Here is a 141,680-nt window from a genome sequence, read left to right as displayed (position 1 = left end):
ATTAAAAAAAAAAAAGAAAGAAATCCTCTGTGTGATGTCACAAGGTGCCGACAGACACCCTAGGAGCCTCCCTCATTTGTTCACTATGTGGTAGATGAAAAGACACCAACAGACCTCATTAGAGTATTCCTCCGTTGTTCCAAATATATTAGTATCAGTTTTTGTGTTCTAGACCCCACAGGTACAGTGGCAAAGAAAACTAAGGCTGCCATCACAGAGACAGACAGTGGGCCAAATGTGCAAGGTCGTGTCAGGCAGCCGTGAGTGCTATGGAGGAAAACAGCAGGGTGAGGCGCTAGAAAGAGGAAGAGCGTGGACTGGGTGGCAGGAGGGATGGCTGCTCAAAGGGGGCAGTGCTAGAAGGCTGCCACGGGAGATGACCTTTGAACCGAGACCTGTCGGAAGCGAAGGACTGGGTCAAGCATATATGTGGGGGAGGCACATTCAGATCAGAGGGGATAGCCAGTGTCAAGGCCCTGAGGTAGAAGTGAGCCTGGTGTGTCTGTGCAGGAGCAGGAAAACGAGCGTGGGCAGAATCAAGCGAGCAGACAAGGCGCACATGTGTTTGGAGACACAGCTGAGGGTAGCAGGGACTCGCAGGATTTTATTCCACGCGTGATGGGAGTCCGCTGAAGAGTTTTGGGGAGGAGGGCGATAAGGCCTGATTTCCCGTGGCGATCTTTGCTGTCTGACCTGTCCACTCAGGCTCTCTGCTGTCTCCGCATTGAGCTGAGGACGGAATGGACTTGCCTAGTGGGTCAAGGACAAAGTAGGGAGACCACCCCCTCCCAGGAAGCTGCCGCAGGGGGACAGGTGAGATGCCACAGAGATGTATACCAGAGTGGTCATGGGGGAGATGACCAGAGGTGATGGTCATCCAGATGCATTTTGGACGTAGGACCTATAGGTATGTTGATGATTTGGATGCAGCATGTTAAGAGCACGATGAGTCTAGGATACTTTAAGGCTTTTGGCCTGAGCCAGAAATGAAAAATGAAATGGAAGTATCATTTGATGAGCTGCAGACATTGAAGAATTAAAACAGGATGGGCAGGGGAAAATCAGATGTTTGGTTTGGGGTATGCTAAGCTTGGGATGCATATTAAACACCCGGGTGGCAATAGTAAGCAGGAGGTTGGATGTAGGAATCCCAGCTATGGGAAGACTGAAGATACAAACGTGGGAGTCACTGAGATATAGACAGTCTTAAAGCCGTGGGAGTGGATGAGGTTATCTCTGCAGTGAGTGCTGACACAGAGAGATGAAGAGGTCACAGGGCTCGGTCCTGAGACCCCCCCCCCCCCCCCATTGCATAGAGCTGGGAAGAGGAGGATGATCCAAGAAATGAGATATAAAGTTTTTCAAGGAGGGTAGAGTGGGGGTTGAATTGTGTTCCCCCCCAAGTGTTCACCTATGAATACGACTGTATTTGGAAAAAGGGTCTTTGCAGATATAATTAGATTAAGTATCTTGAGATGAGATCTGTTTTATATGGTTTAAAGTTTCTTTTGATGGTACAACACGAGGACCTTCAGATGAAAGGCAGAATTTTTTGTGATTTACAGTTCAGACGGCTGCCAGAGGGCTGCACCCCCGGGGGGCAAGGTAACAATAAGCTGGAGCTGTAAGGGGCAGTTTGTATATGGCGAGCAGGGCGGGCTTAGCTAGGTTTCAGGGGCTCACTGTAGATTGGCCAACTTGAATAATTTCCTGGGCTCCTGGGCATACAGGCTGTCCCTTGTTGTCTAGTATCTGTCCCCACTTCCCCCGGGCGTGTAGGTACTGCATTAGGATAAGTACAAAATGCTTTCAAGGGTGAGGCCCTTCTTTTACAGTCCCAGCTTTTTAGTCAAAGTAAGCCTCTCTTCTCTTTCAAACCTGACCACTCTGGCTTCTGCGATCTTATTCCCCAAGGAAATTGGTAAGTCAAGTTTAAAATGACTTCCACTATTTTTCTTTGATTTTTGCGCTGTCCCTGTGCTGAATGCAAGAGAGAAAATAAAACCAAAACAGACCTTTAAGAGACAATTTAGTTCCTCTAGAGATTGAGAAAACCCTCATCCGTCTCCTCATCCCTGTATTTCACTCTTGGGGCTTTTGAAAGTTCCATTTGAACCACTGGTTTTATTATTCAACAGAGAATTCATGACTTCAAGACAACAGGATGACTTATCTGGTATAGCATAAAAGTTTCCATTACTGATTATCTGTTCACTGACACAACTTCCCCACCCCCCTGGGTTCACAGCCCGGAGGCCGGGGCTTAGGTAATGAACAGACCCGAACCAGCGTGAGACCATGTGACTTCAGAACCCTGGGCAGGGCCACGGGAATTGCTTCCTCCCTGCCCCCTCCCGCCCCCCCCGCCCCCCCCGCGCCCGCCAGGCAGAGGCCTCTCACGCTGGAACTGCTGGACGAGGTGTACAGGCTATAGCTGGGGTACAGGGGTGCTGGAGGCCGCGAGGCCTCTGACTCCGCACGGCTCCTGGCCTACGCTGGCCACAGGACGGGGACCCCCAGGGTGGGCAGTGGTCCTCGCTGCTCAGTCTCTTTGTCCCCTCCTGGAGCATCTTTGGGCTTCAAGTTTCTTATTTTTAAAATTCAAAACACGTTTATTTCTGTTGTTAATGGCGAAAAAAGGAGCCAAACACCAATAATAATTATTATTATTTTTAAAATATGTTGGTAGTAACAGGTCTCACAGCAGTTCCCCGCCCGCCTCACCCCCCAGGCGCCTACAAATAGTGTAGAGACAGGGCGGCCTCAGTGGAGCACCAGGCAGGCAGCAAGGCAGCCGGCTCGTTGGGCGCTGGTCCCGCCGATCCCAAGTGGGGCTGCCAGGTGAAACACAGGGTCGTCTGGATCTGAACTTCCAATTTCAATAACAACGAATGATATTCTTAGCGAATTTTACACTAAAGTTAGTGTAATCAACTAACAGTTGATTCGCTGCTGCTCTGAAATTGGAATTTAAGTCGGGGGTCCTGGTGCTGGCTTTGGGCTGCTAAATGGGGCGACGGTAGTCGCGGGGCTTCGCGCCCCTTGCTGTCACCCTAGGAGAGATCCGGGTCCACCACTGGGGGCGGCAGCGGCGGCGGACGAGGGGGCGGGGCGCTCGCTAGGAGTCGCGCGAGAGGCGGAGGAGGCTGGGGGGCGGGCCGGAAGTATGGAGGGGGCGCGGCCCGCGGGCCGGAAGTGTGCTGGGGCGCGCGCGGGGCCGGGCGGCGGAGCGGGGGGGGCGGAGCGGGGGGCGGCGTATAGTAGCTGCTGGAGTGCGCTGCTTGGCCCTCTGGGCCAAGGACCCTCATTGGGGACCGACTCAGACAAGGGAGAAAAGCCAGGACCCTTCCATCTGAACTGTACGCTGATGAGTTGAGGTCCAGAATCTACGTAAAGGAATAAAACACACGTAATATTTCAGATTATTCAAGTCTTAGGGTTTGTGCCCTCTCACCCCACAAAACATACTTCAAGCCTCACGGCGTTGGGAAGAAAAGGCAGCGTTCAGGTCCCCTGCGGGGGGGGCTGGCGGGCCCTCCCCCGCGCCACCTGCGGCCCCACCGGTTACAGATTGAAGGGACTGAAGCTCGGGATTAACACGACCCCTTGATATTCATCCCGCTCTCGCCCGAAGCGGAGCCTCACCTGTTGCAACTTGTCCTGAAGTAGAACGGACATTCTGAAGATATGCATATTCCACAAAATAACACATTTTTTTCACAGTAAATTTTTTAAATGAAAATCAGCAGTATTAGGATTAAGCAAAGAGGATTTAACCATGTTCTTGGCTGAAGAGAGAATAAAACACTGCATAGAGAATGAAAGGTATTTTACGGTGTTTCGTCCCCAGCTAGAGAACTGGGGACTGCCCACGGCTTCACCGCCACACACACACCCCCCCCCCGCCCCCAGTTCACCTGCTGTTGGCTCCTGGAAAGCCAGTCCAGTTTAATCTCTGATATATTTCATTCATCCTATTTTAAATCTTTTTGAGCCCGCAGTCGCTGTTGTTGCCCTAAATACAGCTAGAATATCCCCGTTGTGACCATATTTTAAGAAAATAGGTGTGAGTACCCATCTTTAGGCCATTCATATCTGTCCATTGTGGCTTCTAAGATCTTGACTTTTATTTTTTTCAAAAGTGTTTTATGAAATAGAAGAACGGGTAAGACATATATATGAGCATAATGGGTAATTATAAAGCAAATACTTGTATAAATACCACCAAGTTCAAAAAATAGAATATTACTCGAAATTGAGTTAGGAAGCCATGAAGGGAGCGCTCTCATGCACTACCACTCCTCATAGCTTACCTAGTTCTAGCAAGAGGAAGGAAGGTCCTCTTTCTGCCCAGAAATGGCAAGCATAGTCAATGAGAGGCCACCAGTGAACTTTAAAAAAAAAATGTTTCTTTATTTTTGAGAGAGAGAGAGAGAGAGAGAGAGAGAGAGAGAGAGAAAGAGCACCCAGAGGAAGGGGCAGAGAGAGAGGAGAGGGAATCCCAAGCAGGTTCCAGGCTCAGGACCGAGCTTGACTCGGGGCTCCATCCCATGACCCTGCCATTATGACCTGAGCAGAAATCAAGAGTCACAGGCTCAACCAACTGAGCCACCCAGGGGCCCTGTTTTGCTTCTGTTAATTAAATGAGGAGGCCATTAGACTGAGGTGGCTCAATGCTTTGGTAGCATATATTAGCAAACTGAAACCTAAGTCAGGGTCAATGCACTGGAATCTGAGAAAGTGAAACTTCAGAATTATGTAGCACAGCCAACCAGACTTTCCCAAATAAGGCCACTGCTTAAGCTATAGCCAATCAAATAATTCCTTTGCTTGGCTTCTCAGTCTTCTCTATAAAAACCTCCCCCCTAGCTCCTGTGGGTGGAACATACTTGTAGCCACTTTGCATCTGTGGGTTGCCTGATTGGAATTGGTATAGGCTGAAATAAATTCTTGAAAAATGTTAGTGTACCTCAGTTTATCTTTCAATGCTTTTTTTACAAAATAGTGTACTTGTGGGATTCATCCGTGCTATTCCATTCCATTCTCAATCCTGTATATTCCATTGAATGAAAATGACAATATATTTATCCACACTACTGTTGTTGCCTGTGTGGTTTGTTTCCAGTTTTTGCTTATTATGAATAATGAGACTATCCATATATTTAGACATATCTTTTTTGTGCCTTTTTATGCCTTTTTGGTGGGTATACAACGAAGAGTGGAAATCCTTGGCTATAAAGTATGCATATGTGAACCCTCAGTAGATACGACAGTTTTGGAAAGTTTATGAATATTTCAATTGTGTCAGTACTCACCAACACTTGATATTGTTGTTATTAAGAAAGATTGTTTTTCACATTTATTTTATGAGAGACGGCGCGAGACAGAGAGTGAGTGGGGAAGGGGCAGGAAGAGAAGAGGGACACAGAATCCGAAGCAGGCTCTAGGCTCTGGGCTGTCAGCACAGAGCCCGACGTGGGGCTCGGACTCACAAATGTTGAGATCATGACCTGAGCCGAAGTTGGACGCATAACTGACTGGGCCACCCAGGCGCCGCTGATATTGTTATTATTTTAAAATGTGACATTTCTAGCGGTTATGGAGAAATATCTCACTATGATTTAAATTTATGTTTGCCTGATTATTGTTGAAAATCGAGTATCTTTTCATAATGTTGATGGACAATTTGGATATTCTCATTCTGAACCACTCGGTCAAGTCTTTTCTTCATTTTTATTTTTTTAATTTAAAACTCTTTTTAAATGTTTGCTTACTTTGAGAGAGAGAGAAAGGGAGCAAACAGAGGAGGGGCAGAGAGAGAGGGAGAGAGAGAATCTCAAGCAGAGCGTCTCAAGCAGGTGCTGTACCAACAGCTCTATCTGAGGTGACGGTGCAGAGCCAGACATGGGGCTTGATTTCACCAACCATGAGATCATCACCTGAGCCGATATCAAGAATCAGGTACTTAACCAACTGAGCCACCCAGGTTCCTCTTTTACTTCATTTTGAAAACTGAGTGGTTTAACTTTATTTTGTTGGTTTGTTGGAATTAAAAAAAAAAATATATATATATATATCTTCCATATTCGTTCTTTTTCAGCTACATGTGTGACACATACGTGTTTCAGCTTTCTACTTTGGAGATTTTGATAATATTAAACTTAAATAACATAAATACATATTACCTAAAATAAATAAAATAAAAAGAAACAGAGGAAACAAATAGCTGGCCAAAATTATAAAACATCACAGTTAGCATTGGAATGTTTCTGTAATTATTAAAGAAAGCCACCCAGACTGGGACTAGGTTGTGTGATCTACGTTTGTTTTCTAGGTGAGTTCTATAAAACATTCAAGGAAAAGGTAATTCCAACCTTACACAATTTTTTTGACATGTATAGAAAAAGAAGTCACACTTGATAACTCATTTTATTAGCGCAGTATAATGTTGATTAAAAAACAGTCAAGAAGACAAATTGTAGGCCATGTCACCGAGAACTTAAAATATATATATTTAAAAAAAAACCTATATACAATAACAAAAAAACCCAGCAAAGCCACCCTTGCAATGTATTGTAAAATGCATCTTGACCAACTTGAATTTATGCTAGAAATGCAAGAATGTCTTAATAGAAAATTATTATTGTAATTCACCCGATTGACATATAATCTTCAAAATAGTATAAAATAAAATAATGGTATTTGGTAAAATCCGACATCCATGTAAGACAAAAAGAAAAAAAAAATCTTAGCAAACTAGGAATAGAAGGGAATTGCTTTGTTTGATAGAGTATCTAATAAAACTCAACAGCAAAATCATTCTCCAAGCTGAAACAATACAAGTTTACCCTTAAAAATCAGAAATGAGACAAGGGTACCAGCCATCATTTAACATGTGAAATTCTATTCCACATTGTAATAGAGGCCCTAGGCAGCCCAATAAGTTGTTAACAAAATGGTTATAGGGATTAGGAAGAGAGAAAGAAAACCTGCCATTATTCACAGACAGTATGATTGTTTACATAGGGAAAAAAAAATCCCCAAGGAATTTATAGGTAAATGATAAGAATTATTAAGAGTTCAACAAGGTTTCTACATATAGGGTGCACAGACCCAAATTATGTGCATTTCTATAGAGGCTCTTAAAAAAAAAGATTTTTTTAAAGTGACATTTACAACAGCAGTAACAATAAAAAATTAAGGGACCTAGGAATAAATCTAACAAAGGATGTTGAAAATTTTATGGAAAAATTCTATAATTTTATAAAAGACATTTTAGAAAGACCCAAATATTTCCCAAAGGAGAACTATGACATATGAACAGGTTAGGTAAGTCTGCATAAAAATGTCATGATTTCCCAAATTAATCTAAAAGCTCAATGCAGTTTCAGTAAAAAATCTAACAAGATTTTTCATAGAACTTGACGAGTTTGATTCTAAAATTTGTACAGAAGTAACTAAGACCATTTTAAAGACGATCAAGTTGGGGCAGGAATTCTCCTTATTAGGTATCAACATTTAATTAAAACACACACAACTAGTAAATCAAAGCAGTGTTCACCAACTGTCTAATGAAACAAAATAGACAGCCCAGAATAGACCCACCCATATGTAGAGATGTGATATATGAGAGACACAGCCCTAAAGATTATTAGGAAATGGTGGAGCTACCAATCCATTTATCCAGGACAATGTGCTATCCAATAAATTCAGTTAGATCCCTACCTTAATTTCCTGTAGATTAAGAACCTAAATATGAAAAGGAAAATTTCAAAACTTTTTCAAGTACATGCTTAAACAAGACACAAGAAGAAGAGCTATGCACTTAACTAAGCTTTTTCCCTCATAGGACACTCTTGAACATGGAAAATAGAAGCCACAGAGCCACAAACACATTTGAACTACAAAGGGGTTAATCGATGTATGAAGAACTTTCACAAATCAATGAGAAAAATATAAACAACTCAATAGAAGAATGGGCAAAAGGTATGAACAGGCAATTTACAGAAGAGAAAGCATGAAAGGTCAACGAGCATTTGAAAAGATATTCAACCTCACCTGTAATCCAGAAATGAAAATTAAAGTAAAAATGCCATAGTATCATACACATATTTGAAAAACCTAAAACACTGATAATGTACCAAGTGTTTATAAGCATGTGGCCCAGCACGTATACATATACACTGCTGACTTAATAGAAATTAGTATACCCACCTTGGAAGGCAGTTCAGTATTAAAGATCCACATGCCCTATTCAGCTATTGGCAGTTCTACTTCTATGTATGCTACCCAGAAGAACACTTATACATGTAGTGCACAGTTACAAACTAGACTGTTTGTAGAAATAGCATTTTAATATCAAACAACTGTAACTCCTCCATTCCCTGTGAATAAATGAATGAATTTTTTAGAGTCACCCAATGGAATTTTATACAGCAGTACAAATAAATGAACTAGGGGTCAGCAAATTACTACCTGCAGCCAAATCTGACCCATCACCTGTTTTTGTACAACCCAAGAACCAAGAATGGTTTATAAAGATGAACAATTGCAATAGATAGGGAACATTAACTTTGATGTTAATCTAAAAGAATTTCAATATGGTAACTAACTTGGATTTAAATTAAATTAAAAAAATAAAATAAAGTGGCAAATCCCAATGAGGTATATAATGGATATAAAACCAATATTTCTTTCCAGGGTAAATGCTACCGGTAATTTGGTATTAGTTTTCTACATTTTTCCAATTTGATTTGATAATATATTTTGAGAATTATTGTATTTATGTGAAGGAATATTAGTTTATAGTTTTCTCCTTAGAATTCGTGTATATGTTTTCAGGATCAGGGTAACATAAAGATGTTGATATTACCTTAATACTCTTTTTAATGTTTGTAAGATTTGCAATGATGTTTTTAAGCATATGCGCATTTATTTTGTAATCAAAGATGGAAATATACGATTATGTCAGAGCAAAAAAAAAAAAGGAGAGAGAGAGAGGACACAAATTACTCATATTAGAAATGAAAGGGGGACATCATTGCTACAGATTTATTTTGATGGACATTAAAAGTTTAATAAAAAATACCAGGGTGCCTGGGTGGCTCAAAAAAAAAAAAAAAGAAGAGAATTTCAGTCTCTTGTTATTAGACCTATATTACAATTTTTATTCAATTATTATTACCTTTTGAATTGCATCAAGAAAAGTTTTGTAGAAATCTGGTTTCCCTTTTGTTACATCAACACATACAAAATACCCTCCATTTTGCCTCTTTCATACAGCGAAAAATACCTATTACCTGGCCGTTTACTGCTGACCTCTGAACTAGAGCTACGTATATCAACGTGGACCTATCTCCCAATCTAGTGTGGAGCAAAGAATTCAAGTTGCTGAAAATAGATACAGTATGATACCCCTTAAGGAAGAACAGAACCCCACAGCAGGGTAGTCTATGTCGTGTAGGGAATCACTTGCACTAAAACATAAGGAAATTCATACAACCTAAGGGTGGGTGCCATACTTGGGCAGCTTTATTAAATTAGGATGCTTCCTCTGAGCCCAAGGCCCACCTTCTCTCCCGGGGGGGATGCCCCTAGGGTAGTAGAGGAGTTGATACAGAAACATAAACTATACCACAAGACTAACCATAGGTAGAGGGCCACTCTCTATGGCACTGCGGAGCGGGAGGAGACTTTCAAGCAAGGGCATATTCGGAAGGGGTCAGGTGTCTTTGGAGAAGGTGTGGTTCACTGGGCACCAGCGGGGGCAGGAGGTCTTCTGGGTGCCTGGGCCACGTGGAGGCTTGTACAGGGGGGCTGCAGGTGAGCCTGTGACCCTTGGGGCCACAGGTCACTGCGTGCAGGCCACACGGAACTTCCTGAGGGGGGAGCCTGGGTGCCAGCGCTCGGCAGGCCTGCGGGGCACACAAGTCGAACGGGGCTCCAAGCTCTGAGTTGCGAGGGCTGCTGGGTTAGCACCGGACCCAGGCTGTAAAGTGGCAGCCCCGAGGTCAGTCCTCACATCCGCCCTCACATCCTGCCACTCTGGAGATGGCTGAAGGGTTTCCTCCTGCCGTGTCCCTCCAGCGCCCTCTACCGAGAAAGCTTACTCGAAAGTGATCGTGCTCCCTCCAAAGGACGCTGAAGGGTGTGTTCAGAGGTGGGAGCCTTCCTTTAGGACTGACCCAAACTTTCTACAAATGTGTGACAGAACCTCCCCGAAGCCCCTGGAGGAAAAGGTGCCCATCCAACTGAGTTTGGAAAGTAGGGTTTTGCCCGGGCATGGTCGGGCTCAAGCTGAAAGGGTCTGCAGGTATCGCATCTAATTGCTGAGTGTGGTTCCCCGAGGGGAGCATTCTGAAGTTGCTTCATAGGCGTGCGGGGGGGGGGGGGGGGGGCAACACACAAGTAAGTACACGGACGACAGAGGTGGGGGCCAGGTTGTTCGCACTGTAGGAGAGGGAGGCTGGAAGAAGGCTGGGATGAATCCTGAGGGCTGGATTGGAACTGGAGACGGTCCCAGGGAGCTCAGTGTGTGCACAGATGGGTAGATGCAGAAACAGGGGACGTATGTCTGTGTCCAGACTTGCGTTTGTTACCCATGCACGCATCCACCCAGCCCGGTCTGCGGAAGGTTCTGGAAGCAGCAAGCACACCCAGTGCTCACAACTTGGTTTTTAATACCATTGTCTAGTAAAAGAATGTCGCTCCTTGGTGAGGTGGTAGGAAATGCATAATACAAGATGGGCCCGGAGCATCGTGTAGTGCCCGAAAGTAAGGAAGGGCTTAAAAACCAGAAAGATGATGCACGGTGGGGACCAACCTGACTGAGCTCCCGAAGGGCAAAGCTGGGACGATCTGAGCCACAAAGTAGCATAGTATTGGATGATAACCCAAAGTATAACATAAACATACATGAATTCACACTGATAGAAATAGATGATTGGGGGATTAAAAATACGAGCGAAAGACCAATCTTTACAGAAGAATTCCCAGGAACGTATGTAGAGATTCCCACCCCCCTCCAGGAGGTGAGATTTGGTTTGGTCCCTCCACCCCTCTTCTGGGTTGGCTGGATTTACTTCCAGGGAATAGAGCCTCAGCCCTTCTAGGGACAGAGCCCCAAGTTGTGAGTGAGGACAACGGGGATCCCCCCTGCTGCCACGCCTCGGGCTGTGTGCCCCAGGATGTGCCACACCCCACTGGTGGAGAGAGATGCTGAGTGAGCATGCTACGGCCCCCTGCAGGAAACCCCGTGGCAGCATTGAGACCGTGGGGGCCACCAGCCTGAGGTGGCTCCAGTGCTGGGGCATCCCTTATACCAGCAATCCAAAGTCTGAGCCTGTGAAGTCCTCAAGGTTTTGAAGTCAAAATGATAAGGAACGGGTGCCTGGGGGGCTCAGTCAGTTGAGTGTCTGACTCTTGACTTTGGCTCAGGTCGTGATCCTGGGTCATGGGATCAAGCCCCGCGTCAGGCTCTGCACTGCTGGCCGAGCCTGCTTGGGATTCTCTCTCTCTCTCTCTCTCTCTCTTTCTCTCTCTCTCTCTCTCTCCCTCTGCTCCTCCTCTGCTTGCACGCGCTGTCTCTAAAATAAAACAAACAAACAACGAAATGATAAGGACAACCCATCACAAACAGCCAACGAGACTTTCAACTACAACCACTCAAGAATTTCCTTTGCCCACTGCTCCTGTCACTGGAGCATTCCTAACCCCTTCTGGCTTGGCTCTGCCCACCTGGTGAGGATTTGTGCTCGGATAAACTCTTAAAATTTTTAGTATGCCTCAGTTTATCTTTTTTTTTAATGTTTACTTATTTTTGAGAGAGAGAGAAAGAGAGGGAGGGAGGGAGGGAGGGAGATTACGTGAAATGGGGCAGGGCAGAGACAGAGGGAGACATTGGATCCCAAGCAGGCTCTGCGCTGTGAGTGCAGAGCCCGGGGCGAACTCACCAACTGGGAGATCAGGACCTGAGCTGAAATCAAGAGTCAGATGCTTCACCGACTGAGCCCCCCCAAGGCGCCCCAGCCTTAGTTTATCTTTCAAGAGTTCCGGTCATGTTTCTGCCCTAGGATGTTGATGTCATCTGCCTTTCCCCACTTCACTAGGCCCGGAATGTCCACTAGAGGGAAGGGACTTTGGTTGTGTTCGAACTGGTAGGTCCTCCGCCTAGCCCAGTACTTGCTAAATGCCACTTGAGTGAGTGGATGGCAGGAGTCCCCCCCACTGTGTCCTAGCCCCAGGGAAGGAGAGCAGGTGGCCAGCCGCCCTGCTCCTCCCCTCTACCTTCAGGGAACTAGCTGAGCTGGAGAGGCCTTTCAGATTTCTATTTTTTGCTGTTAAAACCTTCCTGAATCCTGGCTGCCTGAACCTCCAGCCCCTCTGCTGAGGGCATCAGGAATAGGACTTCGGCTTGTCCTCCTAGAGACAAGTTGTGGCCGCCCTTCCTGTGGGGGTCCAGGCTTCTGGTGCCTACAGCTCTCTGCCTTCTGGGAAGGGTGTCTGATCTATTTGAGAGAGAAGGGGAGAGGGGGAGGACAAGGGAGGAGGGGGGGCCGGGGAGGAGGAGAGGGAGAAGGAGAGACGTAGCACAGTTACAGAACACTTCCGCAAAGCCGACCAGACCCCGTCCAGACCTAGTCCCTCAAGCCCTCGTCCCTCTGGGGTACCTGTGGGGCCACAACAGAGGCGAAGAAACATTTATTGAGGCTTTGAGAACTTCAAGCACTTTTGTGCCTATGGGTGATGCAGCCTGGCTCTTGCTGGGAACCTCCCCCACCCCCTGGAAAGTTCAGCAAAGTTTGCAGGCCTTTGACAGGCCCTCCGGCTGAGGTGTGACAGGGGGAGGGCTCAGGGTGGGGAATAGCCCTGGCCCTGGAGCCCTGGCCCAGCCTGGAACTCCCAGGGAGGCTCTGAGGAATTTGGAAGTGGAATCTGTATTGTTGGCATTCCTAGTGTCTACCCTCCTCCCTTTCTTCCTTGTTCCCTTTCCTCCCTGCCTCCTTTCACTCATTCATTCACTCATTCGCTCATCCATCCATCCATTCATTCATTCACTCATTCGTGGATTCATTGATTCATTCATTCATTCATTCATCACTTATTGACTGGTTGATTCATTCATTCACTGACGCATTCATCACTCGTTCATTGATCGACTGACTGATTCATTCATATACCCAGTGGTTGTGAAACCCTAGCAGCATGTAGCTTGGGTGCCCGGCAGACGGGACAAAAAGGAAGACTGGAACCAACATTTCCTCAGTGCACCAGACACCATGTTAAGCTTCTTATAAATTGTCCAATCCTCACCACCACCATGGAGATTACTGTTCCCATTTTAGAGGTGAGAAAACTGGGTCCCAACTGGCAAACTGGAAATGCCACTCCTGTAGGACTGGATGCACCAATGGAAACTGAAGGCAGCTATTCGCCTTGTGGCTGGTTTACATCAATCAGGCTCTGGGTGACTGCCCCGCCTGAGATCATCCCTCCCCACCCTTGGCAACATTTCTGCCTTGGGCCTTCCTCCCGCGTAGCCCACGAGGGCACTGCTGCGGGCCAGGAGGCAGGAATCCCTGGAGCTTCCTTGTTCCTGCCAGGGGACCGGGGTCTGTAGTGTGGCCTGCGGGAGAGAGGGTTTCTGGGCACAGATGTGCTGTTCCTTCTTGAAACCGCAGCCTCCTTTCACTGAAGGAACGAACACACGTGTGCTCTGTCCCGTCACTCCTGTCCTTTCTGTCTTTCCTCTCCCAGGGCTGCAGGTGCCCTCCGAAGCTTCCCGACGGTTCTCTGGGACACCTGCTCTACTGAGCTCCTTCCTGAGCCTTTGCGTAGAGGGTGGCGGTCCCCGTGTGCATCACGCCCAGGGCCTCCCAGCTTCCTCCTCCTCCGAGAAGTGAGCCCGCAGTGTAGACCTGACACGCAGTCCCAAGGGAAGGTCTTCACCCAGTGGCCACAGCACGCACCCTGACCCCGGCCCCGGCAACGGCGGGTCGACAGCCACCTGACCGGGCCTTTGTTTCTACTCCTAGCCAATAGTGGCCGCAGTTAATGCACCATAAATTCCCAGCGTTACTGCAATGAACTCTGACCTTTTGAGGAAGATGTTTAAATAACCGCTTTACGGGTGTGACTGCCAACACCCATGGGCATAAAGGAGGCAGCCAGCAGGAGTGGGTTCTGTAAAATCAGAGGAAGGGAGAGGCCGGAGGGCCTTCTAGGCGGTGGATACCTCCTCCACCCTCTTCTCTAGAAGGCCCCATGACTCTCCCTAGGAGCTGTGTTGGGTCCTCGGAAGCCTCCCCCACCCCCGCCAGCCTTGTCTGTGACCTCAGTGTCTCTGTGATTGACAGGAAGCGGGCAACGGTCCTCCACAGCCACCGGCGGCTGTCACGGGAACTGTGGGTGGACATCTTGCACCGGAGAAGCCCCTCTTTCCCACCAGGCCTCCCTCCTTGCCCCAGCACCCCATTCCTGCTCATGCCTCCTCCCCAGCAGGGAGCCCAGTGGACGGTGGGTCCGTCGGGGGCCCAGAGCACAGCTGGAACCCGGAACCTGGGAGAAAAAAGCCTGCAGTCCAGCCAGCCCGACTTGTCATCACTTTCTGGGCCATCTGCCTCGGGCTCAACCCGCCTGTACCCCTGACCTTCCTCCTTTCCTGCTCCCTGAAACTCCAGCTGGGGCCTGGACTGAGATCCAACCCGACTCAGAATTGAATCAACAAAGAAAGGAAGAAGGCACGCTCCTCCCGGAGTTGGCTGGGCTCGGGAGAGCTGGAGGCTGGCCTGGGAGGAGGCATGGCCCCAGGGGACAGACCCATAGGTCGTGGTGACTCTTTCCAGTCTGGAGCCCACTCAGCAGCCCCCAAGTGTGCGGAAGTCTTGTCCTCTCTGCCCTAAGGCGCAGGCTCTCGCCCTGCCCCAGGAGGTGGGCCGGGGTGGGGGTGTGAGATGGGACAGCGCCTTTGCCTTCGGGGATCAGCCCTGGCTGGGAACAGGTGTCAGCACCTGCTGGGAACATTTGACTCTGATTTTTTGTTTCCTTATTCCTCCTGTGTGCTCCTTTGAAGTCCCTGCTTCATGGACCACAGTTAATCTTGATCAACAATATCCTGGGGGCCCCAGATCATAAGGGCTCAGTGCGAGTGTGGGAGGAGTGTGGACATTGGCAGAACATTCTGGGGCAGAACATTTCGGGCCCTTCTTGGCACTGACTTCCCAGCAGGGATGTGCAGTTTTCTAGGGGAGTAGGGGGAGGGTATGGGACCTGCGGTTGTCTGGGGGGACGTTTCAGCCTTCCCTCATTCCCAAGCCTCAACCTCCTCATCTGTGAGATGGGCAGAATGATGGCAGGATCTACCGCACAGGGGTGGCCGAGGACCCAACGAGTAGTGGAGGCACAGTGTCCAGAACAGTGCCTGGTCCTGTGCTCAGGGGCTCGCCAGAGTCTGCCAAACATCTTTGTTCTTCTCCCTCCTCCTCCCTTCCTTCCTTCCTTCCTTCCTTCCTTCCTTCCTTCCTTCCTTCCTTCCCTCCCTCTTTCCCTCCCTCCCTTCCTGCCTCCTTCCCTCCCTCCCTCCCTCCCCACCTTCCTTCCTCCTTCCCTCCCTCCCTCTCTTCCTTCCTTCCTTCTTCCTTCCCTCCCTTCCTTCTTTCCTTCCTTCCCCAGAGCCCATGCCCCAGCTCAAGCACCCATCCCACTGTGACTTGGGCAACCATAACTTGTGTCCATCTACAAATATTCATCCCCACTCTCTCCCACCCATCCCTTCTCTCTTCAGGCACTGGCAAGGGTTGACATTTGAGGGAGGAGGTGGTTTTTCAGGAAAAACTTTGCTTGCAGTTTCCAGAGGGCTCCTGGAGGAGCATTTCTGACACATCCTGAACATGGGCAGCACCTGTGGGGGACCAAGGAGGCCGCGGCCAGGCTTGCAGCCATGCGTATGCCTTCACGCTGGAGGCTTTTAAAAATAAGCTTTTATTGATGTATAACAAATGTCTAGAAAAGCGCATCGTTAATATTTGTACAGCTGGATGAGTTATCACGACATGAATCCCTTCATGTGATCACCACCCAAGTACCTGATGTTACCAGTACCCCAGAGCCCCACTCCTGCCCCCGTCAATCACTTTCCTGCTCTCCTACTCCCCAAAGTTACCACTCTTCTTCTTTTTTTTAATGTTGGTTTATTTTTGAGAGAGAGAAACAGAGTGCAAGCAGGGGAGGGGCAGAGAGAGGGGGGGAGATACAGAATCCGAAGCAGGCTCCAGGCTGTGAACTGTCAGCACAGAGCCTGACGTGGGGCTCGAACCCATGAACCACGAGATCATGTCCTGAGCTGAAGTGGGACGCTTACCCAACTGAGCCACCCAGGCTCCCCAAAACCTTCTTCTAAAACAAAGCTAAATGAGGGGCGCCTGGGTGGCTCAGCTGGTTAAGCGTCTGACTGCAGCTCAGGTCATGATCTCACGGTTCGTGAGTTCGAGCCCCACGTCAGGCTCTGTGCTGACAGCTCAGAGCTTGGAGCCTGCTTCGGATTCTGTGTCTCCCCCTCTCTCTGCCCCTTCCTCACTCACACTCTTTCTGTCTCTCAAAAATAAACATTAAAAAAATTAAAAAATAAAATAAAATAAAGCTGAATGAAAAGATGATCCAGAGAGATTTCAAATGTTTGATATATTATAATCAAGGGCTATGAAAATCAGCACCCACACTTGAAATATTCCCGGAAAGCTATCTGACATGTGAAGGTCAATTTGTTTAGAGAAATCCAACTTGTTTAGTTTTTCTAGTAACTGCTACCAAATGTGTGTAATGTGCTGACCCATACCCCCCATATCCAGCACATATGTCTTCTGAATAACAGAATATCTTAGTCTCATGTCTCCGACGGAGTCTAAAGATCATCTTCGGTTGTTTGATGGTCGATACAACAGACAGGTCTTATTCTAATTTTTTTTTTTTACATTTATTTTATTTTTGAGAGACAGAGAGAGACAGAGCACAAGCGGAGGAGGGGCAGAGAGAGAGGGAGACACAGAATCCGAAGCAGGCTCCAGGCTCCGAGCCGTCGGCACAGAGCCCGACGCGGGGCTCGACCCACAAACCGCGAGATCATGACCTGAGCCGAAGCCGGACGCTTAACCGATGGAGCCCCCCAGGCTCCCCTCCCACTCTTGTGTCTTGTGACATCACAGGCTGATTTGACCTGCCTTTGAGCTTTGTAGATGCAGGAAGGTGACAGTGCTCCTTTCTGTCCCCTCTATCTTGCTCAGCTCTGTATTTGTGAGATTCAGCCATACAGTAGCAGGTAGCAGCAAGGGCTTCGTGCTCCTGGCTTAGTTTATAGTATTATTATTTACTTTGCTGATTTCTTTATCATTTATGTCTTTTCAAGTCTATCACTCGCAGACGTTTCGGATGGTTGGGGGAAAGCCCTGATGCACTCTCCTGTTGCGTTTTGGGTGCTCTCGCGTGCTCACGTCTGTCGGGCGGAGTTCTGCGACAGGAGCTGTGCTGTGTTGGGCCCGGCCCCTCCTGGCTCGTGAGAACCTGCTGTTAGACTGTCAAGAATTTGCAAGATTTTGCCCCCTTCTCACCTTCCTTCCCTTGCACTCCTGGGGCTCCTGAGGTTGCTTACGCCTATTGTATCTGTGCCATATAAGGTGATATTACTTCTCTCTTTCCAGCCCCCTCTTTGGAGACAACCATCCACGTCGGTGGCGTGAAACCAGCCACGGGGGAGGTTTTACACCGTGGCACTCGGCAAATGTTACCGGTCAAGGCTTAATAGATGCCTCGTTTGGTTGATGGTCTAGGGTCAGACTAAGGGAAGGGTGATAGAGCAAATGTGGATAATGCCGATTAAGCTCCGGAGGGGGCTACCTCCACAGTGGTGACATTGTGACTGGCGCAGCAAGGCAGGCTATGGCTCTCCAGTTTCGGGAAACCGTGACCTGAGTCTGGAGAGAAGTCAGTTGCTCACATCGGTGACGAATGAGTGACGTTCCAGGCTGTCTCTCTTTCGCGTTACATTGTAACGCAAACAAAACTATGAGCCCCCCAGTGGTTTTGTTGGAGCCGCACTCCCAGAAACAGCCGTGATCAAGCGCCCATCTGCCTGGCGCTGAGCAGAGGGCGCGTTCCGCCGGGCCTGCCAAACCCTTCTCCGAAACACGGTTCTGCCCGTGTCTGTGTCTGCTGGTGGGTTTTTAACTACAAAACTCAGCTGCACTTTGTCCCCCCATCTCAGGACCAGCAGTTCCCTAGAAACTAAGGCGACGGCTGAGCAAACAAGCCGACGTGGGCTGGTTGGTGATTATTGGCAACAGATTCCGTGAGCAAATACCGCTTCCGTCGGGGCCACTGTTGGAAGTGGGGGTGCAGGCGTGGCCACTCAGCTTCCTGGAGGGGGCCGCCCTCTGATGGCCCCGAGGGTTCGAATGGGCAGGGGAGGGGGGCTGTCCCTGGGGCAGAAGCCTGGTTTGAGGAAGCTGTTTCCTTCTCAAGCCTTCTCTTGCACGTTCACTCCTCATGTCTTGCGCATCACCGCTCAGTTCCAACCTCAATACGTTCTTTTGTGCACTGACATCCTCGGGCGACAGCGAGTGGCCCGTACCTAATGAGTAAACTTTGTCCCCAAATGCACACAAGCCCCTGAGGCTTGTGAATGTGCCCGTTGTTCTTGCGGCCGGGGTGGACATTTCCTGCTCTTTCTCTCATGCGGAGGCCACGGTGGGGTCAATAATCAATCACGAACGAGTTTTAGACGTGAAACCGGAAGAGACAGGCTCTGCGTTCCACATGGGCCTGACGGAGAAAACTTCATCCTCCTCCGGAGCTCCTGTGCAAGGAAAGAACCAACGTCCGTGACCAGTGAGATGAGCCAGAGGCCGGAATGGGAGCTTGTCTGCGCCCCACGGCCACGGGCACTGGAGGGGCGGGGGGCACGGAGGTCAGAGTGGGGCTTGAAGGAGTGGTCAGGAGAGCTGCGGAGCCCCAGACTCCCAGCCCGTGACAACGACCCACGGACAGGATGCGGAGTGTTTCGTGAGCCCTGGAGCCAGAAATGGTATTTTGCGTCGCTAGACAGCAGCATTATCCTGGGGGAGAAAATGGACCCATGCTCCAAAATAAATTTTAAGTCAAGTGCCAGACTTCTATCTTTGACTCCTGTGGTGCCAGAGCCACTCTGGGTGGGAGCGGGTCAGGGGGCTTCTCCCATCACCCACCCCCCCCCCCCCCCCCCCCCCCCCCCCCGTCCAGAGGTCTGAAGGTCCGTCCTACTGACAGCGTGCAAAACGGAACTTCTGGTCTACCACTCCCCATCTGCAGTCTTCCCATTCTCAGCAATGCGAATCTGTTCTTGTAGCTCCTCCGGCCGCCCCCACAATAGTCTCTCTGCTCCCCTCCTGCCCCTCCCTCTTAGTCTCTTCCCAGCCCCCCAAAGGCCCCTCTCTCCCCCAGAGTGAATGCAAAAGTTCTTCCGGTTGCTCTCAAGGACCCCCAATTCCTGGTCCCTGTAACCTCTCCCTCACTCACTTGCTTCTAACCAGGCCCACCTTCTGGAGGTTGCTGGAAGATGCCAGGGTGGGGGAGTGTGAGGGCTTTCCAGCCCCTTCCGGAGCTGCCCCAGTACCACTCTTGTCTGTCATCCTTGGGGGCAGGGATCAAGTCTGATGCGTGTTGATGACCTACAGCACTTGACAAGGGCCTGGCCCAGAGCAAATGCTCTGTGAGGACGTCTTCGGCTGAAGGGAACCCTGCCGCTCACCACTCTCCTCTCTCCACCTCGTGCAAGAGGTCAGGAGGCCAGAGTCCACCTCGCCCTACCCGGGCAGGTCTGGGGAGGCCACATGCCCCTTCTGTGCACAGAGGCTCCATTTTTAAAATGGTGTCAGGGGAGCCATGCAGCTCTGAAAGGGTCTGATTTTTTTGGTCAGCTTATTTCATGGGCACAACGTCAAGCCAAAATATTTCCAAATATCCTGGAAATTGCTCACTTCCCTGGCTCTTTCCTCCATTTCCAAAGAGCCATCAGGTTCTGCTTCGTCTACCAGGTCCCCATCTACTTTGCCAACCACTTCCTCGTTCTATAAGTCATCTGCCTTTATGTCCTCACAGTGGCCCTCTGGCATCTGTGTTGTATGCTGCCGCTGCTTTCCCATCAAGGTGTCACTTCCCTGGTGACCAGGGAACGGTGGTTGAGAACCAGCTGGGCCTGGACTCACGTGGACTCACTTGGACCCAGTCCCTGGGGCTATCCATGGCCCCTGCCATCGCCTGCTGATGGGCAAAGCACGTCACCTGTCCTTAGTCACCAATACAGTGACCTTCAGCTATTGGGGAAGAGACCAAGTGGCCTCAAGGGCTCCAGGAAAGCTTCCCCCGTAGCCCGGGGAAGCTTGCAAGTGGGAAGGAGAAGGCATCATAGAGCAGAGGCAGGACCTGAGAGCCGAGAGGCAGCAGGCTGGGAGATAGACCAGACAGTGCCGAGGAGAGTGACTGGGGCTGTGGGGCTGAAGGAAGGGGGCAGGGGTGATGTGAGACAGACAGATGTAGTGAGAGGACAAGGCAGAGAGAAATCTGAAGATGGAGAAAGAGCTAAAAGTGATACCAGAGAGAGAATGCAGGAACAACAGAGAGTTACAGAAAGATAACAGGATGGGACCAGGGATCAGAAAGACAGATGTCCTGGGTCAAGCATAGGGGACACGCTGCTTGGTTCAGCTTCAAGAGGGAGATGGTGGGAAAGCAGCTCCCACTCTGTCCTTGGTCCTACCTGCACCCCCTCCCCCTCCCTGGCCCCTCCCTCCCCCCCTTGAGTGCTTAGTCTCTAAGGGTTTGGAGATTTTCTTCTTTTTGTTACTGATTTCTAGCTCGATTTGATTTTGATCAGAGAACATATTTTGGATTATTTCAATTTCTTTATATTTGTTGAAGTTTGTTTTACGTGTCCCGGGACACGTGTAGTCTTGGTGAACGTGCCGTGGAGAAGAATTGTGTTCTGCTGCTGTTGGGCCGAGTGCTTCATAAATGTTGCCTACGTCCTGTTGGTTGATGGTGACGTCGGGTTCTTCTGCACCCTTGCTGATCTGCTGTCCCTTTGTTCTCTCAGTTGTTGGGAGACGGGTTCGATGTCTCCCATTATAATTGTGGATTTGTCTATTTCTTCTTTCGGTTCTATTGGTTTTTACTCCGTGTATTTTGGAGCCCTGTTTTTTGGTGCATGCACGTTTAAGATTGCTATGATCTCTTGGTATATTGACACTTTTATCATCATGCAATGTCCCTCCGTCCCCCAACAGTCTTCTTTGCTCTGAATTTAACTTTATCTGGTATCAATACAGCCACTACTACTTTCTTTTTATTAATATTTACATGATATATATTTTTTCTATCCTTTTACTTTCAACCTAGCTAGGTTGTTATATTTTCTAGTGAGTTTCTTACAGACAGCTGACAGCTGGGTTATGTCTTTTTTAAAACTACTCTGCCAATCGTAGTCTTTTAATTGGAGTGTTTATTTACATCTGATATAACTATTGATATACTAGGGTTACCTCTGCGATTTTATTTTTTTTGTTTCCTTTGTTTTTATGTTTTCATTGTTTTCTTTTCCTACCGTCCTGTGGGTGACTTAAACATTTTTCACAATTCCATTTTGATTTATCTGTAGTTTTTGAGTGTATCTCCTTGTATAGTTTACTTAGTGGTCGCTCTAGGAATTACTTTGCATACACGATTTATCATAATCCACTGGCTTGTTGGGCTGAGTAATGGTCCCCAAAGATGTCCATGTCCTAATTCCCAGAACCTACAAATATGTTACCTTATGTGGCAAAAGGGACTTTGCAGGTATGATTAAATTAAAGATCTTGAGCTGGAGAGAGTATTCTGGATTATCCAAATGGACCCAATGGGATCACAGTGCTTGTATAAGGAGGCAGGGCAGTCAGAGACAGAGGTGTCACGATGGGAACAGAATTAGGAGTAATGTGAGGCCAAGACCCAAGGAACTCAGTCAACCTCTAGAGGCTGGAAATGGCAAGGGAATAGATTCCCCCGAGAATCTCCAGAAGGAACACAGCTATGCGTTCTTTAGCACACTGAGGGTGATCTGAACTTCTACCTTTAGAACTTTACGATGATACATTTGTGTTGTTTTGAGCCACAATAGCTATCCTCCCCAGGGGTTTTTGGCTGTACTTGGGGCGGGGAGGGGGGGTAGGGAGAGATGTGTCTGCTTCATCTTGATCCAGAACTGGAAGGCGGACATGCTGGTTTGAGGTGCTGCTGGGACCCCCAAGCTGAGCTGCCCAGCTCATGGTTGAGCATACCTCCATCAGGGGAGACGAGAGCTCTGGGTGGGCAATGCAGTCCTGGGAGCGTTCAACACAGAGAGGGTAGTTCAATCCAAAGGAGAAGGGGGGATGAGCTTCCTCTGGGACAGAGCCTAGGGAGAAGAGAGGCCCAAGGAAAGAAGCCGTGGAACCGCTGTCAGGTCTGTGGTTTCCAGAGAGTTCCTTGGGGTCGAGAGAGGCGGGAGGGTGTCAAGAGCTGAGGCAGGAGCCCAGGACCATCTCCTGACCACAGAATGGAAAGGGACGCATGGGCACGAGAGGCAGGATGCAGGAAGGCTGGGTGCATTTGGGCGGCAGATGGCATCGAGCGAGTGAAGGAGAGGGGGAATCCGAAAACACACACAAGTATTGATCTAGAGAGATTGGGAGCCAGGCCCAGGCCTGCCAGACTGGAGGGAAGAGAAAGCTATAAGGGGGCGGGAGTGCACGGAGAAGGGGCAGGAAGGACCAGCAGAGAGAAGCTCTTTGATTGCTGAGTTTCCTTTACGAATGAGGCAACATTGGGCAACAATGTTATTGGTCAGAGCCTTGCTCCCCGTACCCGGCCCCCCCCGCCCCCCCCAGCTTCCCCCAATCCTCCCTCAAACACCACACACGCCAGGATGGGGGGTTGGTTTCAGCTCTGTCTTCAAGAGGGCCAAGCAGGCGGCTGAGTTTTGTCTTTTCCCAGATAAATTTCTCTGGAAGTTGTTAATACTTTATGGAGGAAGATTTTGCTTGGGATCAAGACCCATTTGGTGGATCCGGAAAAGGGGGCATCTTGTTCACGGCCTCTGCCCCTCCTTTCACTCCACGTGAGCACACAGGAGGTTAAGGAGGAGCAGACAGGGTGACCCAGAGAGAACCCGGCTAGTGCTCTCTGCACCCTTGGCAGAGTGCAAGTTCAGTGATAACATCCATTTGTAGGATTGAATATCGCACCTCACGTGCAGGCACGCCCTATAGGGACCTGGGTTAGTGCAAGCTTTACCTCTGGTTTCAGCTGAACCAAAGTAGGTGGGGGGTGGTGGGATGGGGAGGAAGGGGACTGACTCTGGAGCTGGGAGGGAGAGGTGGGGGGACGGGAAGGGTGGGTGTCCCTGGAGAGAAGAGAGCACCGAGAAGGAGCTAGAAGGAGAGGTCATGCCAATAGGCCTCTGGCTGCAAACTAATTCCCTAAAATAAGAGTATCTCTGGTCTGGAAAAGGGGGTGCATTAGAGCTGGGGGGGTCTGCCCCCCCTGCCTCCGCAGTCCTTTCAGCTCATGTCTGCTATTTCCCCGGTGCTCTCCTGGTGCTCCCCCTGCCTCGTCTTTGGAAGCTGATTCAGGCTGTGGGGGAGGGAAGAGGGCTTTCAGTAGAAGGGGGTCTTAGCCTCCCTGTAGGAGAGGGGGCCGGGTGCTGGGCATGATGGAGGAATCTCTCCCCCAGCTTTTTCCATCACCCCCCTCCCCCTCACTCCCCCCCCTCCCCCCAGCTGCTGTCCTCATACTGAGGCTGCTCAGATGCTGTACGGGGCAGGCCAGGGGCAGGACTAGAATGCCCTACCTGCTGGGAGGTTTCTGCAGGGCACAGACTGGGGAGAAGGAAAGATGGGGTGGCCGCCCCCACACCTGCCGCGCTGGAGCTCAGCGCCCCGGTCACCCTCACAGGCCAGCCTTCCTACCTCGTGAGGATGAGAAGGGTGCTGTCAGACTTGTAATCGAAGGATTTGGGGGTGGGGATTTTGGCCTCTCCACCTGCCTCTCTTCACACTCACCCACTGAACGATCCCCCCCCTCCCCCCCCGCGAGGCTCTCCTCTGAGCCAGGCCATGAGTGGACCTTTGTCCTTGAGGATCCAGAGATGGGTCCGCTGCAGCCCTTTCCTCCGAGAGCTCGGCATCCGGGGGCAGGTACAGGCAGGTGGGTCAGTGCTACAGGCACCGCGACAGAAGGGGGCTCAGCAGGGAGGAGGTCGGCAGGGAGGAGAGGGGAAGAGGCCGGGATCAGACAAGGGCGCGGAGAAGAAGCTGGAGAGGAGGGCGGGGTAAGACCCACACTCGAGAAAATGCGGGCAGCTGAGGGCAGCCACGTGCTCTGTTAGAAGGAGGGGCATGTGGGAAAAATAACTCTGCCCGGGTCTCCACTCCGGGGGCCACCTCCCCCTGCCCACCTGCTCCCCCCGGATGCCCGTGCCCAGCCAAAGCCCACTCATCGGGGGCTCGTGAGTGTCTGCTGAGCATTTCGGAAGCATCTCAAGCACCAGATTTTAACTCTGCCCACTTCATGAGGCGGGTATCATGTTTATGCCTCTTTGACCCGTGGGGAAACTGAGGCTTAGACAGGTTACGAGACTAGCACGGGTCCAGGTGGCTATTTAGAGTGGAGCCGGTTCTCCCACGCTTCTAACCGTGTGTCCCTGTGCCCGCTGGCCCGAGAGGCCGTCCGGTGAAGCAGTGAATGGGGGGGTGCGGAAGAGACGTCTACTTGGAGCAGGTGGGGCTGGCCACTCCCGGCCTCGGGGAGCTGGGGAGGAGCAGCGCCGGCCTTGCCCAGCGGGATGGAGACCGACAGTGGCTCCTGGCTCCTCCGGGAGCCCGCTCAAGCTCCTTCTCCTTCCCGCCAGAATGCGGCCCCCTGGGACAGGCGGCTGCGGTGGCCTCAGGCTCAGGTGCCTCCTTCCCCGGGGCTTTCTCTGGCAGGGACCTATTCCTGCTGGGAAGAAATTTGCATGGTTGACGCCGGGCCAGCCCCTGCCACCTTCCAGGCTGCCCTTGGCTGGCACCTTCCAGGAAGACTTTCCCTGGGCCTGGCCTGCTGCGCATTCTCGTCTCCGTGGATACGGTGATTAGGCGTTCGTGGAGTTGGGATTTCTGCCAGGGACATGGGGTTCTATTCTGGCCGGGAGAATGGAAATGTGCAAGTGGAAAAGCCAATTTCCACTGCCCCTTGGACCATCGGGCAGAACGGTGCAGTGGCACCCAGGAGGTCTGTGGGGTGCTGGCCCGGTGAAGGGAGGGTCCAGAGGGGCAGGGAGGGTCCCAGGAAGGGAGGGTCCTGATTACGAGGGGAGGTAGGTGAGGAGGAGAAGGAGGAAGAGTGCTGTCCAAGGAGACAGAAGCTCTTTGTCTCTGTGGGTTCTTTGTAAATTAGGCAAGGTTTGGCAACAAGGCATATTAGTTAACAAAGCCACCATTTTCCTGCCCGCCACCCTTCAGCTCAGCCTCTCTCCCCATAGCAGCCCCCACCGCCCACCGACACACCTGAAGACTCTCCAGGGCCTTCGGCTACATGCAGGGGGCCGCCTTGGGGCCGAACGTTAGGGCCTTGTTCTGGAAATCATGACCATCACGCTGGCCAACGAGCAGGGGGTTCCCTGTCCACCTCATCCTCAGTTTTTCTCGCTTTCTGCTCTCCCTTCAGGGTGGTCAGCAAAGGAAGGGTCGATGGCAATAGAGGATCACTGGATGAGGGTCAGGGGTCCGTGGCGGATTTCTAGATCTGACCAAGTGGGTGACCGTGAGCAAGTTGCCTTGCCTGATTCCGCCCCGTTTGGAAAGCAGGCCTAATGAGGCAGGTCACGGTGCTTCGATGAGGACCGAAAGCCCCGGCGGATGTGCAGAAGCATCTGGATAGCGCCTCTGCTCCACAGAAGGGGCTCAGGACCTGTGGGTTTTCCTTCCTGACGAGATCAAAAGCCGGATCTCGGCTTCTGCATCCTGAGCTCTCAGGGAGTTCTGGGCCCTTGAGGGTGACGGATTGGTTGTGGGCCTCAGGGGAGACTCAGGGTTTTGGGTTATCATCTTGTCTCTCTCCTGGGATGGCATCCCAGCCCCAGATACCCACGCTAACGTGGGCACTGCATGCCTCCAAACAGGGACAGACCCAGGCAGCGATGTGCTGTGAACTGGCTCTCCAGGAGGGAAAAAGGCCCTGATGCATAGCGTTTGCTAGTTTCCGTGGTGTAAATCCTCCCACCCTGAATGATTTCAAGCTGCCGATGGTCCAACAACCCGCCACGAAATTCCTAAATATTTAACAGGTGGCTCTCTGCCCAGCCGGTAACCTCACACATCGGCAGGGGCAGGATCCCTGGTCTGGGGTCTCTCCTGTTGGCCAGGCTGGAGCCCCCGGGTGAGTAGCTATCTCAAGAACTCCTTTTCTCTCGTCTATTCTATCTAGAGTGGGTTCTGCCCAGATCGGGGGTTCTTCCCAGAGCTCCTCTTGGGTTTGAAGCGAGAGGACTCCATAGAGGGCAAGGTGTGGGGCTTACGGCCTGCCTGTGGGGAAGGGCTAACCTTGTGCCAGTCCTTGTCCCGGCCAAGGGTCCCCGTGTGAATTTCAGGGGTGGAGAGGAAGCGAGGATGCGGGAGAAGTTAGCTGACTTCCCTCGCCTGCCTGTCAAACACCAGCTCCCGCCACCGCCCAGCGGTTTGTACCATAGCCACCGGGCTTCGCACTCCTTATATTCACGCCATGCCACCGTCTCAGCATTGGGAAACCCGTCCCCTGCTTCCCTGCAGGCTGTGCACGATCTGCCCCCGCTGTTCAACGCCGGGCAAACAGGCAAATTAATGACTCCATGCACACTGGCTCTGGGGAGGCCCTGGCATAGCCAGCTCTGGGCCTCGCTGTCTTTCAGACTCGACACATTGCCACCAGGATCCTTCCCCCGCTTCCTGGCCTACCTCCCCATTCATTCACGCATTCATTCAACCAGTATTGATCATCAGCTGCCCATCACACATACAGGGCTAGCTCGTCAGACGATTTGAGGACCACTCTGAGGCTCTCTGTTTGGAGGGCTTGGTGGAGGGTGGTAGGAAATCCGAGAGAAGACACCGGGCTGGAGGGGGTGGATGAGTTTCGTTTCAGACGCACCGAATTTCGGTACCTACAGGCCCTGTGAGAGGAGTGGTTCAGAGGCAGATAGACACGTGGTGTGGCGCTCAGGATAGAGGAGGTGACTTTGTTAATCCTTCTTGCAAGAAGAGTTCCCGGCCAGAGGGCCCCGAGTATTTTTCCGTTGTTCCTCACGCTCAGCTAATTGGTCACGGCGTGCCCACGCTCCCGAGCCTTTACTCGGCTGTTTCCTCCACCTGAATATTCTCCTTACAGAAATGCTGTCTTTTCTCCAGGTACCCGGGTCAAATGTTCTTCCTTGAACTCTTCTGGAACCCTCGTGACGGGTACTGGTCGGTCATTTCTCCTGCCATCCTCACTTTTTTTTTTTTTTAAGATTAAAAAAAAAATGCTTATTTATTTTAGAGAGACAGAGTGCGAGCGAGGGAGAGGCAGAGGGAGATGGAGACACAGAATCCGAAGCAGGTTCCGGGCTCCGAGTTGTCAGCACAGAGCCTGATGGGGGGCTTGAACTCATGAGCCACGAGATCATGACCTGAGCCGGGGTCGGACGCTCAACCCGCTGAGCCACCCGGGTGCTCCCCACCCTCACTTTGTTTATGCTGCCTGGCCTTTTCCCAGGTGCCTGTGCCTGGCCCCCGCTCCTTGACTGTGCTGTGGGCTCCTGAGGGCAAGGACAGCCCCCTCTTCTCCGTGTCCCTCCTGGAACTCACCAGTTCTGACATGCATGAATGAATGCTGATAATACATCAGTTGAACCTCGTCGTCTTTTGGGTAGATCCCTCCCTTGTATCAGCTTCCTCTGTGGAGGGAGCCCTGCTCTGCGTGTGTGCAGCTGAGCACATGCCTGGCCTGGGGCTGGGCCATTCCCTGCAGGCACAGCATAAAACAGTCTGCCCTGTGGCCTAATGGGTCCCAGTCCTGCCTCGAGGGCATCCCTGAAACTCAGCCTGCTGGTCGTGGCCGCAGGTTCTCTGTGTCCCTGCCAATGCTGTAGCAGACATAAGAGGGTCTAGGGGCCCCTCATCTCACAATCCACCTTTTTTTAGAATTTGCACTCAGGTGACAGACACGTGGGATGTGACATTTCTTCATTCTTCTATAATCACGGAAAGGCAGAGCCGAGTTGTTGGCTGAGGCACAAAGATGCTTCGGCACTCTCGAGAATTAGTCAATTGCGTGTTTCTTCACCAATGTTGAAATGGCTTATTGCAATTATTGATGAAAGCAACTTTCAAGGTTGTGACACTATGTTTCCAAACCATAGGAGACCCTGGATCTGTCACCCCCAAACCCAGGTGTTGCTTCTAGGGCTGAACCCCAGTCCCCACTCTCGTGTCCGGGCAGCAGGGTGCCCGATCAGACCTTACTCTGTGCCTGGCCAGGCTCCACACCTGGGGCAGAGGGGGCCCGCGGATTCCTTGAGGGTCTCACGGATTCGGGCCAGGTCTGCTTCTTCGTGGCCGAGAGCCTGCTGTACCCCCACCCTACACAGGGCTGCCTCCCTAGCTACTGCCCGGCGGCTCCAGGAACTCCTTGGTGCACCACGTAAGCAAACAGCCCAAAGCAACTTCCCCGGATGAGCAGATTCCAGACTAATGTATTGGCAAGACGGACTTGGCAAGAGCCAATGTCCAGGTGCCTCTGATCTCCCTCCCTCCTGCTGCCTTACTTCTTCACTTCATATCTCTGGGCGCCGAGTTCACATGGATACGTACAGGATGGCCCGAACTTTCTGAGGCTGCAGGCGTGTCCCACGGCATGCGTGGCGCCACACTCGGTGACCCCCCCCCCCCCAGGCACGGACGTTTAATTTGCTTCCATTTGGTTAATGACACACAGTGCTGCCCCGGAGACCCTTATATGTGAGCCGCTGTGCATCATGGGGGTGTATTTTTACAAGATACATTCTCAGCAGAATCCTAGCTTTAGACTTTAAAAACATCTTCCTGAAATACGGTCCGCTGATGTATGAGGACAAAAAGGGGGATTTATCAAAATGAGGTTCCCACAATAGCCAACTGTGGAAAGGGCCCAAATGTCCCTCGACGGATGAATGGATAAAGATGCGGTATCCATATATGATGGAATACTACTCAGCGATCCAAAAGAATGAAATCCTGCCATTTGCAACAACGTGGATGGAACTAGAGTGTATTATGCTAAGGGAAATAAGTCAGTCAGAGAAAGACAAATACATGATTTCACTCATCCGTCGAATTTAAGAAACAAAGCAGGTGAACATAGGAGAAGGGAAGGAAAAATAAGATGAAAACAGAGAGGGAGGCAAACCATAAGAGACTCTTAAATGCAGAGAACAAACTCAGGGTTGCTGGAGAAGGGGTGGGTGGGGAATAAATGGGCGATGGGTATTAAGAAGGGTACTTGTGATGGGCACTGGGTGTTGTATGTAAGTGATGAATCACTAAATTCTACTCCTGAAACCATTACTGCCCTATATGTTAACTAACTTGGATTTAAGCGAAAAAAAAAATAAAAATAAAAATAAAATAAAAAATGAGGTGCCCATCTCGCACCTCATGCTGCCACAAAACAAAACAAAAATAAAACAAGAGATAGGACAGCCTTCTCACTGGCAAATGAGGGGCCAAGGGGACAGCCGGTGGGCAGTGGGTGGCGGTCACTTCCTCTGAGACCGCTGGCTCTGGTTTCTGGGAGCTGTACTGTGTTCTCCGTGGGGCCAGGAGAGACCTGGTGGGCAGCTGGGGTCAGACTCTGGGCAGCGTCTGTCACCTCCGCTAGCTGTCCCAGGCCGCTGACCCCAGGCAGCTGGGTCCTCTGCAGAGTTGTGGGCTGGCTGCTGGCCGGGGTGCCGGGGAGGGGCGGTCCCCCTGCCTTGACCGGCTCCCCCGCGCTTTAGACCCATCCGCTAAAGGCTAGGCAAGTCCCACAGTTCTGTTCACAGATGACCACAGATATTCCCCTTAGGATCCCGGCTCTGTGTCCAACCGTCTAGGAGGCGCTGAGACCAGACTCGGGCCGCGACTCCCCAGGGGCTTGCAGACTGACAGACTGAAAGACCACCCCAGTAAGCGGACGGGACCAGCGGCGCAGGGGCTGTAGGCTGGGTTTTCTGAGCGGCTTGGCACTCACTGATCCTTCTCCCCACCCGCCACTGTTCCCCCTCACCGCCCCCCCCCACTTGGCCTTGAGGAACTAGTTGGGGGTTGAGCGGGGGAGGGCAGGGGGTGCCGATTGGGCCACAGGGCGGGCCACACCCCGTGAGGTCACCCAGCCCTGGATAAAGGGGTGCAGAGACTGCTCAGGTGGCAGAGCCTTCGTTCGCTGGTCGCCTCCCGAACCCAGAATGAAGCTAGTCTTTCCTGCGCTGCTGTTCCTTGGGGCCCTTGGTGAGTGCAGGGACTTGGGGGTGCGCCCGCCGGGTGGGCGCCGCGGTCGCCATAACCCGCGAGATGGGCGCGCGTGTCCCCGCGCCCTGCGGGGTGGGCGCCCGTGTGTCCGCGTCGCACGAGATGGGCTCCCGTGTCCCTGCGCCCCGCGGGGTTGGGCGCCCGAGTCCCTGCGTCGCACGAGATGGGCTCCTGTGTCCCTGCGCCCCGCGGGATCGGTGCCCCTCTGTCCCTGCGCCCCGCCGGGTGGGCGCCCAGAGCCTGCAGCGTGGGAGGCTGCGGGGGTGCGGGGGTGCTGGGGGGTCTTGGGGCCGGGCCCCGCCCACCTGCCTGGGGAGGAGCCAGAGCCGAGCTCCTCCAGGGGGATCCGGGAGTTCCCAGAGCTGCGCAAAGCGTCCCAAAGAGCCTTCTGGGACCCTGTCCCATTGCGTCCCAGCAGGACCTCTGGTAGCCATAGGACTGTTGCAGGCTTTTTGCATGGGAGGAAAATGAGACCCAGAGAGCATGAGCGACTTGCCCAAGACACACAGGAGACGGGAGTCAGAAGCCAGCGCCGGCAGGCCTGTGCGACATGGGCAAGACAGAGCCCCAGTTTCTTCAGTTAAAAAACGAGTCCGGCCACCTGCCCACACAGTTGCGAGGTGGAGGCCGGCTGCCCGCTGCTCAACGGTGGGCCAAGGTGCACAGGCTTCCCACCCCGGAAGGGCAGCGCTGGTGGCACAGACAGCCCCCCCCCCCGCCCCCCCGTCACCGGACCCCACTGTCAGAGGGTCTAAGGGAAAGATGATTGATTTCTGTTCTCTTTTTAAAGCTTATTTATTTATTTTCGAAGAGAAAGAGTGCGCGCACGAGTGGGGGAGGGGCAGAGAAGAGAGAGAGGCAGAGAGAGAGAGAGAGAGGGAGAGGGAATCCCAAGGAGGCTCCGCACTGCCAGCAGGAGTCCCGATGGAGGGCTCGAACTCACAAAACGTGAGATCACCACCTGAGCCGAGATCAGGAATCTGATGCTGAACTGACTGAGCCACCCAGGGGCACCCCCCCTCGCCCTGATTTCTGGTTTTCAATGTGCCCAGACTAGAATTATTCGAAACAATTTCCGGGGGTGTACAGAGGGCACTCACCAGTCGTAGACATTAGTGATGTAGATGTGTGAGGGCGGGGCTTCCGGCAGTGGAGGGGCGGGGCTGTGAGGGGCATGAGTGCCTGGGGCAGTAAGTGGGGGGTCAGGGGCGAAGGACAGGTGTCTCCCAATTCCCAGGCCCCTGCCAGCCCAGGTCAGCCTCCTCTGAGCTGGGCGCTCCCTGGGTGGAAAAGACTAATAGAGCGCACAGTGACCTTATGCCCCCAAACCTAGGGACTGTGAAGCCATCCCTGTCCCCACCTCTGGTCCCCTTCTCCAAGTTCCTTCCTATGGTATTGTCATCCCTGTCTTCTCTGAGGCAGGATCGGGTCTGCCAAGGCCAACTTCCCTTCTGCCCCCTGACCTGGGGCTTGCTGGGGAGCACAGCACAGGGTTGGGGCTGCTTGGGAGAGACCGAGAAGCAGGAAACCTTGCTTTCCTGGATGTGGTCACAGGTCGCAGCCACGGATCCTGGCTCAGAGTTGCACCCTTGGGTTCCACTTTCACTTGAATCTTTGGTTGCCTCGCCCCCTCCCTTCACCCCCTCCCCCCTGCTGAATCCGCAGTTTAAGTCCTACAGTCAATAGAATGGTGGCTAGCATCCTAAAGCGTCACTGAAACCCTGTCGTCCCCTGCGGAAGGAGTGGCACCTGCCCTGGGGGATTCCTGCCCTGCCCCCATGGCTGTGCTGGCTGGCAGAGGCTGGCTGGGCCGAGAAGGGTAACTCCATCCCAGCCCCTGCCCTTTGAGGTCAGAACACCGCATGTCTGCATGGAAGCAATCACAGGATGCCTACTTTCAAGAAGTTTCCATCCAGGCTCATGGGGGCAGCGTCTGAGGGGCAGATAGTTCAGATGCTAGGTTGGGGATACAGGAGGGGCCAGCCCTACACCTGCTTTGGGGAACATATCATCTTGGGGGGGGATGTGTGGCTTCAGAGCCGGCTGGTGAGAGCTCTTGGGGGGGGCGGGGGATGAGCTTGTGGTGCACTTGGTGCCCCTGGTGTTTGGGGGGCTGGGACTGTGGATCTTGGAAAACCCCTCGGTAGTCCTTTAGTCTCCTAGTTCAGCCAAGGGAGAAATGAGCTCTACCCGTGGGTTCCACATTCCTGCTGCTGTTCGTGCCCTCCCCCCACCTTGAAGCATGCCCTTCTGTTTGGCTCTCTCTCTTCACCCCCAGATCCCATCCGTCACCGAGCTAATTTCTGACGCCCGCTCCCTATTCCTGCCCCTTCTCCATTCCCAGTGCTTTTCTGCTTGGTTCCCGGCTTTCAGTCCACTCCCTCCCCCATTCTAGGCAGAGCCCTTATCTCTACTCTCTTCATGAGCGAGCTCTACTCCCTCTGGAACCAGACCTCCTCTGACCAGCTTGGAGGGCTTTCCACGCTCTGGCCCCAAGTCCTTTACTAGCCCCATCTCCACGGCAGCCCGATTCTAACCTAGCCAGCCTAAATAGACTGGCTAGCCTTGTGGTAAGAACGGGGGGGGGGGGGGGTTTGTCTGACTGCGTAGATTCAAATCCTAGACCCGATGCTTATTAGCTGTGGGACCTCGGGCAAGCCACGTAACTAGCTAAAGACGCGATTTTCTCACCTGGAAATGATATTAGCAGAACTCAGAGAGTTGGGAGATTCGATGTCCAGAGAAGATGTGAAATGCTTGCAGCATTAGCTGTGTGCACATGGGTCCATGGTTCTCGCCTCCAGGAACGCCACCACCGTCATTCCTGGTCCCCAGGAGCTCACTTCTGGTCTGGCATTTGTCTCTTCTAGAGCGTTCATCATCCTTAGCTTCCTCTTTTTTGACTTTTTTTCCTCTCCAGATGGGAGGGGAGATCTTGTCCCGTCTGCTTACATGAGACACGGTGCTGTGTATACAGACTTCCAGTAAATGCTACTGGGTCACGAGTGGCTGGATAGGACCAGGTTAATATTTTTATGGCAGGACAGTTCCCCGAGGGCCTCGGGATCGATTACATCCTTTGGGATTTCCTGGGACGACGGTCAGTGGGGAAGGAGTGTGGCAGCATATGCCCCTGAGCCTCCGCTGACTCAGCCTGGGAGCCGCTGCCCTCCTCCCCTCACCCTCCCAGGGAGCCTCAAATACCTTGGCGGGTCTGACTGCACAGGGGATGGTTCATGAACAGGAGGTAGCAGAGGGCTGAATGTTCCACTCTAAAGCCTATCCAAGTGGGAAAGGGGCTTTTGCAATCACGTGTGTGCATGTGTGTGTGTGTGTGTGTGTGAGAGAGAGAGAGAGAGAGATAGCTTTATCGAGCTATATTTTACATATCATAAGATTCACCTACTTCGAGTGTACAATTCAATGATTTTTAGGAATTTTACCAAGAGGCACAACCATCACTGTGAAATCTTTTTAGTACATTTCCGCCCCGCTGATAAGATTCTTCATGTCCATTTAGAGTTACTCTCCGTTCCCGCCCCAGCATCCGGCCAATCGCTAGTTACGTTCTGTTTCATCAGTCTGCCTTTTAGGACCTTTCACATACAAGCGGAGTCGTACAGCAGGTGGTGTCGTGTGTCTGGTTTCTTCCATTTAGCGTGAATGAGGCTCATTCATGTTGTAGTGCATACTGCTGGTTCTTTCCTTTTTACTGCCAAATCACACTCTGTTGTGTGCATGCACCACATTTTGTCTAGCCATTCACCCATGGCTGGACTTTCAGGCTGTTTCCCCTTTTTGGCTTTTCTGAATAATGCTGTTGTGAATATTCATACACGAGTCTTTATGCAGACATATGCTTTTATTTCTTTTGGGTACATATCTAGAAGTGGAATTCCTGGGTCAAAATGTTTAACATTTTGAGAAGCTGCCAATTTGTTTCCCAAAGTGGCTTCAACTGACTGAGCCCCGCCCCAGGCACCTCTGTGTTTGTATTTTCTTTTTTTTTTTTTTTTTTTTAATTTTTTTTTTCAACGTTTATTTATTTTTGGGACAGAGAGAGACAGAGCATGAACGGGGGAGGGGCAGAGAGAGAGGGAGACACAGAATCGGAAACAGGCTCCAGGCTCCGAGCCATCAGCCCAGAGCCCGACGCGGGGCTCGAACTTACGGACCGCGAGATCGTGACCTGGCTGAAGTCGGACGCTTAACCGACTGCGCCACCCAGGCGCCCCTGTGTTTGTATTTTCTTAACTGACTTTTGAAACACAGAAGTTTTGGATTTTGAGAGGTCACTTTATCAAGTTTTTTCATTTATGGACCGTGCTGTTGGTGTCATGGCTGATTAAACTTTGCCCATCCCAAGCTTGCAAAGTTTTTCCCTGTGTTTCCTTCTAAAAGTTTAATTGTTTTATCTCTTATACTAAATTCTATGATCCACTTTGAGTTAATTTCTGTGTATGGTGTGAGGTAGGGCTCTAAGTTAATCGTTTTTGTATGTGGATACATGTTCTGCTAGGACCCTTTGTTAACAGACTGCCCTTCTGCCAATGAATTGCCTTAGTGCCTTTGTCTAAAATCAACTGCATGTACATATAAGCATTCTATTTCATTGATCTATATGTCTGTCTTTATGCTAATATCACGCCCTTTTGATAACTTTGGCTTTATAGTATGTTTTGAAATTAGGAAGTAAAATTTCTCGAGGTTTGTTCTTTTTCAAAATTGTTTGGCTATTATATATAAATTATACAAACACAAATTGTAAATGTAAATTATACAGAATTATTTTGGCTATTTTGCATCAATTTATTTATCTTATATAAATTATAGAATCTGCTTGTCAACTTCTGCAAACCTCCCCGTCCTCCCAGCCTGCTGGAATTGTGATAGGGTTTGTGTTGATTCTCTATCTCAGTTTCAGGAGAATTACCATCCTAACAATATTGAATTCATAAAGTGTGCACACAAATGTTTCTCCATTTATTTAGATCTTTAATTTCCCTCAGCAAAGTTTTAATTTTCAGCGTAAGTTTTGTATTTTTTGGTTAAATATTTCCCTAAGTATTTAACTCTTTTTGATGTTTTTGTGAATAGAATTATTTTCTTAATTTTATTTTTGGAGCATCCAAGGCTTATCTGCAAAAACATAATTGCTCTTTGTATATTGACCTTGAATCCTGTGACCTTGTTATATTTGTGTATTCGTTCTAATAGCATTCTGTGCACTCCTTAGGATTTTCTAGAGGATCGCGTCATCTGCAAATAAAGACAGTTTTACTCCTTCCTTTCTGGTCTGGATGACTTCTATTGCATTTTCTTATTATCGTGGCTAGGATCTCCAGTATTTTGTTGCACAGGAAACCTGAGAGTGGAGACTCGATCTTCCGGGGGCAAGCCTTCAGTCTTTCACCATTTTAATTTAATGGTGAAAAACTGTAAGTTTTTCATAGATGCCATTTATCAGGCAACCACGTGTTGGTTAAGAGCTGTGAGCAAATCTGGTCCAGGCTCCTTCCTAATTGCATCGATCCTATCAGCAAGGTAGGAGAGCCAGTGTTTCTGATACAGAGGCGAATGGTGGTAACTCGGGCACATTGACCCATTTGGTACACCACTCGGTATAGCTACTGACAAGGAGTCCGGTGCGGTTAAGTTGCCTCGGCATCAGCGGGGGGCGGTTCTTGCAGTTACAACCGTCTAGAGACACCTGGATTCTTGGCTAGATTTTGCCACTGTTGAGCCGTCAGTCCCTCAGCCTCCTCAAAAGCCAGATTCCACATTAACAAAACAGGAGCAAGAATCCCTTTCCTGCCTACCTCCCAGCTTCAAGCGGGACAAAGCTCCACCAACTGAGGCAAAGAAGCGTCACCAGTTCTTAGAGGTAGGAAATGTGTCAGTTACAGGAAGGAAGATAACCCAGAGTCTCTGACTGTCTCCTTGAATTTGTGGAGAATCAGAGCCCTCTGGCCGGCAGAGAACGCTTGTTAGACAGTCAAGACACTTCCACTTGAGGAGACCGGCCTGACTTAGTGGCCGAATGGGGCAGAAGGAGGAGGAGCAGAGAGATGAAGGAGTCTGGATAAGTCTGGCAGGTGGCCTCTCCCATGGGCAGTGGTTGAGCCCTTACTCCTGGGTTTCTTTCTCCCAGGACTGTGTCTGGGCACCCCTGGGAGAAGTGTTCGGTGGTGCACCATATCACAAGCAGAGAAAGCAAAATGCACCAAATTCCAACAGAATATGAGAAAAGTGGGTGGCCCCAATGTCTCCTGCACAAGGAAAAACTCTCGCCAAGAATGTATCCAGGCCATCAAGGTAAGTCAGTACCATGTGTTGGTTGGAACCAAACTGAATGGAAGGGAAGGGAAGGGAATAAAGTAAAAAATGTATTTCCCCCTTCTTCTGCTTTTTTTCCCGGGCACCGATGGGTTGGGAGTGCTCCTTCCTCATAGGACACAAGACTATTTGGAAAGCAGATACTAACATTCTAAAGCGGAGACACCACGTGTGGGGAAACTGTGGTTGCAACACAATTTTTTTCCTTTTTTTTATTGTTTATTTATTTATTTTGAGAGACAGAGGCAGGGAGGAGCACGAGCAGGGAAGGGGCGGGGGCGGGGGGAGAGAGAGAGAGAGAGAGAGAGAGAGAGAGAGAGAGAGAATCCCAAGCAGGCTCCACGCTGCCAGCTCCAGAGCCCAACATGGGACTCAAACACCTGACCTGTGAAATCATGACCTGAGCGGAAACTGAGTTGAATGCTTAACGGACTCAGCCACCCAGGCGCCCCGGAACTTGCATTTTCTTAAGTAATGGCAATAAAACGAATCCTCCCTTGCTGGTGATTTTATAAATAAAACGAAAGCCTACCTTGCTGGTGATTTTATAGTGAAACTGATCTTCTTGGTTGGTGGCCTTCCAAATTGGCATTACAAATCTTCTGGAAAGTAGAATAACAAGAACAGCCAGGGCCACGAAGATAAACAAGGTCACTGTCTGAGCGAGTCCACGCTTAGTTGCCTATCCCAAGGTGACAGGCCATCGGAAGGAAAAAATTCTACGAGGACAAAGCTACCCATGAGAGCATAGATTTCATAGCAAAAAGGAAGTGCTGAACATCTGAGGGGTTATTTGACAAACTATGGAACAACCACATTATGATAAAACATTATGAAATCAATAAAGGCCCTGCAGAAGTATGAAAATGCATGCCATTTTAGAAGAAGAAAGCAGTCCACAACATTATCTGTACCAGATTGCAAATATAAGACATATGGAAACATATGAGAAGTAATACGCTAAAAAGGATGAACATGATTTATTATGATAATTTTAAGGTAGCGGAATAGTTTTATTTTCTATTCAATAAAAAAGAACTTAAATCAATATAAGGCTTTCTAGAGAAAGCATCTAGAATAAACAACTTCATTTATTATTACTTGTATTTATTTATGTGAGAGAGAGAGAGAGAGAGAGAGAGAGAGAGAGCATGAGCAAGGGAGAGGGGCGGAGAGGAGAGAGACAGAGAGAGAGAGAATCCCAAGCAGTCTCCACGTTCAGCTTGGAGCCTGATATGGGGCTCGATCCCATGACTCTGATCATGACCTGAGCCAAAATCAAGAGTTGGACACTCAACCGGCTGGGCCACCCCGGTGCCCCTAGAATAAACAACTGTAAGTATAAATGACTGTGAAGGGCAGGAACCATGAGACGATACAGGCGGGGATGCTTATAAGAAAGAGACAATATGCCAACATCCGTAGTTAAAGCTATTGCCCTCAAAAGAGGGAACTTTGACTCGTGCCACCAAGCGAATGTGAGTGAGTATGCCCCAAAAGAGACCCTTTTGAAGATCCTTCTAGATCTTTCTGACCTCCTGAAATCCAGTTGCCTGGGTTGAGGTGGGCTCTCTCCTGAAGCTGGCCTGGCCTCTTTGCTTTCAGGCGAATAAGGCAGATGCTGTGACCCTTGATGGTGGTCTGGTGTACGAGGCAGGCCTGGACCCCAATAAACTGCGACCTGTAGCGGCTGAGGTCTATGGGACCCAAGAGGGTGAGTTCTCCCTGGAGACCCGGAAGCTGGGGTGGCCCTGGCCTTGGCCCCGGGCTCTGTGCAGAGTGGATGAGACCTAGAGGTGGGCTCACGGACGGCATCCCACTTGCAGGGAACTGAGTCCCTGGGCTCTTTGGACCCGATGCTGACCCGCTGGGGGAGGACACGTGTGTGCTCCCTGGGGAAACAGAGCAGGAAAAGCTAGCATATGGCTTCCTTTTCCACCAGGGCAAGGTCACGTTGGGCTGTTTTTCTCCCTCCGGTCTGGGCTAAGAGCTTTCAATTCTCTCTGTCCCTTTGCAGAGCCACAAATCCACTATTATGCTGTGGCCATAGCAAAGAAGGGAACCAACTTCCAGCTGAACCAGCTACAAGGCAGGAAGTCCTGCCACACAGGCCTTGGCAGGTCCGCCGGATGGAACATCCCTATGGGGTTGCTTCGTCCATTCTTAAACTGGGCAGGGCCGCCCGAGCCCCTTGAGAAGGGTAAGATGACTGGAGGACTGTGGGCAGTCTCTGGGCGGGGGGAGGGGGGTCTCCACGCTGGTTGCACACGCAGGCCACTTTGTAAACGTGGGATGAACCCCAGTGGGCCCACCGCACCAGCGGCCCTTTGGGAGGCGGCAGCTGAGTCTGCTGTCGGCCAAGGTGCGGCTCTGAGCGCCCAGCCTCACGTAAGAGGCTGTCCCGCAGGGGTGGAGGAAGGGGCTCTGTCTCCACCCCCCCCCACCCCCCCCAGCCCTTCCCCAGTTCGTGCCCGTCCCTGGGAGGTGTGATGAGCTTCGGCCGGACTGGCTCACACCCTGTGGCCTGTTTCTCTGTGTTCAACAGCTGCGGCCAACTTCTTCTCTGCCAGCTGTGTGCCCTGCGCGGATGGGAAAGAGTACCCCAACCTGTGTAGCCTGTGTGCGGGGACAGGGGAGAACAAATGTGCCTGCTCCTCCAAGGAACCATACTTTGGCTACGCCGGTGCCTTCAAGTGAGTGAGAAGGCCCTCTTCTCCCCAGTGGCCTGAGCACCCTGTGTCCTCAGGCCGGGAGGCCTTTTCTCTGGCCCCAGTCACAGCTCAGCCTGCCGGCAGGGACCGCAGAGCAGGTGTCGTTCTCCTGAGTCCAAAGAGGGCACTGGCTTTGCCCAGTGCACGTGCCCCTCCAGCCCCCTCCCCCCCGGATCCCCCTCTACGGGCCCCTTACCTCTACCCCAGCCTCGTGAGCCGTCACCCCGACAGGGGTCATTCCTTGTCCCCATAGACGAGGCTGTGGCTTTGTTTGCACTGGGATGTCCTGTGTTTCCCTGCTGACTTCCGCCCTCTCCCTAGCCACAGAGGGACTAAAGGGGTCTTGTCGTGAGACAACCGGTCCCTCGCTCCCGGAAGGACAGCTGGAGCGTCCAGGCTGATGTGGTCTGCCCCGCGCGGGCTTCTCCTCCAGCCGGGAGAGAGCGAGCTCTGCCCGACTGCCCCCTGCACCCCCTGCCCCCCCATGCCCCGTGCTGAGGCAGATGCTGCTTCTCTCCCCACATCTGCCTCCTGAGCTCAGGCATTTTTGCACACGGAGGCCTCCCCGCTTGGCCGCAGCACATTTGCCCACTCGGTCCTGGGAGAAAGGACCACATACTCAGGCATATAGAGGCTTCAGATCCTTTTATATAGAAAGACCCGTTTTGCCCTTTCAGGCCCTAACGCAGGAGGTGGGGGGCTCTGGCCAGCCCCTAAGCCGTCCTTCCTCACAATCTATCTGGAGGTGGCCGCCTTCCCAGACAGGTGCGCTCCAAAGCCTCAGAGGAGGGGAGCCCGGGGCCCTGCTCCCCTGGGAGGCCTGAGGAAGAAGCTGGGGACAGCTGGCTCTGTGCTGACCCTTCTGCGACTTTCGCATTTCACAGGTGTCTGCATGAAGGAGGTGGAGATGTGGCTTTTGTCAGGCACACTACAGTGTTTGGTAAGAAGTGGGAGGAGACCTAGGGTACAGCCTCCTTTGGTTTTATTTTCCCATAATTCTGAGCCTTGAGCAAATTGGACTCTTCAGTTCTTGGCACGCTATTATCAAGGTTCTCTACGGGGCAGGCCTCTTGTTTGATATTATTTCCTTTTGATATGTTTTACTTTTATTTATTTATTTATTTTTATTTATTTATTTATTGATATGTTTTACTTTTATTATTTCCTTTTGATATGTTTTGCTTTTATTTAAAAAAATGTTTTACTGTCTATTTGTTTTTGAGAGAGAGAGAGACAGAGCACGAGCGGGGGAGGGGCAGAGAGAGAGAGAGGGAGACACAGAATCCCAAGCAGGTTCCAGGGTCTGAGCGGTCAGCACAGAGCCTGACGAAGGGCTCGAACCCACAAACCATGAGATCATGACCTGAGCTTAAGTTGGACGCTAAACCAACTGAGCCACCCACGCACCCTATTTTATCATTTTTTTAAAAAGTTTATTTATTTATTTTGAGAGATGGAGACAGCATGGGGGTGGCAGAGAGACGGAGAGAGAGAGAATCCCAAGCAGTCTCCATGATGCCAGAGCAGAGCCCGAAGTGGGGCTCGAACCTACAAAACCTAGATCATGACCTGAACCGAAATCAAGAGTCCGATGCTTAACCGACTGAGCCCCCAGGCGCCCCTTATTTCCCATTTTAAGCCATCAGCTTTCTCTAAATCCCCCAATACCCACTACCTTTCTTTTCCTCAGAGACACCCCCGCCTCTGTCCCCGACACAGGTTTTTGGGTTCTGAGACCACAAAAGTTTCGGCATTAGAAACCATGCTGCTGCCAGGATTTTCCATTCAGCGTCTTGTTTTGGAGATTTATCTGTGTTGTATGTCTAGTTCAGTGTTTCTGACAGCTGAGGAATGCTCATCGGGTTCTACTTATCTGTCACCCTAGGTCACCTTGCCTTTCCCTCTACCACAAACAGCTCCATGACTCACGTTCTCCTGTGTGTCCCCTTACTGTTGTGCAGAAGATTCCTGAAATACCACATGCTGATGCACCCTGCTGGGTGTGCACGGGCTGAACACATGCTTACCAGGACCACCAGAGACAGACCCACCCCACTGACCCGAGACCTCCGGAGATAGGCTTACATTGATCATCTCAATATATTTGCTAGTCATTTTCTAATCTTGACTATTTTCCTATTGAGTTTAATGCCTGTTTCTTCATGATGTTGATTCAAGGAGAGGCCTTCTTTCTTTAGTTTATTTATTTTGAAAGAGACAGAGAGAGAGCGAGCAGGGGAGGGGCAGAGAGAGAGGGAGAGAATCCCAAGCAGGCTCTGCGATGGGAGTGCAGAGCCCAACGTGGGTTGGTGGAGAGAGATCTCACCCTACACTTGGCTGTTGGTTTTCAAATCTCGTTCAACGAAAAGTGTAGAATTCTTTTGCTGGCTTTCTAAAAACGTCATCCTTTAATTTTAATTAGAATTGTTTTGAGTTTAAATTGGTCCGTGGGGAACTATATTTAAGGTCAAGTTGTCCAATCCCTGATCACGATGAATCTTCCTCCTTTGATCACACCTCTTCTATGTCCTTTAACGGAACTTACAAAGTTTCTCTTTGTCGGTCTTACTGTGCGAGGTTAGTTACTAGCTCTTTCATGGTTCGGGTTGCCATTACAGTCTGATATTCTATATTAGCTTCTGCTTGGTTTTTGCTAATGAGGATAATACTTGGTTTTGGAAGTTCTACCCTGCTGGATACCGTTATTGGTTTTATTCCTTCTCCCTTGGTTTTGTTAGCTTTTCTATGTAGATGACCACATCATCTTTATTTTTTTATTTTTAGTTTTTGAGGCGGGGGGGGGGGTGGGGGGGAAGGCACAGGGGGAGCGAGAGAGAGAATCCCAAGCAGCCTCCACACCCAGCGGGGAGCTCAGTCTCACAACCATTGAGATCATGACCTGAGCGGAAGTCAAGAGTCAGACGCTCGACAGACGGAGCCACCCAGGCACCCCCGTGGATCGCATCATCTTTAAATAGAGTTTGCCTTCTTCCTTCCGGTGGTTCCATCTCGTTTCTTTTGTCAGTTGCGTCCGGCACTGTGTTGGCAATATGACAGCTGACATTTTTGCTTTGTTCCTGATTTTGAAGCGAATGCTTGCATTTTCTCCTGCTAGTATGATTTTGCTGCAGCCATTTTGATGAAAGGCATTTCTCAAGTTCAAGAACTTTACCAAATTCTCCATATTACTAGTTTCCTGAAACAAACAAAAAACCCAACCACAACCAGATGTTGAACACACACCTGCTTTTTCTGCATCTGTTAAGATTATCTCATGGTGCTTATTAATGACGTGGAGTACTCTGGCTTTTTAGATGATTGACCGTTCTTTGTTAATGAAATAAGCTGACAAACCTTAACCCTGATCTATTTTTAAAATACTCCGTTAGGTTGAGTTAGCTAACGTATATTTGAGATTTTTGCACGTATGCTCATAAGGAAAATAGGCCTGTAATTCTTCTCTCCTGTACTGCTCTCTCTGATTTTGAGCTCAAGGTTGCACTAATCTCCCAAAAGGACTTGGGCAGGTTCCTGTCACTTTACATATTGTCACTATACATGCTCATATATGAGATACATTGGCAGTTCCAAATTGGGCTGAACTCACTCATAAAAACAGACTTTCCCCTTCTTTTGATAACACCTCATGTTGGGAAGTGATTCAACTGTACATCCTGCCTTAAAAATGTTTGTAACTTTTTATTCTTTCTAGAGAGGTGGGTAAGGCAGCGCCCCCTGGCTGGTGCGCTGGGATTGCCTCTACCCTGGGACCCTTTTCTAGGAGGGGTTGCCATGGAAACAGATGGGGTCTGGTTCAGCCTCCTTGGCTGGCCAGGCAGAAGGTGCATCAATCCCAGAGCAGCCTGTATGATCCAGAGGAACACTGGGCTGGCCCCCAAGGCTTTCTGGTTACTATCTTTACTTTTTTTGAGTGTTCCGGAGCAATCCACTGCCTTTCTGACCCCCCCCCCCACCTCGCCCAGTTTTGTAGAGTACCTATGATGTCTCCTCTAGCTCACGATGTGGGAGAAGGGGAGCTCCAGCTCACGGTTAATGCCTACAGTGGGCTCATCCGGGCTCCCCTCCACCTCCACCTTTCCTCCAGAGAGCCTGCCAGACAAGGCCGACCAGGACAGGTACGAGCTGCTCTGCTTAAACAACACTCGGAAGCCAGTGGACGCGTTCAAGGAGTGCCACCTGGCCCGGATCCCTTCTCACGCTGTTGTGGCCCGAAGTGTGGACGGCAAGGAGGACTTGATCTGGGAGCTTCTCAACAAGGCGCAGGTGTCCACCTCCTCCACCCCTCGCCCACCCCCCACGCCCCCCTCCGCTCCCGAGGCCCTCCCCACCTGCCTGGATTTGCCGTGGGGAGCTTCCTTCCCGAATGTCCTGCTGCTCTACAAGTCTTTCTGCGGCCTCTCTGCACAAAGGCTAACAGATTCAGTGCGCTCTGGACAGCAGAAACAACAGAGGTCTCTCCAGCATTACTGATGAACGGTGTCTCAGGGGCTGGAACAGCAACAGGGGGACGATGAGGCGGTATTCTCAGGACTCTAAGGTGCCTGGGCCCTAGCGACTTTTGAAGCCACAGCTGAATGAGCCACGGGGCCAGTCCCTCCACACGAGGAAGTGAACCAAGGTCCCCAACGCTCAGAATCATCCCCAAGCTCCGGGCGCTGTGGTTCAACATTGTGCTTTTCTTTCCTGTCTATTTCCCACTGACGCTGTAATTCCATTTTTCCTTAATTAGGAAAAGTTTGGAAAAGACAAGTCGCCTGCGTTCCAGCTCTTTGGCTCCCCTAAGGATGAGAAGGATCTGCTGTTCAAAGACTCTGCCCTTGGGTTTTTGAGGGTCCCCTCGAAGGTCGATTCTGGGCTGTACCTTGGCTTCAACTACCTCACTGCCATCCAGGGCCTGAGGGAAAGTGAGTGAGGCCCGGGCAGGCCCTGCGGGCAGGCTGGTGGGGGTGCTAAGCCAAGGGGCAGGCCTTCCAGAAAGTACTCTCCCTTCTCCGGCAGCAGAGCTCTGCTCTGGAGCGGCCCTTGTCCATTCGAGGCAGATGCCAATGTGCTGTGAAGCAAGCCAGGGCATTTTAACACGCGGGAGGGTCTCCGGACTAACGTGACAGACACCCAGTTAATGTGGTTGTATGTCCCCGGCTCCCCGGCCTGGACAGAACAATCAACTTGCCTCCCTATGAAGTAAGAACCACGCACATGAACCGAGAGAGCCAGGGCCCCTCCTGGGATGAATCTGGAGGCCTGGTGAACGCAGCTCTGGACTGGGGCCCTGGACTTGGCCGGGATACCACAGGGGGCCAGCTCAGCCATGGCTCCTCCTCTCCTGGGGGGCTGAGATGGAGTCAGCCTGAGCGAGGACACTGCGATGCAGTTAATGGTGGTGCCTGACTGAGGGGAGGTCAGTCCCCTAGGCCGTCTCTTGGGGCTGCCGCTGTCTGTGTCCTGGAGCTTTAATCCCGTGGGACCCCGATACTAGGCAAGTCACCGCACTAAGGCTTGAAGGGTGGGTTAGAAGCCAGGGAAGCCTCCAAAGGAACCGAAATAGGAGGCCCGGGGTTACGCGCGCCTGGCGAAGGGGTTGGGTCCCTGAGAGTGGAGGGGGAGAGCGGCAGGGGGCAGCGGGCAGGGGGCAGCGAGCGCAGGGCTTCCGGGCGGTGGGCGGCGCCTGGGTGTCCCCGCCAGGCTCTGGGCCCCACGACCGCTGTGTCCCTGTGCGCAGCGGCTGCGGAAGTGGCGGAGAGGCGCGCGCGCGTCGCTTGGTGCGCGGTGGGCGAAGAGGAGGAGCGCAAGTGCCAGCAGTGGAGTCAGGCGAGCCTCAGGAACGTGACCTGTGTCTCAGCGCCCACCGGCGAGGACTGCATCGCCCTGGTCCTGGTAGGGGCGCGGGCTCCGCCGGGGGTGGGGGGCGATCGGGACCGGGAGACACCGTGCAGGCGGGGCACAGGCCCAGAATGCTTGTGGCCTTTCCACTCCCCTGCTTCGAGGAACAGTCGTGATTGTTGCAGGGCGCTGGGAGGACATAGAAAGGTAGCTCGTAGAAAAACAAACAGCAGAGATACACCACGGCTAAAGTCTTGATAATTTCCTAGCCCCGGATTTCTCCGGACACGTGTGCGCGTGCCCGCAACCGTCCTGGATCGTGCCAGTTCGGTTGGTTTCGAGTCCTTGCCACTTAACGGTACATCGTGGCCATTCTCCCACGTGAATATCTATTCCCTGAAAACACTGAAAAATGATTTGAGGATGTCTTTCCCGTGGCTGTGGCTGTTCAGTCACGAACCTATTCTGCTTTGGCCCGTTATTTTGTTATTACCATTAGACCTCCCACCCTGCCCCCCGTGCCGCATCCCTGAATAGAAATTTTCATCCATATCTTCCTATCTCCAGTTTTTAAAAATTTTTGTAAGGTTTATTTATTTTGAGAGAGAGAGAGAGAGAGAGAGAGAGAGAGAGCGTGTGTGTGTGTGTGTGTGCGCGCGTGCGCGCGCGCGCGCGCGCAAGTGGGGGAGGGGCAGAGAAAGAGGGAGACATAGAATCCAAAGCAGGCTCTGAGCTGGCAGCACAGAGCCCGATGTGGGGCTCGAACTCACAAACTCATGTGGGATCGTGACCTGAGGTGAAGTCGGACGCTTAACTGACTGAACCACCCAGGCACCCCTCCAGCTTTTTTTTTTTTTAAATAGAGTTGTAAGAAAATTATTACTGAGCCGAAGAGCGAGTTTGCAGTCTTGATGAATCCATACTCGAATGTTGGGGTGCGGGTGCGTTCATTCCCCTGGCGAGGCAGCTCAGTCGTTTCTGCTCGTTTGTTGAACAGCTTCTGTGTCGAACTTGAGCGTAACGCCAAGGGGCTGAGACCAGACAAGGCGGCTTGTTCGATCCGTCTCCTCACTGAGTGAGGCTGGTCCAGGAGGGCGTCCCAAGAGCGTTTGGGGGACAGAGGGTCAATGCAACCTGTGCCTGGTCTGTCCATTGGGAGCGACCGCACGAAGGGTGCGCGGGGCTGATAATCGAGACTGTGCCAAGTGTTTCCTTGGGTGCTCAGTTCAAACAGGCCCTGTCTCTTTCTGCTACCTCGTCGGAGCACCTGACATTCCCTGACCTAAAGCCATTCTCTCAGACAGCCTAGAAATAGGCGAGAGGGGAAAGCGCCCCTCTGTATGGTGCCGACGATTTGCTTTGGTTTTACAGAAAGGAGAAGCCGACGCCCTGAGCCTGGATGGAGGACTGATCTATGTCGCGGGCAAGTGTGGTTTGGTGCCTGTCCTGGCAGAGAACCAAAGTAAGTCGGTGTTGGGGGGGGGCGGGGGTGTCCTCTCTGGTTTCTTCCGTCTGGCCCATGGGAGCAGTAACCCCACTTGGTGGGTCCAGGGGCAGATGCTGAGATGGGCGGATGCATTCAAACAGGAGAATCGGGGAGGGGGAGCAAGAACGGTTGAAAAGGGCCTTTACCCACACGGCCTGTGTGTTGAGAAGTGACAAAGCACAGAATGGTTTCCTCTTCTTCATGTAAAATGGGATTTTAGTCAAGTACAATATACATACAGAAAAGTGCCCGTAAGTGCAACTCAGTGACGTGTCACAAACTGGTGGGTCCCCATGCCCTAGTGCCCCGATCACGGCAAGTTCCAGATGGCCCCCGGCGCCCTCCTGCCACCAGCCGCCTTACTCAAGCGAGGGCAGTAACCCCTGACTTCAAATGGCACAGATCAATTCTGCCTGTTTAAAAAATATTTTTTTTAATTTTTATTCATTTTTTGAGAGAGAGATGGAGACAGAGCGTGAGCAGGGGAGGGGCAGAGAGAGAGGGAGACACAGAATCCGAAGCAGGTTCCAGGGTCTGGGCTGTCAGCACAGAGCCCGTCGCGGGGCTTGAACTCACGAGCTGTGAGATCATGACCTGAGCCGAAGTCGGACGCTTAACCGACTGAGCCGCCCAGGCGCCCCAATATCTGCCTGTTTTTAAACCTTCCGTGCGAGACACGTGCTTTGTACGTCTGTTGCTCAGTGTTATGTCCGTGAGATTCATCCAAAGAGTATTGAATCTCGCTGCTGTATGGTATTCTGTAGTTATTCGTCCATCTATGGGAGAGAGGCGTTCGGGTCATTTCCAGTTGGTGGCTGTTGTTTGGGTCATTTCCAATTGGCATCTGCGTCTGTGTCTTTTGCTGAACACACGCATCTGTGCCTTTCTGCTGCATGGGATTGCTGGACGGTCTCTTCGGATTTGATCCCGCATCGCTGAGATTTAAGAGTTTGTGGCTTCTCAGTAAAGCTGAGTGTTTAATGACATTTGGCTTGTTTTTGCTCCTTGCAGAATCACAGATCCCTAATAATGAACGTTGTGAGGATAGACGAGTGGAAGGTGAGTTGGAATCTGCTAATTTCAGGGTCATGGGTAAGTTCTCGTTGCTGGAGGAGGAGGAGGAGGCGGCCGGGAACTTAAAAGAAAAAAAATAACACCTCACAGAAAGAGATACAGCCACAGAAGCCGTAAGCTCTTTTGAAGAGGCAAATAATTCATAGACGAGTAATTGTAATTAATGTTGTATTGACCTTCACACTTGGCAGAGAACTGTCAGAGTTCTTCACTGTTCTCACAGCCATGGACGGTACTGCGGCAGATCCTGGCCTTGAACCGGGTCTCCCGGGCTAGATCCCGTGCTCTGAGCGGTACCCCCACCCTCCCGCTGGAGCCTGGGCTTGCTCAGCGCCAGAGGAGCTCTGCACTTGTCCACGGCTGGAATCCGTCAGTGACGCACCGTCAGGAGAGGGATTGCCACCATGTGGACCCTCTCACGGTGCGGGGCTGGTTTGGACTCGGCACGGGGGGGGGGTCCTTGCAGACACACTCCCCGCACCTACACAGCACTTAGTCTGGTGGCCATCGTGGCTGTGGCCCAGTGTCTGTTGCAGCTGGTGATGTATGCACTACTGGGGTCACGCTTGTTCAGTGGGTTTTTTTTGCCTTAGTGGCTCACGTCTAATTTAGTAGCTCACAATGTGTGCCTGGCCAAGGACAGTCCCTAGCAATCACTTAAAGGATCCGCTTTTCCTGGGGCGCCTGGGTGGGTCAGTCGGTTAAGTGTCCGACTTTGGCTGAGGTCACGATCTCCCAAGTTTGTGGGTTCGAGCCCTGCCTCGGGCTCTGTGCTGACGGCTCAGAGCCTGGAGCCCACTTCGGATTCTGTGTCTCCCTCTCTACCCCTCCCCTGCTCATGCTTTGTCTCTTTCTCCCTCAAAAATAAATAAACGTGAAGGATCAGCTTTTCTTACTATTTCGTTTCATAGCCTAGATCGTTCTCACCTTCCCATAGAACAGCAGCCGAAGCTTCAGGCAGTGGCCGGATATCTGGGGGCATCATCGCCTGGTGATGCTTCTTGACTTACTTTGGCTTGGCTTGCAGACGGATGCGCTAGAGTCCCATGCCAGGCACCCTGGAGGTTAAGTCCTGCTCTTCTGTTGCTCAAGGGTACCTTGCCGTGGCAGTTGTCAGGAAATCAGATGCGGATATCACCTGGAATTCTCTGAGAGGCAGGAAGTCTTGCCACACCGCCGTGGACAGGACTGCCGGCTGGAACATCCCCATGGGCCTGCTGTTCAGCCAGACAGGCTCCTGCAAATTTGGTGAGGCCTGAGGGCGTCGTGGGTGGGCCACCCTGGGCGGTAGGCACATCGGGCTGTGGAACCTCAGGGAAGGGCAGGGGCGGGGATGTGCAGGCTGACTGCGGCCCGCGGGCCGCTTTTGGGGTAAGCGTGTTCTCTGTGCGGCTGCCTCCTACAGTCATAGGAGCACTGAGTGGGTCTCTACCCAACACGTCCCATGCCCCAGCCCCCCCGACCCAAGATAAAAATTCTGGAGTATCAGTCTGTTTCTCTGCACCCTAAGAACGGAGGCAGGTTCTGAGAAGTACGGATGTTATTATTATTATTATTATTATTATTATTATTTTAATCTCTTGGAGCTCTGGATCCGAATTTCTCTTAGGCGCCGGCTTCCTAACTTGGGGAAAGGCACCTGCCTGCCTCATGAAGCTGCCTTCTTGCTCCACATGGCAAGGAAACCAAATTAGACCTCCAGGGTTCTGGCTCACCTGCTTCCGGGGCCTTCTGTCCCGGCCGTACCCCAGGCTCACACCCCGTGCCCTACCTGCTGTGGGCCTGGTGCCGTGGAAGTATGTGGCATGTTCCCGCCGGGGCTCACCTCTCGTGCAGGGGTCTCCTCGAGTGGGGCCCTCCTGCATTTTGGATGGGTTAGGGACCCTGGTTCGGGCAGGTTTCCACGTGGCTCTGCTCCTCACCGCGAGCGCTCGCTGTGGTTGCTCTGCACAACCCCCGCGGCCTCCTCCGAGCTGGGCGGAAGCCGCCAGGACCTTAGTGGGGTGCTCCCCAGCCTCCTCCGGAGGTTGGCACGCGGGGTGGCTCTTCCGGGGGCGGGGGCTGCACACGTCTCAAAACGGGCTCTCGCTGCTCATCGAGGCGGGGCTTTCTTGTCCGCATCGTGTTCTCTCTCCTCAACCCACATTAATCCATGTTGGCTCCCTAACGCGGGTTAAATCACACGATGGGCTAGTGCAGATTACGTTTAAGCTGCTGGGAGAGAAAACCCTGACTGGCAGAGGCTTATTTCCCTCTCGTGCAAGTGCAATCCAGAGGTGGCTTGTCCACAGCTACTGGGACAGCAGCACAGTGTCAGCAACCCGGGCTCTGACAATGTGGCTTCCATGCTCAAGGTCACCTCATGGCCCGTGGAGGTCTAGTTCCCGCTTCTGCTTTCCATGTGCAGAATGAAGGAGGGGAAGGAGAAGAAGAGGCAAAAGGCAGGTGCCAACTGTCTTTTAAGGGTGTTTCCAGGACGCTGGCACACAGCACTCCTGCTTGATGTTCCCTGGCGCGTCCCTAGCCACATGGCTCTACTGGGCACGGGGTGGCGGGGGAGGCCGGTCTTTATTCTAAAGGACCAGGAGCCCGGGTCAAAAGCTTGCTTTCTATTTCGGAGGCAAAGGAAAATCAGGTCCTGCAGGGTGCCACCAAGTTCATCAGCTGAGTCCCCAGCTCGAGGCTGTCATCATGGGACCCTCTGTCCAGTGACAGACTCTTTTCTCCGGCCGCAGTCAGGATTCCCGTCGGTGCCTACAGGGAGAAGCTTCTCCGATTTCTGGCGGGCCCTCGGTGGGTGGGTCCGTGTTGCCGTTCGCGACGGTGAGCGTGTTCTGTCTGTCCTGGGCCGCGTAATGAACCCAGACCCAGTGGCGTCGCCTGCTGGGTGAAGGCCTCTTACGTCGACTCGGGCAGGAAGAGCTGACTCCCGGTGTTCCTTCCCCGCAGGTGAATTCTTTAGTAAGAGCTGTGCCCCCGGGTCCGACCCCAACTCCAATCTCTGTGCGCTGTGCATTGGCGACGAAAGGGGTGAGAACAAGTGTGTGCCCAACAGCAGCGAGAGATACTTTGGCTACACTGGGGCTTTCAGGTGAGTGCCGCGGCCGAGCCTCCCCAGGACAGGGACTTGTCCTTCGTCCGTCATCCTCTGGTATCTTGGCAGTGCATTTCTAAAGGGTCAGGTATGGCCTGTCACGGCAGAGGCAGGGAGCAGCCTGGAGGTCCACTGATGGACTGTTCCTCCCCCACACAAGCCACTGCAGACAGTGGAGGCTGACAGGGTGCTGTCTGACCTCAGCTCAGCCGGGCGCCTCCCTGTGGCCTGGGGCCAAGGTCGGCGTCAGTGGGCCTCAGGGTCCTCATCCTCAGAATCAAATGGGGAGAGTACGTGGCCCCTTAAGTCCCGTCTATAATTCAATTTTAGGGGGAAGACTTCTCTCTCCCGTAGCCGCCACCCTCTAGGCCAACACCAAGAGTCGGCCACTTAACCGACTGAGCCAGCCGGGTGTCCCTGAGCTTTTCAGTATGTAAAATTCAGTAGCCAGGGGCGCCTGGGTGGCTCAGTCGGTTAAGCGTCTGACTTCAGCTCAGGTCACGATCTCACGTTTCGTGAGTTCGAGCCCCGCTCCAGGCTCTGGGCTGATGGCTCGGAGCCTGGATGCCTGCTTCCGATTCTGTGTCTCCCTCTCTCTCTGCCCCTCCTCCGTTCATGCTCTGTCTCTCTCTGTCTCAAAAATAAATAAAACGTTAAAAAAATAAATAAATAAAATAAAATTCAGTAGCCTTTTCTCCAGTGATGGGAGGATACAGAAGTAGCTTTTACTCTCGTCTCAGTGGCCCATAAAAGTATTTTGCAGACGGACAAGAATATCTTTAAGGGTTTGCAAATGGAAGAGTTGTGATGTGATTCCGCTCAGAAACATTGAATAGACATGTTTCCGATAAAAACCCAAAAGAATCATGTGGTTTTCTCTCTTAAACCTGTGGGAAGGTATTATTTCACTGGAAACACTTACACCTTGGTATTCCTGTTTATACTGGAAGGAAATGGTTTGTCTTTTATTCCCACTGAGAGCTGGGACCAGAAAATCCTGTTACCACTGTATTTCTAACCAATGTCCTTATATTGCTGGTTCTTAATTTTCAACCATCAGCTATTTTCCGCGGACTTTCTATTCTGGAAGAAGAGGTCCTAGCCTCTCCTGTGCCTGTTCCGCTCACATCCACAAACTTCACCTGCTTTTAGCCTCCCACAAATTTATGTCATGTTCAGTACGTGACCATGGATATGTAAATATTATTCTCCTATTAAATATGTGGTATAATAAGGTTGTACTTCCCTTATTGTACAAAGTTTCTGTTTACTCTAGAGTTAACCGGTGTCTCGTTTTTTGTTTGCTTAATTTTCTGTGCTTAAAAAGAAAAATCACTAATTCATCTCAAAACCCCTAGCCAGGAGCGTAAACCTCCTAACAATACATACCCAGAGTGAGTGCTGGCCGGGGTTCATCAGGTGATGGGGAATATTGCTCCTGCCCCGTCTGGACTGGTTTTCTCTAGGCCCCCTGGATTTCTGTGGTCCTGGGATTCCCCTTGATGGTCCTTCTGGGATTTCCTTTTGTTGTACTTCGTGTTAAATTGCCCACTTCCCGGATCCCGTATCTTTCGCTTTCTTGGTTTTGTTGGCACAGAACACATCTTTTTGAGAAGGGGTGGCTTGGATTTGCTGTGTTTTGAGTATTACACGTCTGGAAACGTCTTTCTTCTATCTTTGAAATGATTTCTAGTTTGGCTGGATAACTAAGTGGAGGTTGAAAAACATTCTCCCTAAGGATTTTGACAGGATTTCCATGTCTGGGAAATGGCAGTGTTAGCTATTTTGACTGATTCTCTCACTAAAAACAAGCAAAAATGCTGGATTAGTACACACGTGCACACACACACACACACACACACGTTCTTTTTTAAAAAACATTTTTAAGAAATATTTTTATTTATTTTTGAGAGCAAGAGAGACAGAGCACCAGCAGGGGAGGGGCAGACACACACACACACACACACACACACACACACACAGAATCCGAAGCAGGCTCCAGGCTCTGAGCTGTCAGCATAGAGCCTGACACGGGGTTTGAACCCACAAACGGTGAGATCATGACCTGAGCTGAAGTTGGACACTTAACTGACTGAGCCACCCAGCTGTACCCTCACACGCATGTTCTTAAGAGTATTGAATAACTGACAAAGTAGTAAAGGATCATTAGACTAAAATCTAAGGGAGACTAGGAATTCAGAGAGAGCTAAGTGCCCACTTTTTCCTCAGGACATTTACCTTCATGACAGACATGAACCTGGAGGTTACCTACACCTTTAAGGTAGGAATGAACCAGAAGTAACTTCCGCTCCTACAGGGCATCAAGTTGCTGGATGCCGAGGAGAACAGGGAGGGAGAATGCATACCACCCCCCTGAGAACCTGAAACCATGAGCTAGCTTCTGCATGGATTTGTAGCTCAAACTTGTATCCCCTAGGATGGTCCAGAAATTCTCGACTCACAAATATCTTTAAAAATTTTTTTTTAATGTTTATTTATTTTGAGACAGAGAGAGACAGAGCATGAACGGGGGAGGGGCAGAGAGAGAGGGAGACACAGAATCGGAAGCAGGCATCCAGGCTCTGAGCCATCAGCCCAGAGCCCGACGCGGGGCTCGAACCCACAGACCGTGAGATCGTGACCTGAGCTGAAGTCGGCCGCTTAACCGACTGAGCCACCCAGGCGCCCCTGGTTTCTCTTTAAACTGTGATTCGTAAATTACAGACTCCTGGGTTAGCATCTCATTTTCTTCTTATTTATTTTTTCATAATTGCTTTTCTTTATCTTCCAGTTTCTGGGATATTTGCTCAGCTTAACCTTCTAATTGTTCTATCGTTTTTAAGAATTTTTATGATGATGATTTTTTCTTTTTTTACTTTCTAAGAACTCTTTGTTCCGACTGCTCCTTTTTTAGACTTTGCATTCTTGTTTCATGAATGCTGCCCCTTCTCTCATCCCTTTAAAGACACTCATTGTCGTTTTTTAAAAAAAAGTGTTACTCTCTCTCCCATATTGTCTCTGTATCTTCTGAGTATTGCTTTGGTCTCCATTTATTTTTTCTGGTATTTCTTCAACTATCCAGCGGTTTCTGGCCCTTTGTCCCTATTTAAGAAGGAAATAATGGCGCTGTCACAGTTCTGCATCAGTTATCACATCTTGGCAAGTAGGGGCCTCACCTGTGGTGCAGTTGGTTTGTATCATTTCGCTGTGGGGCATCAAATATCAGAATCGATAGGCGTTTTCCTTGGGTTGATCAGCTTCTCCAGAGAACGAATCACCCTGTATGCTTCTCGGGAGGCTGAGTAGGGGAAAGGGGCTATGATTTAATCTTCCAGAATAGAGATTTTCAATCCCCTTTCTTTTCTTTTTTTTTTTAAATGTTTTATTTATTTTTTGAGAGCGAGAGACAGAGCGTGAGCAGGGGAGGGGCAGAGAGAGAGGGAGACACAGAATTCGAAGCAGGCTCCAGGCTCCGAGCTGTCAGCACAGAGCCCGACAGGGGCTCGAACCCACGAACTGTGAGATCATGACCTGAGCTGAAGTCGGATGCTTAACCGACGAGCCACCCAGGCGTCCCTTTCAATCCCTTTTCTGATTTTAGTGTTGGGCCTCTGCCCTCTGCGGTGCTTGGCTGTCTGTCCGTAGTGTTGTTCAGGTTCAAGTTCCTGTGAACAAACCTTCAGTCTTCTGCTGGGTGGGGGGAGGGGGAGTGCTCTCCCGGGTGCATGGGATAGGAGGGTACCTGCCCAGTCCTCCTGTGTTAGCCACTCTCAGGGGTGCCTGGTCCTTCTAACTGATGAGTCTTTCTGGAGTTCTGCAGTGCACATCCGTTTTCTTCTGGGCTTCCTACACTTCCGGCTTATGGTACCGCTGTTGTGTGCTCTGCTGGGGAAATCACTGCTCATTGATTTGCTCTCCACCTTCCAAACATGGTCATATTATCTTCTCTCCCTGCTGCCCTCCTCTTGCTCATGGTTTATGGCTTACAAAAAAAAAAATCTCACTACTGTAAAAAAAAAAATCTCACTAACGGTATTTTATTGGGATCTTAGAAGCAGGGAAGGTTCACATGTGTGTTCAAGCTACCATTTAAAATCCTAAGTTCCAGGAATATTTGTTTTCGTCTGTGCCACGCATATGACAAATATTTATGAAAACCCTAATAGTTTTTCTTCTCGGGCAATGTGTTTATTTTAGGTGCCTGGCTGAGAAGGCTGGAGACGTCGCCTTTGTGAAAGACTCCACTGTCCTGCAGAACACGAATGGTGGGTGAATACATCCCAGTATTCAGATGTGCAGTCGGGAAGCTATTAGAACCTTTTCCAGGCTTTGGATCAAGTTCATTCCAAAATTCTTTACCTCATATGCAACATGGTGCATCTGTGAGTGTCACGTTGACTTTGAAACCAAGTTCCCTCTGTCTCACTCTCTCTCGGACACACACACATGCACACAAACACGCACCAGCCGTGCTCAGTAACAAATGTCTCCCTGGCGTTGTCTAGTCACCCACGAAGCACACCATCTGCCTGTTCCCACATGGACAACTGAATGTAGATGCTACCAAAAAAAAAAAAAAAAAGAAAGAAAGAAAAATTGATATGCGCAAATACAATGAATACAATTTCCTTTTTTTTAAATGTTTATTTATTTTTGAGAGACGGAGACAGAGTGTGAGTGGGGGAGGGGCAGAGAGGGAGACACAGAATCCGAAGCATGCCCGGGCTCTGAGCTGTCAGCGCAGAGCCCGACGCGGGGCTCGAACTCTCGAGCTGCGAGATCTTGACCTGAGCCGACGTCGGACGTGTCACCGACTGAACCCCCAGGTGCCCCAAACTTCCCTTTTTAAAAAAGGAAGTAAGGGGGCGCCTGGGTGGCGCAGTCGGTTAAGCGTCCGACTTCAGCCAGGTCACGATCTCGCGGTCCGTGAGTTCGAGCCCCGCGTCAGGCTCTGGGCTGATGGCTCGGAGCCTGGAGACTGTTTCCGATTATGTGTCTCCCTCTCTCTCTGCCCCTCCCCCGTTCATGCTCTGTCTCTCTCTGTCCCAAAAATAAATAAAAAACGTTAAAAAAAAAAAAAAAAAGGAAGTAAGGGCCTTCATTGGGACCTCATGGGAGCCCTCAGTCTGGAAACTCCTTGGGAGTCACTGGAGACAAAGTCACAGGCAGATAGAGATAATGGAAGATAAATGGTGATAATTGCCAACTTCCGCACCCGTACATCCGGCTGCCTTCCGAACTGCAGCCCCACTCGGCCCCCACGGCCCCCAACAGATAACTTGCCACTTCATCCCCTGAGGAAGAGCCACCTGGACTTCCTGCCTCTGTCTTTCAAACATCGGCACTCACAGCCCCTCTTCCCTCCTCCTGCCCCTCTCCGTGGAGATGGACTGAGGACAGCCATATAAATTTGGAATGATCTCAGTATCAAATAGACAAAGCCAAGAGAATGGATGAAGTGTTTTTTAAAAATTTTTTTTAAATTAGAGAGAGAGAGAGAGCATGTAAGCTGGGGAGAGGGGCAGAGAGAGAAAGAGAGAGAGAGGGCCTCATAAACAGGCTACATACTCAGCACAGAGACTGACGCAGGGCTCGATCCCATGACCCTGGGATCATGACCCGAGCCAAAATCAAGAGTCCCATGCTCAACTGACTGAGTCACCCAGGCTCCCCTTTTTTTCAGGGGAGAGAGTGGAAAGAGAGACGCAGGGGTCTGAGCAATGAACCTGTATTTGCACACACTCAGACATGCATACAATTACATTTTGAATTTGCGAACCGTCACTCTAAGTGATGTCCAAGGATCAGACTGATGTCAGCTTTTTTTTTTTTATACTGAAGGATAATTAACATCCAGTGTGATAACAGTTTCAGATACACAGTACAGGGATTCAACACTTCTGTATACTTCTCAGTGCTCATCCCGATCAGGGGACTCTTGATCCCCTAGAGTGATGTCAGATTTAATAGTCTGTCAATTTCTTTGGGATTTCACAACGGCGTTTTATTGGAATTGACTGAACATATTTGAGAAATGTATAGAGGTTCCTCTCCTTTTCCTAGTGACAGTAAGACCATTCGAACACGAAAGGAAGGAGAAAGCAATTTCTTCTCAGACATAAACCAGATGGTTCTTTTTCTGGAGCTCACTAGAAAATATGGCATAGATGGAAGGTTTTCTTTTTAAAAAATCAACAGCTCTATCGAGAGATAATTCATGCCACGAAATCCGTCCGTTCAAAGTGTGCGATTCGGTGGTCTCCAGCACATTCATGGAGCTGTGTGACCCGCCCACACAGTCCGATTCTAGAATACTCACACAAGCCCATAAAGTGACCCTGTGCCCTTCCCCTCTCCTCCAGAGCTGGCAGCCTTCAGCTCGCTTTCTGTCCCTGTAGATTGGCCTGCTCTGGACATTTCACACAAACGGAACCATGTGGCCTTCTGAGACCGGCTTCTTTCACTTGGCATCGTGTTTTCAAGGCCCATCCACGTTGTAGAACGTGTCAATGATTCCCTCTCTTTGGTTGTTGACTCCTAATTCCCTTGAACGGAAGCAGCCCTAACGTTTGAGATGTTGGAAGTTCGTATCGTCGGTGCCGACAAAGCTTCCTTCCCTCTCTCTCGCGTCACTGAGACCCGCCTGTGCGCGTTTCAAGAGGCCGGTGGACTCGTCCAGCCCACCCAGGGCGGACCTTTGACTAAGCTGGACAGCCGTGGCTGATGCTGCCTCTTTTTCTCTCCCCAGGAGGGAGCTCTGAGGCGTGGGCTAAGGATTTGAGGCTGGAGGACTTTGAGCTGCTGTGCCTGGACGGCACCCGGAAGCCTGTGAAGGAGGCGGAGAGGTGCCACCTGGCCAGGGCTCCGAACCACGGCGTGGTGTCTCGGGAAGATAAGGCTCAACACCTGGAGCAGGTGCTGCTCCAACAGCAGGTGCGGATCCCCAGGGCCTCCGGCCCTTTCTTAACTGGCCGGGCTCTTGGGGGGCGGGGCGGTTGTAGGTAAAGCCGCCTACCCACGGCCCTTCTGTCTTGTCCCTCTGCCTGGCGCCGGTGGCTTCATGTGTTGGCTTCATGCTGAGGAGCTGCCCGGAGTCTCCGTGAGAACAGCAGAGGCATCCGCCTCTGTAATCTCGAAGGACAACAACAGACCCAGAACTCCCATAGATTGAAGGCTGTCTGTGAAAAGTGGTTTGAAGCAAACTGTGCAATTTCCTTAAAGTCTGGGATTCTCTTTTGTTTTTTAAAAATACTTTGTAATGTTTATTTATTTTGGAGAGACAGAGAGACAGAGACAGAGCATGAGCGGGGAGGGGCAGAGAGAGAGGGAGACCCAGAATCCGAAGCAGGCTCCGGGCTCCGAGCTGTCAGCACAGAGCCCGACGCGGGGCTCGAACCCACGAACCGTGAGATCACGATCTGGGCTGAAGTTGGATGCTTAACCGACTGAGCCACCCAGGTGCCCCTGGGATTCTCTTTTTTTTTTTTTATTTTTTTTTTTATTTTTTTTTAAACATTTTTTTTCAATGTTTATTTATTTTTGGGACAGCGAGAGACAGAGCATGAACGGGGGAGGGGCAGAGAGAGAGGGAGACACAGAATCGGAAACAGGCTCCAGGCTCTGAGCCATCAGCCCAGAGCCCGACGCGGGGCTCGAACCCACGGACCGCGAGATCGTGACCTGGCTGAAGTCGGACGCTTAACCGACTGCGCCACCCAGGCGCCCCTGGGATTCTCTTTTAGAGCTTCTAGTTTTGTATTAAAACCCCATGCGTCTTAAGTGTGCTTTAAAGACAGTACCCCGGCCTCATAATAAAAGGCGCGGTAATCTCACTGTTGGCACACTCGCTGGGGCTGATAAGAGGTCTTTAGTCATCGAGGTGTTTTGCTCTGACTCCTGGGCATAGAGGAGAATCTATGGCCACGGGAGGCTGAGCGGCCCGCCCAAGGCAATGACCTGCTCAGTGGCAGAGAAGATTTCCAACGCAGACAGTTTCTCCAGGAAAGCTGGCCTGTGGGAATGCCGTAGGTGATCTCGGAAATCCTCAGCTGTCACCTGGCCACCCAGAGGTTCTAAGGGAAGAGACCACAGATTAACAAGGAGGGGACGATGGTGGGAGGTGGGTCAGAGGTAGTGGGGGGGGGCCCAGGCCACCCGGGGCACGGGCTGCGGGATGACAAGGGGGTGGCAGGAGGCTCAGCTGAGGCAGTGGGAGGACTCCAGAACTCAGCTCCAGAACTCAGGGCTGAGCCTGGCTGGAAGGAATGTCCTTGGCCTCTCCTGGTCCACACGTTCTCCTGTTTCCCTCGGCGACTCGCTTACTTGTCTGCCCTTTTGGTACAGACTCAGTTTGGAACAAACGGAGACAAATGCCCGAGTGAGTTTTGCCTGTTCCGGTCCAAAACCAAAAACCTCCTGTTCAATGACAACACCGAGTGCCTGGCCAAACTCCAAGGCAAAACGACGTATGAAGAATATTTGGGATCGGCATATGTCACGGCCGTTGGTAATCTGAGACAGTGCTCAACCTCCCGTAAGTAGGACGTCCCGGAGAAACCGTCACGCGTGAAGGGCAAGGTTGGAGGGCCAAACAGCATTCCAGGAGGGAAGATGGGAAAAAAAATGTGAAGGCAATGCGATATCCCCTGACCTCGGGAAGTTACAGCCTCACTGATGGGGTGGAGACACTCAGGAAAAGTAAAGCAGTAGATAATATGCTAAGTTTTTATAATCCTGATTGTAAGTGCCCGTCAGGGAGGTTTTAGACACTGAGAATTCATTGTATTCAGTAGAATGAAGCGTGTGTATATCTATATGTAAGTATACACACCTGCACACATATATATGTATGTGTATACGTGTATGTATTCAGAAAGGACAAACCCCGGTCTCTAGACAATTACCATACATGCCAACTGTCGAGACTACAAATTCTCAGAAAGTATCTTAGCCAGGAAAACATATTGACAAATAACTTGGCCCTCCAAAAACATTTCTAAGACATCGCAGAGCGTTGTAAGGCTCCAGGCGGTGATTCTAAAATTTCAGCGGGCATTGGGGCGCCTGGGTGGCGCAGTCGGTTAAGCGTCCGACTTCAGCCAGGTCACGATCTCGCGGTCCGTGAGTTCGAGCCCCGCGTCGGGCTCTGGGCTGATGGCTCGGAGCCTGGAGCCTGTTTCCGATTCTGTGTCTCCCTCTCTCTCTGCCCCTCGCCCATTCATGCTCTGTCTCTCTCTGTCCCAAAAATAAATAAACGTTGAAAAAAAAAAAAATTAAAATTTCAACGGGCATTGCCTCCCCTGTGCCGGGGGAGGCCGGGCAGGGAATCACCCAAAGTCTTATTTCTGGCACCTCGTCCAGACAGCTGGAGGCATCGAGTGGGGTGGTCCAGGGGTGGGGCGGGGCCAAGAATCTCTGGATCAGCTGTTCCCAACCAGGCACAGTTCCCCTGCCCCGCACCGAGGGGACATCTGGCAACGCTTGGAGGTGTTTTTGATTCTTACAACTTAGGGGGGTGCTGCTGGTGTCTGGGGGGCAGAAGCCAGGGATGCTACCAAACAAAGCACGGGACGGACGGCCTTCTCGATGAAGAATTGCCTGGGCCCAAACGTCAATAGCGTCACTGTCCTTAACCACCCGGCGTCTCGGGATCGTGGTCGGGTGGTCCTAGCACTGACGACATTTTGAGACAGAGGCTGTAGGGCTATTCTTGGGAGCAGACAGCTCAGGATTGCACAGACTGCCTGTCCCTTGAGGGCAGGGCCTGTGTGTCCCTGCCGAGCCCCCAGCACTTAGCGCAGTGACTCACGCAAAGCAGGCCCCCGCGAGTATTTGTGAAGGGCTGGGTGAACACGAGTGGAGACAGATTTGCGTAAAGACGAGGGCGTGGGTTGCCCACATTTCAGAAGTGAGAGGACCATCGTGTCACGTGAACTTGAGGGTGACAGTTGGTTCCGTTAGAGACAAATGGGGTGGGGCGGCGTCCGTCGGGCCAGGGCGGGACATCACCCGGGTTAGCGAGGGCCCGAGCGGCTGGGCTGGCCTGAGGAGGAAGGCACAGGGAGACAAGTGAGCCGGCACCGCCGAAGGCAGGGGAGGGTCTGTTTCTTAGTGCCCTCCTTGATTGATCTATTGATTAAAAGAAATCAGTTACTGACTCTTCTGCTTTGGTGTGTCCCACAGCGCTTCTGGAAGCCTGCGCCTTCCTGAGGAGGTAAACCCACCCGCAGACTCCGTGGCCTCCCCTCCTGCGGCACCCCAGGCCCGCCCCGCTCTCAGCCCCGCCTGGGGGGCTGGGCTGTCCCCCTTCCCAGCCAGTCACCTGCTTTCGCGGCCCTCAGCGGTCATCCCGGCAATAAAAGAAATGAGAGAGGCTGTCGGTTGTCATTCCTTAGAAGGCGTCCTTTCATCTTCTCTAGAATTTTATACTGAAATCCTGTGTCCGATCGAATATGAGCACAGCTGGACCTGTCCTTGCGTGTTTTCCAGGTTCAGCGCCTGGAGTTTTGGGTTCGGGGCCTGCTGGTCTGGAGCCAAAGGACAGGCCCGGCAGCTGGCTTTCTCAGGGGCATCTGGCCGGTCGTTCACATGATCGGTGCCGTGTGTGTGCGTGTGCTCGTGTATGCGTGTGCGCATGTGTCTGTGTGTGCACTTGTACCTGTGTGTGGGTGTGCGTTCGCGTGTGCATGTGTTTCTAGGGCAGAGCGAGGTAATAGGGAGTAGGACTGGTGAGAAAAACTGGGTGTCACAAAGATTTTTGAGTACTTGGTATTTTAAATAAATTGCATCAGGTACAGTGAACGGACAACTACAAGGATCATAGGGAAAGGTGAAAACCTTTAAGACATTTTGCAAAAATATTTATTTTTGAGAGAGGGAGAGCACAAGCACGGGAGAGAGAGGGGGACAGAGGATCCAAAGCAGGCTGCAGGCTCTGAGCTGACGGCAGTGAGCCCGATGCAGGGCTCGAACTCGCAAACCTCGAGATCGTGACCTGAGCCGAAAGCAAGAGTTGGGCACTCAACCGACTGAGCCACCCAGGTGCCCCTGTTTTGATTTTTAGATTCTACCTATGAGTGAGGTCCTATAACATTCGTCTTGAGTCTGACTTATTTCACTTAGCATAACACTTTCTAGGTCCTCCTCTATCTTTGACTTAACTTTGATAGCACATGGGAAGTATATAAAGTGTCTTGACGTTTCTTGTGATTCAAACATTAGTTGTCAAGTGACTTTACTACAGTGTATGTTTCATATGTAAGTGCTATTTTGCCTCGTAACGTCAGGTTGAGTTTATTAAGAAACATAGTGAATTCGGCAGAGAAATTTAGTTTTCAAAAGCCATTCCGTGTTCTATAAAGTAGATACGGACCATCCTTCTTGTTCAGAAAAATTTCCGTCGTGGCCCTGAACGCAATCTGCCACTCCTAAGCCACAAAACTGCTGTGTGGTAGGGTGAGTCACGATATGAAATTTTTATTTCTGAAAAAAAAAAATCCACAGAATTAAGGATAGGTAAGCCCATGGCAGCCAATGAACCTCACTGTTGAGACTGCTGGTTTAATTCACATCGTAAATTCCAATTATTTCCCACAGAGTACCGGTAGTGAATGACCATTGACTTTACCATTTTTACAGATTTTGTAAATTTGGCCAACTGAGCCTTTTCCTGCTCAACACAGACTTGAACTCCCATCGCTTATAACACGTATTGGCAGATCGCACTTCAGATTGTACTGAATTAGTGTTCTCTCAACTTCCTTGAAAATATTCTTGCCTGTAGTTACTTTGTGCAGGCTATTCACGTAGCAAGAAAACCTAGTGAATTCCACAGACCAGGTCGCTTTTACCTCTTTACCCATAGCTTCAGCCGGCCAGTTCTTTTAATTACCTGCAAGAAAATGTGCCTGAACAATTGCTTTTATATGAACAGGTTGCTTCTAATTTGGAATGTGGTCTGGTTGTAAGAGCACATATTTATTTCACGTGCTTTCTTGCCCGGTGTTTGGAAGTTTGGGGTGCTGGACAAAGCATAGATTCTGCAATGAGTGGCAGTCATATTTCGGTCCCAGCCTTGCCACTTTCTAGCTGTGTGAGCCGAGACCAATTTCTGAGCCTTAGTTTCCTCCTTGGCGAAATGAGACAAATGCCGTCTACACCCACGGACAAGCACTGAGCCGCGGAGGAGCTCACGTTTGCCAAGGGCCTGCCTCGCACGACACCTAAGACAAATTCAGTGCTCCCCACTTGTCTTCTCATATCCTATTTTTAAAAATATTTTTAAGTTTATTTTTTATTTATTTTGAGAGACAGCGAGAGAGAGAGAGCACACGGGAGGGGCAGAGAGAGAAGGAGAGAGAGAGGATCCCAGGCAGGTCTGGCACTGGCAGGGCGGAGCCCGATGAGGGGCTCGAACCCACGAACCGTGAGCTCATGCCCTGAGCTCAAGAATCTGACGCTAAACCGACTGAGCCACCCAGGCGCCCCTCTTCTCGGATCCTATTTTGGACACAGATGTGTAAAAATAAATACACACACGATGCAGCAATACAAAACCCGATGTTTATTTATCCCGCCGTTGACGGAAGCCTGTTTACACTCTGGTGGAATCGTCATGTTCCTCCACTGACGCGTCTTGTGCGGAGCCCTCAGCGCCCCGAAGCGGACTGTCACCCCGCAGACAGCACAGGCGGCAGAGGTGTCTTCGGAACGTGGTGTCGAGGACCGCGTGGAGCACGGGGTTGACGCAGCAGTGGGTGGCGGCGACGATCCTCACGATCTGAACGCTTCTGTCCAGGTGGTAGTTGCTCTGACAGTCGTGCAGGGAGAAACGCTCTCTGAACGCGGACAGGAAAAGTGCGATATTGTAGGGGCCCCACATCAGGAGGAAAACAACCACTATGGCAAACACGAGCTTGTGAGGGTCATACCTCCTCCCCCTAAAGCTCAGCGTTTTTCGCAAACGCGTGTAGCAAAACGTGAGAACGCACATTGGGAAAAGAAGGCCCAGGATGTTCATCTTCAGGGTCAGAAAATGCTTCCAGAAAGTCTCCTCAGCTGGCAGGAAGGGAGGGCTGCTAACAAAGCACTCGTATTTCTGGCTCTCCGTCTGAGGTTTGTAAAACACGGATTCAGGCAAAATGACCAGCGTGGCCAGGCCCCACACCAGAACAGTCGAGGCGATGTTGCAGCGCACCGTCCTGGTCGGGGGAAACCTTCTCATGTTGCAAGACACCAGGTACCTTTGCACGGTCAGAAGGACGTTGAAAAAAGCCTCACTGTACAGGCCTATGGAGGAAAATACGACGAGAGTTTTACACACGGGGCTGCCCAGAACCCCCCCATGGGACGCGGTGTAGGCCCAGAGAGGCAAGGAGAGCAAGAAACATAAATTCGAAACTGCCAGGTTTAGGAAATAGACATTTTCCGTGCGCCTGAGTCCTTTGTGCTTCGCCAGGATGAGCACAGTCAAGATATTGCCTAGCAGTCCGGCCAGGAGCACAGGGATGAAGAGCCTGGGGACCACCCGGCTCAAGAGAACCTTGGCGTCGTATGGGTGGCACGTTTCTATTTCGTCGTCATTCAGGTCCCCCTCTATGAGGACGTCATAGTTATCCTCCGGGGCCAACGTGTAATTAGCCATCGTCAGCCTGCCCTGTGGAGAAGTGAAGGATTATCTTCCCTTCATACAGCTGGGTGGTCCTGCAGGGGGAAAAAAAAATTGGATTAGCATCACGCAAGCCATACTTACCCTCTCCTGGTGCTTCCTTGTACCCACAGTAGGTCTACATCTCAGGAGACTGAAACCGGTGCTGACACCCCGGGGGAATAAAAGGAAGCCTTCCACGTCTTCAGAGAACTTCAGCTCTCCTGGTGGAAACAAGACTTGCCTGTCTGAAGACACCATCTGAGAAAACAGAGCTCTAAAGAGAGCCGAGAACTGTGGTCTAGTTTCCTCGAAGTCGGTCCCGGTCCTAATTTCTACGTGTGCAAAAAGCCTGCTCACCCTGTGAAGGAGCTTCCTGTGACCGGCTGGGCTGATGACTGAGTCCTTCTCTCCAAGGAGAGAAACAAAGGTTTGCAAAAGTGAAACCATCCCCAAGCACCAACAGGAACGTCACTGGATGACTTACCACTTGACCGAGTTCCAGGGGGGCAGGGCACAGCCTCTTGACCCACCATCCGAGCTGCTGTGGGAATGGCCTGGGGGCAGCTGGGAGACCGGCTTCCTTCTGAGCAGACGGTCCTGACCTTGAGGGGCAAGAGAAGCCACTTTTAGCCCTTGGTAGGTCTACGTCTACACCACAAGTGCCCGGTCTCGGGGAGTAACCCAAATAAAGCAGCTTGAAAGCTCCTCCAGACCCCTAGAGTGTTTCTCAAGCCTCTGAGCCAAACCAGGAAGTTGTTTTCTCCTCCCGGTTCCCCCCCCGACCCCGCCTTTGATTTCCCTGTGGCCTTTAGACAGGCGTCCGGCTGGCTGCCCTAGATAAGGGAACTGAGTTGTCACTGCTCCCCAGTGATACTAGGTGGGGTGGCAGGAGGGCTCTTCTGAGCAGGTAACAGCCAGCAGCGGAGGAGAAAGGGTCCTGTGGTAGCTCTATGTCTGGACTCCAGGGCCCGGCGCTCCCCTGCAGCGGCTCATCCACAGCAGCAGAAACCACCGGGCATCTAGAACACTCGGGGAGAACCACAGTGAGTGGCATGTGCTTGGATTCTCCTTGTCATTGTTGAGAGACACTGAGCTGTGGCTGAGGGAGGAGGGGGTCCCGAGAGAGAACTTGGGGGACAAAGGAAGCCACGGAGGGGTGTCACTTGGGACAGGGAAGGGCGTTTCTGCCGAGATGCTCAGTACCACTGGGTGTGGGGCCGCTGTGGGATTTGAGGAAAACTGACAGTGGGGAAAACCCGGAGTTAGGCAAGCCGTGAGGTGCTGACCCTGCTCTGAGAAGATGCCAGGAAATTCCACGGAAGCAATGCCAAGTCTGGGCTACAGGGGCGGCGAGGGAACGTGCTACCACCTGACTGAGGCAGGGGTGGGGTGAGAGGTCTGAGGCCAGAGAGGAAGGAGGCCGGGAAGATTCCAGATTTGGGAGAGTGGGAGGAATTAGCGGGCGGGGGGCTGCATGGGGGTGGCTTGGAAGAAAGGTGGATGGAGAGGAGGAACGTGAACCAGCTGGAAAGTCTGTATGAACTTCCTCCGGATCAAGTCCCTGTACCTGTGATTGACCTAATTTGGGGACCAGACCTACACCGTGGTTTAGCATTCACAGAGTTGGTTAAACGACATCCTGTCAACGAATGCCAGAAACGTGTCCGAGGTGAGCATTCATTGCAGAGCGTGGACCTGCGGAGATGGAAATAGAAATGAGCACGCTATTAAAAGAAAAGGAAAACATAGATAAAAGAGCTCAGACGAACATGTGGTCAAGCATTAAATTTGCCTCGAAGATGATGTTCCTCTGCATGGAGGGGTTTGGTGTCACTGGGAACCCCGGCAGTGAGCACTTCCCAAGAAAGGCTTGCCCCACTCACTCCCCCCCATCCCCCAGGCTTCTGTGAGTGAGTGGGAGTTACCCATCCCCAGAAGCCTTGCCCCCTGGGCACAGCTCTGGGACCAACAGACATGCCTGGGCTATTTGGAGCCACACCAGCCCTACGACCCCAGGACCTTGGTGCCTTACTGTCTGAGGCTCACTGATCCATCCGGGGTGAGGCAGCGAGTAGTCAAGTCAACTCTGAAACCTAAAAAAGCCCCGTGGATGCACACACACACACACACACACACTACATGATTATTTAATGATTATTTCCTCTATTTAAAGGAAAACAGCAGCCAGCAGGACCTCACGTATGTCACAGAATTACTTGAAATTTGTATTTCCCCAGGAAAAACACTAGAAATTCAGGCTCACCCTAACTTCCTGATATTAGTACGGGCTTCACTTTCAGTATTATTTTATTTTGGCTTGACTCCCAACATTCTGCTTATTCACACTCAGGCCAGGGAGCTCTTCCTTTTATTTTATTTTTTGTTTTGTTTTGTTTAATTGAGATATAATCGACATATACCATTGTGTAAGTTGAGAGTGTACAGCGTATTGATTTGATACGTTTATATTGCAAAAGGATTGCCGTTGCAAGGTTAGCCAACACCTCTGTTCCCATCACGCGACCATCATTTCTTCTACTAGGAGTGGGAACAATTCAGGTCTACTCTGCCAGCAAGTTTGAGGTTTATTATACAATTTTGTCGCCTCTAATCACTGTACTGTGTGTTAGATCTCCAAGGCCATGGGATTCCAGAAACTTCTAAATTGGTAGGACGGAATGGTTTCGAGGTCTGAAGCGGAGGCAAGAGGAGAGTTTCGTTACCATTCCACTGGCTGGAACCATAATAGGGTCTCTTCGCTATTTGTGAAACCTCACCACATTCTGTGGCCTTGGCATGTGGCTCACAAACCTTACTTGAGTTCTTTATCACTGTCATTTAACCCCGATTTCAGTCGAAGAGAGTAAGAAACTAGAACTCTTGTTTTCCTATACACACAGATCACTCATCTATTCAATTCATATTTTCCGCAAATATGTATATGGAGTGCCTGGTGTGTGCCCAGCGCCATCCTGGGTGAACAAGGTGAACATCAATGAACGAGGCAGGCAAACATCCTGAACTTCACGGAGCTTACGTGCTACAGACAAAAGCAGAATACGGTAAATTGTAGGGTAGTGGCAGAGACGTGCTGTAGGGAAAAAGCAGGAAAGAGGGTAGGAAGGGCCAGGGGGGTGCAAGAGTTCACATTTTACACAGGATGGTTCAGAGAAAGCTTGGCAACAGGTGTGCACAGGAGCGGCACATGATGGGGCCCGATAACTAATGCTCGCGATCTCATTTTTCCCTCGTTACTAAGGGACGTCGGAAAGCACGTGATTCAGTGGGTTGCATTCATACCATCTCGGATCTCAGCTCCGAATCTCAGCCTTGGGAGGGAAGGCACCTTCCAAGGGTGTTCCTTCTGGGAACTAAACTGAACTAAAAAATGTAAGCAAGTTTCTTTACTACAGGACTTCTCAGAACTCTTAATACGCCAATAAGTATAGCGATCCTCCCTGAGGAAGAGAGGGTCTGCAGTGTTTCCCAAAGTGGTTTGATCGCGGAACCCCCTTTGATGTTCGCAAACAGGTCCTTACGGGCCAACGGTTCTGTAGAACACAATTTGAGAAGTGTTGCCTTTGACATACACACACTACTGTGTCGTGGGGCGGCCATGGGGACGGGCCTCCGCCACTCTGAAGGGAGTGTAACTGAGGGTCCCTGCTGCCTCACCCTGAAACACATCCTCGCGTGCCCTCCAAAGGCCATGCTTACCGGGGGCTGCTCCGGCCAGTGACCCTTTTAGGGACACCGGAGCAGGCCCAGTCCTGGGAGGTCGGCTCCTCTGACGGTGACTTTGGCTGGTGCTTCCCCTCACCCCCAAGCCTTGACCCTCCTTCTCTCCTTTACTTGGGGCTCAGATCTGCTTTGTGATCTGGGGCTTTCCCAGCTTCTTCCGGCTCCCTACGATCTCTCAGAGACATTTCCTCTAATGCATTTCTTCTATGCCACATCTCGAAGGAGCCAAGCTAACACAACCTCAGAAGGGAGGCATCTGTCTCTAGAGGCTTGAGCCCTTGGCTTGCTGGAGAAGAATAACGCTTTGCAACACTTCATCCCTCTCTGACCATCTTGCCCACCACCATCTACCTGTGGCCTGCCAAGCTCTAGCTCTCTGGAACACATGAGACCAGGGATCGCCATCATGGCCCATCCTCCTCAACTCCTCAGGTCATGTGCCTTCTCTGGTTCTCATCACCATCTCCCTCGTGCCCTCTTTGCCTTCAGCTCACTTCTCCGTGCTCCCTTTCCCCCCCCACGCTCTTCCTCTGTGCCCTCTGGAATCTGAAGTCCGTGAGAGACACGGAATATTCCCAGAATATTCCTAACGTTTCTCATCCCTTGGCGGTACCCCTTCCCTCTCACACCTATCTTGGGGGTCAGGAGGTGACATCCCTGGCCCCGGTGCAACTTGCCCACCCTTGTTCCCAGGTATGCTTCCGGTCCCCAGTCCTGTAACTGTATCACCCTCTGCTCCACTGTATCCCTGCCACCGCCTGCCTGCCTGCTCCCTCCCACCCCCCACTTTTTAAACATTAAAGCCATGGATAATGAACTTCGGTCCATCCCAATTTCCTCCATGTCCCCGGCGACTTAACCACCTGTGTTGACCCTCGTCCTGTACCAGCTCGTAACTTCCATTAACTCACGAATTTGACTTCCCTGAGGTCCGTTGACGCTGATTCACCACCGAAGCCTTGCAGTACACTTGCTCACTTTCCTGATTACAGCTTCCACCGCTTTGACCACCACCACCCCCGCCCGCCGTTTACTTTCTGCTCCTGCCCGTGCTCCTTCCTCGAGCCCCCCAGCCTCTGCCCGCGAGCCCCTCGGGTGGTCACATCCCTCCTGTCTCGCTGGGATCCAAGTCTATCACTTAGCCACTCTCTCTGGGCAATACCTGGCCCTCCCTTGAAGCCCCGGCCTTAGATCGACCCTCCCCACCCGCTTCTCCTTTTCACTCCTTCTCTGAGTACGTGAGTCTGAGGATAGCTGGTTGAAACCACCTAAGCCACAAAGAGAAGACCTATCACTAATTTGTGGTCTCCCATCTCAGCTAGCTTCTAGAAATTCCTCTAGTCTCCCTAGTCACTCTTCTGAGTGTCCCAAATTGTCCCCTTCTCCTATTTTCCATCAGCTGTTCCAAGCACCCGAAACCTCTTCCTGTGCCTTCGAATGCCCACCGCCACCGTCCACACTTACGCTCAGGAGGCGAGCCCATCTCTGCTTTTGTCCACCCCCTGGGCTCTGGCTTCAAATGCATGGTGGCATCTCCATTCTTCCCTCCTCCGTAGGAAGAGTTGTTCCTCTGATAGTAAAGGTTCATTTCTCCTCCTGCACTCTGATCGCCAGCAGCCAGAATCTATTAGATTCTTCGCGATATTGAAATGCTCTGGTGTCTCCCTTAAAGTTTTTTTTTTAATGTTTATTTATTTTTGAGAGACAGAGAGAGACAGAGTGTGAGTGGGGGAGGGGCAGGGAGAGAGAGAAAGACACAGAATCCGAAGAGGCTCCGGCTCTGAGCTGTCAGCACAGAGCCCGACGCGGGGCTCGAACTCACGGACCGTGAGATCACGACCTGAGCCGAAGTCAGACACTTAACCGACTGAGCCACCCAGGCGCCCCTGGTGTCTCCCTTAAATAAAGACTGTAAACCCATCTTTCCCAATGTTTACAACAGCGCTGTCAACAATAGCCAAATTATGGAAAGAGCCTAAATGTCCATTGGCTGATGAGTGGATAAAGAAGATGTGGTTTATATCTGCAATGGAATACTACTTGGCAATGAGAAAGATGGAAATCCTGCCATTTACAGCAATGTGGATGTTACTGGAGGGCATTATGCTGAGTGAACTAAGTCAGTCAGAGAAAGACAGGTATCATGTTTTCACTCATATGTGGACCTTGAGAAACTTAACAGAAGACCATGGGGGGAGGGAAGGGAAAAAAATAGTTACAATCAGAGAAGGAGGGAGGCAAACCATAAGAGACTCTTGAATACAGAGAACAAACGGAGGGTTGACGGGGAGGGAGGGGTAACTTGGTGATGGGCATCGAGGAGGGCACCTGTTGGGATGAGCACTGGGTGTTGTATGGAAGCGATGAATCACGGGAATCTGCCCCCAAAACCGAGAGCACACTGTATATACTGTAGGTTAGCCAACTTGATAATAAATTATATTAAAAAACAAAAATTTAAAATAAAAAAAAACAGAAAAATAATAAACCCATCCTTAACCCCACAGTCCGCTCTAACGACATACCCTCCCTCTTCTTGGGGAGCCTTCATTCGTCGTCCAAACCCACTCTTCCTACATTATCATCGTTCACTCCCCATTCAGTCCCCTCCAGCCTGGCGTCTGTCTCCACCATTCCCCTGAGATCGGCCTCCCCAAGGTCACCAACAGCCTCCCGTGGAGAAATGCCATCCACTGCTCTGTGAAGCTGGGGCAGCTGACGCATCGCGTGCCGGTGAGTGGGAGGTGTCCACTCTCCCCCTTCTCGCGATACGGTGGACAACACGTAGGCACCATTACCTCCTGGGCTGCCCCAGCTGAAGCCACGCTTGGAGTTTCTGAAACCCTCATGCAATCTAAAAAGACATCCGCACAGACCTTTCCAGTAAAGGTGGCGGAGGGAAGCAGGGTCACGGCCTCTCCCCCCATCGGTACCTTATAAAATGACCACACGACAGCTTCACCAGCAAAAATTCTCAAAATCTGTCAGTAGCAACCGAACACGAAATAGGGTACAACCTTGTTTCAAAACTTTGAACGGTGGGCATTACAGTTATGCCTAAACCTAATCCTAATACAGGCACAGCATTGAAGAAAGAGGGAAAATCAGTGAATCCTGAGAGTTATCCTAATCCTAACACTCTCCCGTTGGGAGACAAGTGGGTAGAAGGGGAGTGTGTATCCCTAGGAAAAGACAGGAAAAACACCTACTGAGTAAAAGCCCTCCTGTTCCAGAAGGGTTTCTTGGGCTTCTCACATTCTGGGGCAGTGTGTTGAGCGAGGGCCAGAGGACAAATTGCACAAGAGTCACATACACCCTTGTACACACCGAGTGGCTCCTGGTAATGATATTCCGGTTTGTTTTTGTTTTTAGGATTTGGATTCCTTATAAATATGTTTTGGGGAGGGGCTCCTGGGAAGCTCGGTCGGTTGAGCGTTTGACTCTTGGTTTTGGCTTGGGCCACGATCTCATGGTTTCTGGGGTTTGAGCCCCACGTCGAGCTCTGCGTTGGCAGCGTGGAGCCTGCTTGGGATTCTTTCTCCCTCTGTCTCGGCCCCTCCCCACTCACACTGTCTCTGTCTCTCTCAAATAAATAAATACACTTAGGGGAAAAAAAGGTTTAAAAATACTTAAAAACATTTTTTAATGTTTATTTATTTTTGAGAGACAGAGCATGAGTAGGGGAGGGGCAGAGAGAGAGAGAGAGAGGGAGAGAAGGAGACACAGAATCTGAGGCAGGCTCCAGGCTCTGAGCTGTCAGCACAGAGCCCGATGCGGGGCTCAAACTCACAAACCGTGAGATCGTGACCTGTGCTGAAGTCAGGCGCTCAACCGACTGAGCCACCCAGGTGCCCCTAAAAATACTTTTTTAAAAGTTTATTTATTTATTTATTTATTTATTTATTTATTTATTTATAAGAGACAGAAAGCACAAGTAGGGGAGGGGGAGAGAGAGAGCGAGAGAGAGAGAATCCCAAGCAGGCTCTGCACTGTCAGCTCGAAGCCCGATGTGGGGCTCGAACTCATGAACCGTGGGATCATGACCTGAGCCAAAGCTGGACGTTCAACCAACGGAGCCACCCAGGCGCCCCTATAAAAATACCTTTAATCTACGAATGACTTATTGAAGACTTTCAGGGTTCTAATCCGAGGGGCCGTTAGGCCTGCCCACTCATGGTGACTCATCTTCTCGCCTGTTTTGTAGTGCCCGTGTGAGTTCCTATTTATTGGGGATTTCCTGGCCCCGCAGCAACGGTCTGTGGCCCTGCAGTGGGTACAGTCCCCTCTGGAGCACTGTTGCCTTTGTTTCTTCTGGGAGCACGAGGGGGCATCTGTGGCCTGAGCTGAATCTTAGTTTGGGGGTCTCCCATTTTGAGGGTATTATAAAATTGAACTTCATGTTTGCATGAGACACAGGTTTTGGGGTCTCAGAGATGGTCCCTCTACCATTTCGAGTGCAGGCAAAACCAGACGAGCCTCCTTATTGTCCCCGCCTGTGGGCGCATTTCCTCCAGCCCCCTCCTCCCCAGCTGCTAGCTTTCTGTGGGGACCTCTCGGCACCGGGTCCCCGTTACTCGTGGCCTGAGGCCCTGCTGTCTGCTCCCGTGTCAGAGTGAACGCTCCGTGGCCTTTTTTCAATGCGTGTGCCTTTTGTTTACATCAGACAGTGATCAAAATACTAAATACCCATGGAGTGAAGGCGCAGTGAGTTATTTGTTGAGAAGTGTTATTTGTTCATTTCGCAGACATTTCACGTCTGCTGTCTGGGAAATCGCTCCCCTTTGCCCTTCTGTATGGACTCTCCACCGCCTTCCGACCCGCTTTGGGTCCTGGAGGCTCATCTCCTTAACAGCAGGCTCCTGCTGGTGTGTCCCTTGACCTTGACCTAATGCAGCTCTTGTTACAGAGAGCCCCTCCCCGATCCTTGACTCCTTAATCTTAGCGGTGGGGATGGCGGCCTCTGCGTAGTCCCTGGGCAGGACTCTTTGTCCTCTGCCTTCCCGACATCGATGTCCTAACGGGAGCCGGTCAGGTGCATAAGTGATAATAATCCGGGGAGTCTCGTGCTGTCCCGGGGGAAGCACACGGGAGCTGGGGAGCCGTCAGCAAGGGTGCCTGGCCCGGTCCAGAGGGACCGGGGAAGGTGTCCGGCTGGAGGGGCCATCTAAGCAGAAAGCCTGGGTGGGAGTTAGCCAGGTGGGGTGGCCATGGCCTCTCCTTGCCTCCCTTCTCCTCCTAACGTCTTCTTTAGTCCCAACCTCAGAGATGGGGCAAGGGGGACACATTTTCTTACTTATCGGCATCTGGGCTGAGCTTCTGTGGAAGAGGAAGTTGAAACCAGGAACCAGACCATTTTAGATGCATTTTTTAAGAAGTTTATTTATTTATTTTGAGAGAGAGCGAGCGAGAGCGAGTGAGCACACAGGTAGGAGAGGAACAGAGAGAGAGGGAAAGAGAGAATCCCAGGCAGGCTCTACACTGTCAGCACAGAGCCCCGATGTGGGGCTCGAACTCATGAACAGTGAGATCATGACCTGAGCTGAAATCGGGAGTCAGGCTCTTCATTGACTAAGCCACCCAGACGCCACCTCCCTTTTTAAAAAAATGCATTAAAAATTTTTTGCTTATTTATTTTGAGAGAGAGAGACAGAGAGTGCAAGTGGGGGAGGAACAGAGACAGACTATTTTAGATCTAATTCCCGGGAGTCCAGAGCTCAGCGGGACAGCTGCAGGGAGAGAGGCCTTGTTGGGGAGGGCTTCCAGGAGGCATCCCTGTCAGGGAGTAGGCGAGGCAGGACCGGACACAGGGTGAAGCGGACCCCGAAGCCCCAGCTGACCCTGCGAGGGGCTCTGGGCCTGGGATGTCCCTGCAGTGCTGTCCCACGAGGAAGGAAGGAGGCTGGGCCTTCCCAATCACACACCAGACAGCTGCTGGCCTCAGTTGTCTCCGGGAGGGGAAGGTCCCAGTGGCTGAAGGTGGTCCCCGTCCCCAGCAGCTGGGAGGGTGAGTGCACTGACCCTGAAAAGGGACATCTGGGCAGAGCCCCACGGCACCCACTGCAGGGGCGGGGTGGGCAGGCCCTGGGTTTCCCACAGATTTCATTTACCCTGCATAACAAGAACCAGAAACTAAGATTTCTGAAACCTCCGTGTCATAAGACCACAAGCCCCCTGTGTGCACAGGAGGGGGAGTCACGTGCCCCGCGAGGGCACAGGGCCCACTCACTCTGCGTGACCATCCTGGTGCAACTCACCCGTTGTTGTCTGAGAGTGAAGAGTCGAAGAGGAACTTGACCTCGCCATCCCCTGCCCCTGGCCCCATCCTCCACCTTTTTCTTTCCTCTTTCTTCTTCCCCACCTACGTGGCCACACTCCTGTTTCCATAGGGTCAGGCGGGTTGGACAGTCGCTCGTCTGAGAGCAGCCATATTTAAAATAGATTTTTAAAACTCTCTTTTTGTGAATAGAAGCAAAAGGTAAGAAACCAAGTGGCATTCTCCTTTTACTTTATTTTTTAATATTTTATTTATTTTTGGGAGGGAGTGCAAGCGAGGGAAGGGGAGAGAGAGAGAGAGAGAAAGAGAGAGAGAGAGAGGGAGACAGAGGATCTGAAGCGGGCTCCACGCTGATGGCGGAGACCCGATGCGGGGCTGGAACTCAAGAACCGTGAGATCATGACCTGAGCTGAAGCTGGATGCTTAACCGACTGAGCCCCCCGGCGCCCCCTCTTTTAACAAAATTAAATCGTGACAGATTTTATGTGCATAGGACAGTGTTTTCCCTGGTGGTTGTCGGGGGACCCTTGTAGGGCCTAGGCCCCTGTGAGCCCCTGTGGTTGGACTGAAGGTTTGCCGCCTCCCAGCCCAGTGCTCCCCCAGGGACGGGAAGGCCCCTGGGGCTCCCATCTCTGCACCAGAGTTCAGAGCCCCCATCACCTTCCTGTCCCAAAGGATTCAGCCACACCCTCTGGAGAGGGTGGTTGAAAGGGACCCCTAACCAGCTGACCGGGACCTTCAAACCACACAGGCTGGTGCTGTCCCTTCCGGAGGGTCTAGAACTTGGGCACAAAGCGTGCGATTTTCCACGGGGAGAGAGGAAATACGATTCGGCGTCGTTGGCCGTGAGTCGGCGCAGGAAGAGACGAGGCAGGGGCCATCAAGTGATTCTGCCTTTCTGATTGCATCACAGAGTCAGTGGATGTTTTTTCCGCCCTCACCTTGCTTCATATCTCTGCAGCCCTTGCCGCTGCGGACACTTCCTGTCCCTCCCAAGGTGGCCTCCTCTCTGCACGGCCCTGCCTTTCCTGGCATCCCTTCTCCTCTTTGCTGCCCTTCCTCCTCTGGGTTCTGTCTGGAGCCATTTGTCCCCCCCCACGTCCGCTGCCTGTGACTGTGGGTCTCCTCCGCGCATGTGCTCTGCTGGGCCCAAGGCAGCTTCTCCTGACACTGCCCTGGGGTGTCCCCCGGGATTTCTAACTCAACCTGCCCTGAAAATTGCACCTGAAGCTGGTACTTCCCGTCTGCCTGGGCTGCGGCCCAGGCCCTGGCCTCCCCCCTCCCTTCCACCCTCAATCCAAGTCCTGATGAGTCCTTGTCCCCGGGAGCTTTTGGATCCATTCACTTGTCTATACCCAGAGCTTTGTACCTTGGCGGGGGCCTCTGCTCTGTCCCAGAAGGAGCACAGCCAAACCTCTGCCTGGGGTCTCTGACTCCATCCCCCCCTCTAGTACATTCTCTGCAAGGCGAGGCCAATCAGATGTCTTGAGTACCCTGGCTTCAAACCGCTCCCCCCACCCCCCACCCGGCCACGAGCCGCACCCCTTGGCACCCTGTGTGAGCCTCGGCCTCATTTGCCCTCTGCAGTCCTGTCTCTTCCCGCTTTCTTCTCTCCTTCTGCTCTCACAAAACCATCGACGGTTCCCTGAATTTCCTCTGTGTTTCTCACACACTGTTTCCACTGAAATTCCTCCCACATATACACACTTGTCCTTGTACTTCCTCCTTGTGTGACCACCCCCCACCCACACACACAAGCTGGATCACTGAGAAAAATGCCTGGCATGGCTATGTTCCAAGGGCACCTTGCCGGGGAGACAGGGGACACACGCTCACAAATGTGGGGTCAGAGGGCATGGTATGCTGCCCCCAGTGGGACTCAATGTGGGTGTGTGGGCTCAGAACAAGGAAAAGTTCGCGGGCGCCTGGGGGGCTCAGTTGGTTAAAGCACCTGACTTTGGCTCAGGTCATGGTCTCGTGGTTCGTGGGTTAGAGCCACACATTGGGCTCTGGGCTGACGGCCCGGAGCCTGGACCCTGCTTCGGATTCTGTGTCTCCCTCTCTCTCTCTGCCCCTCCCCTGCTCACATGCGTGCTCTTTCTCTCTCTCAAAAATAAATAAACACTAAAAAAAAATTAAAAAAAAAAAAAGAACAAAGGAAAGTCGGTTGGGCTCTAGACTAGTTTCGTTGGTGCCTCTGTGTACGGGCCTGATGTAAATAACCCTGAGACACTGGGTGGCTCCTTTTTGTTCACAGGCTGCAGCCAGGAAGCCAGTTCTGATAGGGCAGCACTGGGCAGGTGTGTGTGTGGGGGAAGGGTAGAATGATGGGGGCGAGGAGGCAGGGTCGGGACAAAGACACCTCCTCGGCGGGGTAGGGGGGGTGCGGAGGGCGCGCCTCCCTTCCCTCCCTCCCTCCCTCTCCCTGGGACTGTCCGGCTGGCTCGCTGGCTCCTGGCTCTGGATTCCCTCATTCCTTGATCACAGGACTCAGCCCACGTTGTGCCCTAGCAGCATGGGCAGCTTCTCACTAAACATTAGGTAGAGAACTGAATGATGTAAAATGCAAGTCCCGAATTCGTGACCCCTTCCACTGTCATCTGTGAGTTAACTCCGTGCCGGGTGAAGGGGGGAGAGGAGCAAAGACGAGGGGCACCGTGGGGGGTGGGGGCAGTACTTTGAGAGGGGTGAAAGGGCTCGTCTTCCAAAAGCCATAGTCTAGTGTAGTTAACATAAGGTCCCCTAAGAAAGCGATTTCCTAAAGGGCGCACACCTCGTAGAAGAGAGGGTCGTAGCTCTGGCTGCCATATCAAATCCCACAGACCGGGGGGTCTGAAAGAACAGAAGCGCTCCTCATGCTCCTGGAGGCTGGAAGTCCAAGATCAAGTTGCCAGGCCATGCGGTGTCTGGTGGGAGCCCACTTCCTCGTTTGCAGATGGCCGTGTTCTCACTTTATCCTCACAGGGGAAGGGCAGAGAGAGGCGCAGGCTCTCGCGTCCCTTCGTACAAGGGCACCGATCCCGTTTGTGAGGTTCCACCCTCACGACCGAATCCCCTCCCAAAGCTCCCCCTGCAGCACCGTCACATCAGGGGGCGGGATTTCCACATATGAATTTTGGGGTGTCACAAACACTCAGTCTACGACTGCTGGCAAACAATCTGTGCATGAAAACCCATCAAGTCGTCTGGAAAAAGAAAAGGGCAGCTAAAAAATATGGAGTGGAAAGCCTTGTTGAGTGTGGGAGAAGTGGGGACTTTATGCCTGCACTAGGGAGGGCTCAGGCTCCCCTAGCAGTGATGGGGACAGCCGGGACACCCCCGGGGTTGATCACAGGAGAGAAGGAATTGCGAGGTGTCTTCTCTTGGGAAAGACGGGGCCCCAGGTGATGGGGTTTCGGGGTGATGGTGGGGTTCGGAGCCGAAGGCCAAGAAGGAATTCTTGAAGACATCTTTGGTGCACGTAGGTGATTTTATTAAAGCACGGGGACAGGACCGTGGGCAGAAAGAGCTGCACTGGGGTTGTGACAGGTAACTGATTATATACCTTCAGGCTGGGAGGGGGTTAGAGACAGCGTAAGGGTCTAAGGAATTTTCAAAGCAAGGTTTCCAGGACCCTGAGGGCCTCAGTGTTAGGAAAACGTCATTTATTACCGTTCAGTAAAACCTCAGTCATGAGACCATTCAGATGTATATCAGGGGCCATATGCTTGGAGTATGATTGCCAGCATATATCTTGGGGGAGTTGAGATAAAGGAAGTTTCCAAAGGACTTTTTATATGTTAAAGTAGACTTATAGGATGGGGGGGGGGTCAGGATAATGTGAAGCCAAGATTCCTTTTTGCCCCCAGCAAAGTGTCATCACTGAGGCAGCTGAGCTCCTGGAGGGAGGTCACGTTGCCTGCTGCAAGGACTCGCCAACGGGCTGCAGGCAGTAAAGGAATTTCAGTTTTCATTTGCCTTAGTTTCCCACATCACCATGGCAAGCACTGAAACCCCTTTCCTTGGCTCTTGGGTAGCCGGGAGTATCTGAGGAAAATCACACAGATTCCCGTCCCCGCTGGGGGCAGGGGCTGTGCTGTTAGCCCGGACTTTGCCCGCAGCTTACCCCAAGGTTCCTCATCACCAGTCAGCTCTGCATTGGGGCATCTCCCCCGGCGGTCTCCAGTCCCCCCTCTGGGGCACTGTCGGCCACTCTGGGGTGCATTCGTGGGCATCGCTTTTAGGAGCAAGAATGTGATTGGCTCACCTCGGGCAGCACACGGCACACACCTGGACTTTGTGGGACCAGGCATCGCTCTAATTTGTGACCACTGCAAGGACAAGATCACCAGTCCGGGGCGGGCGGGGGACTCTGACTTCCTGGCTCCACTGGTCAATGTTCACATCACGGAAACAGTGGCCGTGTGCCCTGTATGGGGCACCAGAAGGACTCGCCCCACGCATTGAGGGGCCTCCCCGAGGAGCAAAGCACCTGAAATGATGCTTGGGCACGTAGTCATTTAACTGGAAATACAGAAATAGGGCCAACCCTGGGGGCAGGAGAGAAAATATTATAAAAACGGCATTTAGGGGGCGCCTGGCGGCTCAGTCGGTTAAGCATCTGACTGCGGCTCAGGTCATGATCCCACAGTTGGTGGGTTCGAGCCCCGCATCGGGCTCGGTGCTGACAGCTCGGAGCCTGGAGCCTGCTTCGGATTCTGTGTCTTTCTCCCTCTCTCTGCCCCTCTCCCCACTCTCTCTCAAAAATAAATAAATAAAATGGTAGCTTAGAGAACACATGTGAGTCTCAGAATGGGAAACGGGGAAAGCATCATTTCCACTCTAAAAAAAAAAATGGCATTTTAAGTTAGTAGGAAAATAATTTAATAAACCATCTTGGGAGGATGGGGTGCCATCCGGGGCAAAAACCTTGGATCCCCACTTTACTCCGCGCTGCAAGATGAATTCCAGGATACAAATTGTAAAAGATGAAGCCATAATAGCTTTAGAAATAAAACCGGGAGAGTTTTGCAATCTCAGCATGGGGAAGGCTTTCCTAACCATGTCATAAAACCCAGAAATCAAAGAAAAAGTTGATAAGTTCATTTGTGGGGCGCCTCGGGGCCTCCGTCGGGTAAGGTCCGACTCCTGATTTCGGCTCAGGTCATGATCGCACGGTTCGTGGGTTCCAGCCCAACACTGGGCTGTGGTGACGGTGCAGAGCCTGCCTGGGGCTCTCCCTCCCCCTCTCTCTACTCCTCTCCGCTTGCGTGTGTGCGCACGCATGCTCCCTCGCGCGCAAAATAAATAAATAGACATTACGAAAAATAAGTTCACTTGCATGAAAATAGAATCTGCCTGGCAAACCGTAAGAAATACTAATAGCCAAAATTCACTGGGTGGTTGTCATATGCCAATTAGCCTATTAACTCATCTCCTCCTTGGAACAATCAGTGAGGTTGGGATCATTATCCCCATTCCACAGACGGGCAAAATGAGGCACGGAGAGCTTAAGAAATCTGCCCAAGATTGTAAAGTGGAAAAAACCAAGGTGCGGTAAAGAATACTCCAAGCGTTTGTGATTTGTGGAAACACAGGAGATAAGGGGAGAGATGTGATTTTGGTTAGATGCGCAGGAAGTACCTCCCAAATGAAAAGAGACTGGTAACTTTATTGCCTCCAGGGCAGACGACCTAGCAGGCAGAAGCAGGGGTGGGAAGGAGATGTTCCACTTATTTCCTGTGGTACAAACAAACTGAAAGCAAACGCAGAGACAGGGAAACTACAAAACCAGCCCCAGGAACCCAAGGAGGCTGGTGTCTCGGTGTGTAGACAGGTCCTCTCCCCACCCCTCGATGACCCCCCTCCCCCAAAGGGCAGCGGGTGCTGGGACAATCAGAGACAAGAACATTCTGTTCAGCGTAAGCTATTTAAGGAGGCACGGAACCGAGAGACAATTGTAGCCAGGCTTTCTTTACGGAATGGTCAGAGGACGCACTGACTGTCCGTCTGTCTGTCTCACTCACAAGGCTGTGCCGTTTTAGGCACCTGGATGGTGCCTTGCCCCGTTTTGCCTATTTTCGCTGGCATAGTTGTGCCTTCTCGTAGCCTCTACCTACGGTGCTTCTATGCAGCTCTCACTCAACCACACAGTGCCTCCACTTACCCCATGGGCAAGCTCCCTTACCCCATGCCCCGTGTCTTGCACAGGCCCTCCACGAATGTTCACTGAATGAATGAATGAATGAATGGGCTGCCCACAGTTAATGCACATGAGAACCGTGTTCCCACCTTGCTGCTTCTGTCGGAATCCCAGAGGGAGGGGGTGGGGAGTTGGCCTGCCTCCCTCATTTCCCAGTTTGCTTAGAGCTGCAGGGCCGACATCCGGCCAGAATTTCGTTCTCAGGTTAATCCCCCCACCCCCCCACCCCCACCCAAAGCCTTTCCAAATGCACTACACAAGTTCGGACGTATTGAACACGACGCCACCAAGTTGGGAGACCCTTTCCGTCCATTGCTGTAAATCCACGGTGTTTGAGTTCACGCCCGAGAGCCCCCTCGGGTCCGCGGGGGGTTCCATTCCACTGCAGAAAGTGAGCTGGGTTGCCCACCACGCTGAGGAGCCTTCTTTAGGGGAGGGCAATTCCAATTTAAAGAAGAAATAGCCCCTATTAGGAAAGTAGCTAACGGTTCCAAGAACTTCCGTGTGCCAGGCACTGCCTTAAACCAATGTGCGATTTCTCATTAAATCCTCAAACGTATGAGGTAGTAGGTATTGCTATTGGCCCCATATCACAGATGAGGAGACGGAGGCTAAAAGCATTACAACTTGCCTAGGGACCCCTGATCCCAGAGTCCAAGTTATACTGATGCTTCTTGGATACTTACTCTATGCCAGACTTAGCCTTGTCCGTTCATAGATGCACTGAATGTTTTAAAATGAAATGAAATGAAAAATCCAGTCCCGTAGTCACATTAGGCACGTTTTGCACCAGTCTGGAGTCATCTCCGTCATTACAGAGCGTCCTTCTGGTCAGGGCTGGTCTAGATACTATATACCGACATAACTTTCAGATGTTAACAGACGTGAATAGTATCCTGAATGACAGGAAAGGACTCTGAGGTCCACAGAGGGACTCTGAGTCACCTCCCCAAGCTCCTACAGCCTTAAGGCTGGACCTCAAATCAGTCTGACTTTGAACTCCCCACTCTTTTGTCCACCAGGCTCCACTTTCCACCCTTTGGAAGGAGTGAGATAATCAATCAACAGAGAGTCCCGATTTGATGATCTGTTGGGAAACAAATCATAATTGTCTGGGGCAGCTGGGTGGTTCAGTCGGTTGAGTGTCTGAGTTCGGGTCAAGTCATGATCTCGTGGTGTGTGAGTTCGAGCCCCCACGCAAGTCTCGCTGCTGTCAGACTGTCAGCGCGGAGCCCGTTTTGGATCCTCTGGCCCCCTCTCTCTGCCCCTCCCCCGCCGATGCTCTTCCAAATAGAAATAAAAATTTTCAAAAAATCATAATTTTCTTAAAAGGGGTTTTTGAAGAATATTAGCTAGTGGAAATAAACCAAAGCACAGGAATTCTAGGGTGAATACCGGCCGTTGCTGTTTTGAGGCTGACTTGTTGCTTCCTCTGCAGGATCATCGTCGCCTTACCCAGGGCTCACACAGACTTCCAGAGTTTTCCAGGTCTTCGGGGGTAATGCTTTACTGGACGCAGTTGAAGGGATGGCTCGTGGAGGGACAAGGAAATGGGGTGGGGAGGGGTGGGGGGAGAACTCTTTTGCCAACATGAGCAATACCAATATTCATTTGTAACACATCGCAAACAGACCTTTCCTACCCGAGAGACTTCTTCTGTCTTGAATTTGAAGCCACCAAGCTCCGCGTGGGCAACAGACACCCCATCTTTATTTACTGTTCACTTGGAATGGATGGGTTAAAACGTAACCCGAAAGCAGAAATGAAAGCATGATGCTTGGTGCCTCAAAGAGAGATGTTTTACGTTGCCAACTAAAGCTAGATGCATATGCTTTAAAGACCAGCTTGTGGGAAGACGGAGTTCATGTTCTGCTGGGACGATCGAGGAGTTGAATCCGGACCCTCCCTGGCCTGTGTGCCACCCACTTCTAGGCCGGCAGGATTCTTCCTCAGACAGCAGCCCGCATCCAGCAAGCTCGGTTTGATGGGCTGTAAGCAGTGGTTTCCAAAGTTGGCTGCGCTTAGAGCTTCCTAGAACTCCGAGCTTCTGCAGACCCATCAAATCGGAGTGCTGCGGGTGGGGCTGGGTATCACTATTTGTCCAACTACCCCAGGTAACTCCAAGGAGCAGCTAAGATTAAGCCAGCGGCCGTAAGCATGGTCCCCACGAATTCCGGATCTCGCTCTCCCTCATCGACGTGGGTGCCGGCTGTCAGGGGAGTTAGAACGGCTCCCACCTGCTCTCCTCAATGGCGCATCGCTGGCTGGCAGGTGCAATGGGGGGAACCTGTGAAAACTGAGGCCAGGACTGTTATGTCACACACCTATTGTGTCAGTGCGTCTGGCACTGGGGGCGGGCGGGCTCCGCTCTTCTTCCATAAAGTGAGGGGTCAGGCTGACTGGTCCTCAGCAACCTTCCTGTTTTCAGATGATGCGATACCATTAAGAGGAATCGAAGTGAGGGGAGCACAGTAATAGAGAAAGGGAAGTGTGAATAAAGAAGAAATCCACCCACATGGCAACAGTATTGGATCGCTTCGAATACTAGGTACCCACAGCCATTGCTAGATACACATGGGAGTCATGCAAGACGGGCTCGTGGCATTGGATGGTGAAAAATGCTTTGTCACAAAACAGTTTGTGACTTTGTTGCAAGGCTGTGGGTTCAGGGATCTGCAGAGTTTGGCCCGAGAGAGCTGGGACCTTCGGTTCACCGCAGGCATCGACTTGTGTCTTCCACTGGCGCTCCTTTTCCTGGCCAGTGAGTTAAGCATTATCTACCCTGAGCTGCTGTGGAACCACCTCTTGTCCACAACAGGAATGGTAGCAGCAGAGACCAACATGAACCAGCCGAATGTGTAACCACCCGAGTCAAGGCTGGCTGCGGGACGCCCTTGTTGGATACGAAGGTGACCACAGGGAGGCAGTATAGCCCAAGATTCTCAATGGCCTGGAAGGCCTTTCCGTTGGCTCCTTTGAAAAGACTTTCAAGCGTTTAAAACACGAGTTACCATCGTAAGAAAAAGAAACTCAACCAAGTTCCTGAAACATGACGGAACCACAATGACACAGAACTTATGATCAAATTAAAGTAGTGACAATATGAAGCCAAAAATAAGTAAGCCTTGGAAAAAACGCTCGTAGACAAAAACCTAAGGCACGGCGCGCCTGGCTGGCTCAAGTCAGTTGAGCGTCCGACTCATGATTTCGGCTCAAGTCATGATCCCAGGGTCGTGGGATCAAGCCCCAGCGTTGAGCTCTGCACTGGGCATAGAGCCTGCTTAAGATCCTCTCTCCCTCTGCCCCTCCCCATATGTGCTCACTCTCGCTGTCTCTCTATCTAAAAAGAAAAAGAAAAGAAAAGAAAATACGGCACCGTCGCAACATCTATCTACAGAAATATTCAAGTTTGGCTGTCTTTCAGGAAAATACCAAGCAAGACTTTCATAGTGAGTTTTACTTAAAAGCAAAAGAACTCTGTTTCCTCCCAGGATCGGCAGCATCTCAGGGTGTGGGAGTTCTCCACGCTCTCAGGTTAAGCAGGGGTGTGCGAACAAGCTATGAAGGAGAGCAGTCCGGTCGTTCACGGCCACGTCCCTTGCTCACATCTCCACATCTCCTGTGCCTTCATCAGAAAGTCAACAATGAGGGGCGCCTGGGTGGCGCAGTCGGTTAAGCGTCCGACTTCAGCCAGGTCACGATCTCGCGGTCCGTGAGTTCGAGCCCCGCGTCAGGCTCTGGGCTGATGGCTCAGAGCCTGGAGCTTGCTTCCGATTCTGTGTCTCCCTCTCTCTCTGCCCCTCCCCCGTTCATGCTCTGTCTCTCTCTGTCCCAAAAATAAATAAACATTTAAAAAAAAAAAAAAAAAAAGAAAGTCAACAATGAAACTCCGATGTTCCTGTTGAGGAGTCTGTCTTTCCCTTGGATAGGAAAGCAGTGACCTGATTTAATCACAACAGTGGCAAGACTGGTAGCCTTTTAGCTGGAGGTATTTGGAACCTTGGGATACACGTGTGAACGGAATCCCAATGTCTGAATTTGCACATTTTCCCTCCCCGCTCAGGGCGTTCACTTTACTTGGACTTTATCCATGGCCCATACGGAACTCCCTCCATGACAGACGCCCCTGGGCCGGGGAGCAGGTGTCTTCACCCAGGATGTGATGAGTGGAGTCAGAACCTGAAAGTCACGATGAGTTCAAGCCTGTTCGTCAATCTAAGGACTGGGGCAGAGGAGGGGTGGGCCCAGGAGGGCCCACAAAGTGAGGGGCGTGGGGGTGGATGGAACTGTGCCCCGGGACCCTCCTCTGCTCCGACTCGAGTCCCCTCCCTCCCTTCCTTGGGTCACGCCTGCTGTTGAGGGAGGTGGGAAGGCGGTCTTTCCGGTTGTTAGGGAAAAGCTGTCCTAAAACCGGCTCCAGCTGCCCTTGCCTTCTGCTCATTCCCCGGATGTCCAAGTAGGACCGTGACCTACCTGGTCTCAAGACCAGCCTGCCCCAGGCTGTAAATGCCACCTGGACCAGTCGCCTCTTCCCGGAGCACCTGTTCTCTCTGGGGATAAGAGACATGTGCACAGAAAGCCAAACGTCAAGGACAAATCCATGGTCATCACTGCAATTACAGGCAAGTTTTTAGAAGGGATTTGAAATGAAAGAAAAGCAACCTTTATAGCAGCCAGGTCCTCGCGTGTCATGTGTCTGCAGTTTGGGATTACAGAGCAAGGACCAGATTGTGACATCGTATGTCTTCTTCATTTTCTTGTTGTAATTTTTTTTTTTGAGTTTAGTTATTTTAAGAGAGAGAGAGAGAGTATGCACATGTGAGCAGGGGAGGGGCACAGAGAGAGAGAGAGAGAGGAGGAGAGAGAGAATCCCCAGCAGGCTCCCACACCATCAGCACAGGGCCTGACTCAGGGCTTGAACCCACAAAACCATGAGATCATGACCTGAGCCAAAATCAAGGGTCAGATACTTAACCGACTGAGCCACCCAGGTGCCGCTAGGCCTTCCTCATTTTCAAACATAGACAACTGGCGCGGGCTTACACATACATCGATTTTCTTTTTTTCTTTTTTAAATGTGTCAATTCTTTTGCTCCAGTAGTAGAATTAGATTAGAAACTGGAAAGTTTTCAGTGTCTGTTGCTCAGAAATGCCACCCTTAGAGGCAGCATCTTCAGACAAAGTATTCTGGCAATTTGACCCAGGAAGGGGGGCAACTTTTAAAAAAATATTCAGGGGCGCCTGGTGGCGCAGTCGGTTAAGCGTCCGACTTCAGCCAGGTCACGATCTCGCGGTCCGTGAGTTCGAGCCCCGCGTCAGGCTCTGGGCTGATGGCTCAGAGCCTGGAGCCTGTTTCTGATTCTGTGTCTCCCTCTCTCTCTGCCCCTCCCCCGTTCATGCTCTGTCTCTCTCTGTCCCCAAAATAAATAAATGTTGAAAAAAAAATATTTCAAAGGAAGTATAGCTCTCTGTGCGTGTACGTACGGAGTTTTCCAAAACAGTGACTTAACAAATCCTTTCACGGTTTTGTTTTGCTTTGTTTGTTTGTTTTTAAATTTTTAAAAATGTTACTGAATTTGAGAGAGAGAGACTGAGCAGGAGTGGGGGAGGGGCAGAGAAGAGAGAGAAGGAGACACAGAATCCGGAAGCAGCTCCAGGCTTTGAGCTGCCAGCACAGAGCCCGGTGTGGGGCTCAAACCCACGAACGGCAAGATCATGACCTGCGCCGAAGTTGGACACCTTAACCCACGGAGCCACCCAGGCGCCCTGCTTTCGCAGTTTGAACGCTATTCTCTACATGTGCGCTTGACGGAAAGAATAGGAATACAGTCAGTTATTTTACAGGGTGATTTTTTACTAGGCAAGGGTTTTCTTCCAAGTGATTTGTAACTTTCTATATACATGAGCCGGATCACATCAGACATGATATGTATTCGACACACAAAGATATCAGAGTGCCTTTGAGTTGACCCAGGAGGCTAGGTCATAGGATACTTGTGCCCTTGAAACGACCTCAAGAGCACTTCCGGTTGCTCCCCGTCGACACCCGCGCTCTCAAGGTCATATTTCAGAGCTGAGAAACATCAGTAGCACCTCTTATTGTTCTGATACCTTCATCTTGTGAGGGAGTCTCACTGCTTTGATGTCGCCTCACCTCATCTCTCCCAAATGGTCTTAGCTCCTCCCGGATTCCAAACCATCTCGGGCAGGTACAAAAGAGTACAAGGAGCAACTGCCAAACACGAAATCATGACCCTGTCTTTGAAAGGAATAGATCCCTTAGTGTTCGGGGGTGTGTCGGGAGAAGGCGTCTGGAAGGAGAGTCTAAAGCCACCACACTCAGCCTGAAACACCGAGTTCCGTAAAATGGTGCTTCTCGGAGCTGAGTCAGCTGGAGGCGGCCTGTTTCCAAATGAATCTGTCCCTTCTCCCCTCTGCCCACCGAGAGTTAACTCCGGAAGACAACGCTTAGGGAGGCAGTGGTGTGTCCTGGGCGGGCAGAAACTTAGTCATCCCGGCTTCCTTCCCCCCTCTGGGGCTTCTTTGCTTAGTGCTTATAAAAGCCCTGGATGTTCATTAACTACACAGTCGGCCCCTGGATGTCATAGCTGATGTAAACGTGTTCCCAGGCCTCAGACTCCCCGCATTTCCTAAACCTAGTGCTTCCAAGCCCCCTGGAGACGCCCCCTGGTTGGAGCTGGGTTGGGAAGGACAACTCCAAAGGCAGGAGCGGCCACCGCTAGAGAGCCCAGGTTCTGTCTACGGAAGGCTGTGTTCAAGCTGGCAAAACCAGAGGCTTCCTCTTCCACCAGCCCCTCCTGGTTTCGATGCAAGCCTTGGCCCCTTTCCATGCCTGAGGTTTCCTTAAGGGCATCTCCAGTCCTCGTGCGTGAAGCCTAGAGGTTCTCTCTGCCTCCCCACGGCCCCTCACCTCCAACCCCAATCCACCCCAAGTTCTGTGGACTCTCACCCCGCATGCTGCGAGGGTGTCCCCATCCCTGGTGCCCGGACCTACATGGAAAGCCTCCTCGCCTCACACCCGACCTAAAAGGCTCACCTTTCTAGGCCATCGTTCGGCCGCGCAACGAGCTTCCAGCGACAGTGGCCGGGGATCCCCCCCGCTCTGCTCTGGCTTTGACAAGCGGTGCTGTGCACGCTCCCTATGGTCCGGGCTCGCCTTGTCTCTCCCCAGCCAGTGCCGACCCCCCACGGCAGAGCCGCCCCGCGCATGTGCGGGGCCTGCAGGCCTGGAGCTAACCTTCCTCCCCTCTCCCCTTCTCCCTGAAGAAGACTTCGAAGCTCTCACCCGGTCCTGATCGCCTGTGGAACTTACCAACCACACCCTGGAGGGGAGATCGCTCTTGGAAGAGCTCGTTTCTTAACAGATCACCCACAAGCACCTGCTTTCAGCGCACTTACAACCTGCACCTGTTGCCTCGAGCAGATCAGAAACCGTACAGTATACATCTTGATTGGTTTTGTTATTCCTGTTCGGGTCACCAAACTCAAGAATTAGCAGTTCTCTGGGGATTTTTTTTTATAATGAAATTTTTGCAGCGAAGGAAGAGTTTGCCAATAAGTTGTTGTGTGCGGAGGGGAGGTGAGGAGGTTTGCTATGTCATCAACATATATTGATTTGGCTTTCCAGACGTGACGGGCTTAAGTGGTGGGATAGATAGCCAGGTGCACGGATGACTCTTAGGCCCTCTATGACAGTAACTTCCTTTTTAAAAGGGTCACTCCCGCCCCTAGGCTGCGTACAAACACCTGGTCCAGGTCACAAGCCGACAGAGATTTCCTGCTCTCCGGTGGATCGGGTGTAAACCGAGCTCGCTCTGTCGGGGGCCTTTCCCTGGAAGACAGGACAACGTTTGCAGAAGCGCCTGGCGATGTGCTTTTGGAAGAACACCAAGAGGTAGCTTCTGAACTTCTCCCCGACGAAGGCGTAGATGATGGGGTTGATGCAACAGTGCGTCATTCCCAGGGTCTCCGTCACCTGCATGGCTTGGTCCAGTCTGTTGGAGCTACTGCAGTTATTGAGGCCAAAGGATTCTGGGAAGGTGCTCAGCAGGAGGACGATGTTGTTGGGGCCCCAGAAAAGAAAGTAACCGATCATGATCACGAAAATGAGCTTCACGGCCCTGTGCTTCTTCTTCTCGCTCCGACACCGGAACAGGGTCCTGAGGATGGCCGAGTAGCAGACGATCATGACGAGCAGGGGCAGGACCAGGCCCAAGATGGTCATCTTCAGTGTCTGGAAGTTCTTCCAGAAATGATACTGATTGGATGGAAAATGAGGGCTGCACGTAAAACGAGAACCCTCTTTTTGGGATCTGCTGAAGATACACCCCGGCAGAGAGGCGACCATGGCCACCGCCCAGGTGACCGCGCTTGTCACCGCCCCAAAGGTGACCGTCCTGGCCTTTAAAGCGAACACAGCGTGGACGATAGCCAGGTACCTATCGACGGTCAGGAGGATGATGAAGAAGTTTCCGCCAAAGTACCCGACGTGATAGAGCCCGGTGACCGTCTTACACATCACATCCCCGAAGACCCACCCGTTGGCGGCATAGTGGGCCCAGAAGGGAGGGTGAAAAGGAAGAGGCAGGTCGGAGATGGCCAGTGTGAGCAGGTAGACGTCAGTCATGCCCCTCAGCTTTTGCAGTTGATGAGGATGAGGACGACCAGCAGGTTGCCCACGAACCGGAAATGAACACGAGTGAGTAGAGCGGAGGCAGGAGCCTGGCTGCGATTTGCCTCACGTCGTTTTCTGGCAGGGCTCCGACAGCTCGTATTCATTCATAGTAGGTGGCTCGTGGCTTGAGATCCATTTTGCTCGCGCTGTGAATAAAGAAAAAGTGATCGTCTAGGATACCCAGAATGTACTTGCGGTGGTCCGCCGTGGGTGCAAACCGTCTTATCCACGTACAGGCTTTTCAACATTGGTATGTAGGTTTCTACATTTAACGGAGCTCCCTTGTTTGGCCAAAAGAAAGAAGGAAAGAAAGAAAGAAAGAGAGAGAGAGAGAGAGAGAGAGAGAGAAAGAAAGAAAGAGAAAGAAGAAAGAAAGAACAGAAAGACAAGAAAGAAAGAAAGAAAGAAAGAAAAGTAAAAAGAAAACTTTTCAGGAAAAGGAAGGATCGCTATCACCTCTGCTCACTGGACGGAGACTGTGACTCTTGGGGGGGGGTTCACAAAAGCATCGTCTGACCCAATAAAACCTGGCACTCTGTAGCCACGTGGGACGAATGAAGCTTTAACAACGTCAAGAAACTGACTCAGGGTGCGCCTGGTGGCGCAGATCGGTTAAGCGTCCGACTTCAGCCAGGTCACGATCTCGCGGTCCGTGAGTTCGAGCCCCGCGTCAGGCCTGATGGCTCAGAGCCTGGAACCTGTTTTCCGATTCTGTGTCTCCCTCTCTCTGCCCCTCCCCCTTTCATGCTCCGTCTCTCTCTGTCCAAAATAAATAAACGTTGAAAAAAAAAAAATTAAAAAAAAAAAAAAAAAAAGAAACTGACTCAGGCGCTGTCTAACACTGTCTTACCATCTCTGCTGCAGCTGCCTTCCCTGGGGTGAGCTTATACAGAGCGTCCCCCGGAGTGTGTGTTGCTAACCATGGACGGTTCCCAAGGGCACCCTGTGGGCCAACAACTTCACACCCATTCATTCAATTAATCCTCACGGTCACCCTATGAGTCAGGTCATGTTATCGTCCCATTTTGCAGATTAGAACTCAAGGCACAGAGAGGATGAGTAACTTGCCCAACCACACACAGCTAGAAAGCAGCTGATTTTGAAGGCAGGCAGCCTGCACTCTCATCCAGCAGCTACCTAGTCTCTCGCTTCTTGGTGAGGGAAGTGGAGTGTGTATCGTCAGCCTGGCACCTCGACGCGGTCCGGATGAAACGGGCCGCTGCCCAAGTCCCCCCGAGAGGGTCGTAGCAGCCAGTAGCCAGCTATAAAGTCCGGGCTGCCATTCTCACGTGTAGTCTAAGTTCGTGTTTACAGTTCCCGAATTGCTATGATTAAGAGCTCCCGCACATACCCAAGCAATCAAGGTAGAAAACATCTCAGGTGCCACCATGCATATTCTGGGTTTGCTCAGCCCCTCCATGACCCTCTGGCTAGCCTGGTCTATTTCGGTTCCACTTCCTGGTAGAAGTTTCTTTAATAATCCTCGTGGGTTTCATGTTTCCTGTCCCTCGGATTAGGTAGCAAGGAGACACATACAGAAAATTTCACCTTAAATTCTGAGCCAGAGCAAGAACCATACATTAAAGGACACGAAATGCGCTGTAGAGCTGATATAGTAAAGGGAAAGTTTATTTGATATTTGTAGTCCAATATGAATTCGGACAATTTTTACCCTTCCCTCTTTTCTGAGAAAAACAAACGAAAAACTGGACTTAGATACAACTCGTCTTGGACATACATTCACAGGGCATCCTGCCTGGTCAGTTTCAGTTCTTACCAGAAGATCATTCTGCCAAGATTTTGGCCAAGAATCATCTCTCTGAAAAGATTTCTTTTGAAAGGTGAAGTTTCTTCCTTCCTTCCTTCCTTCCTTCCTTCCTTCCTTCCTTCCTTCCTTCTTTTCTTTCTTCTTTCTTTCTTTCTTTCTTTCTTTCTTTCTTTCTTTCTTTCTTTTAAATATTGCTCCCTTTACAACAATCTTTCATTCCCAATCATGTTTTGTATCTTCGATGTTATCACAGTTTGAAATTGATTCTAAATTCTAACTCTTTTCTCCTCTCGAAGATTAGGATTTAAGATAGCTCTACGAGCCTCTGGTGTGTGTCCAGATTTCTAGGGTTTCCTGTAAAGCTTTTACTCATCACAGAAGCTGAGCTAACTAACAACAGAGTGGCTGAGGGATGACTTACCAGGAGGGTTCTTGTAGGGGAACGGATGTCTCAGCTGCTCTGGCTAGCTGAGTTGTGCAAATCAAACATATAGGCAGCATAAAAGTAGGAATGCATGTTTCTACTGAAAGGGGGAGGCGGAGTTTTAATGATAAGTACATTTCAGGCCAAAAAAAAAAAAATGAAACAGTTCTTCTTCTTCTTTCCTTTTCTTTTTAATTGAACTTAAAATAGGTCAGAGACTAGATTTCTGGCCTGAAAGTTTATTTGTGGGCTTCCCTGACGACACTATTTTCTTTTGTTTTCTGCTCATTGCAACTACACAGAGTCTGTTAGAAAATAGAAGGACTGAAGGATATTAGCGTAGAAAAACATTCACATTTATCGGGTCAAACCTCCTCATTCTGCCCAAAGAAATTGCTGCTTCAGAGGCCAATGATTTATTTGTATAAGACCACAGCGCTTATCAATGGTGAGGCTGAACAGTTGAGATTCTGATTCTCTTAAGACTTGCCTGCAAGAAAGCCACGGAAACCAACTTGAAATTGACAGGGGATGCTTCACGTGAAGCCCGTGGTCCCCTTTAGCCACTGTCTCCCCCATCCCCTGTGCCCAGCCCAGCCCACACCCATACCTCAGGCCCCAGTACTATTTTTCTCTGCAGACAAAAACAATTGGGTCATCTAAAGGGCTTTTTTTTTTCAAATGTTTTATTTATTTTTGAGAGAGAGCACAAGGGGGTAGGGGCAGAGAGTAAAGGAGACTACAGATCCGAAGCAGGTTTGAACGCGGGGCTTGAACTCATGAACTGCGAGATCATGACCTGAGCTGAAGTCGGACGCTTAACCAACTGAGCCACCCAGGTGCCCCTAAAGGGCTTTAACTGTAGGCTCTCACGTGAGCAAAACACATTGCCATCTTCCTTGGGGTCGGATACATCGTGGGGCACGTCATTACGAATTTCCTCTAACCCGATCGCTATTTGCAGCCCTCCAAACCGGCTGGTGTTCGTGAGCGCCTGCACCATGCCATACACAGGCAGCAGAGATCCTCTCTCCAAAGAAAGTCTATCTGTAGTGATGAGAAATTTCCCACATAAAGTGAGCAGGAACGGACCAAAGAATAGGGTCAGGTTTAGGATTCTAGGACAATACCACCTGCAGGCACATGGAGCTTTCTTGGTGGTTGGTTACTTACCTAAAACCTCAACTGTTGATGGCAGAGCTGAAAACACTGCAGGAGAGCCAGCCTGAGCCTCAAGAGCGCCCTCTGGGGTCTTTCCGTTTTGTCCACGACAGAATCAGAAGCATTGGCTTGTGTGGTCTGAGAAAAGGCGGAGGAGACCCCAAACCTGGGGGCACAGCATAATGCAGGGCTAAGCAGGTGGCCTCCCCAGCCAGCCTGCCGAGCTTGAAGCCCGGCCCAACCCTCAGCTTTCTCTTCTGTGGGATGGGCTGAATAATGGGTTGCCTCATGGGTTTGTGGGGGAGGGGCTCACGAGGCACCCACATCCAGAATTTGGCACATAATATACACTCGATAAACATCAACCCCCCTAGCTACTCATTCCGTGATCCTTTCCTAGGGAGAGTTTATTTTACAAAAGGTTAACAAAATTGGTTCCCTGGGGTCCTTGTCTAGAGGAGGGTAGTATCAGCCAACTGGAAGCTGAAAGAGAGAAGTTAATGACTGGCGCTTGGAGAACAGGAGGAAATGATGGCTGGGGGAAGGCAGAAAAGCTACAGAAATAGCCCAGCAGCAACCACCACCCATCCAGGGTGTACGCTTGTGTTACAACAGAGCCCAGCACTGGTCATCATAACCGGGAGAGTGAATCGGGAACAAAATCTCCGAGTTCATCCCGTGCGCGTAACTCAAGAGGGAACGCTTAGGAACCGGACTCTGCAGACCTGCTCCAGGGTTATGTCCCGACATCAGCCTTTATTTTTTTAATTTTTTTTCAACGTTTATTTATTTTTGGGACAGAGAGAGACAGAGCATGAACGGGGGAGGGGCAGAGAGAGAGGGAGACACAGAATCGGAAACAGGCTCCAGGCTCCGACCATCAGCCCAGAGCCTGACGCGGGGCTCGAACTCACGGACCGCGAGATCGTGACCTGGCTGAAGTCGGACGCTTAACCGACTGCGCCACCCAGGCGCCCCCGGCATCAGCCTTTAACTACTTGCCTCTGAACAAGTTTCTGAAACTCCTCCATGCCTTGGTTTCGTATCCTTAAACATGGGGCAACACACACACACACACACACACACACACCAACCAACCCAACACACAAACCTATTCGATAGGTCTGTGGTCAAGATCAAAGGATATAACAAGGGCAGAGTGTTTCCCAGATATCAGCCCTCTGTGGGCTACTTAAGTGTGCTGTATATTTTGCAAAAATGTGGGTTCACAAAATGGGTAGCAAATGAATGGATATACAATTTCGCAGAAAACAGGGAGTTTTGGGTCTTCTGAGACCAGCTTTGTCTTCGCTGGTGCTGTGTGGACGTGTGGAGCTCTCAGATGCTGCCGAACGATGTTACATTTCTGCATGTGCCCGTGGCTGGCTTTCGTTTTCACCACCAGGGCTGGGGCTTCGCCCTGTGTTTCCGCGTGTCCAGCGTCAGGGCGGCTGAGGATGTGATGGCAGGCTTGCCCCGAGGGGGCAGTGTAGAGGCAGGCTTGGAGTCCCAGACTGCGCTGCCTTTAGCAAGAGATTCCCCTCTGCCCTTCCACTTCCTCATCTGTCAAGTGATGCCCTCGATCCCCGGGGGTTCCGAAGGCAGCTCCCCCCTTCGGTACTCTAGATGACTGTGTGGCCATGCCGGTTTGGACAACACGCACTGGAGGGGAAACGGGGTGATGATGCATATACGGGCTGAGACAGGGAGGCGAAGCTTAGCAGGTGTCTTGTTTATGCCTCTCGGGTTTCTGGGTCCAGGGGTGGATTCTGGCCATCTCTCAGGATGGAGTTCATCCCAGGGAGTCACAAGCAAGTGAGGACCCCTGGGCACTTCTGCAGTGTAGAATCAAGGGAACATTTCAGTCTGTCTAGTGTATGAAGTTAGGGAAAACAAAACAATGGAAAGTAAGGGAAAAAATCAGACATAGGCTTACAATCTCAAAACAGTCCTTTTTTTTTTAATGCTCATTTTTGACACAGACAGAGGTCACGTGGAGAGGTTGGCAGAGAGAGAGGGGGCCACAGAATCCAAAGCAGGCTCCGGGCTCTGAGATTTCAGCACAGAGGCCCCACGCGGGGCTCGAGCTCATGAACCTGAGATCCTGACCTGACTCAAAGCCAGATGCTTAGCTAACTGAGCCCCCCAGGTGCCCCTCAACACAATCCTTTTAAACACGGGATGTGTCTCAATCCGGGACTTTTTTCCCACGTATACCTTTTGGTTTCATTTTCCCACACATACACCAGGTCTACATGCTTCTCTCTCTGTTTTCTTTCTTTCTCTTCTCTTCGTTTCTTTTTTTTCTTGTTTGCTAAAGATCACAGTATAGGCCTTTCATCGGGTTATTAAAAAAAAACGCTCCTCTATGTGACTCTTCCATTGTTATTTTTATGGTGGATTTATTTATTTATTAATTACTCGTTTGTTTTTATGTCAGTGTAATTTAGATGCAGCAAAGTGTACCGATCCTAGGTGCACAGCTTGGGGAAGTTCCGGTATGCACACGCCCACATAACCACCTTCCCCCTAGCCGATCGAGGTGATAGGGAGTTGTTCCCATCGCCCCAGAAGGTCGCCTTGCGCCGTGCCCGGAGGTAAGGGCCACTCTGACTTCTGTCAACCGGGGATCCTCATGTGCCTCTCCTTTAAGTCCATATAAGTGGAATCGTAGACGTTACCCTCTGTCACGTCTGGCTTCTCTTGTTCAACGGAATGCCATAACCAGTCTCGCCAGAGCCTTGCTATCAGACGTTCCGGCTCCTTCCATCGGTCCGCACTACAACAGCCCGTTTCCAGTATCTGCTGTCAGTGCTCTGTGACTCCCACCAAGGAGGACACTCCCAGTGTCCCCAAAGTCAACCTTCCCCAAGAAATCCAGAGAATCCCCGTGGTCCTCAAAGAAACAGGAAGAATCCCTCCTTACTGACATTTGTCACCTGCGTGCCTTAGCAGTGATGCCTTAGCAATGGCCCGTGACTCCCGCACCGCTTCGCCTTCTGCCTCAGACACACGACGTGTGAGTGGGGCTGGGGGTCATCACGCTGTCCTCTCTAGACTAATGTCTCTTGGTCCAGGCCCTTCCCGGGATGGCTGGGGTGGGGGTGGGGGTGGCAAATGCAGTGCAACGCACCGATTAAGGCTGTGAGAGGCCCAGGGTGACTTTGGCGGATCGGATGACACCTGAACCTCTGTGTTGAGGTCTACGCAAAACAGGATATCATGTAGGACTTTTCCCTGTTGCCCCAGAACAGGCGGTTGCAGCCTGAGGCTGAGGGCAGGGAGGTGTTACGTACCCTCCAGTTCTAAGGAAACCACTGACACCCGGGTTACCCGTCTCCCTCGGGGGCTCACAACTGTGCCCCCAGTTGTCGTGTCAACTCCTCCCACCCCAGTCCTATAAGGAGACACATCTGGGCAGGAAAGGCTTGTAGAAAAGGGTGGGATTGGTGGGGAGGTGAGAGGGGGGCTCTTGTCCTCAAAGCCAAGGGTGTGTGGGGGTCTGAGAGAATCGTGCGAGGAATGGGGGGCCACACCTCCTTTCTGGGTGGGGCGTCCCCCGGGCAGCCGGCCAGCCGGGCAGGTGAGGAGGGGACTGGAGAGCCGAGGTGGTGGACAAGACAGTGAGGCAGCAAGGAGGGCTCGAGGATGTGAGACGCCCCTGGGTCAAGTTCCAAATGTAGTGCCGAAGTGACCACGTCCAAAGAGTTCGCCAACTGCAATCACTCACCGTACCCAGGGCCAGCCCTCCCCCCAATTCACGGGAGGTCCGCTTACCAGCCTGGATGCCTCTTCCCTCATGACAAGCTGCTTCTTGGTGACCGCTGGTGCCTTTGGGCTGCTGGCTAATCTTCCCTGAAGCTTCCCTGAAGCCCTGGCAAATCTTCCATTGTTAGGGGAAACCCGGATAAGGGAAAAAGGCAAAGTGGAAGGAGGGGGTCCGGGTGGCTCACTCCCAGGAGGCGGCAGGGCCAGCTGCTTTGAGCGTCGTCGCGCATCGCGGATGACCAGCAGGGGGGAGGGAGGGGCTCTGCCAAGCCCCCAACTCCACCAGAAGTCTTAAGACACCCGTCCCTGTGAATGATGAATCTTCCCTGACGTCTGCTTGACTCAAAACGGCCCCACTCAAGTGTTCTCCTCGGGATAAAGACAGGGTTTTCCGCTTCTAGAATGGAGAGGGTTGGCAGCTTTAACCTGGCGCTTTCCCTGGTGGGCACTAAAAATCCCACTGTAGCTATTACCACTGTGATGTAGGGCTTTCATCGAGCTAGCTACCCTCTCCTCTGGCTCTCGGATGATTTCACATCGACCTCTATCTCCGTACTCTGCACTGTGCCTGCTGATTTGCAAACACTCCACCTCCACCCCTCCACGCCCCCACCCCCCACCCCACCCCCCCGTCCCTGCACTTGGAGGTCTGAGTACGGGGGAATTGACACATCGTCCTTATGGACCTGCCCCAGACCGGTGCGTGACGATCCCCAGGCATGCTTGTCACCCTGAATTCCAGGATGGAACCACAGATACTTTTCCAAATTTTATTTAGAAAGCCACCCTGTACCGTACGTACTAATTCACTTTTGTGCTTCTTGGCAAACAGCCCCCACGGCCCGGTGGCTCCAAACAGCGAGCACGGACCGCTTGCCCCTGTGACACGTGGCTGCCGTGTGCCCGGGCTCTGGCCGTGTTCTCTGCGTCTTCCTGCTGGCTCGCCACAGTGCCTGGTGTGGCCCGGGACGCACCTTCCGGTGGCTGAGCAGGGGGAGTCAGGGGCTCGGCCCAACCACTCTACCCCTCTGTGTGGCTGGAGCAGATGTCCCTCCGCTCACATCTTCGGCGGCCGAGCCTCCCGGGGAGGGGGTGTGGGGGGGGACACCCGCAGGGCACACTGTCAGGTCAACACGGCGAGGACGAGAATGTGTAATCGCACAGGGGAAGAGGGAAAAGCGAAAAATAAGACAACCTAAGGTTTATCATTATTATTATTGTGGTTAGAACACTTCACACGCCTTCTACCCCCCCCTGCCAGATTTTTCAGTGTATCATACATCATTCTATCTACAGGTAGGAATGTTGGAAAGCAGATGTTTGGAACTTGACGCCTTGTATGACTGGAATTTGGGGCACTGTGGCAGACGTATAGAGAAAATGCGCATATACACGCGGTGGAATATTACTCAACCTTACAGAGAAGGATGTCCTGCCTTGTGCGGCAACATGGGTGAAGCTTGGGGACATTATGCTGGGTGAAAGAAGCCACTCGTAGGAGGATGAATAATCCACGATTCTCCTTCTACGGGGTGTCTAAAATAGTCAGAATCGTGGATGAGGTGGTTGCTAGAGGCTGGGGAGAGGAGAAAATGGGGAGTCGCTAATCAGATTTTTTTAAAAATTTTAAATGTTATTTATTTTTGAGAGAGAGAGAGAGAGAGAGAGAAAGAGAGTGAGCAGGGGAGGGGCAGAGAGAGAGAGGAGACACAGAATCAAAGCAGGCTCCAGGCTCCGTGCTGTCAGCCCAGAGACCTATGGGGGGGGGGGCAAACTCACGAATCTTGAAATCATGACCTGAGTCAAATTCAGACACTTAGCCAACTGAGCCAACCAGGCGCCCCCCCCCCCCAGATATATATATATTTTTAAAAAACAACATAGTGCGAGCATTGATTCATTTTCCAAATCATAGCTTTAAAAAACCCCAATATTTCCATCTCATCGCCACAACAAAATTTCACGCATTCATTCAGATGATACAAGTACCTGAAGGTGAAGCATGCACTCCCCTCTCCAAACACACACGCTTCTTTCCAGAGCCTTCTCTGGCTGTGAAGCAGGAAAGCAGAAGCAGAGTAACTTCCAGCTCCCGAGTTGCCAGGTTCCAGAAGCCCCGTGTTTCCTGCTTGCACCAGACCCGAAATGCACTGGGTCCCCGCATGGCTGTTTTTTCACTTGGCTCCGCCGAGATAAAAGTCTTTGCTTCCTTAAGTGACCCAACGCCCCTCCTTTACAAATTGGGTTTCAACGTTTGGTTAGGGCTCCGTGCGATGTAGGAGCTCCCAATCCAAACAGGACAGTCTGAGCCTCAATGAGGATATCCACAAAGCACCGAAGCGTCCAAACAGCATCAAACCCCTGACGTCCCGGGCTGCGCGAGGACACAAAAGAGATGTCTGGCAGTGAGTCCGGGAGAATAAAGACGCAGTTGGGATGGCAGTTGTGGAGTATGTGCTGTGATCCCCATGATACTAGTTAGACACCAATCACTAGGCAGATCACAGACCCGACTCCCCGATCGACACTATTTATGCTGCACTGGTAGTGTTCCCAGCATCCCGCGCTCCGACATTTTAAGCTCAAAGCCAGATTTCGGTGACTAATACGGTATTTTCAGACTTGACCTAAGAGCAACTCTTCAAATGACGCTTTGCCCCATTTACAAGTTGTAGTTTTAGGTTTACTTCTATTTTTACTCGAGGGTGATGATGATGACGATGAGTTTTATTTATTTTTTTTTACGTATCTGAACTCTACGCCTGTATCCAAAAATGAGGCCCTGGAAGGTAGTTTGCAAAAACGCTTTTCCCCAGCCCTTCTAGAGTCTTCCACCCTGCCTGGTGGGTTAGACCCTGACGTTCACAGGCCGCCTGTGACGTCCAAGGCAGGGCCTCTGTCACGTCTGCCGGGCCCCTTCTCTGTCCCGGCGACACACCCCGGGGCCCACACCTGTCGCTCCCTATCTCGCGGGCCCACTGAGGAGTTCTGGGTGCACCGTTTTCTACTCCCCACGGCTAACTCTCCTGGGGGCCGGGCAATCCTCTGGGCACCAGTGATGCGATGAGGCCTGGGGGAGGGCGGCAGAAGGGGCTACGGCAGCAGGAAGCAGGGACAGGCAGCAAGATCCAAAGACATGAGGCCTCTATGGGTTCTGATGCCTCCTTCCTGGCCTTCCTGGCCTCCGATTCTGGAAAAGACCGCTGGGGCAGTGGCCTCACACACCCTCCTGAGCTTCTGATGCAGGAACTAAGCCTTCACTCCTTCCTATCATCACTACCTGCACCCCCCTCCCCCACCGCCCGCCTTTCCCTGGTTACGACCCGTCGAGGGCTCTTATTTTTTCATCTCATTATAGATTACGCGTATTTTATTAACCAAGAACGTTCTTACATTTTTACATCGGGGGAGGTGGCATGTGAGACGCGTGTGAACAACGGGGCATGGGGTTTGCTAGATTTCAGGCGTAGGGTGCGTGGTTATCGCAGATAAATCACAAGGAAGCAAAAACGTGTCCCGCGCTTGCACCGGAGAGGATGATTGGACCCAAAGTAAACTCTCCGAGAGTTATGGTTCCCAGGCTCTGGGACCCGGGGGTTGGCGGGTGGGGGGAGGCCTTCCAGGCGGGGCTGGGGACGATGCTGCTGAAACCTTCCTCCTCACCCAGGCTCAGCCATGCCCGCAGCTCCCTCCTCCTGGCACGGCAGGACCCCACACGCCAGCCCCCTGCACCTGCTCAGTCCCCTCCCTGCCTCCAGCTGGGCCCCTGACCAGAGAGAGAGCACTGCGGGGCGAGTGAGGCGCAGGTGAAAGGCTGGGAGAGGGGCATAGGCATTCTCCAGATGGTGGCGTTTCCAGGAACTGGGGAGGAGCTCTTTGGAGAGTCACGGTCTGCACCCGCAGTTGTTCTGGAACATTCCCTGAGCGCCCCGTTGGCCGCACAGGGAGGGACGAAGTCTGTCTTGGTGAGTCCGACCCTGAGCTTCCCGTGCGCATTTCGCCTGAGAGGCTCACGGGCCTCCCTTCTCCAATGGACCCCCGAAGCCTTTTAATCACATGCAGTTTTCCGTCCCCCCCCCTTGACGGTCGGAGGCAAACCGTTACTCATTTACAAGCCCGCGGACACCTCCTGCTCGCCTGTGGAAGGCGTGTATGTGGAACTCACTCGATCCGCGGTCTCCCCGTAGAAGACCGGGCACTGTTTGCAGAGATGCTTGGCGATGTGCTTTCGGAAGAACACGGAGAGATGCCTTCTGAACTTCTCCCCGACGAAGGCGTAGATGATGGGGTTGATGCAACAGTGCGTCATTCCCAGGGTCTCCGTCACCTGCATGGCTTGGTCCAGCTGACTGGTGCTCTGGCAGTCACTCACGTTAAAGGACTCCGGGAAGGTGCTCAGCAGGAGGACGATGTTGTTGGGGGCCCAGAAGAGAAAGTAAACGATCATGATCACGAAAATGAGCTTCACGGCCCTGTGCTTCTTCTTCTCGTTCCGACACCGGAACAGGGTCCTGAGGATGGCCGAGTAGCAGACGATCATGACGAGCAGGGCAGGACCAGGCCCAAGACGCTCCTCGTGACTGCGTGGAAGTCTTCCATCCTGGTGGAAAGAAGGGCGGCAGGAGTAAAAAGAGTCTTCCCACTGCAACTTGTTAAAGACACACCCCGGCAGAGAGGCGACCACGGCCGCCGCCCAGGTGACCGCGCTTGTCACCGCCCCAAAGGTGACCGTCCTGGCCTTTAAAGCGAACACAGCGTGGACGATAGCCAGGTACCTATCGACGGTCAGGAGGATGATGAAGAAGTTTCCGCCAAAGTACCCGACGTGATAGAGCCCGGTGACCGTCTTACACATCACATCCCCGAAGACCCACCCGTTGGCGGCATAGTGGGCCCAGAAGGGGAGGGTGAAAAGGAAGAGCAGGTCGGAGATGGCCAGGTTGAGCAGGTAGACGTCAGTCATGCCCCTCAGCTTTTTGCAGTTGATGAGGATGAGGACGACCAGCAGGTTGCCCACGAAGCCGGAAATGAACACGAGTGAGTAGAGCGGAGGCAGGAGCCGGACCGCGTTCTGCCTCACGTCGGTTTTCTGGCACGGTGCGCTGTAATCATAGTCGTAATTGGTGGTGGGTTCCTCGTTGCCCCCCTGGTGGCCGGTTGTGAACAGAGACTGGGGTGTGGACAGCATGGGGTAGCTGAACAGGGCAAGCGTGTCGTTGTCACCCATCTTCCTCCGCCCTGTAATCAGAGGACGAAATGATCACACACCGCGTATCGGCCGCCGTCCCCGATATTAAAAATGTCCCCGCTCCCCTTCAGCCCCGGCCCAGCGTTCGTCTTCCTTTCGCGGCCATCACCTTGAAAGCTCGCACACGCCCGTCAATCACTTCCTTTACTCCTTCCAGCAGATACCGCTTGTCGACCCTCCGGCCGTTTCTCAACACCCCGGGCCTTGCCAGAAAGCCTGACTCTTATTACAAAGTTCCCCTCGCTGCATACTTGCTTTTTTTCCTACCTCCTCTGCAGGGCCACGCAGGCCCGTGACCCACTCCTGGATGGCATTGTGGAAGGGGACCCTGCCAGGGGGTCCCTGGTAATGCTCTCCTCTGACGGGAGAGAAGCAGCAGAAGCCCTGGCCCCCCCGGGCCCCTTCTGCCTCTGCGGCTTGTCTGGTGAGGGCCTGGTGCTTGGGACCCTGAACAAAAGACTCAGAGGACGGAGCAAAACGAGGCAGAGTCCCAGCATCACCAAGTCGTAAGCCCTGGCCTTGAACAGCCCATCCTCTGAAAAAAATAAATAAATAAAGCCTTGTTTGTAAGCTACGGTGCATTCCATGGTATGTGGCTGGAAAGCCGAGAGTGTTCTTGCTGACACCCCTGTCCACCCTCTGCCTCCATCACCCTGCCAAAGCTTCTCCTGCAAGATGGCAGTGACAATCCCACTGCTCAATGCCTGGCTCTCCTTCAGCTTTATCCTCGTTGAGCATCGGACCCGTCTGTTAGGTTCTTCCATTTAAAACTCATTTTGGGGGCTCCTGGGGGGCTCAGCCAGTTGAGCATCTTACTGTTGATTTCAGCTCAGGTCGTGATCTCGGTTTGTGAGGTCGAGCCCCGCCTCGGGCTCTGTGCTGATGGCACAGAGCCTGCTTGGAATTCTCTCTCTCTCTCTCTCTCTCTCTCCCTCTCCCTGCCCCTCCCTCCCTCTCTCAAAATTGCTAAACCTTTGGGAAAAAACACAAACTCGCCTGGCTTCCGGGAGGTTAGTGCCTGTCTCGCACCTTCTTACTCATTTTCTTCGTTGGTGTCTCCTTCCCCCGTCTACACTGCGAGAATCCCCGGGCACGATCCTTGGCTGCCGCCTCGTTACCCGCTGTCTCTTTATTCTCACCCCAGAGTTCTTGCTGAGTCGTGTGGTGTAATCACAGGGTTTTAGGCCCCCCGAATGCCAATGCTGGCCGAAGCGCTGGCTTCTGGTCTCAACTTTCAACCCCTACCTCTCAGAGTTGAGTTTCCTACTGCCTCCTGCATATAAGAACTCACTCATTTGACCAGCATTTATTGAGCACCTACTGTGAGCCATGCTGCATTCTAGGTAGTGGAGATACAGCAGTGAGCAAAGTGGGCACCATACAGGTACCTCACATTCAACCCACCCCGAACTCAACACCCCCGGAAGCGTCCTTCAGCTGGTGGACTCCTTATCTTGGCTACTATCCTTGACTGTCCAGGAAGCGGGAGTGGGCATTGTCCCGGGTCCCTTGTCTTCAGAAGGCTGGGAGCAGGCCTCAGGAACCAACAGACCCAGGTTCAAATCCTGCCTCCAACGACTTACGAGTTGTGGTATTTGGGGCTAACTACTTCCTCAATTCGCAGTTTCTTAATGTATAAAACACTAACTCTGCTGAGTGGCCGCAGAGATGAGCGAAGAGGAGGACCGAGCGCAGCACCCGGAGCAGGGACGGGCTCTGTGCGACCTCTGTCGCGTCTAGTGAACTTCACCTCGTAAACGCCTCCGGGTCTGGCCCCCCTGCCAGCCCCTACCGCCTGGCCTCGGACGCTGCTCGCCTCATCGTTGCCGTCGTCTCGCCTTGCACGCGGCTTGCTCCTGACCACGCTCCGTTCGTTTCCACCCGTCTTGCCCAGCACCGCGCTGGGAGATCGGGCGCTCCTCTGCTGAAAAACGCCAGCAGCCCCACGATTTGTATGTGGCGGGACCTCAAAGGCAACGTCCTAGCCTAGACTCGTGAGCTCCCAGCCATCCGCCAGCTGCTCCGATTCCCCTTCTCTGTGAAGCCAAACCCGCCTCCCCTCTCAATCACTCGAGAGCGTCTCATAAAACCGTGCTTGCCTCTCGACAGGCCCTTATCACACGATCTTCCATCGTGTGCTCCCTGAGGTCTAGCTCATGTTCCTGTCCCCGGCTCTTAGGATAGCCTCTGGCTACAGGAGGCACCAAGAAATGTTCATTGAGAGACTGCGTGAAAGTCTTTATACCGAGTCTGACATCTAACATCAATAGTCTCAAGAAAGTCGATTCTTTTTCCTGGTAGTGGCTGGGAATTGGTTTTTCTCTTTGTGCAAGCCCTTATTCTTCGGTTTCTCTTGTGATCGATACTTCTAGGTTTTGCATTTCACCAAGCCAGATTGTTGGAAATCTGCAGCAACTAAATAAGACCTCTAATCCAGTTTGGGAAGAAAAACAACGTATCCACCACAAGGATGACACCTGGGATCGTTAAACTGAGGGCTCCTCGAGCTCCAGGTGCTGTGCTACGTGCTTTGCCCGCGTTAATTAATTTACTCTTTGCAATAATTTTGTGAGCACGTGTTCACACACCTTTACGGTGCAGAAATTCGAAATTCGGGCACGGATGAGTTAAACGACTTCCCCAGATTCACAGGACAAGTGATAGCTGAGCTGGATTTTGAACGTGGGGCTCTTCAGTTACAAAAAGACCCCAGGAGCTTCTCTTCCCAGGCTGGGAGCACAGAGACGGATGCAGAACCGGTAACGATTTTCTAGGTATCCTTGCCTGCCTTGAACAGAACTTCTTTGGCATTTGGATTTAAAGCCCACACACTCACCCACACGAGCATGCCCCACTCATGCGCGCATGCACACACACACACACACACACACACACACATTACTAGAAAATAAACGCCATGAGGGCTTAGGGATTCGCCTTGCAAAGAGAGATCTTGGTGCCCCAGAGCCTCAGCCGGCACCCAGAGGCTGCTGAAGAAATACCATTTCGGTAAATGAATGACAGAAAACTAGCAGGCTGCAAGCTACCGAGAAACGCGATGCCCCGCTGTGGACTAGCCTCCCGGGTAATGCAGCGGGAGACCTGATACGGGAGGTCCTTGCACACAGCCCCTTAACTGCAGCACACCCTCTGGGCTGTTCTGTAACCAACCACAGGGTTAGCCTCCTCATCTGGGTAGGAAAGTGTGCACTAGGCCCATGGTTCTCAAAGGCTGGGCTTCAGCAGCACACAGGAAGTCTGTAGTCAGAAATGCACAACCCAGACCCTCTGGTGGTTCAGGACGGGGGTTGGTGGGGGGAGAGGATGGAGCGCGAGGAAGTCGGTTGCTCTGACCGCTTCCACCTTGCCTCCCCTCCGCTTTGTTTACCTGCACTGGCTTCTCAACTACCAGCCGCCTCTTCCCACACTGCTTCTCCCCAGTCACTCCAGCACACCTAGCTCCTAGCACAGCAGACACTTAGCAAGGTGCCGCTTTCAAGTGGCAGGACACATCCTGAATCAGTAAAAAGCCGCCTCTCAGAAAAAGAGGTTCCTCACTTCAGCCTCCGTGGCTGTCCTGAATTGAGGCAAGGGGCCCATTGTGGTTCAGGGCCTGGACCATCACATATATGGAATATGGGGGCGGGTAGTATTTGGGATAGAAAGTTCCAGTTCTTTCAAGCCCTTGGAGGCTGGGGAGGGCAGAGTGAGGGGCAGTAGCCTGAGCATCCTTACTCTCCTGTCTTCTTCAGCGTGCTGTCCTCTCACCTGAGCCCCGTGGCGGGGTGGGGGGGGGGGGCTCAGCCTGCTCTGAACTTGTTCACTGCTATCAGAGCCTCTCCAATGATCCTGGTGCACACACCACCCTCCACCCTTTCCTCCATGAAGACGATCCCCCAGGAGCCTGGGCTATGCAGCCCTCAGGGTGCTCCCATCCCTACATCTCCAGCGTCGGGATGCTTTCAGCCTGTGACTCATAAAATAATGAAAAAAAAAAAAAAAGCACCCACAACTCACCAGTGGATGGCTTCTCCCAAGTGGCCCTGGAGCGTCAGGCTTCCCAGCAACTGAACCAAAGAGATCCGGAGGTAGAAACTTGGTGTGCAGAAGAAGGAAATAATGTTTCCTGCAAAAAAGAAGGCGGAGATACACGGGCAAGTAATGTTAAAAAATTTAAGAAAAAAAAAAAAAACCCACACAGAACAGTGATACAGTTCTTCTTTCCAGCCAGGAACACTATACCCTAGGTTGAGGACTTCAGAGTAATACTAATTTTGAAATCTTACTTATGCAACCTTGAGTATGAGTCAAGCACGCCCTGTACATCTGCTCCTGTGTCTAACGACTCTGGGGTTATCTTGTGGGTCTCTCTATCTGGAAATCTTCCTCCTCTCTTCTGCCGGTGATAATTTGCATGAAATGAGCACAACAGAACTTCATTTTTCAGAGGATAAATGCCAACAGGGGGGCTGTGGGTGATGGTGGAGACAATATAAAGAGTTTCATGTGACCATCCACAACGGATTTGGGATCAGATTGGAAATTTTATCTAGGTACAGATTTTTAATGAAAAGGGAATGCAAAATTGTCTCTTGTATTAGAGATGTCCTTAGCAAGAAGGGCCTCAGTTATTGTAGGTTCCACTCTCCAGAAAGAAGTTTTTATAAAAGAAAACACCACTGAGAGTCTGGGAAGAGAGTAGCATGGAAAGCACCAGAAATCTCTCTCCCTATCCAGGCAACAATTGTACTGACAGAATCTGTCTGACCTAACTATTCCAGAACTCTGGAGTCTACTGAAGGCCCTGCAACGGTCAGGGGAAGGCTTGGATGATCAATTGCAGTTAACTTTGGTCATTTTTAGCTCTTGGCACAGTAGCAGCTATCCGTGCCCCACCCACTCCCTTTGGCACACATGCATAAAGATGTAATTCTGTGACACTAACCACCAAAGGGGGTGAGGACAGAGCCGTATAAGAGCGGGGTTTTGTGTGTTGTTGATGTCGAACTGGTATAAATTTAAACTAGAATGGGGGCGCTTGGGTGGCTCAGTCAGTTAAGCATCCGACTTCGGCTCAGGTCATGATCTCACGGTCCGTGATTTCGAGCCCTGCATCGGGCTCTGTGCTGACAGCTCAGAGCCTGGAGCCTGCTTCGGATTCTGTGTCTCCCTCTCTCTCTGCCCCTCCCCTGCTCATGCTCTGTCTCTCTTTGTCTCTCAATAATAAATAAATGTTAAAAAAAATTTTAAACTAGAATGTTATAACCTTGGGATATTATATGTGATCTCTGTGGTAACCACAAAGAAAATAGCTTTAGAACATACATGAAAAGAAATAAAAGGGAATTTAAATATTTCGCTACAAAGAAATCAACCAAATACAAAATAAGACAGTAGGGTAGGAAAAAAGGGACCAAAAAAACTGTAAGTGTGCACATAGGAAAAAATGCCAAATGACAGAACTAAGTCCTTCCTTATCAGTAATTACTTTAAATGTAAATGGATTAAATTCTCCAATCAAAAGATAGAGAAATGGTAGAATGAATAACAAAACAAAACCAAACCTGACCTAACTATATGTTGTCAACATGAGACTCGTTTTTGGTCTAAACACACAAATATATTGAAAGTGAAAGGATGGAGAAAAATATTAACTAAAAGATATTAAACAAAAGAGAGCAGGGATGACTATACCAATGTCAGACAAAATAGCCTTTATTTATTATAATAATAATTATTATTATCATTATTATTATTATTTTAAGCAGGCTTCACACTCAGCACAGAGCCCAACGCGGGACTCAAACTCACGACCCTGAGATCAAGACCTGAGCTGAGATCAAGAGTCAGACCCTTAACCGAGCCAACCAGGAGGCCCTGACAAAATAGACTTTACATCAAAAAAAGCTTACAGAAGATAAAGACAGATGTTGTATATTACAGGGTTCAATACAGTCAGAAGACATAACAATTATGAGTATCTATACCTAATGACAGGTCATCAAAATATATGAAGCAAAAACTGACAGGACTGAAGGGAGAAAAAGACAGTTGCACAATAATAGTTGGAGATTTCAATACCCTGTTCTTGATAATGAATAGAACAGCCAGATGGAAGATAAGTAAGAAAGCACAGGACTTGAACACACAATAAGCCAACTGGATCTAACAGACTTACATGGAGTACTCTATCCAAGAATAATAGCATTGTGTGTTCTTCTCAAAGGCACTTGGGACATTTTTTTCAGGAGAAGCTGTATTGAAACTAGACAGAGAACTTCTAAAACTCAACAACTAAACAGCAACTCAATTCAAAACTGGGCAAAGGACTCGAATAGACATTTCTTCAAAGAAGATATACCGATGGCCAAGAAGCACGTGCTATGCTCAATACCACTGATCATCAGGGAAATGGAAATCAAAGCTACAATGAGACACCACTTCACAGCCATCAAGATGGCCACTATCCAAACAACAGAAAATAACAAGTGTTGGGGAGGGTGTGGACAGACAGAAACCTTTGCTTACTCTTATGGGGATGTAAAAACGGTACCGCTGCTGTAGGAAACGGTGTGGTGGTTCCCCCAAAATGTAAAAGTAGAATTACTATGTGATCTGACAATTCCACTTCTGATTATGTACTCAAAAGAAATGAAAGCAGGGTCTTGAAGAGATATTTATATGCCCATGTTGATAGCCATATTATTCACAAGAGCTTCAACGTGGATGAATGGACGGGCAAAATGCGGCACACGCATACTATGGCATATTATTTGGTCTTCAAAAAGAAGAAAATCCTGACATAGCCTACACCACGGAAGAACCTTGAAGACATTATGCCGGGTGAAATAAGCCAGTCACAAAAAAGACCAGATGAGTCCACTTACATGAGACATGAGATACTTAGCCAAAACCGTCGAGACAGAGAGTAGGACGGAGGGTGCCAGGGGCTTGGGTGAGGGATGAATGGGGAGCTCATGTTTCATGGGTACAGAGCTTTGGTTTTACAAAATGAGACGAGTTCTGGGGATGGATGATGGTGACGGCTGCACAACGTCACAAGCGTGTTTAACGCCACTGAACTATACACTCAAAAGTGGTTAAAATCGTAAGAGTTTATGTGACGCAAACATAAGGTGTTACGTTTGTTTTGTCATAATAAAAAAAGAAAAGACAAAGAGACATCGTAAGAGTTTATGTGACGCAAACATAATGTGTTACGTTTGTTTTGTCACAATAAAAAAAGAAAAGAGAAAGACAGGGCGAATTCTGCAATTTAGGCAATTGTGCTTAGGAATATTCCTCAGGTCCCAGAGGGAACATTGGGTCACCTGAGTTGGCTCCACACACTTTCTGGGATTCAGGAGATCTGAGTGCCTATGCTGGTGCCTTGGCGAATCTCTAAGCTTTGACTTCTCCAACTATAAACTAGGAATAACAGGTCTCCGGGGTCAGTGGGGCTTCAATGGATACAAAGCAACTAGTATAGTGTCTGGTAAGAAGTAGGCACTCAACAGAATAGTGGCTAACGACAACAATAAAACACTCCGTGAAATCTGGGGGGCCCTTCTGGATTTCCATTTGTTGTAACCATGTATCCTGCATACGACCTGATTTTTGTGCGAAGAAAGAAGGGCCTCAGGTCTCTCCTTAGAAGACAGCTCCTGGCGTGGTCAGGAACATGAAAAGTTCTCCACTTGGTCCCTAATGTGGTCTCTGAGCGGGGGTCAGAAGGGTCTTTCTGAGATTTCAATGGTAAAACAGATCGTACTCACCCAGCGATGCTGGGTCTGTGCCCACTTTATGGAATGCCCTCACTGGGGCCTCTTGCTGCTGGTTCCTTTGGGTCAGTCTGTGATGGGGAAGGTCAAGACCCCAGAATTTTGCCCTTGTTGATTTCTGTCTTCGCACTAGACATCACCGACTCCAGCCTTGCTTTATAAACAGAGAGAGGCAGAGAGGTAGGGGGGTGGCAGAGCCAGAATCTGAATCTTTGTCTTATGTGTAGCACAGAGAACGGAAGGCACACTCGGACGACAATTTGAAGACACAGCGTAAGGCTGAGTGAATGTATGGAAGGGTGGGCAGTGTGAAGAGAACCAATAGGTGGTGAGAAGTCCAAAGACTAGTGGGAATTCTTACCCTATGCTTGAAGGGCCAAACGAATAAATATCGCCCAATCCCCGTTGCGAGCTGAAGATAGAAGGACCCAGCTGCTGCTAGAACTTCCACAGGGCAGGAGGAGAGCAGGAACAGAAGTCCTCTGACCTCCTGCCAGTGCCTGAACCCAACAAGAAGAGGGAGAAGCTGGAGTCCAGCTGACCTAGCCAATAGGTGTCAGCTTCCTGGTAAATCAGAGTGGATCTGGGGGAGCATGGTTAATAATCACTCAGCTATTAAGTCAATTAAGTCAAACTTCTTTTTTTTTTGTCACTAGGTTCTCACTTGATCAAGAAGACGGGAAAGTTTATCAACCAGCCTCAGGTTACTTTGATGACTCCCCTTCTAACTAACTCCCTTACTTATTTGTGATGGGATTTGTTTGGTTGCCACCCTTAGGAGATAAATTCTTGCCCTTTTTTCAACACAGATGTTTTGGTTGATTGTGGTTTCTACGGTTTGCATGCTTCCTGTGACCTACTAAAATAGATCAGCGAGTTCTAGGATTTTACATGTTCAGTATGGGTTAAAAACAGTGATCTCGACGAATGTGATACCCATGGAAAAAGCACCGTTATACATTCCTACATGCTCTGCTCATATTTCTAGGGTAAAAATAACACAAATTATTTCCACTGTTTTTGACTCAAGTCACAAAGTAACATGACAGCAAGAAAGCCTGGAAACTGCAAATGGCTTTTGGAAAGCCAAAGTGTCAGGTAAGAGAATTCAGACATGAATGCTTCCCTCCTCCTCTTCCAAGTTCACCACCATTTCCAAGTGAACCAAGAATAGACAAGGGTATGTGATGAAAAGAAAGAAAGAGAGAAAGAAGGAGAGAAAGAAAGAGAGATAGAGAAAGAAAGAAAAAAGAAAGAGAGAAAGAAAGGAAGAAAGAGAAAAGAAAGAAAGAAAGAAAGGAAGGAAGAAAGAAAAAGAAAAAGAAAGAAAGAAATCATAAAAAAGTGTAAAGGGAGCAGATTGGATGTTTTCCATACCTTAAGGCCAAATAAACTTTGGAAAATAGAAGTGAAGTCAAAATCTTTAGTGCATCCAGCTGCTGAAAAGCCCTCTCAAGTGACTTAAGAGGATGTCATTTGAACCTGAGGTAGGGAGGAAGGGAGATAATCTTGTATTCTAAGCCCAGTGTTTTAAACTACTCTGCGACTAGACTCAGATCTTGGTCTCGGAGGTGGCCTGCTCTGGGGAGAAAGCTATGGCTGGGGATGGGTCAGGACACAGTACTTGGAAGGCATTTTTAGAGACCCCCAGGACATTGCAACAGTGTGGGACGGGGGCTGGTTCTGGGGAATCAGAAGCTAGAATTCACTGTCGCTGCCATCACCTGCCCTCCCCCCAAGGCGTGGTGAGTAAGAGGAGGATGGGTGAATACCTACAGGATGAGGTTTCATACATGGTAGTAGAAGCCATAACTACTCCTCTCCCACCTCTGACAGCTACCACTTGAGTGTGGTTTCTGAGGTGTCCCAGGGAGGGGCATAATGTTGTAGCCATCTGAAAACAACTCAAATAGTGCTCTTTGCAGGTGCTGGTGGCATGAGAAGAAACCCGCAAATCTGGATGTGGCAGAGATTCTGATTGGAGGACGTGACTGAGGCCTCCCTCTGGATGGGCGGTGGGTGATGGAAGATAGAAAGACCCTTCCCAAGTATGGCTAGTTGAAGATGTGCCCAACCGCTGCTGGCTTTATAAGAACCATAAATAATACTTGGTGGTGAGGAAAGAGCAAGTGTGGAGAGGACAACTCATTTGTAATGCAGTGCAGGTATACATCCATATAAAGATATAGTAAGTGTTATGTATATAATATATTATATATCTATTTAAAGTAATGCATGCTAAAAGCAAATGTTAGTTCTTTGAAAAGATAACAAAGTTGACAAAACCCTAGCTGTACTAAGAAAAAATGAAAACACATAAATAACTAAAATCAGATGAAAGTGGGGATATTACTTGTGAATTTATAGAAATAAAAAAGATTGTAAGAGAATATCATATACGATGTTCCACCAACAAATTAAGTAACACGGACAAATGAAATGAAACGGAAAAATCCCTAGAAAAACACAAACTGCCAAAAACTGCCTCAAGAAGAAATAGAAAATCTGAAAAGATCTGTATAAAATAAAGAGATTAAACCAGAAATCAAAAATCTCCCAACAGATAAATGCCCAGGACTGAGTGGCTTCATTGGTGAGTTCTACCAAACCTTTAAAGAAAAACTAACATCAGTCTTTCTCCAACTGTTCCTAAAAATAGAAAAAGGGGGATATTTCCTAACTCATTCTATGAAATCGGAATTGACGTGCTAGCAAAACCAGACAAAGACACCACAAGAAAACTGCAGACCAATATCCTTTTTGGATGTAGACGTGAATATATTTTTTCTTCACTCTGTTAATATCAGGTATGATATTGGTTGATTTTCCTATGTTGAATCACCCTTGCTTTCTTTGGATAAATTCCATATGGTCATGGAGTATAACTCTTTTAATGTGCCATTAGATTCAGCTCGCCAGTATTTTGCTGAGAGTTTTGCCTCTTTGCAAAAAACAACCTTGGAGGATTCCAGCTTCCCGATTTCAAAATGTACTACAACGCTACATTAACTGGCATAGGGATAGACCTATAGATCAGTGGAATGTAATTGAGAGCCCAGAAATAAACTCCTACGTCTATTGATTTTCAGCAAGGTTGCCAAGACCACCAACTGGAGAAAGAACATTCTCTTCAACAAATGGTGCTGAGACAACTGAATATCCACATGCGAGAGAATGGAGTTGGATCCCTTCCTCACATCATATATAAAAATGAACTCAAAGTGGATCAATGATGTAAATATAAGAGCCAAAACAATATAATTCTTAGAAGAAAATATAGAGGTGAATCTTTATGACCTCTGATTTTGAGCGAATTCTTAGATACGACACCAAGAACATGAGTGGCAACAACAAAATAGGTAAATTGGACTTCAACAATGATGAAGCACGCAGCCTTCTTGAGATTCTCTCTCTCTCTCTCTCTCTCTCCCTCTGTCCCTCTCCCCTGCTTGCTGACGACACACACTCTCTCTCTAAAAAAAAAAAAAAAGTAGTATTTTAACTGACCTCAAAAATATGGAGGGTGAATAACAGTTGACCAAAGAGATTTCATCATAATGGTGATATTGATGATGATGATGGCAATGGAAGACATTATTAAATGCTTATAGGCACTGTTCTAGTGCTCTCGGTCTAGTGGCCGCATTTAATCCTTATGACAACCCTCTGAGCTCAATGCTATTATTATACTCAATGTTCAGGAGAAAAACTGAGGCAATGAATTTAAGAATCTCTCCTTAAGTCAACTCAGCACTGGGATTCAAGTCCAAGCAGTGTGCCTCAACACCCCTGATCTTTTTTTTTTAAGTTTATTTATTTATTAATAAATATTTATTTATTTATTTATTTATTTATTTATTTATTTATTATTTTAAGTTTATTTATTTTAAGTTTATTTATTTTTTTTAAGTTTATTTATTTATTGGGGCATCTGGGTGGCTCAGTCAATTAAGCACCCGACTTCAGCTCAGGTCATGATCTCACGATTCATGGGTTCGAGCCCTGAATCGGGGTCTGTGCTGACAGCTTCTTCAGATTCTGTCTCCCTCTCTCTCTGCTCCTCCCCCACTCTCTCTCTGTCTCTCTCTCTCAAAAATAAACAAAAGTTTATTTATTTACTTTTTGAGAGAGAGAGAGAGAGCAGGGGAGGGACAGAGAGAGAGGGAGACAGAGAATCCCAAGCAGGCTCTGCACTGTCATTGCAGAGCCTGATGGGGGGCTTGAACTCACGAATGGTGAGATCATGAACTGAGCCGAAATCAAGAGTTGGACGCTTAACTGACTGAGCCACCCAGGTGCCCCTTAATACCCCTGCTGTTAACCACTGTGTGAAGAATCCAGGTAGAGGGACCTATACAAGTGAAGGCCAGGAAGCAGAAAAGATTACATGTTGCATTTTTGTTTTCAAAATGGAAAATTTAAATATACAGAAAAATGTTTTAGTTAAAAAAATTACATGTTGCATTTTTGTTTTCAAAATGGAAAATTTAAATATACAGAAAAATGTTTTAGCTTATTTATTTATCTTTGAGAGAGACAGAGAGGGCAAGTAGGGGAAAGACACAGAGAGAGAGAGAGAGAGAGAGAGAGAGAGAGAATCCCAAGAGGCTCCGCACCGTCATCGCAGTGCCTGATATGGGGTTTGAACTCTCGAACCGTGAGATCATGACCTGGGCCGAAATCAAGAGTCAGATACTGAACCGACTGAGCCACCCAGGTGCCCCAAAATATACAGAAGTATTTTTTAAGATGACAGAGTGGCTGTGAACCTACTGCCCCACATTGAACAAATCTTATTTTGCTCTATTCTATTTTGAAAAGGTAAAAATTTAGAGCTACAATTGCAATTACCTTGTATGCCTGCCCCTAGTCCTCATTTGTCTTTCTCTCCCTTTCTCCTCTCGGTTAACAACACTGTTCTGAGTTGTGTGCATATCGGTCTCATGCATGATTTACTTCTTTTTACTATGGATACAAGTGTTGTTTTAAAGCTTAAGAAATACTGCTTGCATCATCTGCACCCTTGTGATTTTTAAGATTTCTCTTACTAGTATAATTGCCTTTTGGGGGAAAATTAGTAAAAGTAGGAGCATTAGATCAAAGAATATGTCCCTGTAAATGTTTATGCATGAAAGAGAAGCCTAGTAATCAGACCGTGTTTGGAATGGTCCCAGCGTGGGGAAAGGTTATACAGGTGCACAACATAGTTACTGGACAGCTTATATGTCCTGCTGGGCTCACCACAAGTGCAGCTGCCATCTGTCACCGTACAACGCTGTGACAACATCATTGCCTACATTCCCTATGCTGTGCCTTTTCTTCCCTCGACTTACTCATGCCATGACCGGAAGCCTGCATCTCCCACGGCCCTGCCCCCATCTTGCCCATCCCCCACCCATCCCCGCTGGCAATTATCAGTTTGTTCTCTGTATTTATAGGTCTCTTTCTGCTTTTTGTTTGCTTATTCATTTGTGTTTTTTTTTCTTTAGCTTCCACATATAAGCGAAACCATATGGTATTTATCTTTCTCATCAGACTTGAATATATTTGCCTGTCTGATGGGTAGCAGCATTTGACTGTGGTTTTAATTTTTTTTTTTAAGTTTTATTTTTCAAATTTGTGAGGGAGACAGAGACGGAGCCCGAGCAGGGGAGGGGCAGAGAGATGGAGACAGAATCAGAAGCGGGCTCCAGGCTCCGAGCTGTCAGTACAGAGCCCGACGGGGGCTCGAACTCAGGAGCAGTGAGATCATGACCTGAGCTGAAGTCGGACGCCCAACCGACTGAGCCACCCAGGGGGCCCCTTGACTGTGGTTTTAATTTGCATTGCCTGATTACTAATGAAGTTTGTTGGAGCTGTTTATAAATTCTGGACACTGATCTTTGTTTAAGAAATACTGTTGGCAAATATATTCTCACTGTGATTTATTTCAACTTTATTCCTGGATTTCTTTTGATGGACACAATTTTTTTTTTTTTTTTGAGAGAGAGAGAGCGAATGCAAATGGGGGAGACAGTCAGAGGGAGAGAGAGAGAGGGAGAGAGAGAGAGAGAGAGAGAATCTTAATCTTAAGTACAACCCTGGGATCATGACCTGAGCCGAAATCAAGAGTCAAGACGCTTAACCAACGAGCCACCCAGGCGCCCCAGAAATTTTTCTTTTAATTCAACTTAGTAAAATATTTCTTGACGACTAGTGTTTTCTATATCTTATTTAAAGAATCCCTCTCTATCTTACAGTCATGAAGATTGTGTTCTAAACGCATTAAATGTTTGCTTGTCGTACTTGTCGATTCATCTAGAATTTATTTTTGTACATAGAGTGAGGTAAGGGTCTATTTTTTTCTAAATGCTAACTAATTGTGTCATTATTGAGTAGTTTATCCTTTCCCTGATTTTTAACAGTTTTATTGAGATATTACGCACAAACCACAAAACTCACCAATCGAAAATGTAAAATTCACTTTTTTTTTTTAGTATACTCACAGAGTTGTCCAGCTATCACCACAAGCTAATTTTAATTTTTTTTAACGTTTATTTATTTTTGAGACAGAGAGAGACAGAGCGTGAACAGGGGAGGGGCAGAGAGAGAGGGAGATACAGAATCTGAAACAGGTCCAGGCTCTGAGCTGTCAGCACAGAGCCCGACGCAGGGCTCGAACCCACAGACCGTGAGATCATTACCTGAGCCGAAGTCAGACGCTTAACCGACCGAGCCACCCAGGCACCCCAAGCTAATTTTAAAATATTTTCATCATCCCCAAAAAAAACCCTGGAGTCATTATCAATCACTCTCCATTATCTCTCCCACTCCCTGTCTCTCCACCCCGCCAGCACCAGGAAAACCCTCATCTACCTTCTGTCTGTGTTGATTTGTCTATTCTGGACACTTCACAGAAATGCAGTCATCCAATATATGGTCTTCCATGAGTGAGTGGCCTTCTTTCACTTGGCACAATTTTTCCACACTTCATCCATGTTGTAGCGTGTATGAGTACTTTACTCCTTTTATGGCCAAATCATATTTTATAGACATACCACATTTTATTGACCCACTCATTAGTTGATGGATATTTGGTTTGTTTCCATTTTGGGGCTATTATATTTATTCATTGCTACTATAATATTGCTAATGTTATAATTAATATAATGTCATATATTATATTATTTGAACTACACTATATTTTATAGTATCAGAGTATAATTAATATAACATTGAAGATTGTATTGTTTATATTATACTCGCATAATGTTCTATTTGATGCGCTAATATATTATTAATATATAATTATAATAATATGCAATATATCTTAATATATGAATTTATATTATATATATAATATTGCCCAATATAATATATTACATTGATATAATATACTATTGCTAATATACACTTTTGTATACTAGTTTTTTTTTATGTAGAATATTGCCAAGGTGATCTAGCAGAAAAGCTTTTTTTTTAATTTTTACTTTTAATTTTATTTTTTAAATTTACATCCAAATTAGTTAGCATCTAGTGCAACAAAGATTTCAGTAGATTCCTTAATGCCCCTGACCCATTTAGCCCATCCCCCCTCCCACAACCCCTCCTGTCACCCTCAGTTGGTTCTCCATATTTATGAGTCTCTCCTGTTTTGTCCCCCTCCCTGTTTTTATATTATTTTTGTGTCCCTTCCCTTATGTTCATCTGTTCTGTGTCTTAAAGTCCTCATATGAGTGAAGTCATATGATTTTTGTCTTTGTCTGACTGCCTAATTTCACTTAGCATAATACCCTCCAGTTCCATCCACGTAGTCGCAGATGGCAAGATTTCATTCTTTTTGTTTGCCGAGTAATACTCCATTGTATAGATATACCACATCTTCTTTATCCATTCATCCATCGATGGACATTTGGGTTCTTTCCATACTTTGGCTATTGGTGATAGTGCTGCTATAAACGTTGGGGTGCATGTGTCCCTTCGAAACAGCACACCTGTATCCCGTGGATAAATGCCTAGTAGTGCAACTGCTGGGTCGTAGGGTAGTTCTATTTTTAGTTTTTTGAGGAACCGCCATACTGTTTTCCAGAGTGGCTGCACCAGCTTCCATCCCCATGTATACTAGTTTTTATGTGGATATAGGTCTTCATTTCTCTTGGATGTATAGCTAGAAGTGAATCGCTAGCTCCAACAGTACCCAAGGCTTCACTTATTGAGGAACTACCACACCACCGTTTGTCAAAGCACCTGCTATACAATTTATATTCCTATCAGCAATGTATGAGGGTTGTAATTTCTCCGCATCCTTGCCAACAGTAGTTGTTATCTGTGTTTTTAATTATAAACATCTGGGTAAATGTGAGTTGGGATCTCATTGTGGTTTCGACTTGCATTTCCCTAAGAGATAATGATGTTGAACATCTTTTCATGTGTTTATCGGCCATTTTTGCATACTCTTTGGAGCCTGTTCCATACGTGCCTGTTCACATCCTTTTTTAAGTTGGGCTACTTATCTTTTTGGTATTTGGTTGTAGGCATTCTTTAGGTATTCTGGGTACATGTCTCTTACTAGGTATATTATATCCAAATATTTTCTCCCATTCTGTGGGTTTCTTGAAAGCAAGCCTTTCTGCTTTCTTGATGGTGTCCTTGGTAGCACAGAAATCTTTTTAATTTTGATAAAGTTCAATTCATCCATTCTCTTTTTATTCTTGGTGCTTTTGGTGTCATATCTAAGAAAACATTGCCTAACCCAAAGTTTACAATAAGTATTGAAATCAGTAAGCGTGAGTCTTCAACTTTGGTTATTCTTCTTTTCAAGATTGTTCTGACGGTCCTGGGTCCTTGCGTTTCCATATCAACTTTGTGATCAGTGTGTCAATTTCTGCAAGAATGTCAGCAGGAATTTAATGGAGGTTGAGCTGAATCTGTAGTTCAGTTTGGGAAATCCTGCCATCTTAACAATACTGAGGGTTATTATCACTTCTCCCTTTTCTACCCCACCATTCTGACACAAAGTTTCTGTCCCCGGGATCACTGGATGGTCTCAAATGTGCCCAGCCACAGTGTCCACATTCAAACAACAGGAAAGAGCAAGTGAGGAAGAAAAAAAAAATAAGGCAACCTCTGCCTTCATTTTAAGGAGAATCTGCAGGAGTTCTACATAACTCTTCTGTTCGCTTCTCATTGTCCAGACTTGGTAATACCTAGTAGCAAGGGAAGCCGGGAAAAAGTCCTCTTTTGCCTGGATATCGTTGCCTGGCCCAGGATTTTGTTACTAAACAAGATGGGGCTCCTAAGGAAGGAGAGTCTCTAGAAGGTGCACAGTAGTCTCTGTTAGAGTCAGACATTTGTGAATTTCTATCCCTCCATCCCAACCTTCTATCAGGAGTGCTAGAACCTCACTCGCCTCTGACTGTAAGCTATAAGCCTTAGCTCAGATATTCACTTGTAATCTCATTTTGAGTAAAAGAATATTTGGTCTTCTCCTTTTATGCTTGTCTTTCCTTGTCCAGCTGCTTTGTGGTGTTCTCCGTCTAGTCCCTCAGGCCAGAACCAGGCTTTGTGTGGGGATGCTGAGCACTGGCCCTGAGAAGATATTGGGGGTATAGCAGCAGGTGGCTTGCTTCGGTGCCTGGATTCCAGGCGACATCTGGTCCTCCTGTGTCCTTAGGCCTATTGCTTGGTACAAGCTGTAGCCCGGGGAAAGTGTGGACAACAGCTGGAAGCCTTCTTTCAGGAGTTACCCACCTTGGATTTTCAGGCTCCCCATCTCAAGCACACACTTTTAGTACCCATTACCTCTCAGAAACCACACCCTGGCTGCCATCAGCTACTTCTGGATCTGGGCCCGGCAAGCTTATGGTTTAGCGCCACTCACCACACTGGTTTTGTGTTCCACTTCTGGCTCCCAGAGATGCTTGTTTTAGAACCTAGATTTGTCTTTTTTGGAGGTATATTATGGGTGTGTATATATATGTACATATATCTCTCTCTCTCCAAATACATGTATGTATATGTGTGTGTGCATTTAAACCACTGCCATATCATCATAGGAGAAAGGATACAGCCAAAGAGTGAAGTTTCTAAGCCACCTGGTCAGAAATCACCATTTTTCAAGGAACCAAAAGAAGGCCAGTGTGCCCAGAGCACAAAGTGTAATCTGAAGGTCTGTGGGGCTCGAAGGGGCTGCATTGTGTAATACCTTGTTAAGGAGTTTAAGAACAACACATCATTGTACAGGCTTTTGATCAGGAGCATGTAGAAGGCGAGCAAGAGACTACATTTCCCAGAATTCCCCTCCTCGTGTGGTTTTTACATGGCTTCCCTTTTCTTTGTGGTTAGAGGTGGCCAATTTGTGATTTGGCAGGCGGCAAGGAGGAAAGGCCATTGTTTTCCAAAGTGGTGGCAGCCAGAGATAAGGGTTCTTCAGACTTCTCTCTCAGCTCTTGCTTCACTGTCAAGAGAATCAGGAATTTTACTGTTCATAAAGTATTACCGTAGGATCTTATTTATTACCTGGGGCCCAAGGGGATTTGGGACTAGCTGGGCGCTTTTCATTATATTTTGCTATCTTTTCCTCTTTGACTCATGAAGTTGGCCAATATTTAGCTGGCTTTAAAGTCAGGTGGATGGGTATCGCGATAGGTACTAATTAGCCTGTAGAGTTTTTTGATGAATCGCCCTCTATGCTTGTTAATGACTTTGCAGCGACCTTCATGATTCTTTAGGGGAATTCATATCAGGGGAAATAAATGGCTCACTTGTAATATATGCAAATATGACTGGAAACAGAATGTATGCACTCATTCATCAAATGCTAGCTGAACACCTAAAGTATTTTGGTGCCGTGCTAATGAAATACAAGGACGCGTAAGACGTGATAAGGTTCTGTCTTTTAGGGAATGAAAATGTGGCAAGCTGGGGAGGTTTTACTCCAAGGCATCGTAAGATAATGGCCACAAATGGAGAACCCTGCATTTTGTAAAGCTCAGAGGAAGGAGAACCTCCTGATGGGGGTTTTCATGAAAGACTTCATGAAAAAAAGGCATTCGAAATGAGCTCCAGAGAATTTAAATCTGGGACGATGGGGAGGGAGGACATTTCGGGTAGGAGTAAATGGCATGAACAAAGTTGCAGGTAGAGAAAGAGTCATAGCATACAGCATGTGGTGTAGACACTGGGGATAAGGCTAAGATGTTAAATTGACTTGTGGATGTCACAGAAGACCTTGAATGAAAAGCTCAGGAGTTTTTAGCAATGAGGAGGAACAGATTTGTTATCCCAGAGCTGCCTTCAATAAATTGGTGTTTTGATGAGGTGAACCTGATGGAGGTGGGCAGAATGGATTGAGGCCAAACAAACCTACGGGCTTGAGGAGCTAGGAGGCCACTGTAAGAGTTACCTGGGGTGAGGTAACTGGAGAGAAGGCAATGGAAGGGGAAGGAGGGTGGGACGTGGATGAGAAGCTAAAGGGGAAATGGTTGGGCTTGTGTGTATGTTATTGGTTAAGAGAGGCGATGGAGATACTGGACGAAGAGCTTTAGTTCTTACTCATTTGTCACATCAGCCTGATTCATCTTCAAGTTAGAGTCTAAGGCGTCACTACTCAAAGTGTGGTCCGTGACCGGCAGCATCGGCATCACCAGGGAGCATGTGGGTCTAGTGCTGTCCCCTCGTGACCTGGATGACCCAGGATGCTCTAGGCAGCCTCCCCGGAGAAGCAGCCTTGGGAGGCAGACAGCCTACAATTCGGATCCCAGCTTTTCCAGGCCCACCTGGTGAGCCTGAGAAGGCAACTTGATTTCTCTGAGACGCAGCTTCCTACCTGACAGGGTCGTAGGTAAGTCCTCAGAAAACGGGAGCTCTTTGTATTATTATTTCCTCTTCTGTACAAGGACACAATTGACCCTGCATCATAGGCTTCTAAGAATGCTCTGAGAGGTAACCCTCGCTGATACTCTTTGATCTAGAAGCGGTAAGTCTTTTCCGGGAGTGCCTGGGGGTAACTATGTAAGCCAGTTGTGGTTTTGACCTTGCCCTCTCTAGGGCTGCCATCCCAGCAATCAGTTCCCCTCCCTGGACTCCATCTTTGAGGTCATAAAGCCGGTATATCTGTACTTGACTTTCTACTCTCACAGATGTTTTAAGAGCGCCACCACCCTCCGCCGTCAAATAACAAAGAAGGCGGGTTAAAAGCTCATTTGTAAATTGTGAAATACACGCTAATTATTGCTTTTGCTTTTCTATTGAGTGAAAGGAATTGTTAATTCTTGCACCGGGGGTTCTCAAACCTTAGTGCATCAGAATTCACCAATGGGTTTGTTAACACCTGAACCCCAGAGTTTCAGGTTCCATGGGCCTGGGGTGGGGCTGAGAATGTGGATTTCTGACAAGTTCCCAGGTGCTGCTGAGGGGGGGACCTCACTCCGAGAACCATGGTCTTCGAGGTAAACCTGGCACTGGGGAAAGCTTAGGGGACAGATGCCAACTCAAAGGAATGAGCACATCATGTTGATATGGCGGCCCGATGAAAAAAAAAACACAGGACAGGTGTCCGAAAGTGACTTTCCAGCCCGTCTCTGACCCTTATTAGCTCTGCGGCCCTTCTCTGAGGTGGGAGGGATGGACATTTTCAAGACAAGCCCTTTTAGCTCTAACAGCCCAGCTCTTCAGGTCAGGTTGCTTGAATTCTCAACTGGACTGGTGCAGAGCTGTTTTCTCAGAGCTGTTTCCCATTGACTATTTTTTCCCCTTTTTTTTGGCGGAGTAGTCAGGGAAAAGGGGGAAGCTTCTGGAAATCTCCATTCCTCTTTTTATTTACCTTCCTCTTTTTGTTTCTGGCTCTTAAACCCTGCCTTCTCTGAAATGTTTCAGTTCCTTCTCTTATTTTTAGACCAACTTTCCTTCTTTCAACAGATGTAGCAAGGGTACATTTTGCATAGCTCTTGAGGGGCCAGGACCCTACAGGGAGACTCATTCTGGAATAGACATGGGCTGGGTCCCCCAAGGCCTTCTTCTTTCTTCTAAGATTTCTGGTTTTAGACGCTGGGTTTTTGTTGGTGGTGTTATTGCTGTAGCTTAAAATCAAGTCTGGAGTCTCCTTGGGAAGTCATTCATTGGGGTGAAGGCAAAGCCACTTCATTCAGTGACACTCAGTCAACTTCGATTAAGACTTTTGGCCTCTCTTTAGTACCTTTTGCTCTATATTTCATTCTCTTGTGATGTATTTCACACCTAAGGGAAACTATATGCACCACACTCAATGCATTATACCCGCCAGATGCTTTCCTTCCCTCTCTTTCTTTTCTGATCTCTCTGTACCCCTGTTAATTAGGTTGATAAAATGGCCTCTTCCTTAGCAAAGTTCTGATGTTCTTTAACCCCGAGAATAGATTAAAAAGTCTTTCAGGCCATAACAAACTGAGAGCTTTTTCTCTAAGTTTACAAAAAGACAGGATGCCTGATTTCACCATTTTTCTTCAACATAATACTGAGGGTCTTGGCCAGATCAGTTAGGCGAGAAAAAGAAGTAAAAGGCATCAAAACCAACAAGAAAAAAGCAAAATTACCTGTCTCCAGATGATAGGATTGTATATATAGAAAACCCTAAAGAGTCCACAAAAATACCTGTTAGAACTAATAAACGAATCCAGCACAGTTGGAGGATACAAAGTCAATACCCAAAAAACCCAATGCATTTTTATATAACAACACTGAACAAACCGAGAAGGAAATTAAGAAAACAATTTAGCTTATAAAAGCATCAACAAGAATAAAATAGTTGTACACTGAAACTGCAAAACCCTGCTGAAAGAAACTCAAGAAGACAAAAATAAACATCCCATGATCCTAGATTAGAAGACTTAATATTGCTAAGATGTGAATACTAACTGAGACGATCTACAGATTTAGCGCAACCCCCATCAAAATCCCAACAGTATTTTTTTTCAGAAATAGAAAAATCCACTCTAAATGTTATTTTCTTTTAATGTTTATTCATTTTTGAAAGATAGAGAGAGAAAGCACAAGCAAGGGTGGGGCAGAGAGGGGGACACAGAATCCAAAGCAGGCTCCAGGCTCTGAGCTGTCAGCACAGAGCCTGATGTGGGGCTCGAACCCATGAACCGTGAGATCACGACTGAGTCGAAGTCGGATGCTCAGCTGACTGAACCACCCAGGCACCCCAGAAAAATCCACCCTAAAATTCGCATGGAATTTTAAAGGACCCTAAATAGCCAAAACAACAAAATTGGAGTTCTTACATTTCCTGATTTCAAACTTATACAAACTTACAATAATCAAAACAGTGGTGGTGGCATAAAGACAGATATAAAGGTCAATGGAATAGAATATAATATGCAGGTATGGTCAAATAACTTTTGACAAGGGTACCAAGTCCATTCAGTATAGACAGGTCAGTATTTTCAACATGGTGTTGGGAAAACTGGATCTCCACATGCAAAAGAATAAATTGGGACCTTTATCTTACACCATATACAAAAATTAACTCAAAATGGATCAAAGACTGAAGTGTAAGAGCTAAAATCATAAAACTGTTAGAAGAAAACATGGGGAAAAAACTTCATGACATTGGACTTGGCAGTGACTTCTTGGATTTGACACAAAGCAAAAATTGATGAATTTGACTTCATCAAAATGAAAATCTTTGTTCCTCAAAGGACACCATGAACAGAATGAAAAGGCAACCCCCTAAATGGGAGAAAATTTGTAAGTTGTATACCTGATAAGAGATTAATATCCAAAATATATGAAGAACTCCTATAATTCAACAACAAAAACCAAACAACCCAATTCAAAACGAGGCAGAGGGCTTGAAAAGACATTTCTCCAGAAAAGAAAATGTCCAGTAAGTACCTGAAAAGATGTTCCACGTCACTAATAACTAGGGAAATGCAAATCAAAACCACAATGAGATACCACTCTATACCCATTAGGATGGTTTCATCAAAAAAAAAAAAAAAAAACCAAACAAAAAAAAAAACCCAGAAAGGAGCACCTGGGTGGCTCCGTAGGTTAAGGGTCTGACTCTTGACTTCCGCTCACGTCATGATCTCACACTTCATGGGTTCAAGCCCTGCATTGAGCTCTGTGCTAACAGTGAAGGGCCTACTTAGGATTCTCTCTCTCCCTCTCTCTCTCTGCCCCTCCCTTGCTTGTGCTCTCTCTCTCACTCAAAATAAATAAATAAAACATTAAAAAAAAAAAACCAGAAAATAGCTTGCGTTGATAAAGATGTAGAGAAATTGGAATCCTCGTGCATTGCTGCTGGGAATGTAAAATGCTCCAACCACTGCAGAAAACAATATGGTGGCTCCTTAAAAAGTTGACTATAGAATTACCATATGATCCAGCAATTCCACGTCTAGGTGTATACTCAAAAGAATTGAGAGTAGAACTCGCCCAAACAGATGTTTTACACCCATGTTCATAGCAGCGTCATTCACAGTAGCCAAGGGAGGAAGCAACCAAAGTGTTCATCAGTAGATGAATGGATAAGCAAAATGCGGTATATACATACAGTGGAATATCATTCGGTCTTAATAAGGAAGGAAATTCTGGGGCGCCCGCGTGGCTCAGTCGGGGAGGCATCTGACTCTTGGTTTTGGCTCAGGTCATGATCTCGAGGTTTTGTGAGTTCAAGCCTTGTGTCGGGCTCTGTGCTGGCAGTGTGGAGCCTGCTTGGGATTCTCTCTCTCCCTCTCTCTCTGCCCCTGCCCCGCTCACACTGTCTCTGTATCTCTCAAAGTAAATAAACGAACTTTTTTTTAAAAAAAAAAAAAAGGAAGGAAATTCTATAACATGGATGCTATGAGACGGATGAACCTTGAAGTCTTTATATTATGCAATAAGCCCGTTACAAAAGGACAAATACTATATGATTCTACTTCATATGAGTTACCCAGAGTAGTCAGATTCCTAGAGACAGGAAGTAGAAAGGTGGGTGCCAGGGGGGCAGGAGAAGCAGGGAATGGGGACTTGGTGCTTCGTGGGGACAGATTGGCAGTTTGGGAAGATGAGAAAGTTCTGGAGATGGATGGTGGGGATGGCTATACAGCAGCGTGAATGTACTTGTGCCCCTGAACTGTGCACTTAGAAATGGCTAACACGGTAAATTTTACAGTATGTCTATTTTAACACACACACACACACACACACACACACACACACACACACACAAGTGTCTCTCAGACTGAATTTCACCACATTGTGGCCCAGGAGAGCTGGGAGTGACCTCTCCGTTTCCATGATGTAACCCGCCGGGTTACAGCGAAAGAGACCGAGGTCCTGAGAAATGGCACCGCTAGATCCAGGCTATGGAGCCACTGGTGACAGAGCCAGGTCGTGATGGCTTTCCTTCTGTTACACTGCACTGAACTCCCATGTGACTTCTCCAATTAGCCTCCTTGCACTTGACTCCCCTCTTACCTCACGTCCTCTGCAAAACCTCCAGGCGGCTCCTTTGATACCAGAGTTCAGATCCATATTCCCCAGATTAAAATCTTCTCATCCTCCCATGCCGTCCCATGCCGTCCCATCCCCTCCCATGCCCTCTCATCCCCTCCCAGGCCCTCCCAGGCCCTCCCAGGCCCTCCCATCCCCTCCCATGCCCTCCCATGCCCTCCCATGCCCTCCCATGCCCTATTATGTGTTTAAAATCAAATTCTCCAGTGTGGCATAGCAGACCTTCTGAGATCAGCCCCTCTGCCTCCCCACCCTCTCTTCTTGCCGCTACACGACATGCGCCCCGGCCACACCAAGTCCATTCTAGGTCCCTGAAGCGATTATGCAGCCTCGCACTGTGTCTCCTGCCTGAGTGTTTTCCGCCCCTCATCTACCCACAAAACACCATTGCAGGTGTCCTCTCCTCCAGGAGGCTGCCCTGGTTCAGCCCCACCCAGGCTGATGCCAACACTGTGCTGAGTGACACGTCCCCCACCTTCCTGTATCTCTGCTGGGCCGCGAGGATCCAAAAGACAGGGGTCAAGTCTCTGATCTTGTGAACAAGGGACACAGATGGTTGGTGTGGGGTGGTATGTGCTATGAACTTGGAGGATAAGAAGCTGTGGGCAGAGGGTTGAGTGAGGATCCGGAACGTTGTTTCACATTTGTATTTCTGGAGCCTAGTGTACGTTTTTGCCTGGTACAGAATAGGCACTCAATGAATGAGTGAGTGAATGAACGAACCAAAGTCATGGTAGCAGGAAGGGAGCAGAGAGTTTTGTCCCGGGTGTCATCTCAACAGCAGACAGTGTGCTTTAGGGTCAGTGTGACATTTTCTTCAGCATCTTTTAGAAGTTTGAGTTTTTTAAAACATCCAAGACTGTTCTCCTTACACTCTGGCTCAATGGTGCCCTGACGGAAAAGGAACATGCACATATGCGCACGCGCACACACACACACACACACACACATGCACACGCGCACGCACACACACACACAAAACGGTGATTGGAGCTGACCTCAGCAGATTTCTACCCCACCACCCCTGCTTCTCTGAGTCAACTACAGGGAGAGAGAGTCATGCCTTTTCCTGGACACACATACGTTTCGTGTAGGGCAGAGAGGATTGGAGTTTCGAGGTTAAGGGTGTTAAAAGGAGTGCTTCTCCATCTTGGATGTGCACATGAATCATCAGGAGATGTTGTCGGAATGCGGGTTCCGCTTCAGCGAGTCTGGGGGAGAGCCCGAGATTCACATTTGTAACAAGCTCTTGGCTGAAGCTGCTGGTCCCCAGCCACTGCTTGAGTATCAAGGTCTATGATGGTACTTCATGGAAAAGGTCGAGAAGCATTGCGCAAAAGCATTGGTTCTCCACTGCGGGTAGGTACTAGAATCACCTGCGGAACTTGGTAAGACTACAATGGCCCAGGCCCTATCCTGCTTCAAAGAACCTGGGCCTCTAGATGATTCTGATAGACACCAAAGTTTGAGAGCCACTGCACTAATTGATGACTTTAGATGCCCCAGGGGTTGAGCTCTGGCCCGTAAGAAAATAGCAAAACAACTATCTACTGGTTAGAAATAAGGTGGCTCATTACCCCCACCCCAGCTTTATTGAGGTATAATTGACAAAATTTAGGGAAGCTCATTATTGTTCATTGGTTCACTCATGCTTCCAGTCATTCAACAAACACGTACTGAGTACTTACCATGTATCAGGCATGATCTTGAATACAAGGAGCATGGGGGTACATAGATTCTGCTCTCAAGTTCATAGTTTAGTGGGGGAGACAGATGCTAAACAGGTCCTTGGAATATTGTTAACAATACCTGGAGCTCATACTGTGGAAGAAATGAGGTAAGACATGCATGTTTATAATTCACCAAACCTTCAGGGAACAGCTATTCTGAATCACGTGTTAAGTTGACAAAGCTGAGTAGGACAGACTCCTGCCCTCTAGAAACTCCCAGGCTATTGGCAAAAAAAAAGGAATATGAAAACGTTAGCCTGTGGGGTCCCCTGGAGTCCCCGCGGATAACTCAGAGAAGACAAGAACTCGTCTGGCCCATGGATTGCTGGAATCAATGCCTAGGGGGTCACTGTGGAAATAGGATAGGTTTTCATTCAAAGAAGCTAGCTCTCACAGATATTTCGAAATGCCTACTTAATAACAGTTTCTCCAGCTCCGTCCCAGTTATGGCCATCCATGACCATAATCCACATCCCACAGGGAACTGGAGGAGGGGAGGGTTTTGATGTTTAATCTTAGCAGGGTTTCACTTTCTTGTGACATTCCGTGGCCAACGATGCCACCAGCATTGTCCCCAAGTACTCCAGCTCCAATGCTTGATTATGGATTTCAAATCCTTACAGATCCTAAGTCCTAAGTTAAATTGACTCTACACACCAGAGCAGGGAGATGTGCATTTTGCTTTTCCTCTTTAGAAGGTTGCAACTCACTTCAAGCAGAAATGAATCACTTCCTGTGGCTCCCCTCTGCTTTGGGGTTAAGGACCTGAACTACATGGTCAAAGTCAAGGTTGTGAGCAAAGTTCTGGTGGTAGGACTCTGGTGCCTTCAGCTGCAGTCTCTCATGTGACGGGCCCAGTTGTAAGCTCACACACCTGAAATAGCACGTGTTTCAATCTCAGTCTTTGATTGTTTCACCAAACATAACCGAATGGAAAGAGGAAGTCATCATCTCCAACCTCAGGGATGAGGAACCAGTGTATGTTACACATTCAATACAGATTGAATACCAAGCCCTGGAATAGTTGTCATTTTTAAAAGAGAATGAAATCATTTTTATATGTGAGGTACCAAAGGCACCATTTTACACATTCTTTCTTTTCATACTATAATTTTCCCTTGGCCCTTTCTGTACAAAGCCCGCAAGAATGCCGTCCCTCTTCTCCCGTAAATTTTTTTTTCCTCTTCTTACTTTTTCTCTAACATAATTCATGAAATTATTCCACGTTGTATCTATGTAGCGATGGGTCAGCAAGTGCTGAGGACTGAGGGAGAAGCAGTGGGGAGAGACATATTGAAGTCCTGTGTCCTCAAGAAGGATGTCTTCCAATGAAAGAGGCAGGACTTAACATACCGGGAAGGGTATCCAACAATGTTGACTTGCTTGCATTTCGTAGAAGAGTAAAGTCCCAAACTATGCATGGTGCTAGATCGTTTTTTTTATTTACACTCATGAAAAAATATTAATGGGCCATTTTCTTTTGCTATCTCTGTATGAGTTTGGTCTCAGAGTAATGTTAGTCTCGTAGAATGAATTGGGAAGTACTGCTTCCTCTTCAGTTTTATGGAGGAGTTTATTAAGAATTGTTATTATTTTTTTCTTTAATTGTCTAGTAGATTTGAAGCCGTCTGGGTCCAGAGTTTTCTTTTCTTTTTTTTTCTTTTTTAATGTTTATTTATTTTAGAGAGAGAGTGAGAGAGAGAGAGAGAGAGAGAGAGAGAAAGCATGAGCAGGGAAGGGGCAGAGAGAGAGAGAGGCACAGAATCCAAAGCAGGCTCCGGGCTCTGAGCTCTCAGCACAGAGCCCGATGAGGGGCTTGAACCCATGAGCCGTGAGATCGTGACCTCATCCGAAGCTGGGTGCTTAACCGCTTGAGTCCCAGGTGCCCCTGGGTCTAGAGTTTTCTTTATTGGGTGGGGATTAACTACAGTTTCAATTCCTTTCATAGTTATGGGGATATTCAGTCTATCTGTTTCTTTTGGATGATCTCCAATTATCTGTGTCTTTCAAGCAATTTTTTTCATTTAATTTGTTTAATTTACTGCCATAAAATTGTTCATAATATTCCCTTATTATCTGTGGGATCTGTAGTGATATTGCCTCTCTCATTCTAGATATTGGTAATTTGTGTCTTCTTTCTTTTTTTCTTAATCGGTCTGGCTAGTTTTATTAATCTTGTTGATCTTCTCAAAGAACTAGATTTTCATTGATTTTTTGGTTTTCTAGTACAATGATTTAGGTTCTTATCTTTATTTTCTTTCTTATGTTTACTTTGGGTTTAGCTTGTTCAACTTTTTCTAGCTTCTTAAGGTGTAGGCTGAGGTCATTGATTGTAGTCCTTTCTTCTTTTCTTTTCTATTCTTTTTCTAAAGTTTATTTTGAGAGAGAGAGAGAGAGAGAGAGAGAGGGAATAGACCTGCATGAGTGGGGGAGGGGCAGAGAGAGAGGGAAAGAGAGAATCCCAAGCAGGCTCTGTGCTGTCAGTGCAGAGCCCAATGTGGGGCTTGATCTCAAGGAACCATGAGATCGTGACCTGAGCTGAAATCAAGAGTTGGACACTGAACTGACTGAGCCATCCAGGTGCCCCTTTTTTCTTTTCTAATGTGAGAGTTTCATGCTATCAATTTCCCTCTAAGCACTACTTTAGCTGCATCCCACAGATAGAGTGCAATGTAGAATAAGACCAAAACTAAACAAAAGTGAAGAAACGTTATCTTTGAAAATCCTCGGGAAGACTAAAAGAAAAATTGTTTTTCCTGTACCCCGCTCACAACACTTCATATAAAGGAAAACCTTATTTCCTCTTCCCACAGAATACTTTTCACACCAAATGTGTGGGAGTTTTCCCCACACCAGCCAATTCTCCAGTACTCTCCAGACACCAGTCCGGTGTCCTACAATCCAATTCTGACACTATCTACCTGGAGTGAGCACAGACCCCACAGGTGAAGTGCTCAGTCTATTGGATTGCTCCCACTTCAAGCACCAACTGCAAATTGGGTTCAATAATTTGCTAGAACAGCTCACAAAACTTTGGAAAATGAATTAGTTACTAGATTACTGGTTCATTATAAAAGGATACAACTCAGGAACAGCCAGATGGAAGAGACGCATGGGGCAAGGTAGGGGGAAAGGGTGTGGAGATGCCACGCCCTCTTGGGGTGCGCCATCCTCCAGGCAACTCAATGTATTCACCGATGGAAGCTCTCCGAACCCCTTTGGTTAGGGTTTTTATGGAGTCTGTCTTACACAGGCATGATTCATTAGATTGTTGGCTCTTGGTGATTGAACTCAATCTCCAGCCCGTCTCCTTCCAAAAGTTGAAATGTGAAGAACAGAGAGGTACGGTACGTGGAAGGTTGGGCAAAAAGTTCCAACCTTCTGATCCAGGGAATCATGGTTGGTTCCCTGGCAACCATCACCCCACCCTCAGAGGCTTTCCAAAAGTCACCTCATCACCATAAACTCAGGTGTGGGCAAAAAGGGTTTGTCATGAATAACGAAAGACGCTCCTTTCAGCTTTATCCTGCCTGTGCTATTTCAGAACCTGCGAACAAAAACCCAGTGTTATAGCAAAAGGTACTTTCTTCAGTCTTATCACTTGGGAAATTACAAGGGTTTTAGGACCTGTGGCCAGAAGTCGGGAGGAAGCCCAAATATCTATATTCTTATTATGTCACAGTATCGCAGAAGACAAACAGAACGATTTGTTGGTAAATACAACGTCGTCATTCAGGACCTTCGAGGATGGTTGTGTGGCCGTGGTGCTACTGGATGGAGGCTGAGATACAGCCCGAACTCTGCTCATCGAACGCAATGCCAACCATGGCTCCTTAGAAGAAATACGTTTTTCTGACTGGCCGGAAGTTGCCCTAAGGATGCTCCATCAATGTTTTCCTTTTCCTTCGCTATTGGAACAGATTTTTTTTTTTTTAATTTTGCTTAAAACTTGCTTTCATTTTGCAAAATTTGCTTTCATTTTGCGAAGTAATCGGCTTGCTCTGAGTAGCCATGTGGGACAAAATTAAAGAGGCATCTTTATGCTGACGTGTTCTTATCCTATGAGGCTGGATAAGAGTCTTCGGTCTGTTAAATATAAATATTTCCTTCTGCTCTGTTGCCTTTTAAATTGGTTTATTGTGTCTCACTGTCTTCCTTTATTGCTATGATTTTACGTTTTACTTACGAGGGCTCTCCCTCCTCCAAAGGAATAAAAACATTCTTCTATGTTTTTCCTAGTGTTTGTAGAGTTTTATTTTATACATTTCGATATTTAAGCCATCTGGAATTTGTTTCTTCTATATGGTACGGATAGTTGAACTTTATTTCTTTCCGAGGTATAACCAACTTTCCCAGCACCATTTGTTGAATAACCTATCCTTTCTCAACTGATTCGAAATACTGCTTTTATTATGTACTAGATCCCTATACGCACATGAGTTTGTTTAGACTATTTCGTTTCATTCATTCGCCTACTTCTGCACCTGCATCCCATCTTAAATAAAATCATTTCCATCTCATTTGCCGCGAGCGCACTATAAAGGCACGTACCCGAGTTGTGTCTTTCCGCATCGTCAGCTTTATTCAGTCATGAAGCAAGGTTAACATAATTGTCAAGCAGGTTCACGATTCCAAACTCAATGACATTTCACTGCGCATTTACCTTGCCTTCCTACACGTCACGCAAAACAAAGCACAAGACAAAGTCACACAACGAACAAGATACAATGAGGGGTAAAAAGGTAACCAACAAACGCAAAGTCAGTCGGTGAGCGCGCCCTTATGATGAGGCCTCGTTTGTGCCCGCAGCTTATCACGTTCAAGCAGTGCAGGACCTCTGTTATGTTTAGAGATTAGTCAGGCAGAGGCCTCATGGCAGTTGCCTTCTTCTTCTTCTTCTTCTTCTTCTTCTTCTTCTTCTTCTTCTTCTCCTTCTTCTTTTTTTTAAGTAGGCTTTGCGCCCAGCACAGGATCCCAAGATCAAGACCTAAGCTGAGATCAAGAGTTGGTTGCTTAACTGACTGAGCCACCCAGGTGCCCCATGCGAGTGACCTTTTTAGGTGGTCAGGCCTGGGAGTGTCAGTGGCTGACGAGTCTGACAGTTGGCTCCAAAATCCTTCCTTTTTATTTACTTTTTTAATTATTTTTTAAATGCTTGTTTATTTTTGAAAGAGAGAGAGAGAGAGCGAGTGGGGGAGGAGCAGAGAGAGAGGGAGACACAGAATTGGAAACAGGTTCTGGGCTCTGAGCTGTCAGCACAGATCCTGGTGCGGGGCTCGAACTCATGAACTGCAAGATCATGACCTGAGCCGAAGTTGGACGCTTAACCGACTGAGCCAGCCAGGCGCCCCCAAATCCTTCCTTTTTAAAGTGGTTTAATCAGTCTTCGGACTTAACAGGACCCCTTTGGTTCTAGTGATTATCAGCTCCTGGTTTTCCCAGGTTCACATGGCCTTGCTGATGATCAGTGCTTAGCATTGCCAGTCTGTGCTGGTTTGGGTGATATCTGGTCTTGGCTGCAATGCCCTTGGCTGCTGGCGTCACTGCTTGACGTGAGTGACTCTGTCTTGCTCTGTACCCTGTTGCTTCCGTGTATGTTTTGATCTCCGGAAAGGTGAGACTTGATTCTTCTGTTTCAAATATAGTTTGGTGTGTCATATTTTATTTTCTATGGGAACTTGGGATCATTTTCTCCAGTTAAAATAAAACTATTACGGGGCGCCTGGATGGCTCAGTCCGTTGAACATCTGACTTCAGCTCCGGTTACCATCTCACGGTTTGTGAGTTCGAGCCCCGCGTCGGGCTCTGTGCTGACGGCTCAGAGCCGGGAGCCTGCTTTGGATTCCGTGTCTCCCTTTCTCTCTGCCCCACCCCTGCTTGTGCTCTGTCTCTCAAAGAATGAATAAACATTAAAAAAAATTCAAATGCCACTATTACGAATACTGTATTGATCTATAGTTCAACTTGAGGAGAATGGGCATCTTAACAACAGTAGTCTCTTTATCCAGAAACATGGTAGGGCTGTACATTTATTCAGGTCCTATATTCTGCCCTTCATATAATAAGCATTTCAGATAAATTGTGACATTTTGACTTTTTGCAACAACCCCCTGAGGTGAGTGATGCTATTCTCATTTTAAATACGAGGAACCAAAGGCTCAGATAGTTTTTGTGATTTTTCTGAGGCCACATACTACCAGAAGCAAGCTCTATCAGAAACCAGTACCTTTTCCACTGTACCTTGTTATAAGCCATGCGTCCTTCACATTACAAATATTAATCAGACACTTTCTTGAATATTGATTTTGACCTGGGGAGAAAGAAGAGAACGTGACCTCGTTCGAGACTTGGGGAGAAAAGAAGATATATAATTGATGGGGTCGAAAGAACATTTATTAATATGGCTTCCTCTTTCCCTTTTCAGAAATAACTCAGATCCCACTCGGGAAGCCAAAGCGGGGAGAAATGTCATCCTCTTACTTTCCGACACCTTGTGGATGAGCATGTCATCTAGGCTGAACCGTAGGCTGCCATCTGGACGCTTCCATCTGCAGGGAGTGGGGGTTGGGTGGCGCTCACTGAGGAGCCGGTGCTGGGCAGCAGCAGAAATAGAGTATTCATGTCACCAGGATAATGGGTGAGCCCTGGCTACTGCCCAAGTCTGGATCCCCAGTCCCCTCATATTATGGCAGCCGCTGCTAGCCTTTCAGTGACATTCCTCGTCCCTGTGTCAATTACCGTTGTTCCTGTTGCTTGCAACTAAGAGCCTTGACTAGTATAGACATTGGTGTCTGGAAAGGCACGGGCCACAGACCCTCAGGGCAATGGGGAGACTGGGATTGGTTGGTTTCCTGGCCTGGCTGGGGCCAAAGCTGGTGAGAAGCCAGCTGGCGGTAAGGGATGGGTGTCTGAAACAGCTAATGAAAGTATCCCCTGTGGTCACTGGTAATAAAATGCTGTGATGTCATCTGGAATTCACTTCATAACACTTTGGCTTTAAGACATGTAATACAGAGGCGTGTGATTTCGCTTTAAGCCCCGGTATCCTGGGGGCATCAGCTAACTTTTGAAATACCCCAATCAGAAATGCACCCTCCTGGGGTTAGTTAACTTTGGAAGAATTTAGTGAAGAGCCTTACTCCAAAAAATTATGCGCTTTCCCTCCACTGATTTCCAAGGCCACACTTACCAGGTAGTAAATGACTTTATTTTTGTGCATCTATTACAATCCTTTGTATTTTATTTTATTGGTGTATTCATTTACTTTTGTACCAATACTGCAGTTCTGTTTTTGTTTTTTTTTAAATGACTAGTGTTTTTTTTTGTTTTTCTTTTAATTTGTTTTTTTTTTTTAATGTTTATTTATTTATTTATTTTGAGACAGAGAGAGACAGAGCATGAACAGGGGAGGGGCAGAGAGAGAGGGAGACACAGAATCTGAAACAGGCTCCAGGCTCTGAGCGGTCAGCACAGAGCCCGACGCGGGGCTCGAACTCACGGACCGTGAGATCGTGACTTGAGCCGAAGTCGCACGCTTAACCGACCGAGCCACCCAGGCGCCCCTAAATGACTAGTGTTTTGATATATAGTAGGAGAATACCCTTGTATTGTTTTAATTTGGGGTGGACTGAACTGGTTCTGGAAGTCAGATTCTGGTTCCAGAGTGGGCAGAAGGGAGAAACCACATGTCTTACAGAGTGTCATCAAGGGTCAGCCCTGCAGAGATGTTCTGCATTTGATGATGGCCCCTAGAGTCGCACACAGTGTTCTACACATGACCAAGGCAAAGTAGGAGACTTTTTACCTTATTTGCTTCGGGCTCTCTTTGCATAGAAGTCTATCAGAGTAATTCCTATCTTTAGGGATCGACTCTTCTTCCAACTAAACATGCACTTTGCAGCCAATGAAGGGTGTTGGATATTTCACAAGCATAAACGGATGCAAGGTTAGATCTCCCCCATCTTGCCTTGTGCAGTTAAAAATCGTTAATTCAGGGGCGCCTGGGTGGCTCAGTCGGTTGAGCGTCCGACTTCGGCTCAGGTCATGATCTCGAGGTCTGTGAGTTCGAGATCCACGTCGGGCTCTGTGCTGACAGCTCGGAGCCTGTTTTGCATTCTGTGTCTCCCTCTCTCTTTGACCCTTCCCCGTTCATGCTCTGTCTCTCTCTGTCTCAAAAATAAACACACGTTAAAAAAATTTTTTTTTAAATCGTTAATTTATACTTTACTGTAATAATAGGTATTAGGCAAGAAAAATCACACAATATTCTAACGGAGATTTCTGTCATTTTTCTGTATTTGTGCAATTCTCGTTTGTAATTCCTGTTCAAAATATACATAAGCACGTCTAACTTTACGATTGTACTCAGACTAGGAAACAATTAATTTTATGTTTTTATTGCATACCATGAGATCTTTTTCTCTTGCTATGTTGTCTTTAGAATAACACCAAATTTCCTCCCTTTTTAAAGGCTGCATAACATAGTTGATATATATATCAAATTACTAAATATTATCACTATTTAGTGATAGTGATAGCGATAGTGATTTTGTCTCCAGATTTTTGCTATTACAAACAGTGCTCTCATGAGCCTCTTTTTGCATTTGGCATTTTTCTCTTTTTAGATTTTCTTCCCCCAGAATAAAGCCATAGGAATGGAATTACTATGTCAAAGAGGAAAAATCATTTGTGACTGTTGAAACATTTGTCCATTAACTTTCTAACAGTGTTATGCCAATTTGTGAAATACCGATGGGTCATGTTCACTACAAACTTATAAACATTAGCTATTATCATCACGTAACATTTTTGAGAGATTCGTTCTTTTTTAAAATATTTATTTATTTTGAAAGAGAGGGTGCACACGCGAGTGTGTGTGAGCGAGGGAGGGGGAGAGAGACTTCCAAGCAGGCTCGGCGCTCTCACTGCAGAGCTTGATCTCACGAACTGTGAGATCATGACCTGAGCCAAAATCGAGAGTTGGACCCTTAACCAACTGAGCCACTCAGGTGCCCTGAGAGGTTAGTTCTTATGCCTCTAAAACAAAATTTTATACTTATTTCTATTAAATTTTATCCTCTTATCCTGAAATAACTAGGTTAGTTATTTCAGTCTGTCAAGATGTTTTTGAATCTGGTTCTGTTCTTTCTTTATTTTTTTAAAAAATGTTTTAAAATGTTTATTTTTGAGAGAGAGAGAGAGAGTTGGGGAGGAGCAGCGAGGGAGAGAGAGACACAGAATCCGAAGCAGGCTCCAGGCCCCGAGCTGTCCGCACAGAGCCCGACGCAGGGCTCGAACTCACAAACCATGAGATCGTGACCTGAGCCGAAGTCGACGCTTAACCGACTGAGCTCCCCAGGCACCCCAGAAATCTGATTCTGTTATTTAACTCATTAGCTGTCATTCCCAACTTTGTGCCAATTACTTCTCCAAATAAGGCACAGCTTCAGCGTTCTCATTCAAGGAACTAACAAATCATTGACTAGAAAATAGTTCAGTATGATGCATTTTAACTTACCCCTAAACACCTTCTTCGACGGTAAGGTTAGCCTATTAATCACCTATTGTTAGATACCGGTGTTGACCCAGTCAGTCTTCTTTTCTCCTGTAAGCTATTCCATAGCCTCTACTCAACCCAATCCAATTAAATTTATTTCTCGGGGCGCCTGGGTGGCTCAGTCGGTCGAGCGTCCGACTTCGGCTCGGGTCACGATCTCGCGGTCCGTGGGTTCGAGCCCTGCGTCGGGCTCTGGGCTGACGGCTCGGAGCCTGGGGCCTGCTTCGGATTCTGTGTCTCCCTCTCTCTCTGCCCCTCCCCGCTCACGCCCTGTCTCTCTCTGTCTCAAAAATAAAATAAAACGTTAAAAAAATTTAAAAAAAAATGATGTCTCGTGAGCCTCCAGATGCCAAGATACATGGTTGGCAGCAGAAAGTTTACCAGATACCTTGTTGTCATGGAGGTGCGTCAGGCGTTCCTGGATTTAACAATTGAGTAACTTCGCTGAAAAAGGGAAATGGGGCTGGTGTGGCGTGAATTGTCGTTAGTGGATTTGCATCGTCTTGTAGTAGAACAGCTGGCTGCTCTGCCAGAGGAGGGGGGTGGCGACGGTCCAAGGGATTAAGCAACGACAAAACCAGGGGTGGGCAAGTGGGGTGGAACTGAGAAGTTATTGCCTAAGCATGCACAAGAGGGGCTAAACCAGAAGTTTATAAGCATGGTGAACTCATTGCAGGGAGATTAGGTCAGAGGGTAGGGGCAGAAATGAAAAAGTCTACAAAAACTTACAGTCTAGCCTTACAGTCTAGCTGTGGGAAAGAGGCGTAAAAGTAAACAAGCAGAAAGTTCCAAGGAGATGAAGAAAAAGTCTTGTTCCCTGTTCCTCCCCCTAAGTACGAGGAAAACCCCAATCGTCATATATTAAACAAGCATCGGGAAACTCCGAAAGGTGGAGAGAAGACAGTGGGCCAGCCTGAGACCTTCGAACTTGCAAGGAATAATACAGTGGAGAGTTCTCTGGCTTTTCTTTGTGTCTCCTATGTCCCCGGGTGCTGAGGAAGCTAGAAACCTGGAGATGACAACAGATGCAGACAAAAAATAGCTCCAACAAAAGCTGGCTCTCTCAAGCCAAAGGACTAGAAAGACAAAAAACGTTTAGACATTTAAATGCTCTACTCCAGCCAAACACCACAGAAAAGGCTGTGGTCTCAACCCCAGCCGTACCCTCCAAGGCCGGTGGGGACCATACACTTTCACCCTCCACAGGTTGTAACAAGACTGGCCAAACCTCTTCCCATAGTGGTATGGTGACAGAGAAGGTCAGGTAGAAAGCAGGGACTTCCACCACCACCACGTGGTAATGAAGTTCACCCCCTCCTCCCTGCGGTGTCAATGGAGACTATGTGAAAAGCCTGGACTTCAGCTCCCACCCAGCAGTGAAAAAGCACACCTCCCACTCCCCGCTGGGGTGGTGTCAGAGGAAAGCTAGTGGGAAGGCAGTACGTTTACCACCATCCATCACTAACAAGGTCCAGAGATAATGTGATGTCAGTGGGAGAACAGTACCGAGGCACACCCACCCCTCCCATCTAGAATAGTATTAGCAGAAACCTAGTAGGAACTCCCAGTTCCACCTAGAAGTACAAGAGTCCCCCTTCCCCCTTGTGTGTCAATGGAGACCAACCAAGTGGAAAATTTAGATTTCTACCTTGTCAGTAGATCTTACCTTTAGATCTTACCTTGTCAGTAACAAGGCAGCCCTCTTTCCTACCAGAGCAGTGTCAAAGGAAGATAGCGAACACACATGGTTGAAATAAGATTCAGCGTCTGATATTACACGACTTAAAATGTCCAGCTTTCAATAGGCAGTCCCTTGTACCACAAAGCGGTAAAACCTCGGCTTGAATGAAAAGAAGATAGTCAATAGCTTCCAACACCAAAATGGCAGTGATGTTAGAAATGCAAATATTGGGGTGCCTGGGTGGCGCAGTCGGTTAAGCGTCCGACTTCAGCCAGGTCACGATCTCGCGGTCCGTGAGTTTGAGCCCCGTGTCGGGCTCTGGGCTGATGGCTCGGAGCCTGGAGCCTGTTTCCGATTCTGTGTCTCCCTCTCTCTCTGCCCCTCCCCCGTTCATGCTCTGTCTCTCTCTGTCCCCAAAAAAATAAACGTTGAAAAAAAAAAAAAGAAATGCAAATATTTACAAGCAGCCATCATATAAAGGCTTCAATAAGCAATGATGAACACACTTGAAGCATATGAATAAGTCAAATAACTCAGGAAAGAAACAGCAGATACAGAGAAGAGCCACAAGAAAATTTTAGAACTGAGAAATACAACAACAATGAAATCTTGCTGGGAGGGCTCAACAGCATAATGGAAGGAACAAGGCAGGTCGGGGGTGGGGGGGGATCAGTGAATCTGAAGAATCAGCAATAGAAATAACCTATACTGAACAACAAAAAGAAAAAAATATTTAGAAAAAAGGAAAAAAGAACCAAGCTTCCGGAACCTGTGGGGCAAAAAAAAAAAAAAAAAAAGAAAAGAAAAAAAATCTAACTTTCATGTCATCAGAGTCCCAAAAGGAGAGGACAAAGAGGATGAGGCTGAAAAAGTACTCAAAGACATAATGGGTGAAAGCTTTATAAACTTGGCAAGAGGCCTAGTTTGAAACCCACAGATTCAGGAAGCTGAGAAAATTGCAAACAAGATAAACTCCCCCAAGTCCACACTAAACCACATTATTGTCAAACTTCTGAAAATTAAAGACAATGAAAATATCTTGAAAACAGCTGTGAGACTTATTAACCTATAAGAGGCAAACAATTAGAATGATAGTGAAGTTTTCATCAGAAATCAGAAAAGCCCAAGTTAGTGGCACGACATTTTCAAGCGCTAAACACACATGCCCACACACACACCACCACCACCACCAACAACAACAACTATTACTCCAGAATTCTATACCCAGTGGAAATAGCCTTCAGGCATGAAGGAAAAATCAAGACATTATCAGATGAGAGTAAAGAGAGATTCTGTTACCAGCAAACCACCTAAACAGAAAGGAAATAATAAAATAAATCTTAGAATGTCAAAAAGGGCAAGAACAATGAAGAGTAAAAATATGGGTAAAAGAAATACATTTTCCTTTCGATCTTGAGTTTCCTAAATGTTTGATGCTTGCAGCAGACATTGAACCACTGTTTGATGTGGCTTGAAATAATATGTAGAGGAAATATTTAAGACAATTTAAATATAAATGGGGAAGGATAAAGGGAAGTAGAAGGAAGTTTCTACATGTCATTTAAATTGCTGAAATGTCAGTACCAGTAAACTCTGCTGTTATGCATATAATGGGTAATAACTAGAATGACTACCAAAAAACAAAAAAAAAAGAAACTATACAAAAAGAGATCTCTTTGGGGCACCTGGGTGGCTCAGTCAGTTGGGCGTCCGACTTCAGCTCAGGTCATGATTTTACGGTTTGTGGGTTTGAGTCCCACGTCGGGCTCTGTGCTGACAGCTCAGAGCCTGGAGCCTGCTTCAGATTCTGTGTCTGCCTCTCTCTGCCCCACCCCCACTTGCAATCTGTCTCTCAAAAATGAATAAATGTTAAAAAAAAAAAGAGAGATCTCATCAGAAACGCTATGGCTAAATCAGAATGGAATTCTAAAAAAAAAAAAAAATGTACAAATGTCTCACAGAAAGGCAGATTAAAAAATAGAGAAATGACAAAGAGGAAAATCCAGAAAATAAAAATAAATGGTAGATGTAACACGTTAATAATTACATTAAATGTAAATGGTGTAAACACACCTATTAAAACACAACGATAGGCATGATTTAAAAAATATGATCCAACTATCTGCTCTCATAAGAATCTCACTTTAAATACAACAATACATGTATATTGAAAGTAAAAGGATGGAAATGTATATATCGTGCAAACATTAGTCAAAAGAAACAATAATGGCTATCTTAATATCAGTCAAAGCCGAGTTCAGAGAAAGAAAATTAACCAGGACAGAGGAGGACGTTAACAGACCAAGAGGGACAGAGAGGACAGAATGATAAAAGGGACACTACACCAAGAAGACACAGAAGTCCTAAATGTGTATGTGCTAAATCAGAGCCACAAAATAAGTGAAGCAAAGACTGATAGAACTGAAAGGAGAAATAGGTC

The 141,680-nt window shown here is 49.3% G+C and overlaps 4 protein-coding genes and 2 long non-coding RNA genes across 10 annotated transcripts; 3 read left to right on the top strand and 3 right to left on the bottom strand.

The window, feature by feature from the left end:
- Positions 1–30,451: 30,451 nt before the first annotated feature.
- Positions 30,452–61,494, top strand: LTF (lactotransferrin). The gene is made up of 17 exons (XM_030306142.1): positions 30,452–30,557; positions 36,730–36,893; positions 38,520–38,628; positions 38,932–39,114; positions 39,460–39,607; positions 40,510–40,565; positions 43,731–43,909; positions 44,376–44,550; positions 45,366–45,520; positions 46,838–46,928; positions 47,964–48,011; positions 49,119–49,274; positions 50,976–51,117; positions 55,318–55,385; positions 57,869–58,053; positions 59,464–59,653; positions 61,303–61,494. Exons 1-17 carry the CDS (start codon positions 30,515–30,517, stop codon positions 61,335–61,337), a joined length of 2,127 nt encoding a protein of 708 aa, XP_030162002.1. The 5' UTR covers positions 30,452–30,514; the 3' UTR covers positions 61,338–61,494.
- A 2,165-nt stretch (positions 61,495–63,659) lies between these two features.
- Positions 63,660–65,527, bottom strand: CCRL2 (C-C motif chemokine receptor like 2). Of its 5 annotated transcripts, none has more exons than XM_030306128.1 (3): positions 65,253–65,527; positions 64,110–64,821; positions 63,660–63,956 (listed from the first exon to the last, which is right to left on the bottom strand). In XM_030306128.1, exons 2-3 carry the CDS (start codon positions 64,760–64,762, stop codon positions 63,713–63,715), a joined length of 897 nt encoding a protein of 298 aa, XP_030161988.1. In that variant the 5' UTR covers positions 64,763–64,821; positions 65,253–65,527; the 3' UTR covers positions 63,660–63,712. The 5 variants fall into 5 exon arrangements, with proteins under 5 accessions (XP_030161988.1, XP_030161980.1, XP_030161957.1 ...); XM_030306120.1 differs by having other exon boundaries at positions 64,050–64,821; positions 65,253–65,526; XM_030306097.1 differs by having other exon boundaries at positions 63,660–64,821; positions 65,253–65,526.
- Positions 65,528–65,596: 69 nt separating this feature from the next.
- Positions 65,597–70,051, top strand: LOC115507673. The gene is made up of 2 exons (XR_003966769.1): positions 65,597–68,158; positions 68,732–70,051. It is a non-coding gene; the product is annotated as an uncharacterized LOC115507673 (long non-coding RNA).
- Positions 70,052–86,800: 16,749 nt separating this feature from the next.
- LOC115507633 (C-C chemokine receptor type 5-like) lies at positions 86,801–91,797 on the bottom strand. The gene is given in 5 exon segments (XM_030306077.2): positions 86,801–89,622; positions 89,625–89,675; positions 89,678–89,731; positions 89,734–89,805; positions 91,011–91,797. Coding segments are annotated over 4 exon segments (1,020 nt in total). The 5' UTR covers positions 89,768–89,805; positions 91,011–91,797; the 3' UTR covers positions 86,801–88,741.
- A 6,854-nt stretch (positions 91,798–98,651) lies between these two features.
- Positions 98,652–106,377, bottom strand: CCR2 (C-C motif chemokine receptor 2). The gene is given in 6 exon segments (XM_030306067.1): positions 98,652–101,328; positions 101,331–101,375; positions 101,378–101,398; positions 101,401–102,018; positions 106,046–106,154; positions 106,315–106,377. Coding segments are annotated over 4 exon segments (1,113 nt in total). The 5' UTR covers positions 102,008–102,018; positions 106,046–106,154; positions 106,315–106,377; the 3' UTR covers positions 98,652–100,888.
- A 1,495-nt stretch (positions 106,378–107,872) lies between these two features.
- On the top strand, positions 107,873–113,105 carry LOC115507640. The gene is made up of 4 exons (XR_003966761.2): positions 107,873–110,376; positions 110,466–110,907; positions 111,735–112,616; positions 112,899–113,105. It is a non-coding gene; the product is annotated as an uncharacterized LOC115507640 (long non-coding RNA).
- Positions 113,106–141,680: the final 28,575 nt, after the last annotated feature.

Source organism: Lynx canadensis, chromosome A2, assembly GCF_007474595.2.
Source record: "Lynx canadensis isolate LIC74 chromosome A2, mLynCan4.pri.v2, whole genome shotgun sequence".
NCBI classification, from domain to species: domain Eukaryota; kingdom Metazoa; phylum Chordata; class Mammalia; order Carnivora; family Felidae; genus Lynx; species Lynx canadensis.
This window is presented reverse-complemented; position numbering and strand designations above follow the sequence as displayed.

Excerpts from the sequence above, each read along its gene's own strand:
- CCRL2 (XM_030306097.1), bottom strand. The coding sequence starts at position 64,762 with ATGGCTAATTACACGTTGGCCCCGGAGGATAACTATGACGTCCTCATA.
- LTF (XM_030306142.1), top strand. The coding sequence starts at position 30,515 with ATGAAGCTAGTCTTTCCTGCGCTGCTGTTCCTTGGGGCCCTTG. Across the intron at positions 36,894-38,519 it reads AATGTATCCAGGCCATCAAG|GCGAATAAGGCAGATGCTGT; the intron begins GTAAGTCAGTAC and ends CTTTGCTTTCAG. Across the intron at positions 58,054-59,463 it reads AGGTGCTGCTCCAACAGCAG|ACTCAGTTTGGAACAAACGG; the intron begins GTGCGGATCCCC and ends CTTTTGGTACAG.